This window comes from Thermobia domestica, chromosome 8 (genome assembly GCF_964235325.1).
Source record: "Thermobia domestica chromosome 8, izTheDome1.hap1.1, whole genome shotgun sequence".
Taxonomy (NCBI): Eukaryota; Metazoa; Arthropoda; class Insecta; order Zygentoma; family Lepismatidae; genus Thermobia; species Thermobia domestica.
In genome coordinates this window covers 60484076-60615169 of record NC_137461.1, presented here as the reverse complement: position 1 = coordinate 60615169, position 131094 = coordinate 60484076, and the positions used below count along the sequence as shown (strand labels likewise).

General features: G+C 35.7%; 3 protein-coding genes across 3 annotated transcripts; all 3 read left to right on the top strand.

Moving 5' to 3' along the window:
• The first annotated feature begins 10125 nt into the window (after positions 1 to 10125).
• On the top strand, positions 10126 to 71368 carry LOC145692937 (uncharacterized). Its single transcript, XM_081768516.1, has 11 exons — positions 10126 to 10296; positions 30580 to 31737; positions 36260 to 36361; positions 39941 to 40317; positions 43011 to 43414; positions 46578 to 46734; positions 50533 to 50745; positions 57852 to 58014; positions 60481 to 60613; positions 63092 to 63203; positions 70886 to 71368. Exons 1-11 carry the CDS (start codon positions 10284 to 10286, stop codon positions 71006 to 71008), a joined length of 2955 nt encoding a protein of 984 aa, XP_081624642.1. The 5' UTR covers positions 10126 to 10283; the 3' UTR covers positions 71009 to 71368.
• Positions 71369 to 89679: 18311 nt separating this feature from the next.
• LOC145692143 (uncharacterized) lies at positions 89680 to 93834 on the top strand. Its single transcript, XM_081767442.1, has one exon. It carries the CDS (start codon positions 89680 to 89682, stop codon positions 93832 to 93834), a length of 4155 nt encoding a protein of 1384 aa, XP_081623568.1.
• A 99-nt stretch (positions 93835 to 93933) lies between these two features.
• LOC145692142 (uncharacterized) lies at positions 93934 to 94632 on the top strand. The gene has a single exon (XM_081767441.1). The coding sequence runs from the start codon at positions 93934 to 93936 to the stop codon at positions 94630 to 94632; it is 699 nt and encodes a 232-aa protein (XP_081623567.1).
• The last annotated feature ends 36462 nt before the right edge of the window (positions 94633 to 131094 follow it).

The window sequence follows — 131094 nt, the reverse complement described above, 5'->3', positions numbered from 1 at the left end:
CCTTGCTCTAGATCCATTGGATGTGCCTTGATATCGTCTCTTGGGAACTTCCTAGGAACTGCGTTTCTTGTTAAATTCAGCATGCAACATTTTTGAAAGCGTTAAGTCAACTTGATAATTATGTTGCATTTGTCTTCCGTACGGAAAGCTACGTTAATTAGTCAATGTCAAGTTTCTGTACAGTTGTGTGGCGGTGGGGTCTAAGTGGAAAATGGAAATGACTCTTTCGTGCCTAAAAATAACGCGTTACTTTGGAAGTTGGGTATGAGTTACTTTTTTGGGACAAGTAAAGCGTGACATTTTAAAGGAAAGTAAAGTAACTTGTAACGCATTACATTTTTTACAAGTAACTTACCCAAAACTGCCCAGAATCGATTGCAGAAAAATGTTTTTCGCTGTCTATTATAATTTTTGTTCTATAATGATAATTGATAAATAGTCAAACCAGTAATGCTGGGCTAACCTGTTTCTGTGAAGCTTAATCGATGGTGAAGTATCTCTTCCAGCGGCGTATCCAGGGGGGTGATCGGGGCGTCTTCTCCCACAGAAGAGGAAAGTTGCTTATTTTATATATAAATAAAACCCATCTCATAGTTTGGAGCTCTTAAAAGTAGCTATACAGTATTACAACACCCCCCAGAAGTCAGTCCTGGATCCAACCCTGACCTCCTTTCTATATCTCTTACCGGTGTTGCTCTGAAACATAACGGGAGACGAACGGACGGACAAAGTCGTTCTATAAAACTTCAGACCTTTATGCATAGGTCATAAATTGAGGTCATAAATTTTGTATGTCCACGGGTTGAGGACCTCCTTTCGATAATCGAAACCAGAGAAAAAAAAAACAACTTCAAAGTGAGACGAGGCGTGACTTGAAAAAAATACGAGGAGAGACAAGGAAACCTGATTTCTCCTGCATATCAAAATTTGAAATGGGGTCTATTACAGTACATTTCGCTATAGTCAATATTTACTGTACTATTAATATAGCGTTTATTATTCTATTCCTAAAGTATTCGATAAGCGTTCAGGGGAGACGATTATGAGTATTGTGTTACATTGCTCCTGTTTCGGGCAACGGGAAAGTCAATGAAAATTGTGTTGAAAAAAGGATTTTAAAAAGCTGACAGAAAGAAAGAAAAAGGAAAAGACTATCATATTCTTTCGTTCTTGATACAAGATTGACGGATGGGTTGTCACAGCGGGCGGGTTGTCGGTTGAGGTTATTTGAATGTTGTTTTGTGGTTTCAGGGAAGACAGCAACCGAGCCTGTGAATTTCTGAAAGTGTATAAAAGAGAGAGATATGGAGTGGCGTGTTTGGCGCGTGTCAATTATTACCTGTTGTGCAGCGGAAGTTGCTGTGAAACGAAAGGCGCAGAATGAAAAAGGAGGTTTGTAACTTTTGCCACTATTCACATACCATAATGGACCTGTTTTATTTGTCTTTTATTTTAAATTTTTCATTTTTTTTCATCTTTTTCTTACCGTGAAAAGCAATACAAGAGTATCATTGTGTTTTACTACGTATGTTTAAAAACAATGAGATAATATCTTTAGGTTTTTCCTCCAATGCTTCCCCTTACGCTTTGCGGCTGGTCTGTCGACCTCACTCATATATACTAGGGAGCGCCGTCGTATATTTCGCCCCGGGCGCTGATTTTCCATGGCACGACGCCATCCGGCGGTACAATCTCGTGTGATTCAGATCACATGTAGGTTAAAGTTTCATTTAACAGCACTGTTGAAGGTAAAGCTAAATTCAATTTATATGAACAAACGGGTGTCTCCTATTTAGAGTATTAGTCAGTGACTATGTGGTCTTTTGATTTATACAGGTTGAATCAAAACGACACCGAAAAATTTTGGGAGTTGATTCTTCACACCAAGAGAAGAAGAAAAGTATAGATCAACCTGGGTGCACAAATGCTTGTTTCGGAGTTATAAGCTGCCAGGGCTGCTATCGGGGCCATCGCTCGTCCCCACAAAAAGAAAGTGGTTTTCATATTTTATATATAAATAAAAACCATCCCAGAGTTTGGAGCTGTTTAAAAGTAACTCTAAGTAGCAGTATTACAACCTAACGCCCCTCTCTAGAAGTCCGTTCTGGATCTGCTCCTGGGCCTACTTCAGTCGGAACAAACCGTAACTTAAGAACATTGGAATATTTAAATTTTAAATTAAATAGAATAAATATGAATAAATGTTTTTTTCACTGCTTTTCCACTTGATTGATACTCCTTGATACCGAAAATGATTTTATATTTGAACTGAAGAGGAAAATTTGAGAGCCAGAGATAATTATGTGGTGTATGATTCTCCGGTCGTTTTTCATATTAACGAATGCGGACTGCTGAGTGTGGTTTCCTGTTTTGTTGCCTTCTGATAACTAAAGCAATGTGAAAAGCTGGATGCATGGCATGCGAGGTTAATAATGTCTGATATCGACCATATGTGAAGTCAACAAGAAAAGGAATAATAGAAAGACTGTAGTTTATGTTTTTGTAAGAGCATGATTAAAAATTGGAATATTTAAATTTTAAATTAAATTGAATAAATATGTGTAATAATAAATGTGTTTTTCTTTGTTTTTTTCGCTTGATTGATTCTTCTTGATACCGAAACTGATTTTATATTTGGAGTAAAGAGCAAAATTTGAGAGCCAGAGCTAATTATGTGGTGTATGATTTTCCGGTAGTTTTTCATTTTAACATATGCGAACTGCTGAAAGTGATTTGCTGTTTTGTTGCATTCTGATAACTAGAGCAAAGTAAAAAGCTGGATACTTGGCATGCGAGGTTAATAATGTCTGATATTGATTATATGTGAAGTCAACAAGAAATGGAATGATAGAAAGCCTGTAGTTTATGTTTTAATTAGAGGATGAGTAAAAATTGGAATATTTAAATTTAAAATTAAATTAAATAAATATGTGTAATAATAAATGTGTTTTTCTTTGCTTTCCCGTTTCATTGATTCTCCTTGATACCGAAAACGATTTTATATTTTGACTGAATAGCAAAATTTGAGAGCCAGAGTTAATTATGTGAGGTATGATTTTTCGGTCGTTTTTCATTTTAACGTATGCGGACTGCTTAGTGTGGTTTCCTGTTTTGTTGACTTCTGATAACTAAAGAAAATAAAAAGCTGGATACTTGGCATGCGAGGTTAATAATGTCTGATATTGACTATATGTGAAGTCAACAAGAAATGGATTAATAGAAAGATTGCAGTTATGTGTTTATTAGAGCATGATTAAAAATTGGAATATTTAAATTTTAAATTAAATTGAATAAATATGTGTAAAAATAAATGTGCTTTTCATTGCTTTTCCGTTTGATTGGTTCTCCTTGGTACCGAAAATGATATTATATTTTGACTGAAGAGCAAAATTTGAGAGCCAGAGCTAATTATGTGAGGTATGATTTTCCGGTCGTTTTCCATTTTAATGTATGCGGACTGCTGAGAATGGTTTCCTGTTTTGTTGCATTCTGATAACTAGAGCAAAGTAAAAAGCTGGATACTTGGCATGCGAGGTTAATAATGTCCGATATTGACTATATGTGAAGTCAACAAGAAATGGAATGATAGAAAGCCTGTAGTTTATGTTTAAATTAGAGTATGATCAAAAATTGGAATATTTAAATTATAAATAAAATTAAATAAACATGTGTATTAATAAATGTGTTTTTCTTTGCTTTTCCGCTTGATTCATTCTCCTTGATACCGAAAATGATATTATATTCTGACTGAAGAGCAAAATTTGAGAGCCAGAGCTAATTATGTGAGGTATGATTTTCCGGTCGTTTTCCATTTTAACGTATGCGAACTGCTGAGAGTGGTTTCCAGTTTTGTTTCCTTCTGATAACTAAAGCAATATGAAAAGCTGGATACTTGGCATGCGAGGTTAATAATGTCTGATATTGACTATATGTGAAGTCAACAAGAAATGGATTAATAGAAAGCCTGTAGTTATGTTTTCATTAGAGCATGATTAAAAATTGGATTATTTAAATTTGAAATTAAATTGAATAAATATGTGTAATAATAAATGTGTTTTTATTGCTTTTCCGCTTGATTGATTCTCCTTGATACCGAAAATGATATTATATTTTGACTGAAGAGCAAAATCTGAGAGCCAGAGCTAATTATGTGAGGTATGATTTTCCTTTCGTTTTCCATTTTAACGTATGCGGACTGCTGAGTGGGGTTGCCTGTTTTGTTGGCTTCTGGTAACAAAAGCAATGTGGAAAGCTGGATACTTAGCATACGAGGTTAATAATGTCTGATATTGACTATATGTGAAGTCAACAAGAAATTGATTAATAGAAAGCCTGTAGTTATGTTTTCATTAGAGCATGATTAAAAATAGGAATATTTAAATTTTAAATTAAATTGAATAAATGTGTGTAATAATAAATGTGTTTTTCTTTGCTTTTCCATTTGATTCATTCTCCTTGATACCGAAACTGATTTTATATTCGGACTGAAGAGAAAAATTTGATAGCCAGAGCTAATTATGTGAGGTATGATTTTTCGGTCGTTTTTCATTTTAACGTATGCTGAGAGTGGTATCCTGTTTTGTTGCATTCTGATAACTAGAGAAAAGTAAAAAGCTGGATACTTGGCATGCAAGGTTAATAATGTCCGATATTGACAATATGTGAAGTCAACAAGAAATGGAATGATAGAAAGCCTGTAGTTTATGTTTTAATTAGAGCATGATCAAAAATTAGAATATTTAAATTTTAAATTAAATTAAATAAATATGTGTAATAATAAATGTGTTTTTCATTGCTTTTCCGTTTGATTGATTCTCCTTGATACCGAAAATGATATTATATTTTGACTGAAGAGCAAAATCTGAGAGCCAGAGGTAATTATGTGAGGTATGATTTTCCGGTCGTTTTCCATTTTAACGTATGCGAACTGCTGAGTGTGGTTTTCTGTTTTGTTGGCTTCTGATAACAAAATCAATGTGAAAAGCTGGATACTTGGCATGCGAGGTTAATAATGTCTGATATTGACTATATGTGAAGTCAACATGAAATTGATTAATACAAAGCCTGTAGTTATGTGTTCATTAGAGCATGATTAAAAATAGGAATATTTAAATTTTAAATTAAATTGAATAAATGTGTGTAATAATAAATGTGTTTTTCTTTGCTTTTCCACTTGATTGATTCTCCTTCATACCGAAAGTGATTTTATATTTGGACTGAAGAGCAAAATTTGCGAGCCAGAGCTAATTATGTGAGGTATGATTTTTCGGTCGTTTTCCATTTTAACGTATGCGGACTGCTGAGTGTGGTTACCTGTTTTGTTGGCTTTTGATAACAAAAGCAATGTGAAAAGCTGGATACTTAGCGTGCGAGGTTAATAATGTCTGATATTGACTATATGTGAAGTCAACAAGAAATGGATTAATAGAAAGCCTGTAGTTATATTTTCATTACAGCGTGATTAAAAATTGGAATATTTAAATTTGAAATTAAATTGAATAAATATGTGTAATAGTAAATGTGTTTTTCATTGCTTTTCCGCTTGATTGATTCTCCTTGATACCGAAAATGATATTATATTTTGACTGAAGAGCAAAATTTGAGAGCCAGAGCTAATTATGTGAGGTATGATTTTCCGGTCGTTTTCCATTTTAACGTATGCGGACTGCTGAGTGGGGTTTCCTGTTTTGTTGGCTTCTGATAACAAAAGCAATGTGAAAAGCTGGATACTTGGCATGCGAGGTAAATAATGTCTGATATTGACTATATTTGAAGTCAACAAGAAATGGATTAATACAAAGCCTGTAGTTATGTTTTCATTAGAGCATGATTAAAAATTGGAATATTTAAATTTTAAATAAAATTGAATAAATATGTGTAATAATAAATTTGTTTTTCTTTGCTTTTCCGCTTGGTTTATTCTCCTTGATACCAAAACTGATTTTATATTTCGTCTGGAGAGGAAAATTTGAGAGCCAGAGCTAATTATGTGAGGTATGATTTTCCGTTCGTTTTTATTTTAACGTATGCGAACTGCTGAGAGTGGTTTCCTGTTTTGTTGCATTCTGATAACTAGAGCAAAATAAAAAACTGGATACTTGGCATGCGAGGTTAATAATGTCTGATATTGACTATATGTGAAGTCAACAAGAAATGGATTAATAGAAAGCCTGTAGTTATGTTTTCATTAGAGCATGATTAAAAATTGGATTATTTAAATTTGAAATTAAATTGAATAAATATGTGTAATAATAAATGTGTTTTTATTGCTTTTCCGCTTGATTGAATCTCCTTGATACCGAAAATGATATTATATTTTGACTGAAGAGCAAAATCTGAGAGCCAGAGCTAATTATGTGAGGTATGATTTTCCTTTCGTTTTCCATTTTAACGTATGCGGACTGCTGAGTGGGGTTGCCTGTTTTGTTGGCTTCTGGTAACAAAAGCAATGTGGAAAGCTGGATACTTAGCATACGAGGTTAATAATGTCTGATATTGACTATATGTGAAGTCAACAAGAAATTGATTAATAGAAAGCCTGTAGTTATGTTTTCATTAGAGCATGATTAAAAATAGGAATATTTAAATTTTAAATTAAATTGAATAAATGTGTGTAATAATAAATGTGTTTTTCTTTGCTTTTCCATTTGATTCATTCTCCTTGATACCGAAACTGATTTTATATTCGGACTGAAGAGAAAAATTTGATAGCCAGAGCTAATTATGTGAGGTATGATTTTTCGGTCGTTTTTCATTTTAACGTATGCTGAGAGTGGTATCCTGTTTTGTTGCATTCTGATAACTAGAGAAAAGTAAAAAGCTGGATACTTGGCATGCAAGGTTAATAATGTCCGATATTGACAATATGTGAAGTCAACAAGAAATGGAATGATAGAAAGCCTGTAGTTTATGTTTTAATTAGAGCATGATCAAAAATTAGAATATTTAAATTTTAAATTAAATTAAATAAATATGTGTAATAATAAATGTGTTTTTCATTGCTTTTCCGTTTGATTGATTCTCCTTGATACCGAAAATGATATTATATTTTGACTGAAGAGCAAAATCTGAGAGCCAGAGGTAATTATGTGAGGTATGATTTTCCGGTCGTTTTCCATTTTAACGTATGCGAACTGCTGAGTGTGGTTTTCTGTTTTGTTGGCTTCTGATAACAAAATCAATGTGAAAAGCTGGATACTTGGCATGCGAGGTTAATAATGTCTGATATTGACTATATGTGAAGTCAACATGAAATTGATTAATACAAAGCCTGTAGTTATGTGTTCATTAGAGCATGATTAAAAATAGGAATATTTAAATTTTAAATTAAATTGAATAAATGTGTGTAATAATAAATGTGTTTTTCTTTGCTTTTCCACTTGATTGATTCTCCTTCATACCGAAAGTGATTTTATATTTGGACTGAAGAGCAAAATTTGCGAGCCAGAGCTAATTATGTGAGGTATGATTTTTCGGTCGTTTTCCATTTTAACGTATGCGGACTGCTGAGTGTGGTTACCTGTTTTGTTGGCTTTTGATAACAAAAGCAATGTGAAAAGCTGGATACTTAGCATGCGAGGTTAATAATGTCTGATATTGACTATATGTGAAGTCAACAAGAAATGGATTAATAGAAAGCCTGTAGTTATATTTTCATTACAGCGTGATTAAAAATTGGAATATTTAAATTTGAAATTAAATTGAATAAATATGTGTAATAGTAAATGTGTTTTTCATTGCTTTTCCGCTTGATTGATTCTCCTTGATACCGAAAATGATATTATATTTTGACTGAAGAGCAAAATTTGAGAGCCAGAGCTAATTATGTGAGGTATGATTTTCCGGTCGTTTTCCATTTTAACGTATGCGGACTGCTGAGTGGGGTTTCCTGTTTTGTTGGCTTCTGATAACAAAAGCAATGTGAAAAGCTGGATACTTGGCATGCGAGGTAAATAATGTCTGATATTGACTATATTTGAAGTCAACAAGAAATGGATTAATACAAAGCCTGTAGTTATGTTTTCATTAGAGCATGATTAAAAATTGGAATATTTAAATTTGAAATTTAATTGAAGAAATATGTGTAATAATAAATGTGTTTTTCATTGCTTTTCCGCTTGATTGATTCTCCTTGATACCGAAAATGATATTATATTTTGACTGAAGAGCAAAATTTGAGAGCCAGAGCTAATTATGTGAGGTATGATTTTCCGGTCGTTTTCCTTTTTAACGTATGCGGACTGCTGAGTGGGGTTTCCTGTTTTGTTGGCTTCTGATAACAAAATCAATGTGAAAAGCTGGATAGTTGGCATGCGAGGTAAATGATGTCTGATATTGACTATATGTGAAGTCAACAAGAAATGGATTAATAGAAAGCCTGTAGTTATATTTTCATTACAGCATGATTAAAAATTGGAATATTTAAATTTGAAATAAAATTGAATAAATATGTGTAATAGTAAATGTGTTTTTCATTGCTTTTCCGCTTGATTGATTCTCCTTGATACCGAAAATGATATTATATTTTGACTGAAGAGCAAAATTTGAGAGCCAGAGCTAATTATGTGAGGTATGATTTTCCGGTCGTTTTCTATTTTAACGTATGCGGACTGCTGAGTGGGGTTTCCTGTTTTGTTGGTTTCTGATAACAAAATCAATGTGAAAAGCTGGATACTTGGCATGCGAGGTAAATGATGTCTGATATTGACTATATGTGAAGTCAACAAGAAATGGATTAATAGAAAGCCTGTAGTTATATTTTCATTACAGCATGATTAAAAATTGGAATATTTAAATTTGAAATTAAATTGAATAAATATGTGTAATAGTAAATGTGTTTTTCATTGCTTTTCCGCTTGATTGATTCTCCTTGATACCGAAAATGATATTATATTTTGACTGAAGAGCAAAATTTGAGAGCCAGAGCTAATTATGTGAGGTATGATTTTCCGGTCGTTTTCTATTTTAACGTATGCGGACTGCTGAGTGGGGTTTCCTGTTTTGTTGGTTTCTGATAACAAAATCAATGTGAAAAGCTGGATACTTGGCATGCGAGGTAAATGATGTCTGATATTGACTATATGTGAAGTCAACAAGAAATGGATTAATAGAAAGCCTGTAGTTATATTTTCATTACAGCATGATTAAAAATTGGAATATTTAAATTTGAAATTAAATTGAATAAATATGTGTAATAGTAAATGTGTTTTTCATTGCTTTTCCGCTTGATTGATTCTCCTTGATACCGAAACTGATTTTATATTTGGACTGAAGAGAAAAATTTGAGAGCCAGAGCTAATTATGTGAGGTATGATTTTCCGGTCGTTTTTCATTTTAACGTATGCTGAGAGTGGTATCCTGTTTTGTTGGCTTCCGATAACAAAGGCAATGTGAAAAGCTGGATACTTGGCATGCGAGGTAAATAATGTCTGATATTGACTATATTTGAAGTCAACAAGAAATGGATTAATACAAAGCCTGTAGTTATATTTTCATTACAGCATGATTAAAAATTGGATTATTTAAATTTGAAATTTAATTGAATAAATATGTGTAATAATAAATGTGTTTTTCATTGCTTTTCCGCTTGATTGATTCTCCTTGATCCCGAAACTGATTTTATATTTTGACTGAAGAGCAAAATTTGAGAGCCAGAGCTAATTATGTGAGGTATGATTTTCCGGTCGTTTTCCATTTTAACGTATGCGGACTGCTGAGTGGGGTTGCCTGTTTTGTTGGCTTCTGATAACAAAAGCAATGTGAAAAGCTGGATACTTAGTATGCGAGGTTAATAATGTCTGGTATTGACTATATTTGAAGTCAATAAGAAATGGCATAATAGAAAGATTAATAATTTGCATATATTAGACATATTTGTTGATGATATAAAAAAGGATTAAAATATAAATTAGTAATTTAGAATTGGTATTGAGTTCTAGAAATTGTTGGAGTATGTACTTTTTATTGTATGATGTGTTTGCTATCATCAGGATTGATAATAAGCTTATTAAAATAAGTATTAAACATTATTACGAAAGGGATGTTTGAGATTTGAGTATTTAGTTTTTGATCACTGCCACCCTGCTTTTGTTTTCAACAACATGTTTGTATCTTCCCTTCGGTGGTTTCGTGGATGTTTGCTGGTTTCGTCCGATGTTTCTAGATTTTAGTATTTTACGTGCAACAAAGTTAATCCGAAGTTCTTCGAGTTACATAAGTTTTGGGTACAGAAATTGTACCGGTGGTGTATCTATGTAAATGGACTTGAAACTAGTGTAATCAACATGGATTACGAAGGTTCGTTTCCATACTGGTTCATTTATTTTTTCATTGGTTAATCGTGTTAGTATGAAGTGTTCGTTGTGTTTTTATGAATAACTAAATAGCCATAATAGTATTGTATTTCTTTATCGAAATTAATGAAAATATATAAAACTGTATTTTCAGTGTACTTTCTTTGTTCTTTGTCGTCTTTTAGCCCGTCTCTAGCTCCTATCGTATCAAACATGCATTAAAGGAAATGTGTGCTATATAAAGATACGTTTGTGAGTTCAGGGTGTCGACATACTGGAAATACTTGAATTATACTGGGATTTAATTTTCATACTGGAAATATACTGAAATTTTGACCCACATACTGGAAAAATCATGAAACTGGTAATGTGTCAACAACACTTTTTTGCAATTGTTTTAATAGTCTTAGAAACAACTTTGTATCCATTGAGATTGTAAATTTTTGCAAAGCAAGATTTGTATACAACTTGTAATTCATTTAAAGCAATGGGTGGAGCGGAGGGCTGTGAGGGGACGTGGGATGCCCTTTAAAAATGTTAAAAAGTCATTGTATTTAAGAAAAAAATCTTAAATCTGCTAAGTTTATTTAAAATATTCTTTTGATGGTAAAATAATTACAAACCTGAAGTCATCAAGAGTGTGATTATTTCTAAGGTACTTTAAAAGAATAATTGTATTAGATACTATAATTATGCTGGTAAATTGTACTGGGTATACTGGAAATTTACTGAAATTTTGAAAATTACACTCAGTAGACACCCTGGAGCTGTAAATCTTAAAAAAGTGGAAGACTTTATGTATATATACGCAACGGTGATTAAACATTCCATTATCGAATATGTTTAAATTTTATTAAGACTACCGTCAGTATAACCTTGAGAGAAGTCTGGTAAACTTTTTCAATTCAGGTTCCAGTTGTGCATCGATCAGTAGGATCGCTTTAAATGAGTACAGTAGAATAGAGCAGGAATAAGTAGGGTCGGATTCGCGTAGGAAAGTTTTTACACCTCTCGTTAAACTAGTGCAGTCCAAAATATAACATTTACAGAGAAATGAACATAATCAGACGCACTGTTAGAATGTGAGTGTATAGCATGTGATACACAATGTGATCAAAACGGCTCCGTGGCTTAAGTTTAGAGTTGCCCCTCCAGTCTGAAGTTGCCCTTGGACTTTGCAACATACAAAAAACTGTGCTTAAAGTATTAAAAATTGTTACATATCACTTAACTTCAGTATTCCGTGTGCTTCACAAATATTTAAAATGTTTTCTTTATTATTTTTGCGCATCCGTTACACCTGTTCGCCATATTCGCCATATTTTACAACTACCATGCTGCTGAAACCTTCCGTATCCGGCAAATAGTACTAACTTCCACATATCTTTTCTCGTATTAAACATAACTCTCCTGCCGAACTTATATTCCTAAACATCAAATAAAAACTTCAAATTATCATTTCTTACCTCATTTCTCCTGTAAATTTTCTTGATTTTTATAAAAAGCGGAGGGGTAACTCTAAACTTAACCCATCAAAACTATCTGGACACCTCCCAAAACACGATTTTCATATTAGGTGCATTGTGCTGCCACCTACTGCCAGGTACTCATTATCAGCGACTTCAATTGTCATTGGACATCGTGAGAAAGCAGAGTGGGGCGCTCAGCGGAACTCACGGACTTCGAACGTGGTCAGGTGATTGGGTGTCACGGTAAGGTTCTAGAACACAGGTCCCCCATTCTATTTACCTGTAATTAAGACAGAAAACAACGTGCCGTGCGGGGCTCTAACCCGCCTTCACTCGCTGCCGCTCGCTCGGCAATATTGTGTGAATTAAATATTAAACTTTGGTACAGAATGGGACCAACCTAGCTACTAACCTATATGGGGGGATCTGTGTTCTAGAACCTTCCCGGGTGTCACTTGTGTCAGAAGTCTGTACGCGAGATTTCCACACTCCTAAACATTCCTAGGTCCACTGTGTTTGATGTGATAGTTATGTTGAAAGGTGAAGGGACACGTACAGCACAAAAGGGTACAGCCCGAGCTCGTCTGTTGACTGACAGAGACCGCCGACAGTTGCAGAGGGTCTTAAAGTGTAATGGGCAAACATCTATGCAGACCATCACACAGGAATTCAAAACTGCATCAGGATCCGCTCCAAGTACTATGACAGTTAGGCGTGAGTTGAGAAGACTTGGATTTCATGTTCGAGCGGCTGCTCATAAGCCACACATCACGCAGGTAAATGCCAAACGACGCTTCGCATGGGGTAAGGAGCGTAAACATTGGACGATTGAACAGTGGAAAAACTTTGTGTGGAGTAATGAATCACGGTACACAACGTGGCGATCCAATGGCAGGGTTTGGGTATGGCGGATGCCCGGTGAACGTCATCTGTCAGCGTGTGCAGTAGCAATAGTAAAATTCGGAGATGGTAGTGTTTTTCTTGGAAGGGGCTTGCACGCCTTGTTGTTTTGCGTGGCACTCTCACAGTGCAGGGCTACATTGATGTTTTAACCACATTCTTGCTTCCCACTATTGAAGAGCAATTCGGGGATGGTGATTGCATCTTTCAACACGATCGAGCACCTGTTCATACTGCACGGCCTGTGGCGTAGTGGTTACATGACCATAACATCCCTATAATGGACTGGCCTGCACAGTCCTGACTTGCATCCTATAGAACACCTTTGGGATGTTTTGGAACGCTGACTTCGTGCCAGGCCTCACTGACCTACATCGATACCTCTCCTCAGTTCAGCACTCCGTGAAGAATGGGCTGTCATTCCCCAAGAAACTTTCCAACACCTGATTGAAAGTATGCCTGCGAGAATGGAAGCTGTCAACAAGAATAAGGGTGGGCCAACACCATCATGAATTCTAGCAGTACCGATGGAGGGCGCCACGAAGTTGTAAATCATTTTCAGCCAGGTGTCCGGATACTTTTGATCACATAGTGTATATAAGGTCATCAGTGGGTGATTAATTATGGTGAAAGTTAAATTCTGAGTTAAGTTCTCGTATCCATGCGACATTAGGTACTGGTAAAAAAAAATAATTTATTTTATTTATTTATATCAGACTCCAGGCCCCAGCGAGTCTTGGACTCACTTTAAGGAGCAATACAGTTACATTGCGTATACAATAGAACATAATAGAATATAATAAAACATAATATAGCAGTGTTTTAAGTCCATTGTCTTATTGACTGACCTTGGACATCTATGTTGCGGTAATGGAGGGAAATACAGAAATTTTGATTGGAAACTAGTAAAAGGGGGGTTGTATTTGAAACAAAATGTGTTGAAAGGGGGCACAATATCGGATTCTTCCCTTTTTATGGGGTACGAATTGGTAAAATCCACGGAAGAAATACATTACGTTATTTCACACAAGAAATAGGATTGTAGTGGTGATCAAAGTATATCGAGATCTTAGTTTTTATATGTATAATAAGGTAGAAATACGCGTGCAGATTTACTATATGGATCTATACACAAATGCGTGAAAGACCTATTTCTTCCTCTCTGCATTATTTTCTGTGCTCTCAGCAGTCACTTTTGAGGTGAGCACTTGCGTTCTTCGCTGCAGATTTACTTTTTTATTATTGTTGCAAAACGCCAAACCAACCTATGCTAAGTGGCCACTAAAAAGCACGAATGCTATCTTAACAAAACAGCCGAGCGAGCGAATGGGTTAGAACCCCTTAGAGATCGTTGTTTTCTACCTTTGTCACAATTTACTCAACAATAAGATGAACACTAAAAGCATAAACGCTAACTTCACAAGACATAGCCGAGCAAAAGGGGGGGGGGGGTAGAAAGCCTGCAGGGCTCGGCTGTTCCCTACTTTAATCTAAATTTAGACAACGTTTCATCTCTCCTAATATCATGAAGTTCCAATTTTTTCCTCAATTTGCACTAATACTTATGCACTACATCACTGATCACCGGCATTACTCACAATTCCTGAAATGGAGACAATTAATAATCTTCAAGTGTATACGTACTACATCACCGAGTTTTCAATGGTTCCTCTTCTTAATTCTTCACTTTCGTATACACTGATTCATTTTCAATCAGTTTATACAGTGTGCATAAAGACAGACTGAACGTGAATGCTTGTGTAAAATGTGACACTTCATTTTTACTTTTTTTTTTTTTTTTTTTTTTTTTTTTTGGTAGCAATCAGTGTCGGACGTAATACCACAAACTACTTCGATTGTTTTGAAATTACTTTAATACAATATTAGTTGGTTCATTCCATATCAACTTAACACCTTTTTATACTGACCCTTTCAGATTTTGATGATTTTTACGTCACGTGAAGATACCATGGCAAGATTGTAAAATACCAAATTTCAACCTTCTAGGTTGATTAGTTTTCGAAATTTCCAATTTTGGTAAAAGAAAAAAAAAATGCATAGAGCTCCTTTAATTTGATATATCTCGGCTCCTAATTAACGTACCGATCTGAGGCTTAATTCATTGCAAAGCCATTGTTTTAAGCTTTGTTTTAGGTAGGCTTATATAAATCAATGAGCAAGTACTAAAAAGAATTTTCGAATTTATCGAAAAAGGGCAATTTTAAATTTCTTTAAAAGAAATGTACGTTAGGACTTTATAAATATAATTTTGGGATCGTTATGGGATTGAGAGATACAGGCAAGGATGGGAAAAACCAAAAAAACAGGTTTTTTTTTCTTTTAAATCTTTTTTTTTGTTTGTTTTTTTGTTTAAATAATTTGCTATATGTATTTATGTCACATATGGACAGAAATAAGTTTGTTTCGCCTTGGTGTTATTATGCAACAACCTAGTTATACTGGAAGGGGCCACATAAGCTTAAAGCGGAATTCAAACCGTTTCTCGGCTTACATCCGAGAGAAACTGTCCTTTGTTTGAATTCGACATCGGGCCTAATTGGCCACAAATGTAATACGTCTGCCGGCTCACTCACGGACTCCTGATAAAAATACGTTGTACTAGTCTTTACATACTCGTTAATGTAATTGTCAAGAGTCATTTCAGAAGGACAAAAAGATTAACAGTTGCACAAGTGAAACCATTATACAGAATTACATATGTACCATTTCAAAATACTGCAGAGTACAGAAGAACTAATTTAGTATAAGTTAATTCACTACGATTTTTCTTAGTCCAAGTTTATAGAAATACAACGACTTAATTTGCATATCAGTAAGAAAAGTGAACGAAGATACGAATTACTTGAGTCCACTTTGGCTCTGATCCATTTATACATAAATAGATAGAAAATTACTTCTGATTCCAATAAATGGCTCTCTTGGGGTTTGTATGATCCTCTCCCCAAAGTACAGCATTTCGATGTACTTTATCAATAGTAAACATTATTAAAACAAAGCACTATTTTGAATTTCTTTGATTGCAATTGCCTAACAATAATAAAACAAACTATTATAAAATCACAAAAGAAAGATTCATAAACTTACAAAAAAAAAAAAAAAAGTTGTTTCTGTAGTATAATCTCTCTGAGTAATAATGGCAAATTTAGGTCTGAATATAATACTAATATACGGGAATAAAACATGATAACCTACAATGTTTGTTCATCAAGATTTTACAAACATTTTTCACTTTTTGGTTTAAACCAGTTGTTAAAAAAAAATGGTTTAAACCAGCCAACCCTGGATACAGACTTGGAAGAAACAATGTTTTACATGATTTGCATAGTGTTCACTAAACTTTCCTTGCGTTGTAACATGTGGCAATCATTCAAACTACTCAACTAATTAAATATTAAACTTTGGTACGGAAAGGAACCAACCTAGCTACTAACCTATAATGGGGGCAAGGTTCTAGATTACTGTTACCCCTTCGCATTAATTGTAATAAAGACAGAAAGCAACGTGCCCTGCGGGGCTCTAACCCGCTTTCACTTGCTAACGCTCGCTTAGCAATACTATGTGAATTAAATATTAAACTTTGGTACAGAAAGGAACCAGCCTAGCTACTAACCTATATGGAGGCACCTGTGTTCTAGAACCTTCCCTAAGGACAGTGTACAAAGTTACCATAAAAGTGTCGCAAATCTGTGCTACACGCAAGGCGTGTACTTTTATGCTGTATAAGTGTTTTTCCTCCATCCTCATTTATGCGTATACCTACTATTGCTGAGGCGCCTGTTCCCCATGGATGTACCGCTTTGCTCCTGCCCTGACTGGGTTAGATAGCAGTGATTCATTTTAGTGGCATCCTAGCACAAGATGGTGTGTATTTTAAAGTTTATTCGAGCTTTGCAGTTTTTATGTTATACGTGCGCACGCTGTAGTAGTTACAATCAACCTTTTCTAAAGTCAATCTACCAACCGTGATTCATCTGACTAACACACCCTTTCCAACCATCCATGGTCCAATACCGTGTTCCTGTGCCCGAACACGAGAAAGTCTGCTGTGACGAGTGGTAAGGAGTGTGTCGTCTGCTGTGGAACTGCATGCGTTCCAGTGTATGCTGTATAGGTGCGTGGGATATGAGTATTGTACATCTACCATTGTATTGGTAACGTAGTTTTTGGTCACTTGTATGTCACCAGCTGTTTGACGCGTTCCACGTTTTCAACTTCCGTACGCTCCTTTAGTTCCGTGTCTTGGAGACAGCTACTCGTGTTCTTCCCATTCGTTGTACTCTTTCACTACACAGGAATGGGCAAGTATTGTTGTCTGGATTATTGACGTATCTGTTGCTCGGGTATCCACAATCATACCCTATTAAAATGTTGGATAAATCGTGCCCACCTCCCATTATAACAATGTGTTGTCTGTCAACATGTAACCTCGAGTGTGTGTTATTTCTCTGCAATACTACTACTTTGGGTGGTCATGTAATCAGCTCGACTGCTGACCACACTTTGTTGTGTGGAGGAGTGGTCGCAATTCAGTGAGCTCTTCACGCACAGTACGTCCGCGTGTGTGAGTTTCCATATTTTTAAAGATATTGGATAAATGATAATCAATAATGATTGTTTGGAAATTTCACCAAAATTTGTCTGCAGCGCTGCTGTGTAAGCTAGGCTAGGTTAGTTTGGGAGGGGGCCTGGGTCTCCCGAGCTCATAGCTGGTTGCACCATTATTCGTATTAGATAAATGCTGAGATTAACACTTAAAAAGCTTTAAGTGCTTTCACTCTCATTTTATGGCATAAAATGTAAGCAAGTACAATGCGATTAAGCGCTGGGTCCCTTTTTCTGAGGTCGCTAGTATCGCTTGTTTATATGGTTGCAGACGGTAATTTTACAAAGTTGCTAACGGCTTAAAGTTAGGAAGCTAAACAGAGAGTAATCTAAGACAAAACCAGAAAGTAATCTAGAGGGAGAGGCAGTATCGATTGCAGATAATACATGTTGTTAGTGCTCTGTGTATCTTATCTTTCTTAAAAGGTCGGCATACGAACAACAGAAGATTCATTATTTCAGAAATAATGAAAACTTGTGCTTCTAATATTAAGCAAGACCATTTGAAAATAATAAAATAATTTACTATTATTATTTAATAGTTATTATGCATTTGTTGTATCAGTGGCGTCATAAGCGGTGGGCAATGACCCAGGGCCTCACAAAGCCAAAGAGCATAAATACAATTTGACACTAATCTTATAAAGACCCTAGGTTCAATGTAAATACAAACAATTATGAATTCGGAAATGTTTACATAAAACATTACCGGGACAGGACGTTTGGGCGCAGACGTTTCGGCGCGAAGTACATAGTAAAAATCACAATTTGCGACATATAAAGTAAACTAGGCACTGGAAACTAAGAGCGAATCAAGACATATACTGTACATTTCCTACACTTCTATCTTTTCCACTTCATTTATCTATATGTTCTATCTCTATCCCATTTATTCATCTAAATTATATAGTTTAATGCGTTTGTGGCATTTGTTGCCTAACCTCCTCATGGATTGATTTTTCGCTTATTCACGATTCTTCTGATATAATGTTGATCTAATTTTTGTATAATATAAGAAAGCTAGGAAATGAAGGAATCAGACGAACTGTTAATAATTTTCTTAATGTTAACTAAAACATATTGATTTAATTTTTGAATTTTTTTAAAAAGTTAATAATTACATACTTATGAATATTGAAATTTGTTTTCTTTCGTATTACGTTTGCCAAATTCTTCCCTTCCTTAAGTATAATAAAGAACTACCAATAAAAGATTTCCGCGCACTCGAGTTGAGAGAAGTGGCCACGTGTAGCGTAGTCGCTAACGCTCTCGCCTTCGGTGCGAGCGGTCCCGGGTTCGAGCGTGTCCCGGTGGGGGCACTCGGTCGAAAAAAGGGTAACACGCCTTTCTAAATGAGACTTTCCTGGGTTTTCCTCATTCACACCAGGCAAATGCCAGAGTGGTACCTAATTTATAAATCCAGGCCGCTTCCTTCCTTCCCCAATCCTTTCTTTCTTTCCTTTCCGCGAATAGTGTGTTCCCTCAAACGTGACGGGCAAAATGGCCTTAGATGCCGAGAGCCCAAAAATCTAAAAATCCTAAATCCTAATCGAGTTGAGGGAAAGATGTTAATACAGGATGTCTAAGACATTGAGTTTAGGAACTGCAGTATGCCATATTTCAGGTATCACTTTTTTTTTATTAACATTCCAATATAAAAATCAAAACTTAACATACTTTTTTTTTTCGTCCCATTGTAAGCATTTAATCTGCATTAAAGAAAGTGGCGAAAGGAAAAAAAAAAAGAACGATTTCAAAGTGAAAAATAATACAGAAATGTGATATTCACACTTATTGCATAACTACAGTAGAAGGCCTGCTTTTTTTTTTTTTTTTTTTTTTTTTTTGTTTGTTTGTTTTTAATGAAATAGGCTCACTATGTACGTAATGCAATCAATCATATCTAGTCTGGTCTACTTACCTTTGGCTTGAAAAGTTATCAAATAAAAAGCACACTTAATTTTAGTTGAAACTTAAATTTACAAAATGTAATTGTTAATTCAGTTTTTAGAATTATGAAATTCCAGTATTTCTAGTATGTAAAACAAAATCCAGTATAATTCAAGGACTTCCACTACTTCTTGATTCCAACTTAGTACTCAGCGTCTAACATAATGACTTTTTAACTCGCGCCCAAACGTCCAGTGCCCAAACGGCTGCGCCCAAACGTCACGTACCGAAACATTAAATAATGGTGGCTTGAAACAAACTTATCACCTATTCTTGTAATATTCATAGGTGACAGGTAGTGAGCTTACTTTAACATTGCAATACTAAAAGCAAACAGATATTTTATTTCTTTAGCACTAATAATATCGTTGAGATTAATTGATTTCAAGTATTTATAATTATTATTAGCTATTTGGAAAAAAAAAGCGTTACAAACTTTTCTTTTCCAGGGATCCGCGAACATTTCTTGCCAAGATCATCGTAAGAATTTACTACGGCGCTATCTGTATGTTTCCATAATAAATTAGAATTAATTTCTTTATAATAAGCAGCGTTCGAAAAATGCATGTGTCCAACACAAGGGTAGTGTTATACTGCAGTGTATCATTTTTGTAAACATCTCAGATTTTACTATGATTTAACCGCCTACTGATTTTATTTTTCTTTCTGGTTCTTTGCTTTAAAAGAGAAAAAAAAGTAGATAAGACATAAAGCAGAGGTTAAAAGAAATGTTCAGATGATGAGGTCAGTGCATGAACCCCTTAGATTTCGGTGATTTGCAAGCATCTGGCAACTCCTTCGTGGAAACATTCGAAATTCCAGTACGACCAATCGTTTCGCAGAATTGTTATACTAGTGACATAGGGTGAAACTACACGAGTGATTAAAAGAAACGGATTGTGTGGCCTTAGTGAACTCTGTATAGATATCTCATTATCGTTAGTGATAATCGGTATCGAGTTGTGTTTTGTATACTTGGTAGAACAAGTGAAAGTTAGCATTTAGCATTCCGGTTTCAAAATTGCTGAAATTTCGTGTTCAAATCCTAGGATCGTCTGTTTGTAGTAAGAACTATTGTTCCGCGAAGCACGTATTATAAATCAATGTTACTGGCGAAAAATCCAGTTCTCCATCAATTATCAGTCATGAGACTAAATTTATCAAATTCCCTTTAAACACAGTACTAAATATTATTTAGTACATTATTAAGTTAATGTACTGAATAATATTTCAAAATTCTTGTAATTATAATGTAAACAATTTCTGTACACTCTCCCTGATATATTGTAATTAAACCTTTGCGAAAAGAATAACGCATTTACTCTCAAGTACAATAAATTCATTGATAAGTTCTCAAACTATATTTTTTGTTATTATTCTTTACTTTGAATGACCGTACTGAGATGGAATGCCACTGTTCGCTAACTTTTGGGTAGCCATGTGTTAGGTGTCAGTGAAGCTTGATTTACTAAATCCCTGGCTCCCAGAAAATGGTCAGAACAGAGTTGGCAAAAACCATGGTTTTTATTTAAAAAAAAAAAAAGTTTTTTTGTTTAAACCAGGTTTTTTTTTGGTTTAAACCAGGTTTTTATGGTTTAAGTAATTTGCTCTATATATTCATATCATATATGGACAGAAATAAGTTTGTTTCGTCTTGATGTTATTATGCAACAACCGGGTTATGCTGGAAGGGGTCACATAAGCTTAAAGCGGAATAAAAACCGCTTCTCGAGTTACATCCGAGAGAAATTGTCCTCCATTTGAACTCGGAACCAGGACTAATTGGCCACAAATGCGATACGTCTGCCGACTCACTCATGAATGAATCCTGATAAAAAAAAATACGTTGTACTGATCTTTACATGCTTCTTAATATAACTGTCAAGAGTCATTTCAGAAGGACAAAAAGATAAACAGTTGCACAAGTGAAACCATTACACAGAATTACATATGAACAATTTCAAAGTACGACGGAGTACGGAAGAACTAATTTAGTTCAAGTTAGTTAACGACTTTTATTGGTCCAAATTAAAGAAATACACCGACTTAATCTGCATATCAATAAGAAAAGTGAATAAAGATACGAATTATTTGAGTCCACTTTGGCCCAGACTCAGTTATACATAAATAGATACCAAAGATACTTATTTCACTAAATGCCTCTCGTGGGGTCTGTATGACCCCCCCCCCCCACACACACACACAAAGTACGGCATTTTCGATGTATTTTATCAATAGTAAACATTGAAACGAAACAATATTTAGAATTTTTCTTCGATTGCAATTACATAACAATAATAACAACTACAAAAAAATCACAAAATAAACATTTATAAACTTGTAAAAAAAAGTTGCTTTTGTAGTATAATCTTTTTGAGTAATGAATGGGGAATTTAGGTGTGAATATAATACGAATAATATACGGGAGTGAAACGTGATAACCCACATATGTGTGTTCATCAAGATTTTACAAACACTTACACTTTTACAAACATTTTTTTGTTTTTTGGTTTAAACCAGCCAACCCTGGGTCAGAAGGTAACATTTCTTTTGATTTCTACACAAGCATGGTATTCGCCGTATCCGTGGCAACTCTGAAAAAAATGTGTCTTTGAAGAGTCAAAAAAAAAAAGTGACAGTTTTGAGAGGGCGACGACTACACCCTCCGTTCCCCACTTCATCTCCCCAAACTTGTATGCTCTGTAGCGTGGGACCGCGGGGCTCAGTGGTAGAGTGTTCATTTCTGGTGCATGGGGTCCCTGGTTCGATTCCCGCTTGCGCCAAGTGAACTTTGTGGTGGACAAACACCGTGTGCGTATATTTTCTCGGGGTACACCCGTTTTCTCCCACTTTCATCATTCCACCATTTCATTCATTTCTCATCACTGTCTGCTTTAGCCTAACCGGCATAACCATGGGATGTCAGGCTAAAGATTTCATTTAATTTTATTTCTTCTCTGCAGCGGATAGTATATAGCACATTTCGCCAATTTACTATGAAGATGTCTACTCAGTTTAATGTGACGTTTATGCTTTAAATTGATATTCATATTTCTCGTTCGTATCGAGTACATAACAAATTATTTTCGATAACCTTACCCCACCCCATACTCAATGAACACATGAACCACACTTACACAAATTTTCACCCAGGTTCATAAGCACTATTTTTTGAAACTTTTTTTTTTTTTAATCCATTAAAACACATGGTTTAAAATTAAACTATATAGCTTCTAAAGATTGAACCATGCTTCTTCCAGTCGTGGCAAGAAAAGGAAGGTTGGAGAGAGTAGGATTGACATAATGCTCTCCCCCTCCGCAAAGATATCCCTACATTTGCATCTACAGAATATTGACCAATTTTGCAAGTGGATATTTGTGGATCTAGCTAGATGACAGCTGAATTTAATCCACACATCAACATCAAAGGTGGGAATCACACCTGCAGGTTCTGATTCAGTTGTTGTGTTCAATGTGGGCTTCTTGTATTGTGCAGATACTGTTTTTTTTTCCCCAACTTTCAAGAGTTTTATCTATGCTGAGGTATGCTTAAACAGCTAATTAGTATTATATTCTGAATCAGCATCAAAAACTATCCAAGTGTGCAAAAGTCAAGATCTTGACTACAACTGTTAAAAAAAACGCTGGGCGAACTTAACACATTTGGACCTTCGCACACGGAGCAAAGGTGAGTGACCTTTCTTTGAAAGGCCATATTAATGGAACTTGAGAAGACATGCAACTGAAATTAAGCACATAACCATCACAAATAATATAGACCCTTAGAACCTTTCCACCAAATTTTATTAACTTTGGAAATGGTTGATCTTGGGCCATCTTTGGAGTTGCTCCTTTTGATATTGAATGACATAATCCTTCCGAAGTAAACCTATTGTGTGGGATTTAAACAATGAAGAATAAGAGGGTCAAAACCAACGCATATTACAAGTTTGTGAATGCATGCATAAAGAATAATTCTGCAGGATAAACTACGTAAAAATTATTCGATTTTGCAAAACATATACAGTTTTCTAAACCGTTCCTTTTGGATGAAGCTAAAATCAGTGAAGAATAAAGATCTGGAGAATTCCCCTCCCTCTCCCTCGGATTTTATAAAGATGTTTCACAGTAACTTTCGCAAAAGTTATTTCATTTGATAGTATTATATATCTTCGAGACTTTCCCATGGTCAGTGCTTGAAATTAAAAATAATCCTGGAATGAACAATGAATTTATTCCTATAATGTTCAGCAAATATTCTGGAATCCTTTCCGCGATTTAAAAAAGCGTTCCAGTACTTTTATTTAAAAAAAAAAAAAAAGTTGCATTATGGCGCTTATTCTTTCGCATTCAAAACTATTCACTTTGTTAAGGCACGATCTTTGGAGTGTAGGCTCTTCAAAATATTGTGTAAAAATATGGGATGTATACACAAGTCATTGTCATTACCAGGACTAATTGGCCACAAATGCGATACGTCTGCCGACTCACTCACGAAGGAATCCTGATAAAAAGATACTTTGTACTGATCTTTACATGCTTCTTATTATACCTGTCAAGAGTCATTTCAGAAGGACAAAAAGATAAACAGTTGCACAAGTGAAACCATTACACAGAATTACATAGAACAATTTCAAAGTACTACGGAGTACAGAAGAACTAATTTAGTTCAAGTTAGCTAACAACTACTTTTATTGGTCCAAATTAAAGAAATACACCGACTTAATCTGCATATCAATAAGAAAAGTGAATTAAGATGCGAATTATTTGAGTCCACTTTGGCTCAGACTCATTTATACATAAATAGATACCAAAGATACTTATTTCACTAAATGCCTCTCGTGGGGTCTGTATGACCTCCCCCACACACACACAAGAAGTACGGCATTTTCGATGTATTTTATCAATAGTAAACATTGAAACGCAACAATATTTAGAATTTTTCTTCGATTGCAATTACATAACAATAATAACAACTACAAAAAAATCACAAAATAAACATTTATAAACTTATAAAAAAAGTTGCTTTTGAAGTATAATCTTTTTGAGTAATGAAGGGGAACTTAGGTCTGAATATAATACGAATAATATACGGGAGTGAAACGTGATAACCCGCAAATGTATGTTCATCAAGATTTTACAAACACTTACACTTTTACGAACATTTTTTTGTTTTTTGGTTTAAACCAGTTTTTTTTTTTTTTTTTTTTTTTGAAAAAAACAGCTGGTTTAAACCAGCCAACCCTGGTCATTACACACAGAAATACTATGATTTGCACGAGATAAAGCGTTGTCCTGTTTACGTGAACTTCAAACAGAAGTTTCTTCACTTTTAATGAGACCGAACACGCCTTTTTAACTCAGACAACAATGGCTCAATGATGTTCAGATCTGGTTCTTGTGGGACCCAGGGGAGATGTGATAGCTTCTGGTCATACTCCTCAAACCATGATTTCACCGTTTTTGCAGCGTGACAGGGTGCCAGATCATCTTGGTAGGTGCCATCACCATCAGGGAACAATATTTGGGCCATGGGTAGAACCTGGTCCACCAAAATGGCCTCATACGCCTTAGCATTCATCATTCCATGCAGGGCTATGATGGGAGCTGCAGAAAACCACGATATCACTACCCATACTGGAACAGAACCACCCCCATGCTATACAGTTGGGAGCAGACTGTCTGTATCATAGGCCTGCGACGGTGTTCTCCATACGTAAACACGACCGGTTGTTGGAAACAAGGTGAAGGTCGATTCATTGGACCACATTACGTGTTTCCACTACTCATGAGTCCACGCCTTGTGGTCCTTGCACACTGGATACGCCTCTTCGCATTTACTGCTGTGACCAGGGGTTTGGTGATAGTGGCTCTGCCATGAATTTTCATTTTATGAAGTTCCCGTTGCACTGTTTTCGATGAAACCGGGTTCTGTAGGCCGGAATTGAGTTCAGACGTAATTTTCATTGCAGTGGTCTTTTTAGCTGCTACAATCAGTTTTAATGCCCTCCGGTCCCTATCTGACAGGATTGTCTTTCGACCACTGTTGTGCTTTGCAGACGTCGGTTGCCCATGAATTGCGTATGCCCTCGTGACATTGGACACAGTACCTTTCGATACCCCTACAATGTTCGCCACTGTTGCCACTGAAGCTCCAACCAGACGGGCACCAATGATCATGGCTCTTTGGAAATCTGTCCGATCGCCCATTTTACCGCACCACTTTCACACCACGACACTCACAGGTGAACTGGTTACTGCTGACGGAAGAGGAAGGTCCACATGACACATTGAAAACAAAAAACGATCGGCAACTGCAACACGTGTTGTACAGTGAAGAGCCAAACTTACGTGTCCTGTATGGTGTTTTTAGATTTTTTTTTGTCTACCCCTATATACAGTGAAACCTCTGAATAACGGACACCAAAGGGACACGAATTTTTGTCCGTTACTGAGAGGTGTCCGTTACAGAGAGGCTACAGAAATTTAATTTCTCACAACGCAGTTATATACAGTATGCAGTAAAATACAGTAAATACATTATGTATCAGCGTAAATACGTAAAATTCAATATGAAAATACTTTATTCAGTACGTATTTCAATAACTGAAAGGGATGAAGGAGAAATTTATTTCTGTTAAATGTTAATTAGGGATAATTAATTAGTGTAAGCATTTTTCATTTATTTCAAATTCTCAGAACCTTCTCAAAAGATGTGTTAGGAAGGAACCCACTGACCGGCTGAACTCTTTTGTTTAGCGAAAATGCATGCATTTTCCTCTACAAAGGTAATAAAATCTCATTAGTAATTGTCCTCTGAAAATCTTCAATATGGTTGCGGAAGAAACATATATATATATATGTGTGTTTATGTACTGGCGCTGCATCTTCGTCAGCGGAATGGATGAAAAGGCAAGTTATTAGGAGTGCATATGTTTATTGGACCCATCCGTAATCACAAAGAATATCCTCGTAGAGAAAGTGAAAAAGGAAGCCGGGAAAACTCTAACCCAGACTTGTTCCAGTATCATAAGTAAATGAAAAACGTTGATTTTCCAAAAAAATAAAGAGAGGAAATATTGCTCGTTGAAAATGTTATTGTAAAACAATGTTTGTTTTTTTATCTATGAAATTGTCGGGAAAGATGCAAGCCCAGAGGAAAAAGGAATAAATTTGTTAGGGAAGGGAAGAACTTTCGCATAATGTTCTTGGCCATACGACTGACTCTGCATAAGTATTATTACTTACTAGAGGTTTTCTAAGATTTCTACCAGAAGGCCGTTTGTTGCGGGCAGAAAAAAGAATTTCAAGTTCAGCTTGAAGCTTTTCTATTTGATGGTTCATCAGGTCCAGACTCATGATAGATACACTTGTGGGGAGAAGACTTTTCTGTCTACTGTAATATATCGCAGAACCGAGAATAATTCCTGTCCGTTATGAAGAGGTTATTGAAACTTTTAGGGCAAGAAAGGACTGTCCGCGTCCGTATCTGAGAGTGTCCGTAAAAGGGAGGGTTTTGTTACGTAAAAGAACATATATTTTTTCCGGGACAAAAAATTCTGACCGTATTATAGAGGTGTCCGTTAAGGGAGGTTTCACTGTATATATTAGTGGGGAGTGAAAAATTCAAATTTTCGAGTATCAAATTCTAATAGGGCTCAAAAGTTGCGTATTCGCATGCTAATCAATGGAAAAATAACGAAAAAAAGTCACACTTCGGACCTTCTAACGCCCTAAAGTTTAAAAAAAATGACCCAAAAAACACCAAAATTAACCTTTATGCAAAAAATCAAATTTTTGAGTATCAAATTCTAAATGGGCTCAAAAGTTGCATATTTGCGTGCTAATCAGTGGAAAAATAACGAAAATATCACACTCCGGATCTTCAGTTCACGCAAACGACCTAATTTAATTTTTTTTTTTAATGACAAAAATCACCAAAATTTACCTTTACGCGAGGAATATACACATTACCTTTTTTTTTTTTTAAATTTATTTAGCGTCTAAGTACTTTAGTTGTGCGAGGGCATTCTTGTTAATACTTCGTTAATGTGAGTGATTTTATACATTTTATATTCATAATGATTTTGCAGTTCTTTACCCATTTGTCAATGTTTTCTTCTGTTTTTCATGAAATGGCCCTGAATTCCCTACGATGAGGTGGCTGCAATTCGAGTTCCACTCACATCCTACTTAACTCTTGTACCAATTTGGGTGTGATAAATTATGTTGATTTAGTCAAGGATGTTGTCTTAAATTACAGATTTTTCAATCAAATTTTGGCATTTTGAGTCTCGAGAGCAAAGTTTCTCTAATGTAGCCATCTGTATTTTCTTGTCTCCACACTTTTCCTGCAGACTCCGTAACAAGTTTGGCATCTTTACACTTCCTGAGTACCAGTCAGTGAAATATGGACCTAAACATATTTCTAAGATAGTTCAAACAATTGGTCATTTGCCAAACAACATTAAAAGAATTCTCGATCCTATGATTTAGAGATACACGTTCTTCTGTCATCCAAAAAATCTATTGTTAGCTATGACAGTGTATGAGAGACAACACGCACGAGAGTTCGGTTACGAGAGAGTGCTAGAGGCAAGAAATCAAGATCCAAAGCTAAAATCTGTTAGACTTTTGTAGCAACTTCAATAAATTTTGATGCCACGCACTACAGTGAGCTGATAGAGTGGAGAAAATGTAAGCAGTCGGCCTCCTCCAGTGCTCGAAAGCTTGACAACAGACACTATCTTATTTATGCATGACAAATCTGCTCATGAGTTTGACTTCTTAAATGTTCTATGCCATACCCAGGAAGTTGAAAGATGTGTCAAACTTGTCACAGAGTCTGCAGGAAAAGTGTACGGACAAGAAAACAGAGATGCCTACATTAGAGCTAATTTGCTCTCGAAACTCACAATGCCAAAATTTGTTTGGCACATCATAATTGGTCCGACAGTTTAGTAGGATGTGTGTGCAACTAGAATTGCAGCCACGTCTTTTTAGGGAGTTCTGGGCCATTTCATGAAAAAGAAGGAAAACTTTTCCAATGGACGAAGAGCTGCAAAATCATTATGAAAATAACATGTATAAAATCACTCACATTAACGAATTATTGACAAGCATGCCCACACTCAACTAAAATAAAGTACTTAGACGCTAGAGAAATGAAAAAAAGTAATGTGTATATTCCTTGCGTAAAGGCAAATTTTTGTGTTTTTTGTTATTTAAAAAAAATAAGGGCCGTTTGCGCGAACCGAAAATCCAAAGTGTGATTATTTTCTTCATTTTTCCATTGATTAGCACGCAAATACGCAACTTTTGAGCCTATTTAGAATCGATATTCAAAAATTTGATTTTTTCGCATAAAGGTAAATTTTGGTGTTTTCTGTCATTTTTTTTTTCAAACTTTAGGCCGTTTGCACGAACTGAAAATCCGAAATGTGATTTTTTCCGTTATTTTTTCATTGATTAGCATGCGAATACGCAACTTTTTTTTTTTTTTTTTTTTTTTTTTTTTTTGCCCTATTAGAATTCGACACTCGAAAATTTGATTTTTTAGCTCCACCCTGGTATATCAAGAAAGGAATTCAAGGCATCCATACGAGGGAAAGGGAAGGTAATATTCGATGCTAATGGCAAAATTGCCACACTGAAGAAAAAGATATTATTCTACATACAAGACATCAAGAATAAGGATCTGACATGTTTACATGAACTTGAAACTTTTTAGAAGACAATAATAACAATATATGAATCATTGCTAGCAATAATAAAAGAATATCTTAACAAATTGCTTAAAAAATCTGAATTCAGTCTGTCCAAGGGACACCCAGAAATCGATTCGAAAGTGTTTTGATTGGATTGCAAATCCATTTTCAGTGACGTCAAAACCATCATCACTCACTGCAGCAGAATACGATCTTTATAGACATGGTTTTGGACAGCCGCTGCCAGTTTTTTGGGAACCATTTCCCAAATTTTGATCTCAGGGATTTTTCGATACTAAGTTAATCAGCTAAATTAATAACTCTTACTACTTTTTGGTACAACGTCCCTCTGTGGCACGAGGTACACGCCTACAGAGACTAAATATCAGAACTCAGAAAATAATATGTCTTCAACTGAATTCTGTGATGCCACACATTGAAAACCAGTGCCGCAGGAAACAGGCACATTGCTTACATTAACTTTGTATGCACATATAACGTTATAACATTTTTCAAACTAATTGTTAACAGTTTTGTAGATTTCAGTAATAAATAATATTGTCTCTAGTGTTTTTCTACTATTGTTTATAATAAATAAATGAATAAAAATGCATTCCTATGTTATTCATAATATACTTTTTTAAAACAAAATTAAACATAGAGAGATAGAACTAAATACTCTTGGAGTTCCACGTGAAACCTTTGCTTCAGAAGGAGCTCCACGGTTGTAAAAGTTCGGATTTCGTTGTTCTGATGAATATGCTGTTTCTTTGTCGGGTAGGTGTATTAGTGTTTTAAGTTTTTCGTGGTTCGATAACAACATAGTCAGATATAACTGCGCGAGCGTACTTCCCTATACTAAGAATATTATCACGATACACTCTTGAGCTTTAAAATTTTTAGGGACTGGAATTGCAGAATCTGATTGTTTAGGCCAGCTTACACCGTAGTCGCCTGTTCCTACTACTTCATCTAATGTTTAATGTTTTTCAATAGCAGAAAAACGGTTTTTGATGTGTACCACTACAAAATATTGTATAATACACCGATTCACTAGTAAGTTGAGTCATGTGTTTCATTTTAAAGCGCAGCGAGGGTTAACAATTTCAAATTTACATGTTTTGTAGGTAGATTTCGATAACTTATACCGTGAAAACAGAGATAAATGTTAGGAGCTTAATCCAAACTGTTGAATGAACTGCGAAACTTAACTCTGTAATGTCTCGCGTTATATAAAATGCAAGATTCATACTTTATGCTCCAAGAATGTTATTCGTTTATGTCCAGATCTAGAGTGAGCGATTTCTGATAATAGCTCAAGTTCAATCGAATGATGTTCCTTATTTTATATGAAAAGTACATATTCTTTATGTCCTGTAAATGTTTATTTTGCCTGTTGTAAATTATATATTGCGTTGTGGGTAATTATGTGTTACTTAGAAATTATATTGTTTTGAGGGCTTGTGTGATACTGAATTATCGTTTCAATGATTATATATATAAGGTATTAAGATAATATGCTAGAATAGTTTTTCCCCTTGTGTCGGTCTAGTAGCAGGTAGAAAATGCGCTAAATTTCGAATTTATTGATATTCCTTTGTTATTTATTTGTTTCTTGCTTTCTTACGATTTTTCCAGATTCACCTGCTAGTCCAATGGAGGAAGCAAATGGTAGTGAAAATGTTGATCCGAGTGATATAGAAGATAATCGTTCTGTAAGAAGTAACAATGACGATGATGAGAACCACTCCTTGAAGAGTGACAATGAAGACAATCACTCTCGAAAAAGTGATGATAATGAATCGGTGAAGAATAACGATGACCAATCCATGAAGAGTGATGATGAAGACAATGTGTCAGTAAAAAATAATGATGACCAACCTATGAAGAGTGATGATGAAGGTGACAATCAGTCTGTTAAAAGCAAAAGATCAAGTCGTTCAAGATCGAAATCCCCATCTAGGTCGAGATCTAGATCAAAATCCGTCTCTAGGTCAAGATCTAGATCGAAATCCGGTTCTAGGTCGAAGTCTCCTTCGAGGTCTAGATCTAGATCCAAGTCAGGATCTAGGTCAAGGTCTAGATCAAAATCAGCTTCTAGGTCAAGGTCTAGATCGAAATCAGCTTCTAGGTCAAGATCTAGATCAAAATCCGGTTCTAGGTCAAGATCCAGGTCGAAGTCAGGTTCCAGATCAAGATCCAGGTCAAAATCAAAGTCACCTTCGCGATCCAGATCCAGATCGAAATCAGCCTCAAGATCAAGGTCTAGGTCAAGATCAAAATCACCATCGAGATCCAGATCTAGATCAAAATCTGCATCGAGGTCTAGGTCAAGATCCAGATCCAAATCAGGTTCACGCTCCAGATCTAGATCTAAGTCTGCATCAAGATCTAGGTCACGTTCAAAATCACCACAGTCGCCAGCAGGGTCAAGATCGAGATCACGTTCAAAATCACCACAATCGCCGGCAGGATCAAGATCAAGGTCACGCTCAAAATCACCACAGTCGCCGGCAGGGTCAAGATCGAGGTCACGTTCAAAATCACCCCAGTCTCCGGCAAGGTCAAGATCACGTTCAAGATCTCGATCAAGATCCAAATCTAAATCACCATCAAGGTCGCGATCAAGATCCAAGTCTAAATCACGATCAAGATCAAGATCTAGGTCACGATCGAAGTTACCTAGATCCAGAAGTGCGTCACCATCAGGTTCAGATCGTGGAAACCAGTCAAGTGATGATGCAATGGAGGTTGATGAGGACAAAAGAAAGAAGTCTGACGTTGAGAGTGATAAAGGTACGTAGACAAAATTTCAAATTTCTATTACATTTCTTCATTGATTTCAAAATATGTAACGTGAAAACTCGTTTTTATGAGAAAAATTTGAAGTTCATGATGGTGTTAATGGTGAGTGTTAGAACTCTTAAAACCACCAGAACTGCTTACAGGACTCCTTGTTTAAATTCAAAATAATAGTTTATATATTTTATAATTGGGAATACTGGGATGCAGGCTTATAGGCGGTCAGTTACTACAGATGTTCTCCATTCGAATATTTGGATGATTTCTGTATCAAGTTGGAGCTAACTCTTTTGAAGTGTCTGTTTAATTTCTTCAGTGTGTTCTTTTGTTCAGAACTTAGCATGATAGTACTTCTTATTGTTCGCTTCTACGAGTCGCATCCAGAAAGTAAGTTCCGATAAGCTGCAAAATGAAACAAGAACATCAAAAGACTATTATATTACCGTAGAGTTAGTGATACAAAACCTACCTTTCAGCATACGCATCATCCTTGTTGAGGCATTTGTTATAACGCGGCATCAGCTTTTGTAGGCATGTGTCAAAAATTCTGCCACCAAGGACTGAAACCAGGATGTGACAATCCAGGTGCGTTGTCGAAGCGTTGTTTGGCTAGAAGTCGCGTCAGGTGGAGGACCAGGCGGAAGTCGCTGGGCACGACGTCGAATTTACAGGGCGAGGTCACGTAGGACATTCATGTTTCGTTCCTGGTGTCGATGCGACTGAAGAACTTGTCACCTTCCTGGTAGTAACGCAGCAGGAAGGTCAAAGCAGTCGCTAATGCCTTTTCTTGTGTTCTGTTATTAGTTGTTTCGGGACCCATTCGTCACACAACTTGCGAAACTGCAGTCGCTAGGTGACGATCTCATGCGGAAGAGAACAAGAGATCTCCGAAAACTGACATGGTAATTCGAAGATTGTGAACCACTGGTTCTGCAGAATTGCTTGCTGTACACTTTTTCCACCAATTCAGTCGTAACAATGAACGGTCGACCACTACGGTGTTCATCGTGCACATCGGTGCTGCCTGCTATGAATCGTGTACACCATCTTCTGACTATACCTTCATTCATGACGTCCAAACTAAGTACCTCACACAACTGCCGGTGGATCTCTGACGCCGACTTCTTAGAGTGGAGGGGGTCGCGGTGGCTCAGTGGTAGAGCGTTCACCTCTAGTGCATGAGGTCCTTGATTCGATCCCAGCATGCACCAAGTGAACTTTCCGGGTTCTTCCGTTCCTCCCAAGTTCTTCATTCCATCACTTCATTCATTTCTCATCATCGCAGTCTCCTTTAGCCGGCATAACTGTAGGACATAAAACTTAAAGATTTCATTTTTTTCTTTCTTTTCTTATCGTGGAGAAACCTGATTACTGCGTGTGCCTCGCACTCGGCGGGAGACTATGCACCCAGCCATTTTACCGTACTACAGTTCTCTCACCACTGTGCTAACTGTGCTCGCGTAGGTTATAGCAACGAGTTCCTCTTCCACTCTTGTGCAAGCGCGTCCCGCTCTGATTCCTCGCGTCATCTTGAGGTACTTTCAAAACTTACTTTCTGGATCATACTTATGCATGTATATATTGATCTATCGTATTTTGTATTAATTATATTTTGCAGATCTAGAGATTATCATTTTATCGTAAAGAGCCTAGTACGTAAATTACGTTCTGTAATTTAAGGTGGTGAGAACTTACCATGAGGGTTGCTTATGGAAAAAATGCACTTATTTGATATATACTTGTATGCAATAATCCAGGCAAAAATTTAGTCGTCAGCTAGAGTAAGGGAGGAAAAAATGTGAAGCAAGTAAAGAATTGATAAGCATGGAAAGAAACGTATTCTATTGTACAGTGATTTAAAAAAATATTTGGTCTAGGAATTAATTCGTGCGGTTGGTACGCACACATCGAAGCTGTAGTACAAACACAAAATACATAAATACCTTAAGAAAAATATTGTCCATCGCTAGCCACCACTTTCGCCCATCTGTCAGGCAATGTACGGATTCCGTGGCGAAAGAAGTCCTCATCCTTGGAAGCAATCCAGTCAGAGACCCATGTTTCGATATCTTCTGAAGAAGTAAACCGCTGTCCAATCAAATCGTTGTTCATGCAATCGAACAAGTAGTAGTCCGAAGGAGCAACGTCTGGTGAATACGGCGGGTGGGGTAAAACTTCCCATCCGACATTTTCTAAATAGGTTTTGACCGGTTTTGCGACATGTGGGCGAGCGTTATCATGTTGAACAATAAGTTTATCATGTCTGTTCTCCCATTCTGGTCGTGTTCTGGCCAGAGCTTGCTTCAAACGCATTAATTGTCGTCGATAACGTTCTCCATTCATAGTTTCACCCGGTTGCAGCAGCTCATAGTACACCACACCTTTCATATCCCACCATATGCACAGCATAACCTTTGCACAGTGAATATCTCGTTTTGGTTGTGATGGACCTGGTTCACCTGGTTTCACCCAGGCCTTTTTTCGTTTAGGGTTCTCGTAATGGATCCACTTCTCATCACCCGTAATAATTCGATGCAGAAACCCCTTTCTGCTCTGTCGCTGAAGCAGCAATTCGCAAATGGTTTTTCGTCTTTCAACGTCTCTGTCTTTCAATTCATGTGGAACCCAATGTGACATCTTTTGAATCATTCCCATGGCTTTCAAGCGTTTGGAGACTGTTGTTTGATCAACGCCTAATGCTGCTGCAAGTTGTTCCTGTGTTTGACACGAATCCTGCTCGAGCAATGCTGTCAATTCTTCGTCTTGAAATTTTTTTGGCTGTCCAGCTCGCTCTTGGTCTGCCAAGCCGAAATCACCACTTCTAAACCGTGCAAACCACTTCTGACACGTTCGCTCAGCTAGAGCATGGTCACCATACACTTCCACCAAAATACGATGACTTTCAGTCGCACTTTTCTGCATGTTAAAGTAATGCAGCAGGACACCCCGCAAAAACACTTTATCAGGCACAAATTGCGCCATGTTCACTTAACTACAAACTGGTGTTGTTGACGCTTTAATCCACTGCCCTATACTACGAACGATACGCGATGACAGGGGTTTGCAACACATGTGTGGATACACAGAACTGTGGGACGCTCCGTTCGTTGCGCCATCTCTTGTCCACCCGCACGAATTAATTCCTAGACCAAATATATAAATTCATAAATTGTTAGTGTGAGAATATTAGTATCCCAAATTAATATTGATTAGGAGCATGTAAATATGCTCCATAAGACATTTATAATGATTACTGTGGATGGCAAAAGAAACAAACGTGATAACCAAGCTCGGGAATTGAACTTGTAATCCGTTCAGCACCCGTGCATCGACAGCTTCGCTAATGTCAACCTGAATGTATACAAAGCTATATGTACACAAATGCTGTTTTCCTGCAAATTGTGATGTGATTGAAACAAAATGAAGTTTTGTTCCAACCTCACCAGAAACAACCGCAATAAACTACTATATTAGAAGTTATGGATTAAACAATTATAGATAAAATATACTACGGCGAACTATGCACGTAACATGTATAGAGGAAAAATCCTGAATCAAATACACACATGGTTTAACTTATTATATTTGTATTATTCATATTCTTAACTTTCTACGTACTTACACAAACGTTTAAAAAATTAATGACAGAAGAATTGAACAGGACACATAACGCAGGTCTGTACGGTAAACCACCATCTTGTAGAGAGTAAAGTATCGCTCTTCCTACTCTCTTACGAAGCCCCGCCCACGGGTCTAGAACACAGGCGCAAAATGATGAACAACATACGAATTTTTCTTCATTTCGTCTGCACGTGTATTCTCATTGGTTGGAGCATTACCATGTCGTGTAAGAAAGGTGTGTGAGAATACATTTGTCAGAATAGTTCCCACGGGTGAGATTCAAACGTGAACAAAGGATCCATTGTAATGTAAAATGAAAGAAAATACAAAAGTGAAACGAAATGCACTTCATTAAGTCCATTACACAAAATAAAATGAATGTTCTCCAGATTAGTCCATAATAAAGATCACTATATTCTTAACGTGTAAAATTGTTTGAAAAAAGAAAAAATAAATGATTGTATTATTACAGCTGGGATGCAAAGTTATTACTAGATTGGTTGGTTAAGGTTTATGTAACTGTGTTCTGAAAACATAACATCTTTGGCAGGTGAACTGTTCTATTTAATGTAACATAGTTGATTGATTAAATCTTCGTAATTAGAAGAATAAAGAAAGTGTGTGTTATCATACATATCTTTATCATTGGTTACATTAGCTAGAAAGCAATTGAAATTATCTATCATGTATTACCTACTCTACATGATGTTCTTCCATGCTTAACAAAAACTACGAGAACGTAATTGGAATATGCTAAGTCGATTTTCTTTTAAAGGCATTCTTCCTTCTACTAAATTCTTACTCTTACCCTTTGTGTATATTTAGTGTATTTTATCTAGCATTTTTTTTTTTTTAATTTTTATTATTTTTAATAAATTTCTTGTCTGGCCTGTAGGCTCTGATCATGAGGTAGAAGAACGTCGGTCTGTAGTTGATAGCGACAATGAAGAAATGCAGTCAGACCATGATGAAAAGGATAAGAGTAAAAAATCCAAAGGTAAGTTAGAAACTGAGAGTGATTATGAAAGTCTTGTGCAGGAGATCTAGATTCGATTCCCTGTCATACCACGTCTCATATAGCCTCAGTGCTGTAGGGACGGTAAACTCCAGAACATTCTATCAGGCAAAGCAACTTTGATTTTAACTATATAATTTGAAGCTATAATTAAATTGAGAAATAATTAAAGTAAATAATAATTTTGATAATACAAATTATGATAAATGGTATTTTATCAATAGATTGCTTATATATTGACATGATTTAACTTGAGTGTTAGTATATTTTGTAAATATTATTTCTGTAAAGAAATACTTATCTATACAATTTCAGTTTCAGTAGATGCAATAGTTTTGTACAGCGGTTTTTATCGGTTTGTTTGTTAAACATCCTTTGCAGCACTGAGCCTATATCAGACCTGCATCTATAACTTCATATGGTATCTGAACTACGTAAACTCCCTCCAGAAATCGTTGCCAGGTCTCTCGCGCGCCATTTACAACTCAAGTTCGTCAGTATATACTGTATTGTCATAGTGTCATTCACTAGTGAATTTGACATCATTCTATATGAAAGTTTAATTTATTGATTTACGGAGGATTCTTTTTTTTTTTATTGAAATGAAATTTTAACATGTTAAAGAAATTATCTGGGATTTGCTTTTTTGCCGGTATACGATTTCCTTACATCGGTGTACAGGTTATTATCTGGATAATGGAGTCCTAGTTTTGTCCTTGCTCAGATCTTTTATTATTATTATTATTATTATTATTATTATTATTATTATTATTATTATTATTATTATTATTATTATTATTATTATTATTATTATTATTATTATTATTATTATTATTATATAACCTTAAATAGTGAATAAGATTTTCGACTATCATAATGATTTTTTCTTCCCTTCCCCCGCAAGAAATAATTGTTGGAAAGATAAATTCAATTTACCCCATTTGGTATCCTTTCAAGAACACCTCAGATTGTGATTATTGTTATTCTTATATTAGAAATGAATTAAGATTGGCTCCATGTTTATTGCATCTTATATCGTATGTGTCCCTGTACAGATACAGTACTCTCCTTGCTTAATGTTTTTCACTTATGTGCTTTTCTCTCTTTTTGTCATTTCCATTTGTACATATTTCATCTCTTCATTATATGATGTGATCATTAGTACGTTAGTTAGGTTTAGGATTTAATTTGTCTTGCGTATGTTCGTGTATTGGACCTTCTGTTCCTTCTATAAGGTAAAAGAGGGTAAATATTTACCAAAGAATAAAGATATAGTGAAATGCCTATATCCTATAAAAAGGATACGTTTAACATGAATATAAACATGCTCGAACCTTGTTGATCCACTAATTAGTGACTGATGGCTGAACTAAATGGAGAGTCCGTTATTTAGATGCAATCTCGAGAGTTGGTTAATTAAGTGTTCTTGTTCATGATTCTAAAGAGTAGCGAAGATGATTTTTTAAACTTGCAAAAATGTAATCTGAGGCTACTTTGTTATATACATGAAAAGAGTAAAGAAAGAACAACTTTATTTATCAATTCTTTTATTGAATGAACATTAGTTTTTTCAAGTACAGTACTTTTCATAAGTATGTTTGTAAGGACAAGCATTTGTTTCTTTTAATTTTATATATATTTGTTAAAATGGTATTTCATATTTTAAAAAAAAAAATTGACTTATTGTTTCCGACATAGCGAATTATATGAATAATGTAGTTTTCCAAATCTATTATGTTTATTTGAAATTTGATGTAAAGTTTAATAGAATGGGACAACTTAAGAGATTAAAGAAATAATAATATAATTTTGTACTACAATATTAACCGAGAATGCGGAAGAAAGTTTCGTAGCTGGAATGTCACTCTAGCAAGTTCCTGGAATTGTGATAAAATGGAATAAATCAATCGTCAGATGCCGTAAGTTAAATGTGAAGTTCATTATAGTCTACTGTTGCATGCAGAAACTAGTTCAGAAAAACATATTTGTTAATTTCGTTTTTTTTTTCTTCAAAATTTTAACTAACCTAATGTACAGTCCGCAGCAAAAAACCTGCAACATGAGCATGCAAGTTTATTGTGAAATTACGCCTAACAGCCCAGGGAATCAACATAACGTCTAAGTGGCACGAATCACGCCAGGAGAAACCTTGGCGTCCTCCCCTGCACACTTATTTTGGAGCAAAAGATTTCGTCGTTTCCCAATAACCTTACATGTCCATGTTGCAGGTTTTTTTGCTGCGGACTGTACAACTATCAGTGATTATTATATTTTTGTTATCAACCATAATATCATTTATTTATCTATTTATTTTTGTAATTGCTAAGAAAAAAAGACAAATTGTAAGTGGATATCATTCGGGGTTTATTAGCTCGTTTATCAGTGGTAATAAAAATAATAATAATAATAATAATAATAATAATAATAATAATAATAATAATAATAATAATAATAATAATAATAATAATAATAATAATAATGAGTTTACGTCAGTTCGCCGACTATATTTCTTCATAAGTTGTAGAGTTAGAGAGTTTCAGCTGACGCTTCGGATAGTTTATTGTGCTGAACAAAAGTTTTTTTTTTCCCTACCACTTTCTTCTTTAAACCTAGAGATCATTGAAAGTTTGTAGCTTTTACTAAAAATTATTATTAATTTAACAGTGAAAAATCTCTGGATCTGGCAACGCTACACATCATAAAACGCTTTGATGTATCTTTAAGCTGTAATCATCGTCTCAGGAAACGTTGCCACTTGTTTGCAATGCGTATGGATTCAAGAACTGTATTCTCAAGGTAGAGATTGTCCTTATTTTGAAGAAAGAAGAAAAAAAGTAAAATCAACACCAATTTTACGTAGATAGTTCCTTAAAATTCGTGGGGTTCTTTGAATTTCCACATTTTATGCAGCGTGAATACCAATAGGTTTGTATGTTCATCGCATGATGTACTGATAATATTTGATTTATCGGAACAAAATTGTGACATTTGCAACATAAATAAAAACATTAAACGACAAAATTTAAATGTATTTCTTCAAACTGCGCGGTTTATGTTCCACAATAAACGGCATGGGCGTGGACTGTGGCCATGTGAATGCTACATATCTTCCTTCTTCTTTGCTTCCTGAAAATTCTTAAAATGGATATCTTTGCATCCCGAAATCATCTGGTTTTGAGCGTAAATTCTGTCGTGACTGTACATGTTTATAACTATTTACGAATCATTCCAAACAGTGAATAGCACTATATCAGGGTGTAAATTTAACTTATAAAACAACTCTTCAGGTGACTTTGTTTATAAGGCACCTTAGCAGATACTCACAGTAACAATGAAGTTGATAAGTTGTGTTTTTGTAACACTACTGGTAAATTAAATAGTATCAACGGATGATGCGGCCACACTTGTATCAATAGTTCTGAATTGCCTCTTATATATGAATAAGTTCCCTCTAGTTGGAGTGTTCTAGGATTAACAAGAGTTGTATGAAGAGCATTGCACTTTCAATTTGCTAAGATTTTATTTTCCATTAATAGTTTTCCTTTTCTTTCTTTCTTCCAGAAGGCAGCGATGATGAGAAAGGTTCTGATAAAGATGAAGCTAAAACTCAGGAAGATGATAAAATGTCAGTTGACGAGGATGACGATGCTAAACAAGAGAAAGAGAAGAGTGGGAGTGAAAAGGAGAGTGATGATGAGGAAACTAGAGCAAAGCGAGATAAGAAAGGCAGCGATGATGAAGGGGAGAAGGCTGGAAGTGGAAAAGAAAGTGATGAAAAGAAATCCGGGGACGAGAAAAAATCGGATGCTGAAAGTGATCGTGGTAAAAGTTCCGACAGCGGAAGCGAAGGAAGCATTAAGAGGAAAAAGAAGAAGACTGTTGTGGCGTCTGATTCAGAAGACGATGATGAACCTGCGAAAAGCAAAGGAAAGAAAACAGTAAGCAACATTTGTTAAAACTTAAGTGTATTTGTTCCTGATTAAGAAACTCAAAATGTACTCAGTTTTCTTCTCCAAATTATTATAGATGTTTAAGAAATCATATTAAACGTCAAGTTTTTATTGATAACTGTCAGCTTTGTCAAGACTTAGGCTAGGGAAAGTTATTTTGTGGACTATAATGTATGGATACTTTCCTTATCTAGTGTTGACAATGGCGACAACTGTCAACTCAAATTTAACTTGGAGGAGCAAAGTGAGCACATTTGGAATTTATTGTTGATACTGTAATATTGCTGTCCAAACGGTTTACATTTTTAATAGTTACTTGTTAACGAATTAGCGATCATGCCACTTGCAGAAAATACCTACGCTTGAGTAAATTTGTACGAGCGCTTTTATTATTATTATTATTATTATTATTATTATTATTATTATTATGAAGACCTTAAATCCAGTGAAACTATTTTTTAACATATCCATCCAATGGAGTCACGAGAAAAATGATCTCAAAATTAAGAAACTTGAAGTAACTTTATGCCCATAATAAAATTGTCCATACTTAGATACATTTGTAATTGCATTTTTACACTAATTGGAGGACATTGAATGCAGTGGAACTGTTTTTAAACATCGTATCTATGGGGTGCCAAGAAAAGTAATCTGAAGTTTGAGATATAAATAAATATTCCAACTTTGAAGTCTTTTTCTCGTGATCCCATGGATGGATATGTTAAAAATAGTTTTATTGGATTCAGTATCCTCAAACTAGTATAAAAAACCCAATTAAAAGTTTATACAAGTGTAGGCAATTTTAGTAGTACCATGATCGTTAGTTCCGTCAGTTTTAATGCTCCATTTCAACACCAAGACTGTATGAAGCGAGTGTCATGTGTGATCCGAACCAAATATACATCCACTAAAAACAGAGCCTAGATCTCCTATGTAAAAGACCGGAACGCTAACAATCTAGCCACTAACAGCATGTTGAATACTTTTGTGTTCGCTAATAATGTGATGTTTACAAAGGAAGTTCGAACTTGGCGAAATTCGTGAGTTAGTGGGCAATATCGACTTCATTTTAAAAATGAATATATTATTCATTCTTCAAAATAAGGGACGCAAAACAAATGATATGTGCCAGGAAAAGTACCGGTATATACCCGTGGGATATATATCTCGAGTTAGTAAGTTTGGTCGGAGTGGATTAATTTGACTTCTGTGACACAGAAAGAACATTTTTTAACTTTTTAAAACTTTATGCTTCACTTTATGTGTTCCGAAATTATTGACAGAAGTACGTGAATATACGTGCAGTTCAATGATTTTCTTTTTTTCTTTCTTTTAAAGGTACTCCACTCCCCTTTCAGAGTTTTTTATTATACTCTCGCAACCGGAAACACGATTATCAACGGTGCTTGCAACAAAGATTTGAAGTAAAGAAAGCAAGCTTAGTCACTCAAAGGGCCACTTACATCTTTCGTCATGGATAGGAACTGTGCTGAGCGATAAGTTTAAAGCGTATTGTAAAGCGTATAAAAATACTGTAAACAGTATAGGAAAACAAGCTTTTGTTTCTACAAGCTCAGAATATCAAACAGGACTTGTATTTTCAGAGTCTACTAGACTCAGCATCTGCTAGAGAGACAGATGTGAAGAAAGCAGTGATCGGGTGTGGGGAAAAGTGACCCAGAAAATTGTAATTATAAAAGATGAAATGTGCAGTGCCAAAATTATTTGGGCTCTTCAGCTTGTGTGAAAAAAATGTCATTCAATTCGTGCAGCGACTTAAATTCAGTGTTCAAGATCGCCGATAACCAAATTTTTAAAGCGTTCACTATTGGATAGGGGAAGGTTTTTGTGTCTAATTATTCATGGATTTTTTTTTTTCTTTCTTTCCTTTCCTCAAGAGCAGATACTAGACCTCTTGGAAGCTTGCGAGTTTGTAATCTGCTTCGATTAGGCTTTAAATAAAGTTATTCAGAAGGGACAAATAGATAAACGTGCAAGGTTCTGAGACAACTTGTTACGCGTTACGTAACCAGGGTGTTCCTGACGAAAAGCTCTACAGAAAGACTATTAAACAAATTTCTAAAAGGAACTTTTCCTGTGCGATTCACAAAATTGTTGCAGATTTCTATGGATGATTCAAATAATTTACTTCACTTCTCCAGCACTACATCAGAACGGACACCGATAATTCAAGGTAAAGCTTGATTAATCTTGGTACAGTCACGGACATTAATAAATGGAGGCTAAAGCCATTATTTCTTATGGCTCCAACCTCCATTTATTAATGTTCGTGACTGTACATACGACTGGCATGTTATCCATGGTGCGATGAAATCTGGTGTTTATATAATATCCCTGTATAAGTCATTTGAAAGTACAAACCCTCCTTCAATATACTTACATAATAGTAGATAAAATATTTCCTACTCTAAACTAGTTAGTTGAGACGCGAAGGATAGATAATGAACATAAAAAATAATAATAATAATAATAATAATAATAATAATAAAAGCGTTACTAGTAGTTCGTTGACCATTCGTTAGAAAAATAAAAGGTATGAAGTTCTCAGTTAATCTATATATCCATTTACCCATTACTCCAGCAATCTTTTTTTCCCCCTTGTTTTTCCATCATAATGGAGTTAAATACTTACTTGTTCACGTTCGTTTTGTTTGTTTCAGAAAAGAAGAGTAAAAATCGCATCTGATTCAGAGGATGATAAAGGAGAGGAAAGTGATAATGAACAGGAGGATGGAGAGGATGATGGTGACAGTGAAAAGCGAAAGAAAAAGAAACCAACTAAAAAGAGAAGTCGAATAGCTTCCGATTCCGAGGACGCTGGCAGTGAGAGTGATCGTGGTGATCGTGCAAAGTCTGACAGTGAAGACGAAGCCAGTAAAAAAGCTTCGGATAGTGAAAATGAAGAATCACCTAAGAAAGGTGCTGATAGTGACAATGAAATGAAGAAAAGTGACAAAGGTAGTGATGATGAAAACAAACCGGAAGAAAAAGCCGAAGGCACACAAGTATTACCGGAAGTATCGGATGAAGATTCCGATGAGGGCGTGAGGAGAAGCAATCGAGAGTATGTATATTATTATTATTATTATTATTATTTTATTTTTTTTTTACTCTAACGTCTGATAAGAGCTATAGATGTCCATCTTTTTGGCTCTTCCATGGTACTCTGGTAAAGGTTAATAAGCAGTAATTAATTAATAGCATAAAAAAGGTAGAAAAGGAGCAATAACATCGGGAAGAAGCGGTCTGACAAACACACTTTCAGTACTAGTAAGACTTTTCCGATCCGAAACACTTCTTGTAATCAGGATTTCAGCTGATAGTCTAGGGTTGTAAATTTGTTAGCATCCCACAAATTCTATTGTCAGTGCTTCGTACCCAATACAAGAGCAAACCAAACCAAACGCATTGGACTTACAAGGTCTAATCTTTTACTAAGAACCTAGATTTAATTATTACATTTATTTATTTATTTACTTACTAACTAAATTCCAGATATACCAGAAACTACAGCTGAAGTTGAAGGAAAAAGTCGGAAAGTATGAATTGTTTTTGGGGTGTACGTAAGTCATTAATATATTGCTGAATTGACCACAAAGAGAATTATTAGTTCACGGTCCATGTTGACAGTTCATAAGAAAAGAAGTACTATTCATATGAGGATAACATGTTAGCATCCCCTCACATATTACCACGTGAACACCCTGATGTTCTGGAGCAACTGTAGTTGCAGGTTGCAGCAGCACTGGTAGGAAATTTTACGTATTTGCATGACTTACTCAAGATAGTATGCTGAAAATTCTATACAAATGGGAGGTGTGAAAGCGTAGACAAAACTTGTCTCGTAACCACTTTTTCCACAAATGAGTTGAAATGCCAAGACATGTCTAATCTCTATTAGAGTCATCCGTAGAATCTTTATATGATCTAGCACGCAACGTTTTTCATGTTACATAACAAATGTATTAAAGAAAAATAGTAGTACCTTGAAGCGCGGGGCCCTTCCATGCTTGATTCGCCGCTTCGCCCTATGTAAAGCCCGCTTCTGCTCTTACGCGCTGATGGATAGTTTCAGAAATTTTACCTCAACCGCTCAGCAGTGTTTACTCAAACCGACATGAAGTTATAGAAAATCAAGGACCGAAATGCTTCTCATTACAGTCCACTCTAACACTGAGAGTACTCGCGTTTTGAGTAACAGACTGCTGGTCTGTGCACAAATAACGAGATTATGGCTGCCTTTCTTCATCTCATACATATTTCCTATTGGTAAAAGTCATAGATATCACTCATGAACAGCATAACCGTATGACGCTGAATTCAAGATTTCATTCCTTTTGTCGATAAGATTGTTTTAATAGAAGGAAAATAGTTTTAAGCTGGATTTGCAAGAGGATAAAATATTTCCAAAATGAAAAGATCTATCTCATGTAGTAGCATAGCGTTTATAAGAATTGCTAAAGGTAAGGGAGAAAAAGTGAGAGTCTGGTCTAGCGTGTAAAGTTTCGTCTCATCACCGTGTACGAAATTAGTTGTATTCTTCAACTTACCTAGTTGATAGTATATCGTAGCTAACATACTACAATAATGAGTAAGAAGTCTTGCAATATTCTGGTACACAACATAACTTATATTTGTTACAGCGCAATGAAAGCGGGTTAACATTCAGAGTGTAGCACCTTATGTCGGACTGTCTGCAGCCAGCCACCTTCCTGCAAGTTCCGCGATTCCACGTCGATAGCACGTCTTGTCCTTAGCGGCAAAAAGTCACTCACTGCTGTTTCAGCCTACTGCTGGTTGGTGAAGCATTATAATTTCAGGAATTGTTCCATGGACTGCATCAGATAGTAATCCGGAGGAGGAAGATTAGAAATGTATGCTGGGTGTGACATCAGTTTGATCCATCAAGTTCCTGCATTCTTTGTTTCGTTTATCAGGCCAAGTGTGATTTGCGTTACTCTATTGCAACATGGGGCGCTTTCGGTTTACCAATGCAGGATATTTTTGGCGTAGTGCAGCATACATCCATTACAACTATTCGGAATAAAGTTCGGCATTGACGACATAACTGGTAAAGAAAGAAAGAAAGAAAGAAACATTACTCCTCGTAGTTCCACCACACGTAGAATATAACATACTCGAAACAGCCATTTGACGACTGGTTCTGCAAGTTGGACCCTGCTCAACTACTGTCCTTGCACATTCGGGTTTCGGAAAAAAAAAAAAAAATACTTTTCGTCTTATGTAACAACGCGTTTCAGGAAACGCAGATAACGGTTGTCGGCACATCCACTCTCCTCTGTGTCTGAACTTGGGTCAATTTATGTGCTACAATGCTGTAGATCATTGTTCTTCGAGTTCGTAAAGGTGATTGACTGGGACATGTCTAGTTGGTTTAATAATCGCCTTGTACTTGTACTTGTGCTTGTGTATGGATATCCTCAAAGGCGTATCGTATGACCTCAGAATTACCCTGTGGTTGCCGAACCTTGGCTGGCATTCTTACAACCTGCACGATATTTCTGGAACCAACGAGTGCTGTGCTTTGGTTCGCTGCACCTTCCCCTTCCATATGACAAATGTTTTTTAGGTTGTGCTTTGAACTCACACATTAACGATTCACGTATCAGACGTTGTTCACAGCATTCTTCGTCACTGTCACTAAAAACTGACTGAAGATATTGACGAATTGGCGTCCTCCATTTTAATAGTCCCCTAGCCACACTGCGTCTTGGGCCAGTTTGATCTTGTACTTACGGTCTGTTGATCACGGCGTATACAAGCGTCTGTTGTTGGAATTTTGAAAATATTGCAAGACTTACGACTCGTTTTGATAAGTTTAATTTTTCTGATTCTTTCTGTACAAATTCCAGTTTTAAACGTATTTGAATGTATTATAATTACATGGGCGCATGGGGGGATATTCAAAATTAACAAAAAATTTTCTACTTACCAATGACTTTTTTTTTTTTTTTTTTTTTTGGTAAGTAGCCAATTTTTTGTTAATTTAGTATTTGAATGTAATTTTATTTTATTGTTCAATCTTGGATGAAATGTAGACATGGTATTCTGCCGCTTTAATAATTGTGTGTGCGTTCGTGAAGATCGATAGAAAGACTACCATAGTACTAATTAATGAAAAATTTAAGCTTATGGGGGAGGAGGGGGAAATCTATTACTGAAATTTTAATCCTATGGGATTATTGTTTTATTAATAATTTTTTCAGTGATGGAGACTTTGTGTCTGATTTTGATATGATGCTTCAAAAGAAAAAGGAAGAAAATTCTTGGCGAAGGAGAAAAGCCAAAAATAACATTGATCTTATCAATGATAACGATGATATCATTGCTCAGTTAATTTCAGATATGCGTCATGCTGCGGAAGTAAGTATTAGTTTAGTTTTATTCCTTGAATTAGTAACTTTTTTACTGCATCTCTAACCAGAGTTATTTTCACCTAGGTTTCTACTTATCCGTGGAGTCTTTGTTGGTGCTAGAATGGCTCAGTGGTAGATCACTGTTTTGCTGTGAGGGGTTCCTGATTCACTCATATGAGTGCGATAGACGTAATCTTCTCCCTGTGTTTTCATAGTTTCCTCCCAGTCCCTTCATTTTACTAATTCTTTGTCATTCACTTCCACTTATCAGCAGCCATCACCATACAAAGCGTAATTGCAAGTGACTTTGCTTATTTCTGGTCGTTTCCTGTAGAGCATAGAACCTCTGTGAAGCATTTTCGTTTTATCCTATTCTTCACCAGACTCTTATACTCCATTCAAGTCTCCTCATGATGCAGTACTTCGCGCTCAACTGTCCTCCTCTGTGTACTCCTGGGGCATCCTTATTATCTTCGTGCACCCTGGATTCCAGTCCAATGTACCTCTATTGAGCCATGCAGTTTCTTTAAAATATGCCTAATTCATTATAATTTTCTTTTCTTTATGTGCTCTAATATTTTTCTGGTTAATTATATTCCAGAGTTTCTCGTTTGTGATTTTGTTAGACCACTGTGTGTGTGGTTTTCCTTAAGCACATGTGTACAAATGTTTGTAGATGGTATTCTACTTGATTTGTTTGCTTCCAAGTTTATCATTCTTAAATGGTTGATTTGAGGAAATGGAAGAAATAACCGATTTTATATTACACCTGTTCCTTTGTAAATACCAATTCAAAGCGTGAGAGAATGTACAACTGAATTGAGAATCGAACCTTAGTCTCCGGCTTATGGTACCGATGCGTTAACCAGTCTCCTTCCTGAACAAACGCACGTTTTGTCACTCTGGTAGTGCTTAGCTACTTAGACAGCAAATTCTGTTGAACAAGTTTACGAGTGATAGAACGTATGGCTGTTCACGGAGCGTACTAGGCTAACGCATTAGCAATGTAAACCTGAGACTTCTACTTAATCCACCCTCCATTCGTGCATTCTTATCACTCCTTGTGTATTTTAAGGCTGATTTAACTTTAGTGAGAAAGATTCATAATTTTGTTTGTAGTCCAACTACCGGTAGTTTAATTTCCTGAATACAGGCGAATGTTGTATTAGTCTTCCCTTTTTTACTTTTGATCTGTTTCTGCTCCTCCAATTTTAGTTACTGCTGCTCCGAAATATTGCAATTTAACTTCCTTATCAATTATTGTATTTCCTGTTTCTAGTTTGTTTATTTAAGTCATATATTCTCTTTTGCTTTTACTTCGTCTTAATTTATTTTTAATCCTACTGCTTTCGAAACTGTTCCAATACCATTTAACTAACTTGTCATATCTTTGTAGGGAATCATCATCAGCATCGGGATCTTTCCGTATGTATATCATTTCCCATTGCATTCCTCTTTTATTCAATGTTCTCATTAAATATTCCATCACCAATAAACAAAAGTTGGTGCTAACACCCATCTTTGCCTTACTTTAACTGTAATTGCTATTTGATCAGATAGTTGGTTGTTATGTACTATTTGGTAATTACTATCATTGTGCTTTTTTTCTCTTTTTTCGACATGTTCCTATTCATTGAATCAAAGGCCTTTCCATAATCAATGAAGCGTGTATATAATGTTCTTTCGTTCTGTTGTCTTTCTAATATAATTCACAGAGTACTTATGTGATCCATGCATGATCTAAGAGAAAGAAATCCTGCCTCTGCCTTGTGGTTGACGTGGCACAAGAGACGCTGGTTTGATGCCCAGTGCGTGTCGTGGTTCGAATCCCAATTCTTTCTGATTACTCAATTCTTCTTAATGGTTTGTTTCTTCTATTTAGTAATATTTGTGTAACTGTTTTACATGGTATAGATAGCAAAATTGTTCCTCCAGCTTTTTTTTCATTTTGTAACATATTCTTTCTTAGGTAATTAATAATCAGTCCAGTTTTTCATTCTGATAGATGTCTCAATTCTCCAGATTTTTACTATTAAAGGATACAAGAGTATATCTGAAGTTTCTGGGTCTGATAACAGGATCCGAAGATATTCCATATTTACCCGGAGATTTTGTCTTCTTTGGCTGTTTAATTACTTGCTTTATCTCATCTAAAGTAAAAGTATTTATATTGTCTGTTTTCAGTTCTTCAGTCTTGTGTTTCTTTTTTATTGCTGTTATGTCAGGGTTCAGATTTATGGTTTCTTTTTTTCCCGTATTTAACCATTCTCGGAAATATATTTCTTTTCATTTGAGCTTTATCTGATGTATCGACTTTCTATTGAGGTTTGTAATTGGTTTATTCTGCTGAATTTCATCTTTGATAGCTGTCTTGGTATGCCATATAATACTTTCAAGTTGTTCTTATTGGTTGCTGCTGCTGCTTGAATTGTCAGTTCTTCGACTTCTTTTGTTAAATCCTGTTGAAGGCTTCTCTAATGTCTTAATCGTTTTAGTTGTATAATCTAGCTAATTCTTGTTTTTATTGTCTTGGTATAAAGACTATTTGGCTTTTATTTCTTTCATGTGTCAACCATTCGTTCCTTTGAGAATCTTCCTTTTCCATTCGTTCCTTTGAGAATCTTCCTTTTCCATTCGTTCCTTTGGGAATCTTTGTTTCCGATTATTTTTTAAGTTGTTCTTTGTAATAATTATTTTTGACATTCTTTCTCAGGCGTCATTTGGTTCTTGTATTTTGTCCATCTGTAATATTTCGTATTTAGATTAATATTATCTGTAAGTTTTTCTTTTTTCAATTTTTATTTTTAAAGTTCTAGTACAAATTGCAGTTTTACTTGTAGTATTTTGAGTTTATCTGTGTTGTGTTTTCATGTTTGTTGTTTTCTGCTTTTATTATTAGTTTAATAGACCTGTTAGTGTGGGATGGTTGCTGTCAATATTCAACCCTGTTCGTATTTCTTACCTCTTTAAACTTCTTCGTCTACTTATCATGAAATGATCTATAGGATATATTTATTACTCCTGAATATATGATGTAGGAGCTGGTTTTTACGATGAGAAGCAGGAGAAAGAGAACAGGCTGAGCAAAAAGGGACAGAACGAAGTAGGTAGAGTGGAATAAAATAAGGTTGGCAGTGTTCAATTAGTTATGAGTCCACGTGTGGTATATCTGCGAAACCATTGACTATCCTTCGTTTGCCTGTTACTACTGTTTTATATCAACGCTAGCTTCGCTGCTTCCTCTTGTTTTATGTGAGGAGCTTACTGAGAACTCGAATAGCGAACACACTGGATGACGTAACAGAGTATCAAGTTGAAAATGATCTATGTAATTTTCTATTTTCTGATTCTGGGGAGACCCAGGTAGCTGTATGACAATTCTTCTATGGAAAGATGGTTCCATCAGTCACTAAATGGCTTGCACTAAATTCTGTGTTACGTTTGATAAAGCACTGTATTAGCTCACGCAGCGTTTGATCCAAATTGTCCAGATGATTGGTCAGTTTGAATTCTTGATTTTAATAATAATAATAATAATAATAATAATAATAGTAATAAATTGAGAAAGGTATCAAAATTTGATTTACATAAAAACATCAACTTTGTTACATAAATCAAAAACAACTAGAGAAAGATACATGTTTATGTATGTTAAAAAAAATGTTTAATTACCAAAAAATATATACGACTCAATTACAATATTATGAAGATATGAATAATGTTTGTGATTTATATATATATATAAAGCTGTTATGTTTAATTATAAGTATGTAAATACTTATTTCTTTATTTTTTGTACATATAGGAGGACAGACAACTGAACCAAATGTCTAAACCTGCCATAAAGAAAGTAGCAATGCTTCCATTGGTAATGTCCCAGTTGAAAAAACACGATTTACAGTTGGCTTTCATAGAACACAACGTTCTTTCGGTCTTAACTGATTGGCTGGCTCCGATGCCAGATAGAAGTTTGCCTTCTCTGAGGATTAGAGAAGCTATTCTAAAACTCTTGAGAGAGGTAAGATATTTCGTGGTGCAAGAATATGTTCCATGAGATTGGTAATGTAATTCATTCTTCACATATAATTATTACAGTCTTTCAGTAATAATATAGGAATCTTTGCAGCAGAAATTAAACAACTTGTCTCACCAGTCTGGAAAATTTGTCTGAAGGTAAAATTATTTCATTTTTAATTATATGTTGTTATTGTTCCTTCTATTTAAAAAGAAGAAAAAAATGTGAATATGAGATTGCTGTGGTTACGACTTTGCAATAGCAAAATAATGTTGAAGGCTCCGGTGTGATTTCAGTCTTACGACTCAAAGCGAAGTGAAGTATTAAGTGATATTTATTAATTAAAAATTTGGATGATTAAAGAGGCTGTGTGTAAGTCAAAATGGAAAGCTAATGTGTAATCGAGTTCAAAGTGAATTGTATTGTATTTTGACCGTTTATCCAATGCAAATGTGATTTTATCGTAAGGTAAAGTAATTTACCATTGTACGATTTTGCCCATTACTTACTATAATTAAAAATAAACTAATTGCTGAGCAAAGCAAACCAGTTTACTATTATAGAACTAATATTTTGTGTCAGTTTCGCCAACTAACCACTTGGCTTCATCTAGGGTTGCCAACTCTGGAAAATAAAATTACTGGGACCCCCTCAAAATTTCCTATGATCTAGGCCTAAGTGTGAAGTATTTCTGTTCGGACTCATCCATGAGAAGGAAATGTGCTACCGCATTAGCACCTGTATTCTGTATATCTATAGTACATTCACCAATAAGCTTTAATAGATACATTATGCTAAAAATGAAAAACCGAAGTCGGTATAGATCATTTTATTGTGTTTACCAGTAACTGCCACTTCTTTAAAATTATCGAAACAAATGAACAAAAATATATTAAGCCTTACGTGACAATTTCGGATTTACAACATGAAATTTACTCTTTTAGGCCCCTTTCAGTTTTTTTTTTCAAGGGAAGTTGTTTTATGTAGCAGATAGGGATGTGAAATTAAACAATGCAACAAACATAGTAGCTACTAACGAAATGCCTCAAAGTTATTTGCCAACAATCGATGGACAATTTAAATTTATCGCTATATTTATGCCATACAATTATGACAAATTATACACTTTTGTCTGTATTGTTGAAAACAATGTTTCACAATAAAATCTAATCAAATTTCTTATGTTAAATAATTGAAAAAAACAGTCATAGATTTAAAAAAAAAATATATCGTGTAATGTGTAATAGAAGAGAAATTTGTATTTGTAAAGGCACTGTTGAAGAATTTCCACGTTCGATGTTTTTTTCTGGTTTGCAGATTTCAAAAAACCAGTCATACAGGACTGGTAAGAAGTTTGTACCAGTCACCGGCCATAATCAAAATAACAGCAATAATGTCTGATGAAGCCAAGTGGTTAGTTGGCGAGACTGTTACAAGATATTAGTTTTGTAATAATAAATTGCTTTGCTTTGCTCAACAGTTAATTTATTTTTAATTAAACTATTTCAAGTTGTCATATGGTAGTGTTCATTTAACATAATTAGCTACAGAAATACTATTTTTACAAATGTTTGTATTGTTGTGATTGTTGTGATTGGAAGCAGACATGTCTTTCGCGTTCTGCGCAATTCTCTTCGTTTAGTGCAGGTGAAGAGAGGTTTTGTGCTCTTTGTTATGAAGTAAAATGTGGTTGAAGTTCTGATGGGATTTTTGGTGAAATAAGTTTTCGAATCGCTTCAGTGGTTCAGATGATTGACTGAAAATTTGCTATTTTCAAATTGCTATTTAATGGTCGTTAATGGATTTCAATTAATGGTCGTTATTTTTCAAACATTGTTACATTTCCAACAATGTAGTTGGGTGTAATTTAAATTTAAAATTTTATAATAACTATGGAGGATGATCGTGACTTTTCTAATGATACCAGTAATCCTTTCACTGGTATTAGTGATGATATCAATAAAGACTGCAGGGCCATTAATGCAGATTTCTCGCATGTAAGCAACGCATCAGGATCAAAATTCAACCATAGAAATCAAACCCAAAATGATACCACATTAAACATGAGCATTGATTTTTCAAACAAGCCTAACGAGACTACCTGTAAGCTTTGCAACAAATTATGTGTTAGTTTAAAAGGCCTAGCAATTCATAATAGCAGGTGCCATTATGATATCAATAAAACCAAATCATGCTCGCTTTCACGGAAGTCGCAACCATCCACTGACAATGTCGATCACCCAAGAAAAATTTTGATCTCCAAATGCAATAAGCTTCTAGCAAGATTAAAGTCTTCTATTCCAATGTTGCGCAGGGTACCTCGAGGGGCTAGAGCTACAGTGGCAGACTCTCTGTGTGAGGTATTGCAACAGATTGTACGTACAAATGACTCAGAAGCTTGGATGGATCTCTTCTTTTTTCCTTACGTTACACTGTTCGTGCCATCAAAAGCTGACAAAGTGAATAATTTAACATCATGGGTTAAACAAAGAGTGCGATGTTGGTCTGATTCTCGTTGCGAAGCCCTTCCTAACCACAGTAAAAAATCCTTCAAAGCTCGACGACCAGTAAATTCCACTTTTAACATTAAGAATGTCGAGAACAAATTAGTAGATGGTGATGTCCGCAACGCAGTACGGCTTCTCATCTCAGAAGATACTATAGCTTCTCCGAATGGATCTGTATTAGAAGCATTAAAAGAGAAACACCCGGCTCATAGCCACCCTTTTGAACCTCCCGATCTCATTGAGCCCAGTATGAGCCCAGTGCCTAGAGTATCAGCTGACGAGTTTACGAAGGCACTTAAATCATTTCCTTCCGGGTCATCAGGAGGTATGGACAGTCTCCGTCCTTCAATATTAAAGGACCTCCTACTCTCCCAAGACTGCAAAGCTAAAGAACACCTGACTAACGCCATCTGTGATTTTCTCCACTTGATTATTTCGGGTGATGTGCCCATGGAAATTAGACCTATTTTCTTTGGAGCATCACTAATAGCTTTGAGGAAGAAAATTGGCGGCATTCGTCCCATCGCAGTAGGCAATGTGTGGAGGAGATTGTCAGCCAAAATAATTTGCCATAGAATTAGAGAACCTCTGACACTTTTTCTATCCCCACACCAACTGGGAGTTTGCGTCTCACATGGAGCAGAAGCAGCAGTTCACGCTGCTCGTATGTACTACTCTTTTCCACACCATCAGGAGAAAGTGTTTCTGAAGATAGACTTTAGAAACGCATTCAACGAGCTGAATCGTGATTCTATGCTCATACAGGTAAAAAACAATTTTCCATCAATTTATCGATACGTACATCAGTGCTACTCGCAACCGAGCAACTTATACTTAGGAGATGAAATAATCCTCTCTCAGCGTGGCGTACAACAAGGCGACCCTCTTGGCCCTGGTTTGTTCGCACTAACTTTACAATCCATCGTTAATAGTATCAATACAGAACTGAACATATGGTATTTGGATGACGGGACTATAGCTGGAGACAAGGATACAGTACTAGAGACATTAGAAATGATCCGTAGACGGGCTAAGGAGATCGGGTTGCAAATGAATTTCTCCAAATGTGAGGTCAGCTTTCTCGGAGTTTCCAATGAGCAGTCTAATAATCTCTTCAAGCTGTTTGACGAAGCCGCGCCTGGGATTTAAAGAATTTCGACAGATGACGCCAGCTTATTAGGAGCAGCATTATCTAATGAGGCAAGACGAACAATATTAAAAGACAAAATTTCTAAATTAGAATTCTTCTTTACACGTCTTTCCTTGATTTCAGCTCACTCTGCCTTTTACCTACTACGTGCCTCATTGTCCATGCCAAGGCTGCTATACTTTCTTCGCTGTGCTCCTTCTTGGCGGGATGCTGATCTACTGGAATGCTATGACAACACCTTGAAAACCGGTCTAGAATCTATCCTGAATTGTTCACTCAACAATAACTCTTGGCTGCAGGCGTCCCTTCCTGTTAACCACGGAGGTCTCGGCATTCGTCGCGCCATGGATCTGGCTATTTCATCCTTTCTGTCTTCATTCTATGGCGCTAAGCCATTGATCGAGACCATTCTCCAACAAGATCTTAGCCTAGTATCGGATTCGGATGTCAACGATAGCATTGCTAAGTGGTCATCTATAGTGGGATCAGATCCCCCTGACCTTGATAAGAGAGGACTACAATCCTCTTGGGACGATCCTCTTATAAATCATCACTTTTCAGCTCTGCTTCAGTCATCCGATAACCCAGAAGATAAGGCCAGACTTCTAGCTACATCATCTCCAGAAGCAGGCGCTTGGCTCCATGCTATCCCGTCACCTTCTTTAGGATTACATCTTCCCAATGACAGTTTTCGAATTGCCAGTGCACTGCGTTTGGGAGCAGATGTTTGCGAGCAACACAGATGTCCTGCCTGTAGAAGTGTCTTAGACAAGAAGGGCCTTCATGGACTCTCCTGTGCCAATAGTGCGGGCAGACATTCACGCCACTCCAGCGTCAACGACATTATCATGAGGGCACTAATTTCAGCAGGAGTTCCTTCTATATGTGAACCGTTGGGATGCAGTCGTGCAGACGGCAAGAGGCCAGATGGTATGACACTAATACCGTGGAAGAAAGGAAAAGCACTTCTATGGGATTTTACTTGTTCCGACACCTTCGCCCCTTCAAATATTCATTCTTCCTCAGCACAAGCTGGCAACGTGGCTGCTCGCCGGGAAACAGAAAAGCGCAGGAAATATAGCAATTTACTCGACAAATATCATTTTGTCGCTATAGCTGTCGAATCGGGTGGTTCATGGGGTCCCGAAGGCCTTAACTTTATAAAAGAAGTTGGTCATCGCATTCGTTTATCGTCAGGAGATGCTAGAGCAACCTCGTTTCTACTGCAACGCATCAGCATGGCAGTACAAAGAGGGAACGTTGCGTCAGTTTTAGGAACGCTACCCTCTGGTAAGGAACTGGAGGAGATCTTTTGTTTGTCATCTCGGCGAAGGTTTGAGGATGCTGTTGTGAGGCTTATCACAATAACGTGTATTAGTGAATAATTATATTTTAATAATCTGTAAAATGTAAATTGTGCACTGTTCAAGGAATGTAATATTTTGTAGTTTTGCCAGCGGACTTAATGCAAAGTGGGATCTTATTGTTGTCTAATTTCTAATTTTAATTAACTTTGAATGTTACAAATTTGAATGAGGCCGTCGGTTTTAACAATATTTCATTGTTAAATTTTAATGTAAATAATTAGGCAAAAATTGCTTTGTTGTTACAATACATATATATAATTTGATAGTGTTGATTAAGATAATATTTACAAAATTTTTACAAATATGTTACATCAAACAGTAATAGAGCAAGCATTTTGGGGTTATAATGCGGTATTGAGTATTTTTATAAGAGAAATTATCTATTTTTCTTTCTATTATTAGTTCATCATATGAACAATAAATATGATTGATAGATTAGTGATAAAAGTATAATTGTGTTTAAAATAGTGAACGTTTACTTATACGTCGTCGCATGAGAACCAGAGGAACGTAACTCCATTTTCGTAGGTCTACAGGCGAGAGTGCAAAAATATTATTTTCTTAGAAAGACGTGTTTTTAATAAGATGGAAATTGAACTATATTACAGCAGATGATCGACAAGGAGAACAGATGGCATTACGTTCCATTTATACCAAGTAGGGCTTTCAAAATTATGTCCAAACATGAAGAAAACGAAAACAGCATTTTTGGAGTTACGTTTCTCTGGTTCTTATGTGACGACATATGCTACGTATTTGTGCAGGTATAATTTTTTTGTTAGCAATTTTACATCAAACTCACCTCAACGTGGTTCCAAATTTATATATCTCGTGTTAGTGTAAAACTTGATTGGACGAAGAAATCTATGTAGTAGTGTGTGTGTGTTCGTATTATTTTATAGATACGAGAATAGTAGCTGCATTAACCTAGGTGCTGTCAGCTTCGCAACCTATGCAGTTGACCTCTGTTGTGATTAAGAAGGTGAACTGTATTTGAGTGTTCCAATAATAAATGATTTTACTTATATAGATTATGATGGAGGGGGAGGTTCTATTTGAACTAGGGAGATTATTCATTTTTTGATACCCAAGTCTGATATGTGACAAAGTGGCCACCAAAAGTGATATCATTCAAGGTATTGATTGTAATGTAGTGAAGAAAGAAAAAAAAAATATATATATATATAAAATAAAATAAAATAAAATAAGTAATAAGTAATAAGTTGAAATTGAATAGATTGCCGTATGTTAAATTCTATTAGGATGTCTCACCCAAAAGTAGCCTGTTGGTTTAAAAAAAAAGTACAAAAGGAGATAGAACCGAACTTGTCATACCTATATGTATAAGAAATGAAGTTGCGATAGGAAATACTAAAAATGTTTCTATGAGCAGCTATATAACTGAACGTAACATTGCATGTTTCTGAATATGGCTCCAGAATCTCTGGTGTCATCGGCTGGCTCACGCCGGATTTTCTCCCTAATTCGTCCAGCGCAGTGCTTTTAGTGCAGTGGACAACATCGTGTCAGTGAGTTTTCTCGGGGTTCTTCCATTTCCTCCCACCTTTTCATTTCACTAGTTAATTCATAATCATTTATTTTCATTAAGCACTCACCTTTAGATACGTGGTGTAAGGGTGGAGCGTAATATTGGAAGTTAAATTTCGTTTCAGATGCAATTTTAGATGACCCCATAAGAAAAAAATCAAGTGGGTTCAAATCTGGTGACCTTGGAGACCATAGACCTCGTAAAATCACTTTACCTGGTGAAAAATTATTCGACTGAAGACATACGTCGGAAGCAAGCGTACGTAATCATCTCTTTTCATGTTGCCGCCTCTTTTGGACTAACATTCCGTAAAAATGTAAACGAAATTCTTTAAATATTTACAACAGCAAATGATTATTATTATTGGGGTACCGTGAAGTAGGACACCTGGTAGGAAGTTGATACCATTTTTCATTTTTTTTTTTTTTTTCTGAGTGAAATGATATCACTGTTAAATGAATATATATATGACACATGTCGTATTTTCAGGTGTTAAGTAATATTTAAATACAGTTTCATCGATTTTATCGTTGTAGTTCCCCAATTTGGACCAACAATCTCTGAAACATTCAGGGATAGGAAAGGCCGTGATGTACTTGTATAAGCATCCAAAGGAAACTAAAGAGAACAGGGAACGTGCAGGAAAACTAATCAGTGAATGGGCGAGACCAATCTTTAATTTATCTGCTGACCTTAAAGGTAAGTTCATAATAATAATGTCGTATGGATAGATTGTTTTCCTTTACCTTTTGCAATACACGTAAATAAAAGGAATATACTTAAGATAATAAGATGATAGCATTTACCGATTAAAATTGTCATTTCGGATCTATTTAAATGTTACAAGGTTGTTAGTATTGTAACTGATCATTTATTATTAGAGCTCGAACTTTTTACCGAAAAACTGAGAACATACATGCATTTATGCTCTAGAAAGGCAAAATATGACAAAATGATAAATAAAAATAAATATTTAACGTCAGTTCCTAAGAATAGCAGTTTATTAAAAAGTTTACAAAGTTATTTTGTCTGAATAAATATGTATTTTTTAAGTTCTGAACAAGCGATTACAACGCATTGCTGACCCCGTAAAAGGAAAAACTGAATGACATTGTATTAAAATGTTTAAAAGTTTTTCTGAAAAACTGTCCATAGACCGTGATGCATCCATCAGAACACCTACCTTATAAAAAGGAAACATGAACGAAAATAGTTTATTTTACCGTGGAAAGTAAAGTATGCTAATGGTTACAGGTGAAAATTTTATATGGTACAGTAATTAATGCGGCGCTGTACAATGTGCAATGAACGTTTTCTGGTGTCACTGTAAGGGAGGAGAAAAACAAGGACAGAGGCAGAAGTGATGATTTCTGTTTTCATCGTAGTTGGTGGTACACCAGGTCAAGAAACATTACCCTGCACATTGTACAGTATTCTTTCAAATCACAATACGCATGTGCATCAGGTAGAAGCAAGATAGACATGCGAAATTACATCGCAAATAATTCTTTTAGCATCCTGATTTAAGATGAATGCATTTTGATATTGTTGAGTGGAATTGCTACAATATTACCGAGGTTGTCCGTGTGCATTAATAAGCTACCTCGAGTCCTGCTCGGGCTTAAGATGGAAAGTGTTAAACATATAAAAGGATGCCAGGATTTAATAATAATAATAATAATAGAAATACGACTTATATATTACATTATCATTATGGCTCTAAACCTGAAGATAGTGAAAAGAACGTACATTATAAGCTAATTCACTGAACGTTTCGTTTAATAGAGAGTAGAAGAAATAGTCAGAAATGAAAGAATAAAGAACAAAAAAGATATGGCTGTGAAGCATTCGGTTGTGCGCCATATTGGAAAGATGAAATCTTTGTTTAATGTCCCAGTTACGCCCTTTAGGCTAAAGGAGACGGATGATTCAAACAAGTGAACGATGATGAAAGAATCGGTGGAATGAAAATGGGAGAAAACCGGAGTACCCCAAGAAAATCCACAATACGATATCTGCCACACACTTACTTAGCCGGGGCGCTATATTGGAATGCCCAACATATGCTTCACACTGTTTTTCTGTCATTTAATTATTTTTCTTTTCAAAACATGGTCATTGCTTTCAATATTTTTTGTTTTTTACTCCCGCTTCGAGGGTTTTTGCTTGAAAGATGGACTTAAATTATGGAATATGAAAACAAAATATTCAAAATATTGAAAGTCTTGGGTAACAAAATTGTATTTCCTGCATCAATCAATTTTAAAAGTATGACCGTACATATATATATATATGAGTCCAATTTAATATTGCTGTTTACCGTAAACAGTATATCGCTAGAATATACCGTTTGCGATAAATAGCAATATTAAATAGGACTCGTTAAACGGAGGTATGATATGGTAGGAAAAATACCGACAAATGGGTCGTCAGGAATGAAGTGAATTTTTTGTAATAGAACGATAGACAAAAATATGAATAACATGAAAGGGTACACGGGAGAAATACAGCACCATTTGTCTCATGTTTGTGCTGCATATAGTAACGGAGGTACAAGCATCAACAACATAACCTCTCTGATAAATGTACCGGTGAATAATTGTTACACTAGTCAATGAAGAGATGGCAGCTGCTGGTGCAGAGCGACGTAGGGTCATTTTGTATCTTTGTTCCTTTCGTATTTCGCAATTAGAGACATTAAAATTGCTTGAAAGCACATGGAGATGAAGCAATAATAATAATAATAATAAATTCTAAGTTAATTAGGATAAAAGCTCTTCCGTAGACAGAGCTTACGTTGTCGTTGTCAATACAACAAAGCAGCTGAAGAAAACTTCGAAAAGAATTCAGACATGTTTCTGACAACTTCGAAATCTCTCGAAGGAAAGATAGTGTGAATTACATTACTTTATACAATACATATATTCCAGAACCTTTTCGAAACTTCCTCAGATGTATTGTCATAACTGCATATTGTAAGTTCGGTTTTGTTACTACAAGGTGTTGTACAAATATTCCTCGAAGAAAGGCAATTAATGGCCTCCGTGTTTGATGAAAGAACATTAAGTGAGAGGTGGATCGTATACTACTTGTTGTTGACTATTACGTTTAATTATGTAGGTAAATTACTTTGAAGTAATAGTGTCTCAATGTTTTTTTTTCTAGCTATGTCGAAAGAAGAGCGAGAACAGCGAGACCTGGAACAAATGCCGAAACGAAGAAAGTTATCCGAAGGTGGCGGTGGGCAGACGCCGCAACCTAACAAGGATATTACTAAAGCACTAACAGGAGAAGAAAAGTATGTAGATATTTTTGCTCAGTTTTCTTCATTCATCTGAACTGCTGTGTTTTCATTTTTTCGGAAATATGTAGTGTAAGAGTATCAAATGTTAGGACACTATGTTGAGCATGTAAATTACCTGAAATTTGTAAAAAGGAAAATTTCATTGTATTTCCATCTTACTTTAATACTAATTTCCAAGGCATTAAATACGAAGTGTGTTCAAGTTCTAAAATACGTTTCTTTATTTTACCAGGAAGTTGAAACTTGTATCATTTCTCAAAGTAATCTTGTTTTAGACGTACGCATTTTTTTCGCAACGTCGACGTCTTGAGTGCTTGACCGTCACTAATCTTTACGGTTGTGTTTTGACGCTTGTAATATCGTTGATGCCAAATCGGTCCGACTGGAAAATGAACGTCCACGGAGCTTCTTTGTCGGAAACAACTAAAAATCGCTAGGTGCGAGGTGTGGTGTGTACGGAAGATGAATCATCACTTCAAAGTGGTTGTTACAAAGAAAATCATGAGAGTTTCGATGCCCGATAAGCAGGAGCATTGGCTCCTGGTGGAAAAGCACATGAACAACCTCCTCGGGTCGTTTTGCTTGCAGTCTGGAATGAGTTTAGCCTTGAAAAGATATTCGTAAAACCTGATTATTATTATTATTATTATTATTATTATTATTTTAGAGAGAGAGAAGTGTTTGTTTGTTTGTGAGTCTGTGCACTTTACTGACGAAAAGAAAGCATTATTCATGATGTCATCCATCACCAATTAGCAGTGATTTGACAAATTTCTCCTCGCGCAGCCTTATGGTCAACAGTCAGTATTCGGAGAATCCACTTCGGAGAAACTTTTCGGATTTTTAAGTCTTCATGTAAAATGGTTTCAACAGACGGAAATACGCAATCATGTCAGTCAGCTTGTCCGTGATCGGGGTTGCTTGGGTTCGTTATCACACGACACTCGACCTTCTTTAAACTTCCGCACCCACGGACCCATATTTCTCACATGCATTAGAGCTTCACCGCATATCTCATTGAGTTGATGAATATCGATAGATGCCACACCAAGCAGGTGGAGAAACCAGATGATCACACGCAGTTATTTACTGAACGTCGCCATTTGTAATATTAAAAATACTGCTTCCTCTAGCGGCGGCTGTAGAGCTACAGGTGGTGCACGGTGCTGCTTTCTATATCTACAGTGGCCATGTATTTTAAGATGAATTGCATCCTTCCATCTACTTACAGTATGTGAAGAAAGTAATTTTAGAACTTCAATGCATCTCGTACTGGAAAATATTTGAAAATAAACATGAAGTGTTACAAATCAAATCAATAACTATAAATACAAGGAATTAAAAAAAAAAAAAAAGTATTAAAATACGTAGTAGAAAATTTCCTTGTTAAATGTTATTTGGTATTGTCATTCTTGAATTCTGTACAACTGAAATACATTTCTAGAAATATAGCTGAATAATTACATTATTATTATTATTATTATTATTATTATTATTATTATTTAAAACTGTAAATTACGCGTTAACTGTAAGTATAAATACAATGCAGTTTCAACATTACAGTGCAGTTCCATAATCAAGTAGATACATACTGCTTGATACATAAACTCTGTGTAGATAGATTGTTCAGTCACTAGGCAAAGTGCATACCTACTTCATAGTTAAAAGGAAAATGAATCGCTCAATTTGGAAAGTAGTTTACGGTAATGTCTGTAAAGGAACCATTTTGTGTAAGGATTATCTATTGATAGTGGTTTGAAACAAAATTCGCATATTTAAGCTTATATACGTTACTGCAAATATTTATTTCCTGATAACCAGCGCCATGGTTTAAGGAACCTGAAGGTTCATCACTAAGGAAACAAAATCTCGCCATTGCATTGTATCCTGTTGCATCGGTAGTCCAAGCAGGCTTATGGTTACCAACATCTTCAAAATTCTATTTTGTATTCATATTATTCTCCCTCGACATAGAGTATCCAATAGTATGTTTTCCAGTTAGATCCTGCACATATTTCCCATGAGAACATCACATTCACGATCTTAATATCCGTACGATATTCTGAAACTAGTAAAGCTCCGCTGTTTATCATATCTCTTTTTCCAGAGTACTTTTTCAAAACTTTGCCTTCGGTAACCCTTCGTCTTCGCTCTTAGAGAGTAGTGAACTTCCAGATCCATACAATACAATGAGAAGAAATACAACGGGAGTTTCCACAGATTTTACTTCTTTCTTCTATCCCGATAGATATTGGAAACAGGCTTTCTTAGCTGTAAAAGCTTCTACATCCCCAGAAGAATACTACACATGTTAGCTATTCAGCATATCTTTCAAATGTACTGCGTATACTTTCCGACTTTTCTTTCTTTTTTTTTTTCTTTCTTCTTCTTTTTTTTTTTTTTTTTATGTATATAATGAAGTATTGTTAGAAGGGAATCGAAAATTTATAAATTTATTTCTAAATTTAACAGAGCACTACGCCCTGGTGATCCAGGATGGGTAGCAAGAGCAAGAGTTCCCATGCCATCTAACAAAGACTACGTTGTTCGGCCCAAATGGAAAACTGACATTGATATCAGCAAGGTAATATTGCAGTGTGAATTATAATTACAGTGAATTAGATAGTATAAGATAAGAAAAATCGAAACAAAATTTTCCTATTAGAAGTGCAAAAAGGGATGATGAATTTTAAGGGCAGTGTTTAACTTTTGAAACTCACTTTTATATTTGAGGTGTGTTTTCTTTTTCTGTATGTGTATAGCTCTCACTGAAAGGCTCGCACCTTACATTCTTTTTCTGTTAGAACTTGCTCGTAGCTTTTATTTGTACGAAGAACATATTGCACATAAGATCATAGTAATGTGAAGTTGTCAAAAAAGTCATAGCTCACAAGGTTATTTTTCGTGAAGGATTACAGGTAATATAATGCATTGTACGTTACTTGCTGTAAATGTCAAATATACCGCATAAAGCTTTGCTTGTAGCAAAATGTAAAAAGATAATACAAATTCTCACTTCAGTTAACTAGATATTTCTGATACGAATACAACAGTATTAAAATAACACAGTTAACTGGTAACCTCAGAGCGTTGTTTTAACACCACAGGTTTTTTTTGTAACCGTATATATTAAGTTTATTTACCAGGAGCAAGACTGGATTTTTTTTAAATATCTTTGAGCAAAAATTCATGTTGCCTCGCAGAGTGCACTAATATAATTATTTGTAAAGGACTAGACATCGATTTTCGTATTCATAAAAATTATGAATTGCATAGAAATGTCTTCGATGTAAACTAGTAGCTCAACTATTAAGGTCTATTTTGATTAACCAAACCAAGCACAAGGTGCAACATTTGAAGACGAACAATTTTTAATACAAACTATGGTAACGTAAAATTATCACTCTTTTTAGAGGTTATTATCACCAAATGACATGTCTCGAAAGTCTTTTATTATGCACAATTCGGTGACATACTAATCAACATTGAAAAATATGTATAAGGTAAAAATAAGATCGTTGAATATTGACGTACTCATACAAGGTGTCTCAAAAGTTCCCTGACATAGGGTAACTGTTATTATCAGAGTTATAACAAAATGTAAGAGGGGGAAATTGTTTCCAAATGTGATGTTTTCAATCTAAAGTGAAGGATTTTTTTTTTTTTTTTTTTTTTAATTGGACGAATCGTTTGGGCTGTACCCTTTATGCGCCCAATGTTAAATGAAAATGCAGCGTTGCCGTTTGCCTGGACCCACAACATAAGTGAATGAAGTTATTGTCTCTTACGCTAACGTGTCGATGGCCAGCCTCCATTTCAAACAGTAACTTCATTTACTTATTTTTTGGGTCCAGGTAAATGGCAACGTTGAGTTTTCATTTGACATTGGGCTCATAAAGAGTGTACAGCCCAAACGACTCGTCGATTTAAAAATATAAATCCTTCACTTCAGTTTGAAAACATTATATTTGGAGACTGTTTCCCCTCTTACATTTTGTTGTAACTCTGGTAATAACAGAGTTGCCCTATGTCAGGGGACTTTTGTGACACCCTGCATATACAGACTTGTGTGTAAATTTTATTTTCCATTGCATAGAAATGATAAGCCCTAGGAAAGTAAAACTTGTGGGACTATAGACGAAGATCCGAAGTTGAGTCTGACGATAAAACGAGATCAAAAATTTTAAGAATTAATGAATTTCAGGGCCAGAGGTCAAAATGTGATTTCGTCCGTATGGGATTTCATGGAACTTTGACCTCTAGCAGGTCGCCCTTACTTTTATTTCAGCATTCACTTCAGCAAGTTCCCTCAACAAACCAATTCAACCGAACAAAGTGTAATTTACTCGTAACACACAGATAAAAGGTATAACCAAGATTGTATATTATTATTTATTTTATTTGTTCTTCATTTATTCAATTATTATTGTTGCATTTATTGGCTGGCAGGTTCCACTTGTCAATTCTCATTTAGTGGCGGCTTTTAACCTTTAAATGCCCATTGACGTAGCTGCTGCGTTAAGGCTTTAAACTTCAATAGTTCAGCCGCTATTTAAGCTAAGAAGATAATTTTGATATCAATGTGTTCCTCAAGAATGAAGCTTTCCACCGATATGCATTTTATGTATGAGGGTACCACGGCGGAGGGAAGGGTAAAGTTTGTGTTTTTTATTTCCATCAGGGATTTTTGAAGGGGTTACCCCCCGGGGGTACAAATAAAAATTGGTATGTGACGCAGTGAAGTAGTCCACTATATGGAAATAAGCTGTATGTGTACTTGTTGCATATGTGGAGGGCGAAGGTGGACATTTTTTTGTCTTTCTTTCTTTCTATCTTTTTTTTTTTTTTTTGTTTGTTTGTTTTCGAGGATTTTTTTTTCTATGAATAGAGCAGGAATTGCAGAATAGAGCAGGAATTGCAGGAATTGTTACGTCGTTGGAATCTATGTTCCATAAGTTTTCCAACGATGTATCAATCATGATTCTGTGATAATTAGGTGGGTCACCAGAGCCTCCTACGTAAGTCGTCGTTCAAATCCCTGGCGGGCGTAGAAGGGCTAAAGGAAATCATATAGATGAAAACCTAAACATTATATAAGAATTAGTACATATTTAAATTATCTTCTCGTAACTCGATAATATTTTAATTTTTTTACTGATATAACATTCCTAAAGAGCTGCCACTCTTCTCATTGCTTTTTACTATATTATACCTCTTCCACCATAGTAAACCATTATTTCGTATACTTTGTGAAAGTAAAATATTTTCACAAACGGTAATAACCGGAAATAAAAACGGAATAGTTTTGTGTAAATAATACTGCTTGTTACGCCTGAGCCCGCTATACACTATAGATTGCAATTGTGTTAAATTGAAAGCTGTAATTCTTTACATTTGAATTTGCCCACAACCAATATGTGGTTACACAAGTATTAATGCTCAAATCTAAATACGGTTACGCCTTTGTCCTTTTTTCGAAACAATACAGTTCTTAGATTGTAGGGTGCAATAGTTGTAAATTTCCAAATCACCTGCACGCTAGCGACATCCATTAGCGTCAGGTTGACAAGCGATAGTGCAAGTAACGACATATATTAACTTGACTTTACTATTAGGATTTAACATGATGCACTGAGACTTTTGTCGTTTATAAATGGACCAGGAGGACTTCGTATTAAATCCCAGAATTAAATGTAACAGTACAACTACAAATTTCGCAATCTTTTGTCTAATATACAGGACAAAATTTTCCTATATCTGCGTCGTTGGGATTCTGGTTTCTACCCCAGGCAAGTATTTTGGTGGAGAACATCGTGTCCATGTTTTTTTGGGGGGGGAGGGGTATTTCCTTTTTCTTCCACATCCTCATTCCACCAATTCTTCCATCGTCATTCACTTACGTAATCATCTGTCATCCTTAGCTTAAAGAACATAATCGTTGTACGTCAAACTGAAAGAAATAGTTTCATTTCCTCTATCAAGTGGCTAAAACTTCCACCCGTGCTTATCGAGGGTTAACGCTAGATGTAAAAAGAAAGAAAAAAAAATAATATGACTTTTAATCTCTGTGACCTTTTTCGGCAGTTGAACCCGCTAAAGATATGCCGACGTAGCAGCAACGCATAGCACATTATTAAGTGTCTTTGTCTTAAGAGAGAAGAGTTATTAGTGTTTAACGTGAAGTATGGGTAAGGTGTGTAACTGGGAACCCGGAGATCCCTTCGCGGCTTGTTTTTTCGTTTTTGGTTCTAAACATTACTGGAAGTTAAATGTGAATGAAAATAATGAAACAGTCAGAATGCACCTCCTAACCATTTGGCCTAGAATGCTCATATCATGCAAATGTATGTAGTTTGCTTTTGTCTTTCTCAGAACATCTACAATCGTATCACTTCTTAACATAAATTGTGAACACGTTCACACATTTACATGGTACGTGAGTGTACTTATCTTAATTTCTTCACATTATTCCTACTTTGTTTTATTGTTTCCATGTACATTTAATTTGCAGTGTTTTCTATATAGGGTGTTTCAAAACAATCGACAACGTCATTGTCATTGTCATTGTCATCGACAAACCGACAACGTTTGGGAGTTGACTCCTGACGCCAATAAAGACAAAAAGTATAGACCAACCTAGGTGCACAAATACTTCCTTTCGGAGTTAGAGGCTGCCGAAAACATGAAAAGATGAACTTGAAAGGTCCATAGCTCCAAAACTATTGGACCTACCGTAGTCGGGTCAAGACTTAATTTAGGAACTAATACGTGAACTATCCAAAAAATACATGTTTCAGAATCCTAAGGTACTCACACAATAATGTTTATAGAGGAAGTTTCGCTACGGGCATATAATTTGAAGTACTCACCAACTACCTTTATAAAAATTGTTGCGAAAGTATCGGATGACACTGAAACTTGGATATTTGTATAGAGCACGTACTAGTTCCTAAGTGATGTCTTGACCCTACTACGGTAGATCTCATAGTTTTGGAGCTATGGACCTTTAAAGTTAATTTTTTCATGTTTTTGGCAGCCTATTACTCCGAAAGGATGCATTTGTGCACCTAGGTTGGTCTATACGTTTTGTCTTTATTGGCGTCAGGAGTCAACTCCCAAACGTTGTCGGTGTTGTTTTGAAACACCTTATATATACATATATACCCAGTCGTGCCATAAGTTCTGTCCCTAAGTTCACTAGCGCCATATGGCCAATTCGGCTGACGTTCGCGACCAGCTTTGTTTACATAACATTGTGCGAATCTGTAGTGCAAACTAGTCCCCAGTTTGTGTCGTTCACTCGTCCAGTTAACATGGAGTGGAGCATGAAAGAGAATCGTATCGCTATGATCGCATTTCATAAGTGCAACAAGTCGCCGGTAGAATTTTCAGTCTTCTAAGGCCTTTGCAAATTACGCAAAAAATTGTGTATCGGTACATCAAATAGTTCAACGACACCTCGATTGATGACAAGAGCAAGAAGTGGCCATCCGCGCACTTGAAGGACGTCAGAAGCTGTAAAAGCCGTAGCTGCGCGAATTCGTCGAAATCTCCTTCGAAAACGGAAAATCATTGCACGGGAGATGAATATACTGGAGAGAACGATATCCTGCATCATCAAACCGAACCTTAAACTTGGGGCTTACAGAAGAACCACAGGACAACTGTTAACACCAGGTTTAAAGAAGAAACAAGCCACAAGAGCCAAGAGGTTACTCCAGCGGTACGCGAACGGGAAACAGGCGAATCCTATTCAGCGATGAAAAAATATTCACCGTACAAGAAAATTTCAACCGGCAAAATAACAGAATTTATGCTCACAATTATCGGAAAGCTGCCGAACAAATTCTGAGGGTCCAAAGAGGCTACCACCCAGCTTCCAAGGTGGCTTGGTGGGTCGTTTCTTACGACGATGTCACTCAGCTACACTTTTACGAACAGGGAGTCAAGACCAAGACAGCAAATTAGAAGAACAATGTTTTGGAGAAGGTAGTGAAACCATGGAATCAAAGTTTTCTGGCGTAGTATGGATATTCCAGCAAGACTGCGCCGGCACATAAGGCGAAGATGAACCAGCAATGGTTAGCCAACAATATTCCCCACTTCATACCTGCTGAGAATTGGTTCTTCTGGAAGCCAAGATCTCAACCCACTGGACTACCACCTTTGGGACTACTTAGAGAAGGCTTGCAAGAAATCTTATCGCAATATTGAGTCGCTTAAGGTCGATTTAGTAAAAGCAGCTGCTGCCATACCTTAAGACGTGGAGCGTGTAGCCATTGACGAGTGGCCTCAACGATTGAAGATGTGTATGAAGGCCAACGTAGGCCAGTTTGAATAAACTAGTTTTTTTTTTTTTCTTTTCGTTCCTTTGTTACTAAAGTACACGTGACAATAAAGGATTTAGTGTACTACAAAATTTGCTTTCGTTTCGCATATTTTAACAAAGGACACAACTTCCACGCCAAACAGTAACAACTTTTCTCTCGTAGACACGTATCAGGTAATGTGCCATACAGCCTTGCCACATCGTCATATTTCACTGGATCCTACCACCGAAAGATGTCCCCATAGGTTAAAAGATCATATTATGTTTTCGTCTTAGTTTTATCACTAGCATCACCCCTTGCTGAACATCGGCTTGAGTTTTAGACCCTCCGGGTCGAATCTTATGAGGGTTCCTGAAACATCCTAACTTCCAGCTCGAAGTGTTTAGGCCAATAAATTTTTATTCAGCGGCAGGTAATTCAAGTATCGTCCCAGTTGCTTTGCGACTCTGGGTCCGTATCAAAACTGCTGCACCTTGACCGGAAATCGAACCTGGAAATATGCACACTAAAGCCATACAGCTTAGCTGTTCTGCTAACGATTAAAAATGTATATATTAAATAATAGAGAGAAAACAAAATGGGATACAAACGGACTATATTGTCATTTAGATAAGATAGTTATCCGCAGGGCTTGAAAAATCCACTCACCTGCTCGCCAGGGGCGAGTAAAGTCCGATCAATAAAAATGGTGTTCTATTCCACGTCACCTTTATTATTATTATTATTATTATTATTATTATTATTATTATTATTATTATTATTATTATTATTATTATTTGTAAGAGACATGCTAATAAACAAAATAAAAAATGTATTGATACGTTTACTGTGTCGCAAAGTGATTTTTGTTTATTTGTATAAACACTGTGACTGCAAAATGGTCTGGTTAGTATATTTTTTTGGCTGGCGAGTACTTGCAAGCAAGATTTCTCAAGCTCTAGTTATCCGTAATATGACCTTACGTGAGTCGATTTTGTTCAGCAAAATGTCAGTTCCTTTCAACATCAATGTCTGTTTATTTGTGTCACTATTAGGGACGTATAACTATTAACCTAATCATTTAGTTAGCCAAGGATGTATGTTTTTATTTATTTTTTTTTTGTTTGGCAATGTATCCTATAGTATGTATCATTTTATTTATTTACCTCTTGTATTTTTAAATTTTTTTCTTAATTTATCGTCCCATGTTTATAATCCGAAGCTGAGGGATTCAGTTATGATGATAATGAAAGTAATGAGAGAACTCCGAGAAAACCCACGCTCACTGTGTTTGCCCACCAAAAAGATGCCTCTAATTAGTCTGAGGTGAGATCGAACCAGGGACCACATAATCTAGAGATTAACCCTTTACCGTCGAGCTCCACAATTCCCTTTTTTATTCTTATTCGCAGAGAAAATCCAAACGTGATTCGAAATATTAGGGAATGCAGTCCTGCATATTCGATGAAGATTACAAGGTTGTCTTTCTGCTTTTCTGCTCAACCATGTTTTTAGTGTAACTTTTTGTAAAGCTGCTGCATTTCTGACAATGTGAGCGAAAGTAAATGTGAGCTTTTTTTTATTTTTCTTTTTCTTTCTTTCTTTCTTTTTTTTTAAGTGAATTTTCATATTGGGAAGAACTTAAAAAGAATCTAAATTGTAAATCTTCGCACTAACAATGGGCGCTTTGCCCTAGAGCCACCGTGTGTTTTAGTAGAGTAAGATTACAAGTTTCGCTATTTTTTACATTCGTTTGCAGTTCCTTGATGTTCGCCCTTAAATCGTTCATTCCCTTCTGTTTCATTCGTTTTCGTTCTCTTTCTGTGTGTCGTGCTCTTGATCTTTGTCGTAATACCCGTGTTACAAAATGTAAAACTACAAGTTAGTTTAACTACATATTTTTGTATTGTATAATAATTAGTACTGTACTTTATTAATTAAAACTGTTCCATTTCAGAATCCAAAGAAGCAAGTTACTAGATTGGATAAACATTTACGTGCGTTCAGCGACAGGCGTAGAATGAACAAGGCCCAACACGCTGTTAGTATCAGTATTGAAGGGAGAAAAATGGCACTTTGAAGGCAACGAAACAGAAATGAGGAAAATCCAGTGTGTTCGAGAAAGTACTGCCCTGTGATATACTGATCGCTACTTAATAATATACTTGACTTCCCAATTTGCAGCAAAAGTTCTCGTCAGTATACATTTTGAAAGACTAGTTTGCATGAAGTTGAATTTATATCATTGGAAAAATGGAAATGCAGAACCTGAGTGCATTTTCTTTTTCATTTAAATATTATTATTCTGCTACAGCCAAGAAATATTAAACTGTATTACAATAAGATGTGTGTGTGTGTGTCGTATTCTTATGAAGATTGTTGCAGACTGAAGTGACTATGTAAATATATGTAAGGAAATAAACATGCCCAATCCCTTCTATTTCTGTAAGTTTTATTACCTAATGATATAAAATCTTGCGTTCAAAAGTTTGGTAACTTATCTTTCTACTCGCAGCATATAGAGTATATAAAATAATGCAAAACGGTTTGTATAAACGAATGGAACGAGATGATAATTGAAACCTAAGTTGAAATAATGAAATCGCCTCATTTTTCTGGCTGCAGTCCACGAAGATCAGATAACACATTGTAACTGGGTAGCATATGATCACAACATTGGCTCTAATATATATATTTTTTCTGGTTTTTAAGCCGGAGTTCACAACTCCTTAATTTAAATAACTCCGCAAGTTCCACAGGTGATAACTCAACATGGAACGATATACTTTCACCAGTTATGGAATCTGATTTCATTACATACGCACCCTATATGTCCTGTTAGTAACTTCAGAGCGAGTCAACCAACTTGAATTCAGTTTGACACGGAGGGAAATGAATTTTCTGGATATAATTTAAAAAATATATATATTCCAATGTTTATGCAAAAATGAAAAATGCATGACTAGACCGGGATTCGAACCGGATTGCAATCGTGCCAATGTGTCAACCATTACGCTCCCTGAATAGTCATGCTTTCTTCCAATGTTGATGTCGGTGTTTTCCATTCAGACCACCTGGACAGTACCACAACTGTTGTGTTTGAACAACACAATATGTACACCTTGTCACAAAAAGGTTGAGCACATTTATTGCTGTTTCGAGGCAAAAATTTTCTAAGTCCAACTTCGAGTATCTTCGGAAAAAAGTAAACCAGGTTCGAACCTCCAAGCCAACCTCTGCAATCGGGAAAAAGTTTGCAATGTGTTTTTCTTCTTTAAAATATAATAAGACTTGTTACCAAGTGTAGAAAAAAGCAACATTGATTGAAATACTTAATGATACAATATTTCGAAACTTCGTATTAATGTCAGCACATGCTTGTTTGTCATTTAGCTCTCCATACGTAATGGAACATTTAGATACGTAAACGAATCTTTCCATATGTAAAAGAATGCTGAAAGTTAAGACATAGAACGTAAGTCTCGTCTGAGTACTAAAATTAAAATCAAAATAGAACAAAAACAGCGTTTGCAGTGAATATGCATGTCATAATTATCTAGAGAGCCGCTATACATCGCTAGAAGAATCTTCCGAAGAGTTCTTGGGTTAGCTCAGCGGTAAGCCGTTGGATTTCAAATCGTAAGGTTGTGAGTTCTATTCCCATCTGAGTGCTTTTTTTTATGAAATTCTATTTTCCGCAATGCATGAAAAGTATATAAAATAATTACATTAAAATACATCAGTTGTGTGTGTATATATAACATATAATCATTGCAGAACATAGTGATTATTATGTTTAAAATATAACATCTGATATAGGTATTCACAGCATGTTGGTATTCTATATGTGAATGTTAAACAAAAATTAAGAAAATAATATAGCAATAAATAGGTTATTTAGTGTATTTATTTGCAGATATTTGTCATACGAAGGTTACTTCTCAATTTTCTCATTACAGCAAGTGATTTACGCTTTCTGAAAGGTAAAGAGACTATGCGGGTATAAACAGAAATTATTATACAAACGGGACGTTAAACTCAAAATCAACTCAATCGATTCAAACCCCATCGTCATGGCGGGCGATGATAAAGGATAAAAAATAAAATCTCAAGTGACTGAGATTAGTGTCAAATACATAGTTTGGGTTCGTCAAGCTATTACAATCGCAATGGCTTTTAATGTCACGTTTTGGTATGACCGACTGTTACCTGGATTTTGAATTTACAGGGACATCATCAAAAGCGTTGCTCACACAGATCTAAATATTTTAATGTATGTATAAGTGTATATTCCAGCGAAACTCCGGAATGTCTGGAGCAACTTTTACGTATTACTTTCAATCTAAAAAGAAGATATTGTGGAAGTCAGATACCCCAAGGGACGTAAGTTGGGAGGAGTGACATGTAAAAGTAGTGTAAAACGACTGATCGTAGAGTGTTATCCGTTGTTTTCTGGGTCGTTGAGATGAATAGTGAGGCACTCAATGGCGTTATATCCAAATTGATCCCCGTCTTCACAGGATGAGGGGTTCGGAGATATGACAAGTAAAATGTAAAAACTTACTTAAATATTTGTCGAATTGACAGTTTTCTGGGGTCGCGAAAGCGTTTCTAATAACTTTGGAATGTAGTTTGTACCCACTTCAAGATGGGCTTTTTAATCGTATCAATTTCTCACCTTGAGAAGAAATTACCATCTCAACTAGTATATGTATGAAGCTAGAAAAAAGTGTATCGAGAAAAAAACTTGTATGTTTCGTCCTTTAAATGATATACTACATGTTAAAATCTGAGATTGAGTGGGTCGGTGGGTCAAATGGGTCAAGATTTGTTAGTGGGTCAGTGGATCGTGGGACAGCAAGACATGATCTACTGCGAAACACCACTCACCGTGACTCACACTGGCCCATTGACCCACCAACCCATTCTGCTCAATGTCTTGTAGATAGCATTTTCTGAACACTGGTATGTTTGTCTAAGTTTTACTTCCAAGACCTCCATTTTTCTTCTTTTTTTATTTGATTTTAACGAAAGAATAATAATTCAGGCTCTTTTGGAAATGAAATCTTTCAGTTTTTACGTCCCACGGTTATGTCGGTTAGGCTGAAAGACACGGTGATGAAGTGAATGAAATGGAATGATGAAAGTAGGAGGAAACGGGAGAACCCTGAGAAAATTCATGAGCACGGTGTTTGTCCACCACAAAGTCCACACGGCGCTAGCTGGGATCGAACCAGAGACCCCAAGCACCGGAGGTAAATGCTCGACCGCTAAGCCACCGCGGTGTCTCTTCTCTTCATTACCATTTTAACCAGAGATGGTGTGGGTCAATGAAAATTTGATCCACGACTCACCATGACCCACTTAGGGCTGTTCCGATAGTCGAGTAATCGATAACAATTCGATAAAATTTCAAAACCGTTTCATCGATAAAGAATTTTAATTTTATCGAATTATCGAACTTTCGAGACTCCCGAAATGTTCGAGACTCTCGAAATGATCGAGACTCCCGAAATGATCGAGACTCCCGAAATGATCGAGACTCCCGAAATGTTCGAGACTCCCGAAATGTTCGAGACTCTTGAAATGTTCGAGACTCCTGAGATGTTCGGGACTCCCAAAATGTTCGAGGGACTCGAAATGTAAGAAACATTAGACAACTTCGAGACACTCGAACTCTTCGAGAGTCTCGAATTGTTTGAAAGCAGCAAATACAGAAATATATCAATATGATCGCATTTGTCAAGTCGCTTGAATATTTTGAATATAAGGTTTAAGCAGTCTGTCAGAAGAGGGAAAGAGGAAGAGAAAACATGCATCACCTGAATGGAATTGGAATCCAAGACACCATTAGTCTACTAATAGTCACTTTGCCGATTGCGCCAATAACGGGGCAGGCAGAAAAATAATTTTAATATGATTTCGAGGGTTTAATTTAAAGTTCTGTATAGAGATAGCTACCGATATAGTTAAAGGTAAGGAAATTCGATAAGGCTGAAGACTTATCAAACTTCCGTTTCGAAAATTTACTATTCGGCGCTCGAATGCCTTTGAGTATTTGAGATTGTCGTGAAACAAACGTTGAGAATTTTGGGTGCGAAGCTCCATATTACAGGCCGTCCTGTCTGTCTGTCTGCATGTGGCATCCGACGATAACTTTCGAACGGATGGTCCGATTTTGATGGAACTCATTTTAAAATGCTCCCTTTTGCTTTCACCTTACACCTATTGTTTTGGTAGCCATACCACAAGAGGATTTTTCCCGAATTGAAGTATTTGTTCTTACTTTGGGCGTAGGCGTGTGAAAGCTACGATAACTTTCGAATGAATTATCCGATTTTAAAAAGGATTGGTCTAAATGCATATGTCAGGTATCTGTTGCTCTTGGTTACTTTACGATATTTGATTTTGTGCATAAGATGCCGTGCGGCTCTGGGCATTACCAACCTCAGATTCAATGCGTACCTGGGAGGGGGGATGCGGCCGAAGCGTGATGCCGACAACACCACATTCATCTACGACTGAGGGCACACTCCCTACATGCCCTCATGGCATGATGCTATGCACAAGGGAGAACTTTACATATGACAGAACGAAGACTAAAGGAAAATGATATGAAGTGAAATCTTCCAGTTTAATTACCTACTATTATGTCTGTTAGGCTAAGGGAGAAGTATGATTAAGGCAAGTGAATGATGATGGAATAATTGGTGGAAGGAAACGGGAGTACGTCGAGAAAACCCACGGACAGGATGTTGTCCACCACAAACTTACTTGGTCGGGGATCGAACCAGGGAGGGACAAAAGGGATGAAGGGGAAAGGGGAGAAAAACACACATCCTCTGACTTACATTTCAATGGCTCTGATTTAATTGCCATATCAAATTAAAATAACTTCCAATCACTTCTTAACGAAAAATAGAAAACATTATTTCCTCAAGAGTTCTCTCAGCTGCTTCGTATATTGTTGCAAACAGACTTTCAAAGAAAGATGGTCGTGCAGTTAACTTGCTTTGCAGTTGTTGAAAGAAATATTAGACCCTATCTCTCCTGCTATGTCCTGCATACAATAGACTACTTATCATTGTTACTTTCTTTTAAGAAACAAGAAGCCAGCGTCTTTAAAACTGATTACGATTACATTGCACTTCGGTTGCAATCAGATTTTTCTATGGGAAACAAGGTTATACTGCTAATTCAAGCTGAAACGGTACTGGAAAGTGTGTTCATGTTACTGAAGTGAAAATGTCAGCGAAAAGATCATATGGGATATTTGGATCATTCTAAAACTTGGATATTTGGATAGGGCACATACTAGTTCCTAAATAAAATCTTGACCGGTCTACGGTAGATCCTATAGTATTGGAGCTATGGACCTATAAAGTTCATTTATTCATGTTTTCGGCATCCTATAATTCCAAAAGGAAGCATTTGTGGACCCAGGTTGGTCTATACTTTTTGTTTTATCTTGGTCTCAGGATAGGGTTGCCATATTTTGAAATTAGAAAAGCGGGGGATTCTAAACCGTAAGTACTGATGTGAATTTGTGTATTAGAAATACTGACGATCCTTCTGACGATTTTTTTTAGTGATTTCTTTGTTAAGTGACACTTCCAATATACTTTTCTAACAAAACTAAAGTAAAGAAAATTTAGTTTTTGTCTTTAATGTTTTATTAAGTTCAACGAATGTGAGTCTCGAATTGTAAAATAAGCATTAAATAAGTATTACAGTAAAATATCTCTAATAAGGATTTCTCTAAGACAAGTTTTCAAAAAAAAAAAAAAAAAAAAAGCGATATATGGCAGATGTTGTTCATACGGTTTTCTCTCTAAGGAATACAAAATAACTTCTAAACTTTTATTGTAAGAAAGCTAAAACATATTTAGGAGTCTTGGTCCATCTCATAAAATTTCTGATCATTTTCAAAGATTTCTACTTGAAATCATACTAACATACGAAAATACCACAGTTTCACAATATATGAAATACAGTATAAACATTTTAAAAGAAAAAATACTAATAATGAATCTAATCTAAACAATATGCTAAGGATCCGTAGGTTCAATTTGCAATCATTTCTGAATATATAAAGACTAGTTGAACATATAGATTACGTAACAACATAGACGTGTTCAGTTGAACTGGACAGAATGTTATCAAAGAAATACGCACCCATGAGATCATACATTAGTATTCATGGGTTGAACCAAAATGTGTATGATTATGCCAAATTTTTCATTCCCTTTAACTTCCTTTAAAAGATCTCGATGGCATAAAATCTTATCATAAAATTCTACGCATGATACGTCTTTCATATTGTACAAAACCAGTAGTAATAATTTGACAGTTTTTGCGTTCATCTTGTTTCTGTCATCTGTCCATTCGCGATTGAGATTGACACAGAAATGTAGCGGTTTACGTTCAATATAACAACACTTTATCAAGAAAGTCGTCTTAGATTTTTCTTCAATCCGAAATAGCGGGTGGTTTTTCGTGATTAAGAGATGATTAAGCGGGGGACGAATATAAGACCTGAAAATCTGGTGGTATCCGCTAAAATTAGGTAATGTGGCAACCCAAACGTTGGCGGTGTTGTTTTGAAACACTCTATATAAAATAATGCACCACGTTATTCTAAATTGATGCAAAACTCTTACGTTTTTAAAACCTACATTATTCGTCCAGGAAGCAATCTGCCTCCACCAAACGACGCTTCTGGATCCGCTAGTGTGTGGATTCTTCATAATGTACAAACCGACTGTATAGAACATATGCTACACTGTATATTCACTGTCGAGGAAATAGATTTATTTCCGTTTTTCACCTTCATTAAACTTAGTGATGATTTCAAGGTTTCCCCCGCGTAGTCTTATCATACGTCCTAGATTCAAGCCCGATTCGGAAAATTGTCTGGGATTAACTAATGCCCGAAATTTTAGGGAAAATGGAAGACTGGGAAACTTCGCTGTGTTTGGTCAAGTGCTTGGCTTGCAATTCTGTCTTGTGCTGATATTTATGAAAAAATCAATAACGATAAGGTGTTCTTCGCAAGAATACTTTACTCAGGAAAATAATTAAGAAAATAATATAAAAAATATATTTTAAGTATAGAAAATGAGCATAAGTATTTTAGGAAGTTAAGATTATACTTTTCTTAACTTCTCGATAAACACACACACCATTCTTAAAAATATCCAGAAATTATGGTAATCCTACCCCGGGAGATTTTGAATACATGGAGGGTGAAAGTAGCAAAAATACTGGTAAACCACGGTGAACATGATCAGAGATATGTTTGTGGGGAAATATTCCTCCTAAACAACCCCTGAAATCACCACTGATTTGACTAACATTTATTTTACTGAACGGCTAAAGGGGGAGTTTGCGCCCAAAGCATCATCATATCTGATTGCGGCAATGTGTGAACTAGTGGCCATTAAGAGAAAGCAAACACGACAGAAGATAATACATTTGGCTTAAAAATAAAATTTTGCTATAATATTTTAGCAACACCGTGCGTGATTAATATGGTTGAGGTGTTGGGTGTATACTATATCGTATGAAGAGCAAATTACCCTATTTGTACGTTTAAGACCGTATCTCTGGCAACACGAATACACTAGCTGTTAGCAAATAACAAACAAGAGATAAAATTCAGGGAAAAATGAACGCTTTCTGTGTGTGGGGGGGGGGACGAAAAAGCAATCCCTTTGTGCACGCTTTCCTTTCTCCTCACAAGTACAACTTTGCAATAACTTATCAGATAAAAAAAAATGTTTGACTAGTTTGGCTGCAAGAAGGAATCATTGGAGAGGTGAAGGAACCGAACTGTTCATCACTACTTTTGATAATACCCGAAACTTCGATAATACTCGAAATTTCGACAATTCCCGAAACTTCGATAATACTCGAAATTTGGACAATTCCCGAAACTTCGATAATACTCGAAATTTCGATAATACCCAAAACTTCGATAATACTCGAAATTTCGATAATACCCGAAACTTCGATAATACTCGAAATTCCGATAATATCCGAAGCTTCGATAATACTCGAAATTTCGACAATTCCCGAAACTTCGATAATACTCGAAATTTGGACAATTCCCGAAACTTCGATAATACTCGAAATTTCGATAATACCCAAAACTTCGATAATACTCGAAATTTCGATAATACCCGAAACTTCGATAATACTCGAAATTTCGATAATACCCGAAACTTCGATAATACTCGAAATTTCGATAATACCCGAAACTTCGATAATTTCAAATACTCGAAAGGTTTCGAGTAACCGATGACAACTCGATAAATTTTCAGTCCCGAAGTTCGATAGGTCCTCAGCCTTATCGAACACCCCTAGACCCACTATCACCCACCACCCAAATGACCCATTGACCCATCTGACCCACCACCAATTATGAACCACTCTGAACCATTGTGACCAACTCCGACCCACCAAAACCCATCATCAACTCTGACCCATGATCCACGTCCTGCTCTCTATTGACTAAAGAGGTTACACTTGTAATAAAACAAGACTGTGAAATTATCACTTATCGGAGTTTGAATTCCTACTGTCATTCGCTCAAGCACCGCTCTGTTACAATACCGGTGGATGACCTTTACGATATACAATGGTAAAGTGTTTCTCATACGAATTAAGATGAATTTAAATTTATCATATATAATTATTTCTTTGTTGGCTTACAGATACATTTCAGTAGAAAATATGATGAAATTTGAGTCTCAGACCAAGATAAAGTAGACGAACATAAAAAAAAGAAACTAGTTTTCCATATAATTAAGCATGCCGTACTAATTTAAAAATGCCCATGTAATTAAGCTTGGAATACAAATTTTATACCAATTTTTCTCACAACTTATGGCTTGATTGCCTTATGCTCTGAACGCTCCATATATTAAACACCGGCTTTAGCAATTATTATAATAGAAAGCAGTGGGTAAAAAATGTGAAGAACTGTAGTTTTCATTTCTCAATTTGTTTCTCAACTAATATCAATCGTTTTCGATTATTTTTACAAATCAACCCACTACCAATTTCCAATATATAGAAAATGACCCCCTTCCCGCTCATAATTTTTTTTAATGCCAGGACACGTTCTATTTATTTTTAATAAAGAGTTATATACTGAATTTCAGGTCACTAAGTTAAACGGCTTGTGAGATATTCAATTTTTCGCAAAAATTCGGACCCCTACTCCCCCCTTAGGATATGTTTTAGGGTGTATCGGAAAAACTTTTTTTCGAAATCTTGTTACTCTTAGTTGCCATTTTTGGCCAAATGTGGTTAATAGAACATTAAAGAAATCAAATCGATACCTCAGTGTTTTGAGGTGCCGCCATCGGCTTGAATTTTTTTTAAATGATCAAATCGTAGATTTTTTAAGACACGAAATAAAACATTGTAACTTTACACTATGTTCCACTCCGTAGTAATAATTGTTCTCCAGACAGTCCGAATATAATGTAAAAAGATTTCAAGACTCCAATTTTTTGAGTTGTCATCATCCCTCTGAACTGTGGGGGTGGGGGAAAGTCAATTATCTTGTGTATTAATGTATATTTGTAAAAGAATTTCGCAAAAATATTTAAATATGTTAGTGATTTTTTTTGGTCAAGTATCAGACACACTGGCGTCCAAAATCAATAAAATGAAAATTATTCCAGTTTTCATACAATTGGAAAACGTATAATATTTTAAAAGTTGTAGAAATCTCGATGAGATACAACGTTGTAGTTCCTGCAACACTTAACTCATTTCCAAATAAATTTATTACATTGGAAATAACCCAGAACTCACCACGATGAAGGTGACTGCAGTTCGAGTTCCGTCCTACCTCCCACTCTTAGACTTATCTTTAATTTTGTAGTTGCAGATTATATTACTGGTTCTCTAATGATGTCTAGTATTTACGTTCAGTTACTCATTTTTAATTTGCATTTTGATTTCTTTGTGAACTGTGGTATCTGCTCCCGAGATTTTGAATTTGCCAAAATAAGTCCATGGTGAGCGTCTGCACCCCACACAGAACTAGCCTCTTCTGTCACTAATTTTATCATGTGGTTTACTGATTGGGTGGCAAGGAAAACTTGTTACTTATTCACTTGCAACTGTGGCAATTTTTATGTTGTGTTGCAGCTTATCTTTGCTTAGGCGTTGCGTTAGTAGTGGCTCCGTCAAGACACACTCAGACCAGTTTATCATATCAATGTAGGTTTTCGCGTCTAATTTGTCTAATTTGACCTCAGGAACTTTGAATACTCTCACACTGATAGATAAGGATAATGTTCTTGTTTTCAAAATTCTCCAACCAAGCTTTCTTATGTTCACATCTGTGTTCAGTATCATTGCCCGAACTAGATTCTCGGGAAACTAAACCATGCATTTTGTATTATCACTAAATCTATGATTGATTTAATATTTGAATCCATAGATCTAGAAGATAACATAAGTTTCGATAAATGTTTAGCTCCTTGTATGCACGATTGTTCTTTTTTAATATAGAACCATACAGAAGCATAAATATTCATTATGTAGGAAACTATAATCTTGTGCCCTTTTGACTGATTTTCCGTTCCGATGTGAAAGCAAGCGCAAAATTCCACTAGCAGTTGTCACCCACCTCGCCTGATGTAGATGTCCTTGGTCCTCGTTTAAAGTATGTTCAACTTGTTTTAAATGTTCATTAACATTTTTTTTTTGTTCTTTTATACCGCTTCATAAGCCATTTTGATTCACTTTTGTCTAATCTTCCTATAATCTTTTCGCTTTCTGTTCTGTGATCAAGAAGAAATGGCACTTCTAACTTTGGCATTCGTCTTTCTTTTTCACATTTACAGTGAATCAGTGGATCAGCACATTTACACCTAGCAATATCAAATAAGGTTTCTCTGGCAAATTTGTGAAATTGAACTATTATAGTGTTACTTGTAGGGTTGGATTTTTTCACTGATTTTAGGAGCTGACAAACTTTTTCGTGATATTGAAGAATTAAGGCAACAATGCGTTGTTGACTTAAATTAGCTTTTCACATATAGATGACTTCATCCAAACTTGAAGTTTTTAGAAGCAATTATATAAGTAATGTCATAGGCTGGCCGATCTTTTCTAGAACCGGAATTATTCTTTGTTTCCCTTTTCTAACAGGAATTGTTTCAGTACACTTTCTATTGTAGGCAGTTGAACACAACTAAACTCCTCTGGAGACCCAATAACATCGTGAATAAGGTTTTTGTGTGCTCTGACTGTAATCGAGTCTTATTCTCCAATTCTATGTTGATGCAAGCAAAACAATTGCGCACTCGCAAACATATATGGAAAAAGCCACAGGCTTGTACAACTGTGAGCAAAATAAATGACGCGTCTCTTTATTCTGAAGTTTTTTGAAAATATCTCCGTTTTATTTATATGTTCGAAATTTTGGAAGGTTTCCACATCAGGACAGATTAATAACAAACCCGTTTTTAATATTTGTGTTAGATATTAGCTTAAAATAAATAAATTAGAAGCAAAAAACATTAAATCGACATAAATCTCGAGAATTACCAACTCTGCTAAAGTGGGAAATTTTCAAGAATGCGAGGGAATTCTGCAGTTCAACACGAAGGAGCGACATCTATGTCATTGAGAGAAACGTGGATTAAATCTACAAACGAAACTTTTAACGAAATGTTTCTAATATGTCTTATTATATGCATTATCAGCGAACTCCAAATATATGAATCTATGCCAAGTATTAACGTATAGATAAAGCAAATAGTGGAAATTAGCTATGGAAAAAGACGAATTGTTAGCGCAATCGTAATGAAAAATCGTCTTTGCTGTAGAACGGTTCAGTTCACGTAAGAAAACAAATAGCTCAGTTAGTTAAAGCAACGAGTCTTTATGCCGAAGGTAGTGGGTCCGAGCCCCATGAAAATGGCGTTGTCACTTTTATTTCTATGGTTAGTTTATTTTTTTATGTGGGAAAGAATCAAATTGTAACATATGGGTAAAACTCATGACGATACCAGAAAAAGAGAAAATGTTGTCGCACTTGCATTAGTTTTTGTTTGCAAACAGTTTCGTAATTACTTCCCCTGTGCTCACTGCTCACTATATGCTCGCTGGCGCATAACGAATGTTTCCCACTAAATGTTAATTCTAATTTGGAGAATTTTATAAAGTTTCACAATGTTTATCACTAGATAGTCTTCTATCTATTTTTTTGGACACTTTGATAACAGATTTCCCTATTAAATGTTTAATTTTCCCTATATATATTTAATTACAGAAAAGTTTTACAATGTATTTGTCTTAAATTGAAATTGTTTTGAATTTACCACATGAGGTAAGTAGCCCAAAGGAGGAAATCTCAAGTAATTGATATTCTACGTAAAAGCAACCTATTGTAGAATGATTATGCTTCTTACCTTCAGCACATAATCTTTACATTATAGAGTCAGACAGAGTAAAATCGTGTTTTTTCCTCCCCTACGACCATTCATCTTAAAGCTCTACATGTAATGTTTCGGCTCTCCAAAGACATTCATATTTATTATTATTATTATTATTATTATTATTATTATTATTATTATTATTATTATTATTATTATTATTATTATTATTATCCCTGAATATGACCACCTTACATAATGTAGTAACTTTAGACATCTTAGTTTATACAGTGCTTTCTTTAGTAATAATTTGAACAACCACGTAACAAAATTTAAAATGTATGTGGGGGCACGAGGTTTAATTTCCCCGTCTCTTTTCAGCACCCTCCCAACAGAAAGTATATTATTTCTGAGAAGCACGGCAGACAAAATGAATAAGAAATATATTTAGAGTATCCTTTCCTCCTTCGTGAATGGAATATCACGTAGCATTTTTTATTCTACCGAAGACGACCCTAGGCCGTTATGGTTAGGTAACAATATAAATACCTAATATATTTATAGCGCCCCTTGACTGTAATATTACCTCTTCTTTATTTGTTCGAGGCCGCCCTACACAACCAAGTGTGGCAAAAAGAATAGGAAAAGTGTCTAAAGATTACAAAGCACTTTATATTTTGTCAGAAACAAGGCAGTGTATACACAGCATTGCTTTCGTTAACAAGTGTTTCACCCTTGTGTCGCTTATAAAATTAGGCAGAATAGACTTTTGCCGATCATTGTTCTAGAGGGATTTGTCCAGGATGGTTTGGTGTCGGACTAATAACGATGAGTATGTTTATTTACATCACCGTTAAAGAAATAGCAAACTTTGTGAAAGGAACTTACTTAGGAAACATAATATCTTCCTTCTACTTAGCCAGAGCCCATTCTGCAAAGTTGCATCTGGGATTCTGAGTGAAAGTTTTATGGGACTATTAGAAAAATATATTCCCGTTTCCACGCTGATGGTAGAATTTCTTAAGCAGTTATTGAATTACGTTCGAAGCATAGGCGTAAATAGCGCCCCCGCAACCCTGTGGCGTGGTGACCGCACAAGCTGCAAGGCCAAAAAATATACAGAAAGTACGCAGGGGCGGACCAGGCCAAATTTTCACCCGGGAAAATTGACTTTTTGGTGACCTCCCCCTAGTACTAGCCTATATTTTACATTTTATCGTAGTGTTTTTAATATTTTAAACTCATTTTTCAAAAAGACATTCATTACCTAGGAAAACGTCACAAGGAATATGGCCCGCTATAAACAATACGAACTCCGCCCCCCGCTTGGTCTAGTGGCTATCATGCCTGCCTTCTGTGGTACCGGGTCCAATTCCCGGTGGATTACTGTTGAACGATAAAAGTGGTTCGGATTCCACTATAATTAGTATCCACATCTCTTTTGGCTATTAAGGCATAACCGTGGAACGCTACACTCAAGCAAACAAACAAACAATACTTACTCCACCGCCACTCTTTATTCTACATGCCATCTCTCCATTTTTCGATACAGCCCCCTTAGTACTACGAAACTCTCTTCCATGGTGAAATGAAAAAAGATTATGTAATTGCCACTACTTTACAATAATATAAACCAAAAAAGTCAGTAGAAAACACATTATAAAATTTACTCTTTGAGGCTCGTTTTGGCGCCCCGGGCAGTCGCCCGGTCCTTGGTACGCCCCTGAAAGTACGGACGCATAACTAAGGACTGCGGAGAGTTTAACCTTCATGTTATGCCACTCGTTTGACGTGTTTGAAATGTTCAGTGACTGATCGGTTAGTGAAATAATTTCGACGGTTAATGATGTTTAAAGTTTAGATAAGACAAAGTTACCTAACCAAATACATTTGATATCGCAATGCCACAATTTGATTTTTCTTCACATAAAAAAGAAAAACAATAGTAATAAAATCCCTTACTCGTACTGGGCTCGAACTAACAACCTAATTCGTACAGACTAGTTGCTCTGACCAACTGAGTTTCGATTTCTTACGCGAAAGAAGTCTGTTATATTACGAGGCATGCTTTTCATTATCAAAACTGTTCGAAGTAATACGAACATGGCTTAAGAACAGAGACGGAACTGAATTACCACTCGATTGACCTTGAGGGCAAACCACCAAAAGGTAGCTATAAACGTAAGTTCAGTATGCATTTCTGTGGAGTTCTGTTCAGTATTCCTATCTGCCAATCACGCTTGTTCATAGGAGTAATATTTTACAAACCTAACATTTCGATAGAGCACAATGGCAGAGAATCAAAGGGAAGGAATTCTTGCCCTTGTGAACTTGGGATACCACCATGTGCAATAAAACTGTCGCGTTTCCTTGAAGTGATATTTTATCGAAATCCAAAATTTTTGAAGGTTTCAAAATGAGGAAACGTTACTGACAAACAAGGGCGCATTTAGGAGTGTGTCCAGGGTATCCGGACCCCCTCTGAAATCCCAACTTTTCTGTAAATTTAGTCTAATTTTGGGGATTATCTTTTAAAGTTTTATTATAATTTATCCTAATATTGAAGTCGGACCCCTCCCGAAATAAATTACTGCATACGTGTCTGCTGACAAATATATTTTCAATATATTCGTTAAATAATAAAGTAAAATAACTAAATTAGGATCAAAAAGCTTCAACACGGGCTAACTTTTGTCCACTGTCAATATTGCTAGAAGGGATATTAATAGCAAAAACTGCTAGTCAATGCTGAACCTTGGAACTTCATCCCGAACAGCAAGCGTATTATTGAGAACTACATATGAAACATTTTATAAAAACCTATCCAGCTTTTATCTGGCAGGAAATTACTATATACATCAAAATGCACTCTCCTAAAATGTGTATCTAAACATTGCTCTACGTATCTACGAAGCAATGAAAATTTTTTATCGAAATATGTGAGCAGGAAACTCTAACAGCCAGCCATTTTATTTAAATCGTAATAAACCCTGTAACCGTGCGTTAACGTGAAGACAAAGCTTGGTCCATTGGTAAAGTGTTGGAAGAATGAAAACTCAATGTTCGTAGGTTCGAGTCTATCCACTCACCACAACATTTTATTCTTATGTGTAACGATGAAATAAGAAAGAAAATATGTATAATCGTTAAGACAAAACTTCAACCAAGTCTGAAGAGAACAATACTAAAATAGTAACACAATGACTTCAACCAAGAATTATTTCATGTAGCGTTTGGACGAAATTACAGCTGTCAAAATTGCAGAAGTAAAACAGGCTGATAGGCGTAATGCAGTCTAGACTTCTGAATGAATTTACTTCCTGAAAATTTCCGTCTCGCCATTAGTATGCCGTTAGTCATGGTAAAACCTTTCAATTGGAAGTGAAATGACGGTGAAATGACACAAACTAAAACAGTTTTAAATCAATAAAAATTTCTATGTGTAAAAGTTGGTGTCTCTTATCTGTAGTTCTGAGTTCCTTTTACTTTGAAGTGACAAATGAGAGAAGAAAGTATGGTGATCAAAAAAAAAATCAAATTTGAGATTTCAACGAATTTACACGTATTATAGCCCCTAATATTTTTCGATACATGTCCCCCTGTTCGTCCATCCGTTCGCTACACTTTTCTGTGCACTCGCCTAGAGGTCATACCGTTAAACTTATCTGCACCAAATTTTAGTTTAAGATTTTCATAGTATTTCCTATAGTTTTTTTTTATTTCCCTCCTACTCCCAAAACAAGGGTAGTTTCCTGTACGATGAAAATAGAAAAAAGATATTTTCTCATAACTGGCTCTAACGAACTTGATTTCTTTCTTTTTTTATAAATCAATATTTAATTAGCAACCCTATTTTGTGGTATAAGGCATTTATCTGAGAAAAATCTACAAGGGGTAATTTATACTTAGGGGTGAGTTTTCCTCAGTGATTTTCTGAAAATGGACTCAAATGTTTTCGTTCATATTTCGTAAATAAATATTTCACTAATAACTTAACAATATGGCATAACTCGTTTGTCATTAAAAAATGAGACGGGTAGTTTATTCTTGGTGGAGTGTTGTCTGGGCGATTTTCTCAAAAACGACTAAAAGAATTTATTCATATTTCAAAAATAAATATTTCGTTAATAACTGAACAATATGGCAAAACTCGTTTGTCCTTAAAAAATATGCGAGGGGTAGTTTACTCTTGGGGGTGTTTTTCCTCCACGGTTTTTTTAAAAATGAGTCAAGCAATTCTCTTCGTACTCAGAAATAAATATTTCATTAAAAATCTAATAATATGGAAAAACTAGCTTACCCTGAAAGAATCCTCAAGAGAGAGTTTATTCGGGGAGTTATTTTTCCTCGCGATTTTCTTAAAAATTACTCGGACAATTTTATTGATAATTCATATTTTAGTGTGTCATTTCTATGAAAAACAATTACGACGGATAGTTTATTTTGGGGGTCAAGGTTTTTCTCGACAATTTTTTCGAACGACAGGCGATTTTGTTCAAATTTCGCAAATAAATATTTCATTAATAACCAAAAGTATATCTTCACTCATTGTTCGAAACAATTCACAAGAGGTAAGTTACTCCTGACTTGTTCTATTTGAGTCACTTTCTCAAAAATCACTCATTTGATTTTTTCATATTTCATAAACAATTATTGCATTAATTACTCTATTATATGTCTAATGAAAATATGCTCAAAGTGTGAGTTAGTTTTGTAATGTGGATTTTCTTCAATCGAAGTTTTTTATTCGATAATGTGACATTCCATGTATTTGAATAACACGATAATTTTATTCGTATTATCAAATACACACTTCAGTAACAACTGCGGCCTAACACAGTTAAGAAATTGAATTGAAAAAGTTTAGTGCGGTGGCCCTGTAATTGAATATATTTTGGTAAACTCCGTAGCTTTTTGTGGTAAACTCAGGCTTTTCTTTTTCGAGCAACAAAAGAGAGAAGAAAATATGGTTATTGTGAAAATAGTATATCAAATTCAGATTTCAACGGATTTACATACTTCATGGCGTCTACATACCGAAAATGTGATTTTTCGATACCCGTCCTTCCGGTCCGTCCGTTCGGTACACTTTTCTGTGCACTCGCGTAGAGGCCATACCGTTCAACGTATCTACACCAAATCTTAAACTTAGGGTTTACATAGTATTCCTACAGGAGATTTTCCAATTTTTTTCCTACCGCCTGAAATAAGTGTGGTTTAGTAACAGCCGAAAATCGAAAAAAGCTATTTTCTCCAAAATGGTTTTAACAATTTTGTTTATTTTTCATTAATCAATATTTAATTAACAACCCTATATTGCAGTATCAGATATTTCTCTTAGAAAAATTTACGAGGGGTAGTTTATTCTTGGAGGTGACTTTTTCTCGACGATTTTCTCAGAAAAGACACTGGCAAATTTTGTACACACTTCATAAATAAAAATTTAACCTTACAACATGGTATAAGTCAATTGACCTGAAAATATATGAGTAGTAGTTTATTCTTGGAGTTGAATTTATTCCCAGTGAGTTTCTCAAACACGACCAGTTGACAAACCTGTATCTCGGCAACGAAGCTGAATCCGTAAACTGCAAGAGGACCATTTGTCTCCTTTTGATGTCACAATAATCTCCCGAAGTTTGTGGACATCTTTCAGGTTCACCCTTAATGAAGCTTCTTTTCGAAAAGTTAACTATTAACTTTAGGCATTCTTTATGTTTTTTAAATCACAAATGCCGTTATTAATTTTAAGGCAGAGATCTACTTTTGAGAGAATAGATCTTGAAAAATAATTTTAAAACTTAGACTTTTGTTTTCGAGACATTCCAGATAAGACGAGACATTTTAAAAGCTATTGTTCAGAACTGAGCGTTCTTCTCAATAAAAACTAACGCCAGTAAGTAAACGAAGAGGCAGCAACATAAAAACTAATACTTTTTCTCCCCAGCAGGGGTGAGTGTGTGTGTGTAAAAACGTGACACCAAGAAAGCAACGGTAGCTACGTGTATTGTTAATATCGCATTAATCTACATATAATAATGTCCATCTAGCAACTTTGTTTGTATTTTTTGAATTCATATAATTTTGTGTGTTATAAAATGCAAATATATTGAACAGTCTCAAAGCAACGTCGAAGAATTATTAAAAAACCAACGCCTACACAAGGATTACACCAACCAAATGGTCCATCCACGCCGGATCAGAATTCTACAGTGCAGTTAACAAGGTAGGTAGTGAGTGCATATTTCAATATACTATTATCCTTGTATCACTTATACAAAATAAGCCTGTAATAGCAAAGCCTCATTTAGAACGTAAGTGTTAAAAGTGTATTTAATTTGAGTGAAGCATGACGGACAGAATGAAAGAATTAGTTTTCAAGAGAGGTCAAATTAAGGCCAAACTCACTCGTTTTAAACTTTTTGTAGATAGTTTTACAGAAGATCAGAATATTACGCAGTTAGTGTTACGTTACGAGAAAATAAAACAGTGCTATGATGAATTTGATGCAATACAATCCGAAATAGAAATGTTACAGGGTTCATCAGAAATTGATCTGGAAACGCAAGAAAGAGGGCAATTCGAGAGTACTTATTTTGATTTAGCAGCTAAGGCGGAAGTGTTCATAAATCAACACAGCTCCAGTGCAAAGAAAAATGAAAACAATGAAGCAAGTAATTCCAATCCATCAGTTAGGTTGCCAGTGATAAACCTTCCGACCTTTTCTGGAAGCTACGATGAGTGGTTGTCGTTCTATGACACGTTTCAGGCATTAATACATAACAATAGCACATTGCTGCCAGTCCAAAGGTTTCATTATTTGCGTTCTTCTCTACGTGGGGAGGCTCTTGAAGTAATACAAGCCTTGGAAATTTCTTCTGAAAACTATGACGTAGCATGGACTTTACTCAAAGAACGTTTTGAAAACAAAAAGTATATTGTTAACAAACACGTCAAAGCTTTATTTGAAATGCCAATGGTGGAACGTGAGTCGGCTGTTTCGCTTAAATCTCTTTTAGACAGCACAGTAAAACATTTGAGGGCTTTAAAATCATTAGGTCAACCGACAGAAAGCTGGGATGCATTACTTATTTATTTGATTGCGACCAAACTAGACAATACAACAGATAAGGAGTGGGAGAAAACACAATCAACGAATGAATTACCGAGCATGTCACAGCTGACACAATTTTTACAGCAGCGTTGCCAAGTTTTAGACGCAGTTGATAATAAGCGTAGACCTAAAGAGACACCCTCAGTTCCAAGTAACAAATATCAACAAACAAATAAGGCAGGCAAAAAGAGTTCTTACTCAACGACAGCACACGTAACGTGTTCCGACAACAATGCATGTCCCAGCTGTAAAGGCTCACACAAATTATTTCAATGCCAATCATTGTTGAGAAAATCTATAGGAGATAGAATTAAAGAAGTTAAACGTCTTTCTTTGTGTATAAATTGTCTCAAACGAGCGCATAAGGCAAATGAGTGCTTATCAGGTAATTGTAAAATATGCAATAAAAAGCATAACACATTACTGCACTACTCGCGTTGTCCATCGCCCACTAGAGCGAATGAACCACAAATTGAAAGGGAAATAGGTCAAGGTCAGAACACGCTCGCTGCGACCACATCTCTCGAGCAGGAATGTGAAGGTAAGAATATTCGTTCTACAAACAGTGTACCGCAGAATCTTAGGAGACCACCAAGCATTATGCTATCCACAGCTGTAGTATATGTTAAAGATAAACAGGGTAATTTTCAAATGTGTCGAACACTTCTCGATTGTGCTTCTCAGTCCAATTTCCTAACAAACAGAATGGTTCAATTATTGGGACTAACAAAGAGTAATAGCGTTGTACACATAAATGGTATAGGTAATGCTAATATAAGGTCATGCCATAGCGTTCAGGCTACAATTAAGTCAAGACATAACAATTATTCACCCACTTTAGACTTCATCATATTGCCGCAAATATCACAAGACTTGCCTATGGTTCGTGTAGACACGTCATCGTGGGAAATACCTTCCAACATTGAATTAGCAGATCCTAACTTCAACATACCACAGCGTATTGACATGTTATTGGGGGCGGAAGTATTCTTTGAGCTACTTTGTGAAGGACAAATAAAACTCAAGGCAGGGTATCCAACCTTGCACAAAACATTGTTTGGTTGGATTGTAGCTGGAAAAATAGACAATCAACCACACATTTCGACAAATGTGTGTCACCTCTCCACAACAGAAAAAATACACGAGCAATTACAAAAATTCTGGACGATAGAAGAATGTTCAATGAAACATCCATTAAGTCAAGAGCAGGCAGAATGTGAGAGACACTTCAGAGAAACACACCGGAGAGACGAGACTGGGAGATTCGTCGTCAGACTTCCCTTTAAAGAAAATGTGGGGAATCTTGGTAAATCCAAGGAGATTGCAACGAGAAGACTTTATTCAATGGAAAAAAGGCTTATGAAGGGTACTGAGAAAAAAAGGGCATATATAGCGTTCATGAAAGAGTACGAAGATTTGGGCCATATGGAAGAAATAACTAGAGCAGAGAGCGATACAATGATGCCAGACTACTATCTTCCCCATCATTGCGTAATGAAGGAGAACAGTACTACTACCAAACTCAGGGTTGTATTTGATGCATCGTGCAAAACAACTTCTGGACTTTCATTAAATGACACGATGAGAGTCGGGCCTACAATCCAAGAAGAATTATTTTCCATAACAGCAAGATTCAGGCAACATCAATACGTCATGACAGCTGATATAGAGAAGATGTATCGCAACATTAGGGTACATGATTCAGATGCAAACTACCAGAAAATACTGTGGAGAGAAAACCCTCAAGAAGCAATAAAAATATATCGACTCAAAACTGTAACATATGGTACTGCAGCAGCTCCTTTCCTAGCCACTAGATGTCTTCAGCAACTAGCCATAGAAGAGAAGAAGAATTTCCCTAAGGCAGCAGAAGTTGTAATGAGGGATTTTTATATTGATGATCTTCAAACAGGGACAAACACGAAGAAGGAACTACAGGAATTACAGGGTCAACTCACAACTCTTCTGCAAAGAGGTGGTTTTTGTTTGAGAAAATGGTGTAGCAACGACACTTCACTGCTTTCAAAAATACCCAGTGAACTTCAAGAATCAAATTTCACTATTCAACCAAATGATGATTGCATCACAAGAAGTTTAGGATTGTTGTGGAATCCCATTAAAGACACATTTTCTTTCTCTGTCAAACCAAGAAACAACCCTCAACAAATCACAAAGAGGGCTATTCTTGCTACAGTAGCGAGCATATTTGACCCCTTAGGATTAAGAGGACCAGTTATTATTAAGGCAAAAATATTTCTGCAACGTTTGTGGGAATTAAAATTGAATTGGGATGAAGAAGTTCCAGCCACATTGCATTCAGAATGGGAAACGTTTGAGCAGCAACTTCAAGAGTTGGAATCACTACATGTTCAGCGGAAGGTTATTCAAGAAACACAATCGCAGGTAGAAATTCACGGATTTTGCGACGGATCTCAGAATGGATATGGAGCTTGTATATATGTAACATCTAGCACAAAAAATGGAAAATTCACAGCAAACTTACTATGTTCAAAATCTCGAGTAGCACCTTTGAAGAAGACAACTATTCCTCGCCTAGAACTTTGTGCAGCTTTGTTACTTGCACAGCTAACTCAGAAAGTAATACAAGCATTACATTGCAAGATCGATAAGGTTGTTTCATGGTCAGATTCCACCATTGTATTAGCATGGATAAGAGGACCTTGTTCTCAATGGAAGACGTATGTTGCAAATCGTGTAGCGGAAATTCAACAATTGACTTGTAACTATGAATGGAGACACATCAGAACAGATGAGAATCCAGCAGATCATATATCAAGAGGATTAACACCGTCAGAAATTCTTGATAATGAATTATGGTGGCATGGGCCTTCCTGGCTATCTGAGAAATTAGACTCACAGACGAGGGAAGATGTTTGTGACCTAAGTGATGTTCCCGAGCGACGAAAAAATACAGCAGTAATGGTTTCTACAACACCGTGTCAACTCTTAGACAGATATTCATCATTAAGAAGATTGCAACGTATAACTGCATATTGTCTACGATTTGCACACAACATGAGAAGACCTAATTGTGACAGACAGCATGGACATCTTACAGTAAGTGAATTACATGAAGCACTCGAATGTGTTATTAAACTATCACAGCAACAAGCATTTCACAAGGAATCAAATGCATTGAGATCAGGAAAGGAAGTCGACAACCAAAGTCAACTGAGAAATTTGAACCCATACTTCGATGAGAGGCAAATCATCAGAGTCGGAGGAAGATTAAATGCAGCCGATCGTACTGAAGGACAGAAACATCCTATTGTACTTCCAGCTAACTGCAATTTGACAAAGTTAATCGCTCAAGAAGAACATAAGAAGCTATTGCATGCCGGGCCTCAATTATTGTTATCATCCTTGTGACAATCATATTGGCCAATACGTGGACGTAACTTGGTTCGTCAAGTTGTGCATCAGTGTGTCACATGTTTCAGAAACAATCCTAAAGATGGTAAACAGATGATGGGAGATCTACCAGCTGACAGAGTTCAACCAACAAGACCATTTCTTCACAGCGGCGTTGACTACTGTGGGTCCATTTACCTTAAATCGAGTAACCGAAGGGGAGCCAAACTCCATAAGGCATATATAGCACTTTTCGTGTGTTTTGCGACTAAGGCGGTTCACATTGAACTTGTTAGTGATCTAACTACAGAGGCGTTTATTGGAGCATTAAAGCGATTTATGGCTCGTCGAGGAAAATGCGCTAAACTGTATTCTGACAATGCAAGTAACTTCGTTGGTGCAAGAAGGGAACTACAAGAATTGAAGACTTTATTTGAATCAGAATACCATAAAGAAAAATTACATAACTTTCTGGCGGCTGATAACATCACGTGGGTTTTTATTCCAGCAAGATCACCAAACTTCGGAGGCTTATGGGAATCATCAATTAAATCTCTCAAATATCATTTAAAGAGAGTCGTGGGAAATGCTTCACTCACCTACGAAGAGATGAGCACTGTTTTGACACTGATTGAGGCTTGCTTAAACTCTAGACCCTTAACACCATTATCAAATGATCCAAACGACCTACATCCTTTAACACCTGGTCATTTCCTAATAGGCGACGCACTCACTACCATGTCAGAACCTAACTTAAAAAATATTCCTGTCAACAGACTTTCGAGATGGCAATACATACAACAACTTCATCAGTAATTTTGGTCCAGATGGTCAAAGGAGTATCTATCAAGTCTTCTAGAACGATCCAAGTGGAGAAGAAAATTCCCCAACCTTCTGGAAGGTGATTTAGTGCTCATCAAAGAAGATAACATTCCACCTCTAAAATGGAAAACTGGACGTATTGTGCAATTGTTTCCTGGGAAGGACGGAATAGTACGAGTGGCGACAGTGAAAACTACCAGAGGTACAACAACAAGATCTATTCGTCAATTGTGCCCGCTTCCTAAGGAGAGTTAATGTGTTGGTGTATTCATAGTGTTGTGTTGTGTGTGCATTATGTGATTCGTAGTGTTGTGTTGTGTGTGCATTATTTTGTTTATGTTTATATCATTCATTCATAACTTGTGTTGTTTATTGCTGTCTATATTAAGTTCATGAACCAAATTAATCATTCATAGATTTGTTGAAGAAATTCCTTCAAGGCGGGCGGTATGTTCAGAACTGAGCGTTCTTCTCAAAAACTAACGCCAGTAAGTAAACGAAGAGGCAGCAACATAAAAACTAATACTTTTTCTCCCCAGCAGGGGTGAGTGTGTGTGTGTAAAAACGTGACACCAAGAAAGCAACGGTAGCTACGTGTATTGTTAATATCGCATTAATCTACATATAATAATGTCCATCTAGCAACTTTGTTTGTATTTTTTGAATTCATATAATTTTGTGTGTTATAAAATGCAAATATATTGAACAGTCTCAAAGCAACGTCGAAGAATTATTAAAAAACCAGCGCCTACACAAGGATTACATCAACCAGCTATCTCGTGTCCAAAACATTTGTCACGTCTTATTTTGGATGTCACAAAGCGCGTCTCGTCTCTTTCTCGAGACATGTCTTATCTCATGCGCATTCGTTAACACTTGGAAAGGATTATCTTTCTACTCAAAGCATTGTTTTTATAATGGTTGCATATTTATGATAATTGCCGTCAACATAAATTACAGTCCTTTCAGTTGAATTAATTGTTTATTATTATTATTATTGAAATTAAAATTAAATGGAATATCTAGTTTAACGTTGCACGGTTATGCACCTACGCTAAGGGAGAATGATGATGAATGAAATGGCGAAATGAAGAAAGTGGGAGGAAAATGGAAAATACCAAGAAAACCCATACCCATGCACACGGTATTTGTCCACCTCGGATTTCACTTGGCGCGAAGTGGAATCGAGCCACGGACCCCATGCACCAAAGGTGAATGCTCTATTATTATTATTATTATTATTATTATTATTATTATTATTATTATTATTATTATTATTATTATTATTAATAATAATAATAATAATAATAATAATAATAATAATAATTGAAGCGAGCTTAACGGGTTTCAACCGTCCGACTCAACCAACGTTTGGGTGCCTGTTCGTTCGTCTGCTCCATGACAACTCATAAAAGACATTTCATTTTAATGAAACTAGTAAGTGCCTTCTTTTAGCTTTGCGAAGTAACTATTGCTTTGAATTTGAATCTGCAAAATATAAGAGGTAAAATTAACCAAATGGTGCAAGTTTCCACTCATGTATACAAAACAATTTTGCAATATCAACTACGTGAATCTTGTCCCATAAAGAAGCCGAAACCCCTACACCGAAGAGCCCTCCGAGATTTGATCATTGTCCACACGGACTGAAATTGTCATTTGAAGCCAAGACTGTAAGATGAAGCCAATAATTTCTTTAAAATAGACGAAAAATTCGTAAGTTATAAGCATTTTCATATTTTTGCCTTTTCCCATAAGGGAGCCGTAGCCCCCTTTACTGAAGAGTCCCCCCCCTTCGAGATTTGATCATTGTCCACTCGGACTGAAATTGTCATTTGGAACCAACACTTTAATACGTAGCCAAACATTTCTTTAAATTGACGAAAAATTCGAAAGTTATAAACATTTTAATATTTTTGCCTTTTCTCATAAGGGGACCGTATTAGCCTACACTGAAGAGCCCCACGAGATTTGTTCATTGACCACTTGGACTGATATTCTCATTTGAAACCAAAACTTTAATATGAAGCCAAAAATTAAACTTTTACATCAATTTAATCTGACTGGGTTCCAATTCACCCCACTATTAAGTTTAGTTTAGTTAAGTGGTAATTTGTGACAGCTTCACATCATCAAAAGAATCTTTCACTTCTCCGCCCCCCAAAAGTTCATGCTGGATCCGCCACTGGAATCAATAGACACTTTTCCTATTCTTTTGTCACCTTTGATTGTGTAGGGGCTCCCTCGTACAAATAAAGAAGCGGTAATATTACAATCAAGGGGCGCTATAAATATATTAGGTATTTCTTTAGTTACCTACCCCTAACCGCACTTGGCTATCTTTGGTAGAATAAAAAATGCTACGTGATATTCCAATCATGAAAGGGGAGAGAATGCTGTAAATATATTTCTTATTCATTTTGTCTGCCCTGCTTATCACAAATTACTTTCAGTGGAAAGGGTACTGAAATGAGAGGGGCAAAATAAAACGTCGTACCCCCTCCTATATGGTTGCTCAAATAATTACAAAAGAAAGCATTTTAAACTAAAACATCTAAGATTTAAACTAAGAAACTAAGATATCCTTACATTATGTAAGGATAGCATATTCAGGATTATTATTATTATTATTATTATTATTATTATTATTATTATTATTATTATTATTATTATTATTATTATTATTATTATTATTATTATTATATGAATGTTTTTGGAGCACCGAAATTTTGTGAGGCGAGCAATGGTATGTAGAGGTTTAAGATGGGTGGTCATAGGGGAGGAAAAAACAGGATTTTTTTCTGCCTGATTCTTTAACATAAAGATTATGTGCTGAAGGTAAGAAGCATCATCATTCTACAATAGGTTGCTTTTACGTAGAATATCAATTACTTGAGTTTTCCTCCTTTGGGCTACTTACCTCATGTGGTAAATTCAAAACAATTTCAATTTAAGACAAAAACGTTGTAAAACTTTTCCGTAATTAAATATATATATGGGAAATTAAACATTTAATAGGAAAATCTGTTATCAAAGTGTCCAAAAAAGTAGACAGAAGACTATCTAGTGATAAACATTGTGAAACTTTATAAAATTCTCCAAATTAGAATTAACATTTAGTGGGAAACATTCGTTATGCGCCAGCGAGCATATAGTGAGCAGTGAGCACAGGGGAAATAATTACGAAACTGTTTGCAAACAAAAATGAGAGACACTAATGCAAGTGCGACAACGACATTTTCTTTTTTTCTGGTATCGTCATGAGATTTACACATATGTTTCAATTTGATTCTTTCTCACATAAAAAAAAAATAATCATAGTAGTAAAAATGACAACTGCACTTCCATGGGATTCGAACCCACTACCTTCGGCATAAAGACTCGTTGCTTTAACTAACTGAGCCATTTGTTTTCTTACGTGAACTGAGTCTGTTCCGGTAAGGGGAATTTTTCATTACGGTCGCACTACAATTCGTCCTTTTCCATAGATAATGTCCACTATTTGCTCTATCTATACGTTAATACTTGGCATAGATTCATATATTTGGAATTTGCAGATAATGCACGTAATAAAACATATTAGAAATATTTCGTTAAAAGTTTCGTTTGTAGATTTAATCCACGTTTCTCTCAATGACATAGATGTCGCTGCTTCGTGTTGAACTGCAGAATTCCCTCGCATTCTTGAAAATTATTCACTTTAGCAGAGTTGGTAAATCTCGAGATTTCTGTCGATTTAATGTTTTTTGCTTCTAATTTCTTTATTTTAAGCTAATATCTAACACAAATATTAAAAACGGGTTTGTTATTAATCTGTCCTGATGTGGAAACCTTCCGAAATTTCGAACATATAAAGAAAACGGAGATATTTTCAAAAAAGCTTCAAAATAAAGAAACGCGTCATTTATTTTGCTCATAGTAGTACACAATAGGATCAAGCAAAAAACAGTATCATGCGTCAATTCAAGATACGAAACTAGCAAAAGCACGACACTTAAATGTGATATCACCTCAAACTGATTGTTATGTCTGAGCAAGGCAAGTCCATTTGTTTCGATAATTGAGTTGCAGGGAAGGCAAATGCCACACACAAATATTGTAAATTTATCGATTCTCTCCCCCCCCCCAAGTCAAAGACATGGTGACACCTCATAAACAGAGCTAACGATTTCAAATTTCTTTTATCATTGTATTTGAGCTATTTGGAAAACAATTATTACTAAGGAAAATACTGTATAAAGTAATAAATATTTCATTTGTTGTTTTAAAAATTACGATTTCATATTTTTTCGAATTTCAAGCCAATGGCGGCACCTCAAAAAATTAAGGTATCGATTTGAAATTTTTCTATGTTATATTAAACACATTTGGCCGAAAATGACCACTAAGGGTAACACGATTTCGAAAAAAAAAGTTTTTTCGATACACCCTAAGTATTATAATGAAAGTGATACGCATATGATAACTTCCCAGTTGGGATTGGGGCCTCATTATATACCAAACGTCATTTCATTTGACTTTGCAATTTGACAGTGATGATCACGCAGACATAGTTACTTTCAATTTTTATATAATAATTCATATGTTACAGGTGATTCAAAAATATTTTTCCAGCAGTTAGCTCCTCTAAAAGCTCACAGGGAGCATCTCAAAATCGAACTCCTGTTGCTATTGCCGCTCTTACAATTGCAAATATCAAAATCCAAAAGTGCCTGAACTTTTTTCATTAGAAACAAATGAAAAGAGAAGAAAAATGGAGATTTTGAAAGTAAAACGTAGACAAGCTCACCAGTGTTCAGAAGATGCTGTCTACAATGCACTGAACAGAATGGGTCGGTGGGTCACGGTGAGTAGTGTTTCGCAGTAGGTCACGTCCTTTTGACCCACGATCCACTGACCCACTCACAAATCTTGACCCATTTCATCCACTACCAACCGACTCATTAACCCACTCCATCTTTGATTTTAACATGTCTTATTTTATTTAAAAGACGAAAGACATCCACACATTTTTTTCATCGATTGCGAAGGTTGGCTTAATATAATAGTTGAAATGGTCATTTCTTCTCGCGGTGAGAAATTGGTATGATTAAAAAGCCCATCTTGAAGTGGGTACAAACTACCTCCAAAGTTATTAGAAACGCTTTCTCAACCCCAAAAACTATGAATTTGACAAATATTTCAGTAATTTTATTTTTATGCTCTCCCAAGCCATCATCCTGTGAAGATGATGATGAATTTGGATGTAAACTCCATTGGGAACATCACTATCCTTCTCAACGACAGAGAAAATTATGGATAAAACACTAAGATTAGTCGTTTTACATTATTTTTACATGTCACACCTGCCAACTTCCAGAACTTCATACTACTACAATATTTTCTTCTTAGATTGAAAGTAACTTGTCCCCAAAATTTGGTAAAGGTTGTCCTAGACATTCCGGAGTTACGCTATAATATTCATTTATATAGAAACATTAAAATAATTAGAGCTGTGGAGCTATGCCTTCGATGCTGCCCCTGTACATTCAAAATACAGCTGACATGTTCGTTCAGAAGTGTTGCTATTTATCTCGGTGATAACGAAATTATGAACTCTACACTAACATCGGTCGTTTTGAATCATTGTATATGTTACTCCCTTCGACTCTCCCAGTCTTGTTAAGTAATGTAACGCAAGTAACGCTTTACTTTTTAATTAACGTTTCCTAGTAACGCGTTACATTTTTTCCAAAGTAACTGTAACGGTAACGCGTTACAATTTTTTAAGTAACGTACCTAGTTTACGTTACTTTTTGTCGTTACATTTCAGATGAGTAACTACAATATACGTATATTATTTTCGGAAAGAAATGTTTCTTTCCTGTAAGTGAGTTTCTCAGAATGGATCAATGAAGCATGACCTAAGTATGTCAGTGACCGACAGTCAGTCACCGACACACACAGAAACAGATAAGACCATAGTGTCACTTGCTGTTTTTGGAAGATGAGGACAGCCTCAGGGAAATAACGCGTACTGATTGCAAACACCTGGAAGATTTTGTCGTACATTTTGACAGCTCCAAATCAATACATTCAGTGAGTGAACTATGTGTGCAATCGTACCAGTAGTTTATTTTTACTTCGATTGGTGTTTTTATAAAGATGGAGAACGAAAATATTTTATCGTTCGAATATTTGAAAGAATACTTTTTCTTAAAAGCTGAAGATGATGGTGGACATACATTAAAAGTAAAGTGGTGCTCCGTTGGGAAATATTTATCAACAACTAGGGTGCCATAATTAACTATATACGTACAGTAAGGGATTAATATGAATAAACTGTGTTCTGTTGAGCAGCCCTACTTTATTGATGCAATGTTGATGGTATGTAATATTAGAGTTCTTTTATGGGGCGTTTACACTTAGTCGATTTGCGTTCGATTCAGTTGAATTGACGTCACTTTCAACTTAATCGACCGTGTAAACGGGACTTCAACTTAATCGCTTGTTGATCGAAGGCGACTAATCGACTGGCAACTGAATTAAAAGACGTTCTATTTTCTGTGGTTGAAATAATTGAACACATCCATCAATCTGATTCGGCCTAGTTGCTTCGATTTAGTGGCAAATGCAGCGAGTCGATTTAGTCGAGCGAGTAAAACGCCCCATTAGATCAGTTTGCGTATCCTAAAATCCCGTTGATTATAGAGTTTGGAACAACTAGCTTTAAAAAGCATGTATCGATTCTAGAGTTACTGGCAAGTTTTGATTCACCCCCAGTTCATGTGTTCTCATTTTATTAGTTGTAGTGTAATGTTTCTGTATATTCTGTATTTTTAATTTTACATAACAACATTGTAATTATTATATAATTAGTATAGCAAAATAATAAGCAACCATTTTTTCTAACGCATAGGGATGGGCACAAGTGAAGCTAAAAGTCGACTCGACTCGAATTCAAGTCGAGTTTCGAGTCGAGACAAAGGTAATATTATCGAGTCGCGTTCCGAGCCGATTCACTGTTTTTGTCGTCGAGTTTTGAGCCGAGTCGTGTTTGATAAATGGCTCGCTCGTTTTAACTCGTTTTGAAATCGTGGCTTGATTACACTGGAAAGCGAAAGCCATGAGAAATGTAAGCAGTAATAGGAATATGTACTTTTAGTGTTGCTCACGAGAGGGGACATTGCTCGCATCTTGTCTCGTCTGGGCTGTAGCCGATGACCGATGGCCGGCTCGCTTGGGGTGCCCGGTTTGAGCTGGATTGGTTGGGGTGTACCGAAATTCAGAAGCTCGTGAACAATATCCTTGACTTCTAAACTACACAAAACCGAGATTGGCAATCAACTAGTTTTTTAGTATTCAAATACAAATGGCCTATCTTTCATGTTTATACACAGTGTTGTTATTGTTGTTGTTAATAATAATAATGATAATAAATTGTATTAGTAGTAGTATTATTGATAATAATTATATTGTCTATCTAAGATACCGGTACTTAAAGAGGGTACTCGAAACTATAGACCGACTTTGGCTCGATTCGACTCGAAACTCGACCCGAATTCGAGTCGAGTTGGGAGAAATAATTTCGACCCGTTTTGTGGTCGAGCTCAAAAATATCTGTTTCGAGTCGAATCGAGTTTCAAAGAACACTCGCTCGAATTCGCTCGTGCCAGAGTAACGCAGTATGGCAATTTAGTCAATGTTACATTATATGAAAATGTTCAAATAGCTGTAAAGTAAAAATTTGTCCTTTCATTTACATAAAGCGATTCACAACGTGCAATAATAATAATAATAATAATAATAATAATAATAATAATAATAATAATAATAATAATAATAATAATAATAATAATAATAATAATAGTGGTAGTAATAATAGAACGGAAAATTGAAGTAATAAGTTTTTTTCACATATTCAAAGTGTCGGACCTAAAAGTAACGCATTACTTTCGAAGTAAAGTAAAAGTTACTTTTTTGGATCAAGTAACGCTTTAATAACGAGTTACATTTTAAGAGAAAGTAAAGTAACTTGTAACGCGTTTCATTTTTACAAGTAATTTACCCAACACTAGACCCTCCTTATTAGATGTGCTAGGGTATCTTACTCCTACTGGAAGTTCAACTTGGGGACCCCGACAGATATGGATTCAATACTTAACATTGGTCATTTTCAATTACTTCTACATGCCACAATTTCACACATACCTTCAGGGTGCTAATGGGGGCTTAACTTACATTGCATCTGGAGTACCACTCTTTATCTAAGCAACCCCCAAAATTATGGATTCGACTCTAATGTCGGTCTTTTTTATAATTTTGATGTCAGCCCCGTTCATTCCTCCTAGGAGAGCAAACGGATACTGTCATCGCTAGGACTAAATTTGGTCTTAAATGGCATTAAAATTTCTACCAATTAATTTAGCGACCAGCGCTGCATTTAGAAGCTTGGCGTCCCTATGCACTTTTGCTCTCGGCGCCCCCAATAACTACATATTTCTCCGCCCCTTGATCTCTAACTTAAAAATAAAACTTAATTCGAATATGCTTAATCAGTGAATTTATTACAGTTAAATACCACTCACTAGATCTGCAGCTACAACTACGTAACAAAAAATAACAAATGGGAAAAATGTTCGGAATTACTTTCAGATTTCTTACGCTATCATTAAACATATTAGAATAGTAAAAGAAGATTCTTTATGAAATAATATATTTGCTCTTGATTTTTTAACTTTTTCATAAGAAAAAATTAAAATATTTTATTTTTAAACTTTGTGCTCTTCAAATATGTTGCCCTCTAGGCACGGGCCTAGTTGGACTAATGGGAAATGCGGCACTGTTAGCGGCGCTGAAAACTTACGATTCGACTCTAATATCGGTTGATTTCGATATGTCGCTACGTGACCACCCTGGATGCTAATGGGAGCTTAATTGGCTTGAATTGAAAGTAGAACTATTTACCTAAGCGACCAGGAAACTATGGATTCGATACTAATATTGAGCCTTTTCTAGCATTTTTGATATATATCCTGACAGCACTCTTTTCCAGACTGTGAGAAATATGGCTAAAATTGCTCCAGACATATCATAATTATGTTGAAACACACACACATATATCCACTTTTATAAATATATATATAAATACAGAGTCAGCGAGCGAACGAAAGAGAAAGAGGGAACCAAGGCATCACCACTTCCACATTGCAAAAGCATATTTCAGGTATTGAATTGAAAATCTATGTAAAGACTTTCTGCTGTGGCATGCTTCATAAATACAGTACCAGTCTGCTTGCGAGCGTTCCGACTTTGGATTCTCTGTTTATGCCATTCTTTTTATGCCTCGGATAATTTTTCAAGAACATAAATGACATGGTGTAATATGAATGTTGAGAAGTAACCTCTATATGACAAATAGCTGCAAATAAATACACTACATAATTTATTTATTACTATTAAACGATTTTTTATTTTGTATTTAACCTTCTCATATATAATACTGACGTACTGTGAACATCTACCTCAGATGCTATATTTTAATCATAATAATTACTATGTTCTGCAATGATTATGTTATATATATATATATATATGATGTATTTTAATGCAATTATTTTATATAATATTTGATGCATTGCGGAAAATAGAATTCAATAAAAAAAAGCATTGACTCAGATGGGAATCAAATTCACAACCTTACGATTTGAAATCCAACGGCTTACCGCTGAGCTAACACAAGCACTCTTCGGAAGATACTTCTAGCGATGTATAGCGGTTCTCTAGATAATTATGACATGCATAGTCACTGCAAACGCTGTTTTTGTTCTATTTTGATTTTAATTTTAGTACTCAGACGAGACTTACGTTCTATGTCTTAACTTTCAGCATTCTTTTACATACTCAAAGATTCGTTTACGTGTCTAAATGTTCTATTACGTATGGAGAGCTAAATGACAAACAAGCATGTGCTGACATTAATACAAAGTTTTGAAATATTGTATCATTAAGTGTTTCAATCAATGTTGCTTTTTTCTACACTTGGTAACAAGTCTTATTATATTTAAAAGATGAAAAACACATCCGCAAATTCTTTCCGATTGCAAAGGTTGGCTTGGAAGTTCGAACCTGCTTTACTTTTTTCCAAAGATACCCGAAGTTGGACTTAGAATTTTTTTGCCTCAAAACAGCAATAAAGAATGGTACATTTTAGGCCAGCTCTCAGAAATTAAGAGTCATTGACAACAGATCATATATAGTATGTACTATTCATTCCACATAAGCTAATAGCAAAAACAAACTCTCTTACTTCCCCTCTTAGCCATTGCAGAAAGTGGAAAACAAACCACTGACCTGGTCAGTGAGGGAATTTTTTTGTAAGATACAATATTATCGTGTAAAATCTAATTTCCTACTTCAATTCGTTCCTACTTTATGTTGCTGGGAACACAATGGTTTGTACTGTTTGTAACTATCAACCTCTGCTACTTGCAATAACTATAATGTTTTTCTTTTAAAGAAATATTGATAATTGCTTATGTATTAATAATTTAAACAACTTTTAAATTGATTAAAAAACGCATTTGTTATGAAGTTTATTTCCATAATTCTTTCATTTAAGAATGGAGATTGTAAGGCAAATCAATCATATCGGGGTTCTGTCTTTGATTAAAATTCCATAGAAAGTTATTTTCTATTCGATTAGGTAATTGTATTATTGAAATGTGTAAAATGAATGAATTTAGCTTTATAAATATTATGTACAGTATTGTGTATAATCTTACATTTACAGTTTCGTGTATATATATGAAGCAGTTGTGGTAGGTGGTCTGTAGAAGCAACGGATACAATACCAGTGTCATGTGCTCAATGCGTCAGGAAAATACCTTCTTACCTATTTTCATATTTGAGCGGCTCCGGCGTACATAATGATATGCGCCACGTCCGTTAAAATTGAGTTATTAGGTGCAATGGGTTGTGATCGAGATACAGAATATTATGTAGGTAGTTTGATTTCTGAAATGTACCTGCAGAAAACAGGGGAAGCTTGTTTGGTATGTACCATTGCATTGAATTGCATGGGAATCGTCTACTTTCTTCTCCAGTTTACTCTAAATTTAGAAAAAATGTTACTTATCGTTATGTTTTACCCAAGCCGCTCTTTTATTGATTCAAGTTATATTCGTTTCAAATTGGTCACCGTGGTTTTAAAGTAGGTTCTATACAAAATTTGTAGCTCGTTCTAATTAAACACTAATGAAATATGCCAAGATATTTACTATAATTTAATTGTTAGGTATATTGTATTTGATTTACGGAACAGAAAAAAGAAACTTCATTCTCTAGGCACATTTGCCCTATCTAGCCGTGAGTTCGAGAATTTGGAATATTTCTCGACACTGCTCATCTTATCTTATTAAACGATGGCAGTCCAACACATTTTACTGCCACAGGAACGTATTGGCATCTGTTTTTTTTTTCTCGCTGTTAATCCCAAGTAGCGTGTCTACCATGATTTATATGACAGTGATCACTTTCTCGTCATTCCCACTGGGCTTCCTGTTTTATAATCTAATCATTTGCCTCGTTATAATATCCACTGTGTGGATTGGGAGAAGTTTTTTGCCAGCTATGACCTTATGCCAGATCCCAGATTTCCGTTGATAAACTCTTTGAGACATTTCAAAGAAATATTGTGGTTGTTGCTAATTTATCGATTCCATTGTTCAATGGTGCTTCCCGAGAACGTACTGTTCCCTGGTGGTCGGAAGAAATACACGAAGCTGCTTCATTGCACGACGCCGAGCACTTCATTGATTTAATCGTGCTCCTATTGCTGACAATTTCACATAGGTTCATAATCTTCGTGCCAGAGCACGCTACTTCATTAAACAAGGGGAAACCTCGTACTTGGCGTAAGTATGTATTCAGTTAAAGTGCACGTAGTTCAATGAGTGCTGTTTGGTCTAAAGTTCGTAGTCTTCAGGGCTGTTCCGTCTACACTCCTTGTGCATGACAAACTGATTACTGACAAGCGAATTGCTAATGAATTGACCCAGCATTTTAATGCAATTTTTAGTTCAGCTAATTATTCGCCTGATTTCCTACAAATTAAAACACAAGCAGGATGCAGACCCTTTAATTTCACTTCACCAAATATTGAAGATTACAATTTACCTTTTACTGCTGCTGAACTTACCTCTGCTCTCACTAGCACCAGGACCAGACTTACAGTATGCAATGCTTCGCAATCTTCCTTCCAATGGCAAACATCTTTTAGGCCTCTGTAGTCATACCTGGATTATAGGATCCTTTCCTACTGCCTGGGTGAAGCTTACATTCTCCCTATCCTGAAACCCAAGGAATCGGCCACGTCCATCTTCATTATAGACCAGTCGATTTATTTACTTGCTTGTGAGAGGATGTTATGACGCACGCTTAGTGTGATATTTGGAAACGAACTCATTGCTTTCCAATTTCCAATGTGTTTTCGATAACTTCCGTTTCATTACTGATCACCTTCATCTTGAAAGTACACTTTAGGATGTTTTTGCCACCTCCAATAGCTGTTCGTTATCTTTGATCTGAAGTCTGGACACTTGGCGTTCTGGAATTTTACGTCAGCTACTTCTTTGGAGAGTACGAGCCTGTATAGGCTTCTTTCTAAAGTATCTTGGAGATCAGTACTTTTCAAGTCCAATTAGGATCCATACTCTTGGGTAGCTTCTGGCAAGAAAATGGCATTCCACAAGGCAGTGTCTTAAGTGTGTGATTATTGTGTTGATGAATGGTGCTATGTTTGAAATACTACTCCCGTTCATGGAATGTTGGTTGTATGTGGACACCTGGCTAAATACTGTCGCTCTTCTAGTTTTCGTGTTGTCGCGAGACAAATACAGCTCACTTTAAACAGACTTTTACGCTTGTCAACTACCACTGGATTTACTTTCTTCATCCACAAAACTGTCCACTTTTGTCGCTTATGCAACTGCACATGACACCCAGACCTTTATTTAGGCCATACGTTTGTCACTTCTTGATAACGTCAGATTTTGGGGTCTTTTATTTAATCACCGGCTGTCTTCGACTGTCCATTTACGAGAGCTAAAATATTGCTTTTTACGAGCACTCAATTTTCTGAAAGTAATGTACCATATTTCTTGGAGTTACGTACTGTTTAATATTACGTGCATTTTCTTCAGGATTTGCTACTGTGTTTGTTGCAATGTTACAAACTTTATGCTATGTCTCTGCACAACATACACGCAGGATCTCAATCTGTTGTGACTCTAAAAGTCCTCTGAATAGCCTCCTTGATGTGCAGAATATACCAAAATCTCCTCTTGTCATAGATTATTAGCACAGAGATGTGAAGTACAACTCTGCTGGGTTCCGAGCCATGTTGGTATAGCTGGAAATAAGAGGCAGGCTGTGTAGCGAAAGTTGGTGCCCATGAAGGAAGAGAGCTTCGTCTCCCCATAGGCAGCGCGGATCTGCGTTTGCTGTTCACTGCTCAGTTACAACAGAATTAGCAGCTTGAATGGAATCAGGCTGTCAAAAGTAAATGATATGCACTGAAACCTAAACTTAGTGTCTGGACTATCAGCTCAAGATATTTTCGAGAGCGAGAGCGAATTCTACGTCGACTTCACATCAGATATTTACATTTCACGCATAGTTTTATACTTCTTGACAAAGACTCACCATTGTGTGCGACCTAGGAAACTATACTAAGTATTCAACATGTATTTGTGGATTGGCTTTATCACGCTTGGCTTAAAGCTGACTTTGCCCTACCAGCAGACTTTTCAACACTTCTCAAAGATGACCTCCGAACGTTTTTTCAAGTTTTTATTTCTTCGTTACTTCCATGTCAAACCCGCATCGTGATTATCCTACTTTCAGGGGCTATGGGGGAACAATCATTCTACTTCCTCGTACCGGACTTGAGAATCGTAAGAGTATTTCCATCTTTCAATATGTCCTTCCACTTGTACAAGTTTCAATGCGATACTCGTCGACGAGTTGGATAGCTTTCCTTGTTAGAGTAAGATTGCTTTTTTTTTTTTTTTTTTAGACTAGGTTAAAATTAGTAACACACAGTGTTCGGAATTTGAGGGAAATTTTCCTAATGAAGGGAAATTTCATAGGGAAAAGGAATTTTCTTCGATAAAACGTGAAAATCCAGGGAAATTCTTGCACCTGCTCATTGACCAATATAAATGCTTATTTTTTCTTTGTTCTTCAGATATAAACCGATACAATAGAAAAAGTTTGTGCATGTATTATTGTGTGTATGTTCAAAGTAGCATAATTAGGACCTACTGTTGAATGGGTTTATTTGTATGCAATTTTTTGTTAAAGGAGTGAAGGAAAAATAGAAACAAAAACCTAATTAATAAAACGAATGTGTTTGGCACTTTGTGTAATATAGCTAAATTAATCTTATCAGATAACTTCTGCCATGGGAATTGAACACTCAACAAACTAGGGAAAATTTGACACGAAAAGGGAAATTTTTGTTAGTCTAGGGGAATTTTCTTAAGGAAACCTACAAACACTGGTAACACAATGGAACATTAATCTTCTCTTGCTAGAGTTGCATGACAATGTGACGGAATACCAGACATAAATATGAAAGATAAAAGAACATTAGATAATTTCGAGATTGTCACTTGAACTGGGAATGTAAAATGCATTCAGTTAATAGATAGGGGACAAATACATAGGAGAAAGCGAGAAATAAGTATAAACAGTAGGATAATCTCGATGCGGGTTTGACATCGAGGTAATGAAGAAATAAAAACTTCAAAAAAACGTTCGGTGGTCATCTTTGAGAAGTGTTGGGAAGTCTGCTGGTAGGGCAAAGTCAGCTCTAAGCTAAACACGATAAGGCCAATCCACAAATACATGTTGAATGCTTAGTATAGTTTCCTAGGCCGCACACAATGGTGAGTCTTCGTCAGGAAGTATAAAATTACGCGTGAAATGTAAATATCTGATGTGAAGTCGACGTAGAATTCGCTCTCGCTCTCGAAAATATCTTGAGCTGGTAGTCCAGACACCAAGTATAAGTTTCAGTGCATATCATTTATTTTTGGCAGCCTGATTCCATTCAAGCTGCTAATTCTGTTGTAACTGAGCAGTGAACAGCAAACGCAGATCCGCGCTGCCTATGGGGAGACGAAGCTCTCTTCCTTCATGGGCACCAACTTTCGCTACACAGCCTGCCTCTTATTTCCAGCTATACCAACATGGCTCGGAACCCAGCAGAGTTGTACTTCACATCTCTGTGCTAATAATCTATGACAAGAGGAGATTTTGGTATATTCTGCACATCAAGGAGGCTATTCAGAGGACTTTTAGAGTCACAACAGATTGAGATCCTGCGTGTATGTTGTGCAGAGACATAGCATAAAGTTTGTAACATTGCAACAAACACAGTAGCAAATCCTAAAGAAAATGCACGTAATTTTAAACAGTACGTACGTGTAACTGTAAGAGGTACGTGGAATTCCTCTTGAAATTCGTGAGATATGGTGCTTGGCTTCTTGTATTCCGCTAGATGGAAAGAAATACCTGTAAGAAATATCTTCTATTGGGGGGGGGGTGTAAGTAAGAAACCCAACTAAAATAAAGGAGAACCTCGATGGCAAGGTCACCCAAACGTTCCAGACTCCAAAGCACGAATTCTAAATGGCTGGTAGCGTTGGATCGTGTCTGATAACGTTGATAGCGTTCTCTAGCTTCTAGTACAAAGGATAGTGATACAGATTTTAGATGAGGAAAACAGTAAAGCATATCAATCGATGATGGCGCAGAATTAAAGATGGGTCGTTCACTTCCACGGGCTTCCTGATTCAACAGCTTGGCTGGATTCTCCTGACGACGCCAGTATCTTTGATCTGTGCCTATGCCTAATCCCACTAGTTGATGAACTTGCTTCAACACTTCCAGCGTCTTTCTTGGTTGTCTGCCCCTTAAATCTGCTCACTTTACGGGAAAACATCTTTGATAGAGATTTGCTTGTTCGCACGTCAACGTTACCAATGCTCATTTTCCGTAATATTCTCTGGTCCACAAGAAACTTGAATTCTCGTTTTAGAATCTTGCGTGTCCTCTCACAATTGCAATCTTCGGCGGTTTTACATTTGCAAGACGTAATATCAAAACGAGACATCCGCATGTACAACAAAACCTGCACTAAGTGTTGCTTCTTGTCCTTGTCGACTGAAATGTTTTTCCTTGGTGCGACACTTATTATAAAATGTTTTCAACATGTCAAAAACTCTCTTTTCTGAAACCACAAGAATGCTTGCTTTACGCCAAATACAACTCTTTGTCCAACTAGTTTACAAATGTCAGTCACTGGTAATTTAGTTACACTTTCGTCACCACTTAAACCACTTCGAAACCAATGATAATGTCGCATAACGTCAGCGTACGTGGGTAACTGCACTTAACTCATTTCACTTGGAGTGCCAAATAAGCATCCTTTCACACTTTCCCGCGTTGGTCTGCTATGAGGCTTTTTCTTCATCTTGCTTTCCATTGCTTCCTAACTTGGAAACCAAAGTATACAAAATGTATCTGAATCGTATCGCACCAAGAAGACTGTAACTTATGGTACAATGCACAAACTCTCTGTCTTAACAGAAACAGTAGCGAACTAAAATCGTTAAAGCTTAAGCTGTAATAAACTGGCCTGTTGGATTGGTTGGTCGAAGTACGCAATATTTATACCACCGACGAACTTCGAGCGAGAATATTCTAGAAACGTCAGCGTAGGTTCTGGAGCAAACGAGGCGAGCAGGAGGTGCGCGAATCTCCTGGACGCTCGAAGAGCGTGGCCAAAGTAAGCAACCACCAAGTTATGTTGCCTGCCGCTAGATGGCATTTGCTGTCGGTGTACATAAGAAGCGAAGAGTTGCCAAAAACAAATCGTGTTATATCAAGAGTTATGCCTATAATCCAAACGTGGCAGTCCAAACAAAATCTGGATAGTAATTAGAACAACTGAGCTAATATGGCTATACTTTGACTCATAAACATTTTAAAAGTATTTACTGGCATTGCTACAAGTTTTTTTTTTTTTTAAATAAAATAATTGTATTATAACCATCAGATAACTCTAAAAATGACCACAAGTAGCTTTTCTGTCATTGGTGCTGTACTTGTTGCCTAACCAAACAGTTAAAAAACTTTAAGTCCGTTGGGGCAGGGTAAGGGGTTGTCAAAAAATTTTTTAAAAAATCAGTAAGGTCGGTGCCTTTTCTACCTAGTGGCACCTTTTCTGCCTAGCCGTCATCGACTTTTCAACAAAAGTGCAAAACGCTCTACCCTATTAACTACTTTCGGCGTAGTCTTGCCTTACAGGATGAGTGAATATTCATACCGTAACAAACAGTGATCAGTATCTGTTGTCGAGAAGAAGTTTTATCATCTTTGCTCCACTTTCTACTTATGGAAGCATCGGTATAGTCTTATTAGCGAGATGAGGCCCAATAAATGATAAAAGTACAAGGAAAAGATGAAGAAATTGTTAAATAAAAAATCCCCAGTTATCATACTGTACATCCGATTACTCTCCTCTTCACATTCATAATTATCAATTAATAATACTAATTACTAGGGCCCAGATTTCTATGTGCTAAAAAAACTGTAAAATATTTATTTTTATGTGATACAAATGAAAAATATTTGCTAAAAATTAAAGAAGCATTTAACAAAAAATAACAAGGAAAAGTAGGTAAAATACCCAAGGTAAGAAAAATAAATGCTGGTACTCACAAATACCTCCTATTCATCAGATGTCAAAATTCCATGGGCATTGCAGTGAATAACTAACGTCTTTTCCAAATTGTACATCGTAAAGCCATGCTTATTGTCACGGAATAATGCCTTATATTGAGAAAAGGAATGTTCTACATTACACGATATTAACCTCGCGTATTTGAAAAGTGGCATACCACGAATATTCACACCATCAATTTCACTTGTGCTTTGTACTTTCAATAATTCAGATGTTTTACATAGGGCTTTATAGTCAATGTTTTTCTCAAACAAACCCTTAATTTTTTTCTTATCACTTCAGCTTTCGAACCAGAAAGAACATTCAGTGTTCTTTCAATGCACCTGTACTTCTGTACTTCTTTAACGGAAGTATTCAATAAATCTAGCGAAGTTTCTAGTTTCTTTATAGAGTGAGTCAAGAAACCGAAATTGGCAGATATGAAAGCCAAGTCTCCCTGTCACTTACTAAATTTTGAACAATTGTAATGGATGAAGGATAGTCTGGGTTTTGTTTAGTTACTACAGATACAAATGCTTCATAATTCTCAACATAACATAGTACTGCATTAAACCAGGTACCTCGTCGTGTGATTACGAGTGTTTAAGGGAGTGGAAAATCGGGATTTGTTTCTTTGAAAAGTTCAATTCTAGTTAGGGATTTTACGAAAAAAATTTTCCCATTTGACATAACTTGTTCACTTTAGTACAAAGCGCTCCTTTAAAAGCTATTTGCTTGCATAAGTCACCCCAACGTTGATAAGCAGAATTTATGACGACATTGTTTCTGCACATGGAAAATTGGTTAAAAATATGATGGAAAATCTATGTAGCCTATTCTTTCCCGATGTTAATTTCTTTCGAGAGAAAGAAAAAAAAAAACATTTGTGGTGAAATTTAGAATAAAATTACGGAAAATTATTCAAAATATGTATTTATTACAAAAATATCCAAAATATTTTACCTAACTTTTTCAGAAAATATGTATTTTTATGTGAAATAAAATTTGTAATTTACACTTGCAGACTCTTAATTGAGATAATAAACTTTCTTTTGGGCTTGTACGTGTTTAAAAAAAAATATGGTTTTACATACAAATCCGGTAATTATTAATTATGCTCTTTATTGATATTATTAATTATGCTCAACTACTATTTGAAGACTTGCTGTAGAAAACAATTTGGGCCTTATGCAGAGTCGTTTTGACGTATGATTAGGGTCAGACTAAAGGCCTCACTACTGCAGGAAACATATGTTAGTCGAACTCTTTAGTATTGATCTAATCTCGCATCAGAATGACTCTGCATAAGCCCCTTTAAGTGTCAGAAACAAATGTTACTGTAATAGTAGAGACAAAAGATAGTAAATTATGCCCAAGCGTCACAAAATTGAAAATACTATTACTTACAAGTACAACCCAGCTAGGGATGCGCACGAGTCGAAACACACTTTGTAAAATTTGAGACGAGTCTAGACAAACGTATTTCTCGACTCGAATTTTCGAGTCGATATACGAGTCGAGTCGAGACAGTTCATGAAAATCTCGACTCGACTCGAATGTCTCGAAATTTTTTCTATAATTTTTAATATTATTTTGAGGAAAGTATTCACTCAGAAGCACTCGGCACGAGAATTTCGGACACTGTAGGACTTGTCGGGTGTTCGAGGAGTGCTGTGGTGAGTGTCTTTTAGAAGTGTCGTAAACAAGGGGAAACGACGTGCAAACGTGGAGGGGTTGGACGCCCCTTCCTCATTACAGATGTCAGACGTCGTAGACTGTGCAGATTGGTAAAACAGGACAGGCAGCGAGCTGTGTCGGAACTAACATCAGACTTTAATGCTGGGTAAAGTACAAGTACGTCTGAACTAGTGTTGTAAGATTTCCGGAAATTTTGAACCTGTTGGTAAAAAAAAAAAAAAAAAAAAAAAACCTGTTTTATTTTCGAATTCTTTGCAGAAAAATTGAAAAAAATAAAAATGTTTGTATTAGGGTAATTTTACTAGTAATGGAATCTTTTTTTTCAAACGCGTAAAAAATATAAGTTCAGAAATTTCAATATTGCGAATATTAAAAAAAAGCGCTCAGAAATAAAACTCTTTCAATTATTATCTATATATTAAAATACTAGGTTTATATATTTGTCCCCACAGAAAATTTATGTTTGTCTCCAATCCTTCGACGATGAGATCTAGGAACCTAGAAGTAGAGATGCAAGGGCTCGGAAAAAAACCCGGCTTTTTTGGAAAAAAAACTCGGTTTTTTCTGCTTTGCTTTTTTGCTTGGGAAATTTTGGGCTTTTTTCAAAATACTGCTTTAAATTGATAAAACAGACTTTGTATCGCTTCTCTATAACACAAAAAAATCATTTAATTAGTGGTTGATGCTGATAATAATATAAAACATCGAAAATAAACTATGAATTTCGAAAAAATATTTCAAACAATTTTTCTTCAACATATTTACATTATGAATTCCACAGGATTAACCAATGTATATAATAAGAATTTTTTAACCTCCTATATACAAAAGTAAGCAGAGTTGGCAATAACCGTGGTTGTTTTTGAAAATGCCGAAAACCCGTTTTTTGGGGGATGTTTTAAACCAGGCATTCTTGGTTTAAACCAGGCTTTTTTGACTTTGATTTTTTGCTTTATGTATTTATATTACATATTCACAGAAATAAGTTTTTTTCGCCTTGATGTTATTATGCAACAGCGGGGTTATGCCGGAAGAACCCCCATAAGCTTAAAGAAGTGCGGTCAGTAAATTTCTTAAGTTGAGAATCTCCCGCCCTAGCCATTGGGAAAATCCTGTCATTACTTGAAATGTAAGACAATAACGGGGAAATCCTGTTATTGCTTTGCATGTAAAATTTAAAGGTCAACGTACCATAATCAGTACGCTAAAACTGAGGTATTAAATTACAAATTTAGTACCGGTACGTAGATATCATTGAAAGTCCAATCCAAGCTAATGTTGGAAGCTACGTAGGCAATCGATAAATTTTGCCAATTTCTATCAACATATTTAAGCGATATTGGCTTCTTTATAAAACAACACGCATTTAGGCATGCAGAAATATACAATTTGGTTTGTTTCAAGGAGAAGACTTTCGCTTAAACTGACATCCGAACCGCTACTTGGGTTACGCATGAAAGAAGGGTTGTGGTTCGACCGAGAATTGAACATGGGACACCTTGATTAAAAGGTGAAAGGGAAATAAAACTATTGCAGGTGGTTTGATATCTGGAAACGTCACCATGAAGTTCACACGATTCGCATTTTTCATTCTTTTTATTTTTGTGGTTTAAACCAGTTATTAAAAAAAAAGTTGGTGTTAACCAGCCAACCCTAAAAGTAAACACTTCTTTTTAAAGAATACACAAATAACTAGCAAAATAGTATGTAGTATTTTTACTTCAAAATATTCCATACCCTCTTTTTGAAACAAAATAAAATTAAAATAACACATAAGAGAAATACTTAGATTTATATGATACACTTAAAGGCTGAACATCTAGAGCTTTTGGTTCTGTATATTCTTGAAATTCTACAGTTAAGTTTTATAGAACCACCATCACAGTTTACCCAATCCTCAAGTTTTCTGAATTTTTAACAAGAGGGATTCAACATATCATTACGGAACTCCCCCACCCCCCCAAAAATACTACGGAATATATTTAAGTTAAGCTAAATACAACTGCACAGCAAACATGACTGAGTGGTTGGCTTTTGCGCTTCTATCGGGAAGTCCGGAATTCAACCAGCATTCGACCATTCTGACAAAGCTTTTCTTCATTCCATCTCTGAATGTAGAAATAATGCGTGTACTGTGAGTTGGGCGACTTCCTTTTTTATTGTTTTTAAATCGTTATTATTACTAATTACCAGCAGTGACGGTTTTGCGAAGGTTAGGGGGGCGGTCTTTCGGACTGAAGCCCGTTCCCCAAAGTTACGGAATGTCTGCAACAAACGAAATATCTATTATTTATGCCTTTACTCATAAACTTTAAGCTCCCGTCAAATAAAAATTACGAATGTTTAAAAAAACTAAACATTAGTAAGAAACCCTTCCCAAAATACTTTTCTAAATCCGCCACTGATTCTCAGTATAAAATGATTTTTAAAGTTGTATCCGGAAGATTATTGCTAAACATATAAACGAAGCGAAATATTAGTTATGCCTGTACTCATAAACTTCAAGCACTTCCCAAATAAAATTAGGACTTTTTAGGAAACGAAACAATCAGAAAACCCCTCCTAAAGTACTTTTCTAAATCCACTACTGATTATTTGTATAAATTGGTATTCAGGGTTGTGTCCGGAAAATTAATGCTAAATCACTTCACAGCTACAGAAATGTGGAAGTACGGTTTGACGGATATATTGAAAAACGTACGCTTTGACGGATAAATAGAAAAACGGGCAAGTTTAACTTTTGCGCTAGAAGCTAGAGTACTAAAAGCTCTTAGAAATGAAACACGGATGACAAACTAGAGAAGAAGAAAGATGTCGATAACTCAAAAGTTAAAATAAAGTTAAATAGCCTCTAAAATTACCCTCAAATACTACATTCTTCATGTTAGCTTTAATTCGTAAAACATGTGCTCCATCCATCTTGATGGTGAATTTCAGAGCGAAATATCACATTCAGGTCATGGAATTCTTATCTAACTATAGAATATACTATAAGAAAGCTATTTAGATAGAAAAATCATGAGGTTGAAAAAAGCCAAAATTTCCAAAATTCTCGTTTTTTTCCCAAAAAAGCCGGCTTTTTATGTGAAAAAAACCATCGATTCAAAAAAGCCGGCTTTTTTGCATCTCTACCTAGAAGTACTAGAAACGTGCCGTTTTCACTGGTCAATTCCAAATTTTGTGTAAATTGTCAAGTTCTAATTGAATATTTTAAATATGTATGGCCATTAATTCTTCATTACATTTTTAGGGGTACACTGGAAGTACTGAATTTTTTAAAAAAAGTAAAGCATTATATCCTACGAGTTATACATTCCAACATCACATAGTTGTATATAGGGATTTTATGTCTCTCAGGTGTTTGTTTCATGGCCAAATGATAATGAAAAACGAAGGATAACCATTTCTTTAGTCTAAGATGATAATTCATTGTTTGGAGTGTTTTGTCCAATGAACACCGTATATCACTGACGTAATTAATTGAGCGTGTAATTTATTTACTTATTACATACCGCATGCAATAGGAAAGAAAACACTGATCATATATGATTTAGAAATTAAAACCAGAAGTGGGCTCGGTGAAATCTTGGGAACGGTGCGAGATATTGAAAAAAATAATCGAAAAAATTCCCCTTTATGATAACCCTTGCTGATTTTTGTGAAGACGTCTTTCACTTGTATCTGTTAGGGGACATGTACAGATATGAAGAATGACATGGAGATAATTACTCATGTGTGAATGATGTGCTGTGTAGAGAGCGCAGGTTCAGCTAATTAAAAATTAATAGTCCACTCATTTCTGTTATGCCGTTTATTCGTGGATATGCATTAATTACAGAACTTTTACAGTTACGTACAAGCCTACCATCATGAAGTGTTTCTGTTGCAATAAATAGGTCTCTCGAATGAAACTAACTTCTTAATATGCTTTGATTTGGTGATTTCTTGTTAATTTTAACCAAATTACTTCTTAAGAGAAAGAGCAGTAGGCAAATTTTACTAATACTCATGCACTAAAACATAATTACTATTATTTAATATTCTAGTTCGATCCCAGCCCCCGCCAAGTGAACTTTGTGGTGGACAAACACCGTGTGCGTGGGTTTTCTCGGGGTTCTCCCGTTTCCTCCCACTTTCTTCATTCCACCATTTCATTCATTACTCATCATCACCGTCTCCTTTAGCCTAACCGGCATAACCGTGGGACGTAAAACTCAAAGATTTCATTTCATTTCATTTTAATATTCTAATATAGACACTTATATAAACTTCATGTACAAAATCCTGTATGTAAACAAATGCACGTTTTCTAGTGCGACAGATTATCTATTACCTATCAAAATAAAAGTGATTATGTTTCTAACTTAATAACTCTTGAATCATCAGACCGACCTCAATAACATTTTCAACATACATGAGGTTCGGGACGGTTTTGAAGGTGCAACTTGAGAGAAAGGGAGAGGGGAAAATGGCAAATATTAGTGTCGATTCGATAGTTTTCGGGGTCGCTGAGATGAGCAGTTACACTTCCGGCCGTTTAAACCCAAATTCAGCCCTGCAACTTCGGGGAAGGGATATATATATATATATATATATATATATATATATATATATATATATATATATATATATATATATATATATTCTGGCGGTACGAAGCGTACCGGCACCTTTTTCACGAGACAGAACATTTAATTCCCTGTCTTAAAAATGGGTTGACAAGAAATTTTAAAAATACCAAATAGTAAATGTATAGGTTTACAGAAAATCAAATGTATAGATTTTTGTTTTCGTTTTCCTTTTTTCTTTCTAGAGAAAGAGCTGTAAATCTTTGTTTTTTTCTTAAAGCCAGTTAATAGTATTCAGGGACTAGAAATATATGAACCCTTCTGTATTTCGCTCGCTGGTGCATCCTCGCGCTTACCTTTGTTCATTCCTTTTTCGCACGGTAATATAAACCATAAAGGCTCTGAACCGACCAGATTTTTTTTTCTGAAAAGACTGACGTCTCACAACAAAATAACCCCAACAAATTTGTCTGTTGCTAAAGTTCAATGGCCATTAGAGATGGAAAGTTGAGGGTTGAATTCCTGAGATAAATAAAGCAATAAGGCAAAAGTGGACGGTGAACAAAAGTCAGTCTCTTTCTCTTTCACACACACACACACACACACACACACACACACACATATATATATATATATATATATATATATATATATATATATATATATATATATATATACATATATATATATATAGATATAGATATATATGCATACATGTCATGGGTAACAGTAAATGGAAATGGAAATATGTATTCAAGATGCAGAAATACTTGAAAATTTCCATTCAATTATCTATGCTAGCCGGCTACGAGTCTTTTGTTTTGGCCACGGGTGCGGTCCGAACTACCATTTCCTTCTACCAATTTTACAATTTAGGATTGAGCTTCTTACGGGAAGCGTAGCCTACCGAAGGATCACACAGATGTTATCGAAACTATTGTGCTATTGTTTCTTTGGATGGTTTGGCAGAAACTTTTTTAGATATCGACACCCCCTTACTTTTGTTACTTACGGAAATGTTGAAAATATCAATTTTGTAATCCAAACTTTGTGTCTAAAATCTAAGCGTTTTTTCGCACTGAAAAGCAATTTAACTCGTAGCGCTCACGAGTTTGTGCTGAATTACAGGTAGAAAAGATTGAGGTTCCGACCACGGCGTCTGAAGAGATCCTGCGAATCTGAACATTTCGCAAGTGGCTTCGGTTTCGGGAACACTGAAACGAGTTGGGATGGATTTTCAGCAATTAAGTAATCTTTCATTTAGTTGGTCGTGTGATTTGTTGTATGATGTGGCAGACAAGAAACCTGTAAATATTTCCGAATTATGAACATTTTAATTGACTCTTAAATGTATATAAATGTGTAGTGTGTGGAGGAACGTCGAGTGGTTATCTCCAGATATGGCAAAAAATATAGTCGCTTTTTTAAAGTTGCCAAAGATCATGTGAATAAGTACTTTATTATCCTATGAACCATGTTTTAAAATATTATGTTGTCTCTTCGTAATTTACGTTGCTGTCTGAAATAGGCTATAAAACATATTTCAACAGGTACGTACGCAGGGGGTGGGACTTGGGAGTCCGGACCCCCCGAAATCCCTATTTTTGTGCAAATTTATTCTAATTCTAGGGGGAAGTTTACAAATTTCAATATAATTTATCATCAAATTGAATTTGAACCCCCCAAATACCTTTGACCCTTCCGAAATAAATTCCGCGGACCTGTTTTATATTTCAATTATCTTTTACAAAAATGCTGTTCTACTCAAAATGGAAGGTTGCAAGTCTGAACAATGCGAGATAATATGCTATATATTGTGCTTATTATTATTATTATTATTATTATTATTATTATTATTATTATTATTATTATTATTATTATTATTATTATTATTATTATTATTATTATTACCCTGAAAGGTATGCAACCAACTTTCCAACTTTTTTGAACCAGCACCTTTATTATTAGAAAAAACACTATCTATCTATCTATCCATATATATATATATATATATATATATATATATATATATATATATATATATATATATATATATATATATATATATATATATATATATATATATATATATATATATGTAGAAGAAAAATTACCGATCTGCAATATAAGAGGCCAATCCAGGTCCCGCCTGATCCGAAGTACTCGACAGTAGTACAGTGTTGCACGATACGCCATGACCCACGTTCTGTCCAACCATGGAAAATCAAACACCCCGAAAACTCATTCTCTTTTATGACCCCATTTTAGGAGTGTATTCGTTCCCTTTTATGACCACTTTTTTCATCCCCTATTTTAACATAGCAGAAATTACATAAGACTATGTAAGATAGCAGATTTGATAAAAGGGTATGACACCTTTTTTAACCCCTATTTTACCATAGCAGAAATTACATAACACTTCGTTTCTTTTTATGAGCCCATTTTAACATTCGTTCTCTTTTATGAACACTTTCGTCAACCCCTACTTTAACACAGAGACTACGAACATAGCATATCGATCACACATTCTCCAACCGCGTATTTAACATAGCACATATTACATACGACTATGTAACGTAGCAGAGCTAACAAAAGAGTATAGCTTATTTTTCAACCCCTATTTTAACATAGCAGAACTAATAAAAGAATATGGCTTATTTTTCAACCCGATTTAACATAACAGAAATTACATAAGACTATGTAACGTAGCAGAGCTAATAAAACAGTATGGCTTATTTTTCCACCACTATTTTAACATAGCTAAAATTATATAAAACTATGAACGTCCTCTTGTATGGCCAATTTTTCAATCCCTATTTTAACATGGGGGTGTACTCGTTCCCGTGTAAGATAACATTCGTCAATTACTGCATTTCCCAAAAGCACTGACCATCGTGATCAAAGGTCAAGGTAAACAGAGCCACATATTGAAGTAGCGTTTCTACATTTAGTAATAAGTCACTCACTACTACATGTCACAAAAGTACTGACCAACGAGGTCGAAGATCAAATATATAAACCAAAATAACTTGTAAACGGAGCAACATATTGAGGTGCTGTTTCCACATTTAGTAATAAGTCACCAACTATTACACGTCCCAAAAGTACTGACTATCGACTTCAAGGTTAAATATTTAAACCAGTATAACTCGTAAACGGAGCAACGTATTGAGGTGCTGTTTCCATATTCAGTAATAGGTCATCAACTACTAAATGTCCCAAAAGTACTAAACATCGAGGTCAAAGGTCAAATATTTAAACCAGAATAACCGATATACGGAACAACATATTGAGGTGCTATTTCCATATTTAGTAATAGGTCATCAACTACTACATGTCCCAAAAGTGCTGACCAATGAGGTCAAACGTCAAATATTTAAACCAGAATTACTCATTAACGGAGCCACATATTGAGGTGCAGTTTTCGCATTTAGTAATAGGTCATTAACTACTACATGTCCCAAAAGTACTGACCATCGAGGTCAAAGGTCAAATATTTAAACCCAAATAACTTGTAAGCGGAGCACCGTATTGAGGTACTATTTCTACATTTAGTAATAGGTCATCAACTACTCCAAGTCTCGAAAGCACTGACCATCGAGGTCAAAGGTCAAATATTTAAACCCTCGAATAACTTGTAAACGAAGCAACGTATTGAGGTACTGTTTCCACATTTACTAATAGGTCATCAACTAGCACATGATCAAAAAGTAGTGACCATCAAGGTCAAAGGTCAAATTTAAACCCGAATAACTCGTAAACGGAGCAACGGATAAATTTGTGTGACCCGTCAAGATTTTAAATCCGAATAACTCGTAAACTGAGCAACATACTGAGGTGCTGTTTCCACATTTAGTAATAGGCCATCAACTACTACGTGGCCGAAAAGTACTGGCCATCAACGTCAAAAGTTCACATTCCGAATACCTCGTAAACGGAGCAACATATTGAGGTGCTGTTTCCACATTTAGTAATAGGTCACAACTACTACATGTCCCAAAGAACTGACCACCGATGTGAATGGTTAAATATTTAAAACAGAATAACTCGTAAACGGAGCAACATATTAAGGTGGTGTTTCCACATGTGCTGTTTCCACATTTAGTAATACGTCATCAACTACTACATGTCCCAATAGTACTGATCATCGAGGTCAAAGGTCAAATATTTAAACCAGAATAACTTGTAAACGAAGCAACGTATTGAGGTACTGTTTCCACATTTAGCAATAAGTCATCAACTACCACATAACCAAAAATTTGTGACCATCAAGGTCAAACGTCAAATATTTAAACACGAATAACTCGTAAAGGGAGTAACGGATAAATTTGTGTGACCTATTTTATTTTGTACCAAGCAGAAAAAAGTTAAGAAGGAAGAAATTTGAGTGGATTATTTACTTTTGTATTAACGAGAAAAAAATCAAAGAATGGCCATTTTAACTAGTTGAGAATTTGTGTACCTTTTTGGGTTATTTAAATAAACGAAAAATGAATTTGGATGCGGTATTTAAACTAACGAGAAAAAGCGAAAAAATGACAATTTGCAATATTTGAACAAACGAAGGGTTAAATTTCTGTGACCTATTTAGTTTTGACCAAACAGAAAGAAGCTACAGAAATAAACAAAGGAATAAATTTGTACTAACCAAAAAAAGCCAACAAAGACCATTTTAACTGGATCAGCATGTTATACCATTTTGTATTATTTAAACAAACGAATGGACAACTTTTGAGTGAGGTATTAATTTTTTGTAGCAAGAAGAAAAAAGCGAAGACGGACCATTTTAACTAACTCAGAATTTTATATCATTTTGTAATACTCAAATAAACGAAGAAATACATTTGAATGGAGTATTTAGTTTTGTACCAAGCAGAAAAAGGAAAGAATTAACATTTTGTACTAGAGTAAGGCCGCGCTAAGAGCTCTGACAACTCTCACGCGCGATCAAGCGCGGTTGCCACATTTATCTTCTGTAACAATATAAATATAACAAGGGGCACATTTTGTGGGAATGAATCATATATGTATTACAACAAAAATATTATTTAACATTATGCCTGACGAAAGTATTAGACAAAAGAAACAAAGAAATTAGTATTGCGTTTACAAAATCGTATAGAAAACAACCGTTACTTCTAAACACATAGGGCCTTATGCAGAGTCGTTTTGACATATGATTAGCGTCATACTAAATGCCTGACTACTGCATGGAAACATATGTTAGTCGAACTCTTTAGTATGAGATCGAGCTTCTTCGTGGCTAAGCGGTTAGCGTGTGCCTTTGGCATGGGAGACCCCGATTCAATTCCCGGCAGGAGCTCATGTGGTTCGGATTCCACATTAATCAGTAGGTCCTCGTCTCATATAGCCTCGCTGTTGAAAGAGACGTTAAACTCAAAATCAACTCAACTCTTTAGTATGACACTAAACACGCGTTAGAACGACTCTGCGAAAAACCCATAATGTTATATTTAAAAAAATGTAAACTACTTACGTTAGAGAATGGCTTTCACTTGTAGACAATTTAGTTCCGTTTACTGTAGAAATCCTACGCTTTTTTCCTAGGATGGATAAAATTTCCGTCGGTTCAGCGAGGTCTTTCGGGCACTTCTCTTTTGTGATTCTTTTCACAGTTGTAGGGCTAATGTATAAAGCCGAATATACTCTTTCAATCACTTTAATCAGTGCTACTCAAACAAAACGAAGCAATACATTTAAGTGGTCTATTCAATTTTGTACCAACGAGAAATGCGATTTTTAACTACCTCAGAATTTCTAGACCATGTACTATTTAAACAAAGAAGGAATTTATTTGAATGACCTATTCAATTTTGTACCAACGAGAAATGCCATTTTAACTAGCAGAGTATTTTAAATCATGTTGTACTATTTAAATAAACAAAGGGATAAATTGAGTGACCAATTGAATTTTGTACCAATGAGAAATATCATTTTAACTAGCTCAGAATTTCTGAACCTTTTTGTACTATTTAAACAAACAAAGGAATTAATTTGTACTGACCAGAAAAAGCGAAGAAGTTTCATTCTGGGCAACTTTAAAGAAGCATTGCTTAATAAATTTTAATTGCCCCTCCCGTCACGTAAAATGCACTACATAAGGAGCTTTTGCCTAATGAAATTACACTAAAAAGTAATGTCAATAGCCGTTTGCCTTCCACACTAGTAAGGTGCCCTATGTTACATAAGAAACAAAGTTGCGCTCAACAGATTGTACCTTAGGACCCTCACTATACTAACAATACAAATGTTAGGTAACTCATTCGTAACGTTCCTTTTATTTTGTTTAAAGTGCATTAATATTGTGAAGCTTAAATATCTGCAGCAACAGAAAGAATAAAACTGTTCACAGCTAATAATTCAGCACTTTTTATAGGTGGTGTGCAACATGGATCTTTGGAAACTTTTCTTTTCCTTGGTGAGCTGGTTTTTATTTTGGATATGATATATATCTTCTTCGTCTGGTTTTCCTTCTACATTTCCCTCTATCAGCACGGTGATCCAAAATGGCCAAGCATCCTGTTTCTTCTTTATTATTATTATTATTATTATTATTATTATTATTATTATTATTATTATTATTGTCATGATTCGTCGTGCTTTGTTAGTATTCTTTAGTATGTCTTCATCCCTTAATAACGCTAGTTGCTATGTAGTCTGTTCTACACAATTAAGTTAAAATTGAATGTATGACGTTACTCTCTTCTGTAATCAATGGCAGCTCTGGTTGGTTAAATCTTACGTTCAAATATGCAGTTAATGACCGAGAAACTTTGGACCTTAGCGTCGCCGTTAGTATTTTGTCAACCTATGCTAATTGCAAGACCTAATTCGCTAAACGAACGTCCATTAATCATATAACTATGAGCCTTACTTAGTGACGGGAGAGGCAATTAAACTTTATTTAGCAGTGCTACTTTAAAGTTGCCTAGAATGAAACTTCTTCGCTTTTTCTGGTTAGCACGAATTCCTTTGTTTGTTTAAATGGTACAAAAAGGTATAGACATTCTGAGCTAGTTAAAGTGGCATTTCTCATTGGTACAAAATTCAATTGGTCACTCAATTTATCCCTTTTTTACTTAAATAGTACAAGATGATTTAAAATACTCAGGTAGTTCAATGCCATTTCTCGTTGGTACAAAATTGAATAGGTCACTCAAATTAATTCCTTCGTTTGTTTAAATAGTACAACATTGTCTAGAAATTCTGAGGTAGTTTAAATGGCCTTTCTCGTTAGTACAAAATTGTATAGACTCTCAAAAATGTTGCTTCGTTTTGTTTGAGTAGCACAAAAAGGTATAACATGCTGAACTAGTTAAAATGGTCTTTCTTCGCTTTTTCTGGTTAGTACAAATTTATTCCTTTGTTTATTTGTGTAGCACAAAAATTATTAGTTAGATAAATGGCATTTCTTTGCTTTTTCTGTTTGGTCCAAATTTATCCCTTCATTTGTTTAAATATTACAAAAGGTATAAAATTTTAAGCCGGTTAAAATGGTTAAAAATGACACCCCAATATATTTATTCATTTTTTATTGACACAAAAAGGTATAAAATGCTGAGCTTGTTAAAATGGACCTTCTTTTTCTTCTGATTGGTACAAAAATAAAATAGACCACTCAATTTTTTTTCGTTATTTGAATAGCACAAAAGGTACAAAATGATCATTCTTCGCCTTTTCTGGTCAGTAAAAATTTATTCCTTTGTTTACTTGATTAGTACAAAATGTTAATTCTTTCCTTTTTCTGCTTGGTACAAAACTAAATACTCCATCCAAATTTATTTCTTCGTTTATTTGAGTATTACAAAATGATATAAAATTCTGAGTTAGTTAAAATGGTCCTCCTTCGCTTTTTTCTTCTTGCTACAAAAATTGAAACCTTACTCAAAAGTTATCCATTCGTTTGTTTAAATAATACAAAATGGTATAACATGCTGAGCCAGTTAAAATGGTCTTTGTTGGCTTTTTTTGGTTAGTACAAATTTATTCCTTTGTTTATTTCTGTAGCTTCTTTCTGTTTGGTACAAAACTAAATAGATCACAGAAATTTAACCCTTCGTTTGTTTAAATATTGCAAAAGGTATAACATTCTAAACCAGTTAAGAATGGTCCTTCTTCGCTTTTTCTTGTTGGTACAAAAGGAAATAGGACACACGTATTTATTTATTCATTTCTTTAAATGGCACAAAAATGTAAAAATGCTGAGCTAGTTAAAATGGTTCTTTGCTTTTCTTCGGATGGAAAAATGAAACGAAATCTTTAAGTTTTACGTCCCACGCTTATGCCGGTTAGGCTAAAGGAGACGGTGATGATGAGAGATGAGTAAAATGGTGGAATGAAGAAAATGTGAGAACCCCGAGAAAACCCACGAGTACGGTGTATGTCCACCGCAAAGTCCATACGGCGCGAGCTGGGATCGAACCAAGGATGCCAAGCTTTGGAGGTGAACGCTCTACCACTGAGCCACCGCGCCGCCTTTTTCTTCGGATTGGTACAAAAATAAAATACATTACCCAAATGTATTCCTTCGTTTATTTGAGTAGTACAAAATGGTACAGAAATATTGAGCTAGTTAAAATAAACCTTCTTCGCGTTTTTTGTGGTTGGTTCAAAACTAAATGGGACACCCAAATTTATTCCTTCGTTTATTTGATTAGTACAAAGTGTTAATTCCTTCCCTTTTCTGCTTGCTAAAACACTGAATAGATTACGCAAATTTATTCCTTCGTTTGTTTGAGTACTACAAAATGATATAAAATTTTGACTTAGTTGGAATGAAATTTCTTCGCCTTTTCTGGTAAGTAAAAATTTACTCCTTCGTTTGTTTGAATAATACAAAAGCTACAATGACCCTTCACTTTTTCCAGTTGGTATATAAGGAAATTCTCCACAAAAATTTTATGCATTCTTCACTTTTTCTGGTTTCTACAAAAGTAAATACTCCATCCTAATTGTTTCTTCATTTATTTGAGTATTACAAAATGATACGAAACTGAGTTAGTTAAAAATGGATCTTCTTCGCCTTTTCTTCTTGCTACAAAATTGAAAAGCTCACTCAAAACTTATCCCTTCGTTTGTTTAAATAGTACAAACAGTCCATTTTTCGCTTTTTCTGGTAAGTTTAAATACTGCATCTAAATTCATTTTTCGTTTATTTAAATAACCCAAAAAGGTAAATAAATTCTGAGCTAGTTAAAATGGCGTTTTTTATTCTTTCTCGTTAATACAAAAGTAAATAAGCCACTCAAATTTATTTCTTCTTAACTTTTTTCTGCTTTTTACAAAATTGAATAGGACACACAAATTTATCCGTTGCTCCATTTACGAGTTATTCGGGTTTAAATATTTGACCTTTGACCTTCATGGTTACTAATTTTTGGTCATGTGGTAGTTGATGACCTATTGCTAAATGTGGAAACAGTACCTGAATACGTTGCTTCGTTTACAAGTTATACTGATTTAAATATTTGACCTTTGATCTCGATGGTCAGTTCCTTTGGGACATGTAGTAGTTGATGACGTATTACTAAATGTGGAAACAACACCTGAATATTTTTCTCTGTTTACGAGTTATTCTGATTTAAATATTTAATCTTTGACCTCGGTGGTCAGTACTTTTGGGCCGTGTAGTAGTTGGAGACCTATTACTAAATGTGGAAAAAGCACCTCAATATGATGCTCCGTTTACGAGTCTTTGGGATTTTAATTTTTGACGTCGATGGTGAGTACTTTTGGGACATGTAGCAGTTGATGACCTATACTAAATGTGGAAACAACACCACAAAATGTTGTTCCGTTTACGAGTTATTCGGATTTAAACTTTTGACCGGTCACACAAATTTATCCGTTGTTCCTTTTACCACTTATTCGGGCTTAAATATTTGACCTTTGACCTTGATGCTCACTACTTTTTGGCCATATGGTAGTTGATGACCTATTACTAAATGTGGAAACAGCACCTCAATATGTGTCTCCGTTTACGAGTTATTCGGGTTTAAATATTTGACTTTTAACCTTGATGGTCACTACTTTTTGGCCATGTGATAGTTGATAACCTATTGCTAAATGTGGAAACAGTGCCTCAATACGTTGCTTCGTTTACAAGTTATTCGGGTTTAAATATTTGACCTGTGACCTCGATAGTCAGTACTCTTGGGACATGTAGTGGTTGATAACCTATTACTAATGTGGAAACATAACCTCAATATTTTGGTCCGTTTACGAGTTATTCGGACCTAAACTTTTGACCGGTCATACAAATTTATCCGTTGCTCCGTTTACAATTTATTCGGGTTTAAATATATGACCTTTGGCCTTGATGGTCACTACGTTTTTGGACATGTGGTAGTTGAACTATGCTACATGTGGAAACAGTTGCTCAATACGTGGCTTCGTTTACAACTTATTCGGGTTTAAATATTTTACCTTGCACCTCGATGGTCAGCACTTTTGTGACATGTAGTAGTTGGTGACCTATTACTAAATGTGGAAACAGTACCTTAATACGTTGCTGCGCTTACAATTTATTCGGGTTTAAATATTTGACCTTTGACCTCGGTGGTAAGTTCTTTTGGGACATGTAGTAGTTGATGACCTATTACTAACTGTGGAAACTGCACCTTTATATGTTGCCCGGTTACGAGTTATTGGGGTTCAAACTTTTGACCGGTCACACAAATTTATCCATTGCTCTGTTCGCGAGTTATTCGGGTTAAAATAATAGACCTTTGACCTTGATGGTTACTAGTTTTTGGCCATATGGTAGTTGAACTACGCTAAATGTGGAAACTGTACCTCAATACGTTGCTTCGTTTACAAGATATTCGGGTTAAAATTTTTGACGTTTGACCTCGATGGTCAGTGCTTTTAGGACATGTAATAGTTTGTGACCTATTACTAAATGTGGAAACACTACCTCAGTACATTGCTACGTTTTCAAGTTATTCGGCTTTAAATATTTCACCTTTGACCTCGATGGTCAATACTTTTTGGCCATATGGTAGTTGATGACCTATTACTAAAACTGGAAACATAACCTCAATATGTTGCTCCGTTTACGAGTTATTCTGGTTAAAATAGCTGACCTTTGACGTCGATGGTCAGCACCTTTGGGATATGTAGTAGTTGATGACCTATTACTAAATGTGGAAAGAGCACCTCAACATGTTGCTCCGTTTACGAGTTATTCGGATTTAAACTTTTGACCGGTCACACAAATTTATCCGTTGCTCCGTTTACAGTTTATTCGGGTTTAAATATATGACCTTTAGCCTTGATGGTCACTACTTTTTGGTCATGTGGTAGTGGATGACCTATCGCTAAATGTGGAAACGGTACCTCAATACGTTGCTTCCTTTACAAGTTATTAGGGTTTCAATATTTGACGTTTGATCTCGATGTTCAGCGCTTTTGGGACATGTCGTAGTTGATGACCTATTACTAAATGTGGAAAATTGCAAGTCAATATGTTTCTCCGTTTACGAGTTACTCGGACTTAAACTTTTGGCATCGATTGTCAGTACTTTTGGGATATGTAGTAGTTGATGACCTATTATTAAATGTGGAAACTGCACTTTAATATGTTGCCCCGTTTACGAGTTATTCTGGTTATAATATTTGACCTTTGACCTTGATGGTCACTACTTTTTGGTCATGTGGTAGTTGATGACCTATTGTTAAATGTGGAAACAGTACCTCAATACGTTGTTGCAGTACCTCAACTCGTAAACGGAGCAACATATTGAGGTGCAGTTTCCACATTTAGTAATAGGTCATCAATTACTACATGTCCCAAAAGTACTGAGCATCGAGTTGAAAGGTCAAATATTTAAACCCGAATAACTTGTAAGCAGAGCATCGTATTGAGATACTGTTTCCACATTAAGCAATGGTGCATCAACTACCACATGACCAAAAAATAGTGAGCCTCAAGGTCAAACGTCAAATATTAAAGCCCAAATAACTCGTAAACGGAGCAACGGATAAATTTGTGTAACCGGTCAAAAGTTTAAATCCGAATAAGTCGTAAAAGGAGCAACATATTGAGGTACTGTTTCCACATTTAGTAATAGGTCATCAACTACTACATGTCCCAAAAGTGCTCTTTACCGACATCAAAAGTTTAAATCCGAATAACTTGTAAACGGAGCAACATATGGAGGTGCTGTTTCCAAATTTAGTACAGTAATAAGTCAGCAACTACTACATGTTCCAAAAGTACTCACAATCGACGTCAAAAGTTTAAATCCGAATAACTCGTAAACGGAACAACATATTGAGGTGCTGTTTCCACATTTAGTAATAGGTCATCAACAACTACATGTCCCGAAAGTGCTGACCATCGATTTCAAAGGTCAGATATTTTGATCAGAATAACTCGTAAACGGATCCACATATTGA

Bases quoted from the DNA above. Each gene is read 5' to 3' on its own strand.
- LOC145692937 (XM_081768516.1), top strand. The intron at 50,746-57,851 runs GTAAGATATTTC...TTATCGTTGTAG, and splicing joins TTCTAAAACTCTTGAGAGAG to TTCCCCAATTTGGACCAACA. The intron at 58,015-60,480 runs GTAAGTTCATAA...TTTTTTTTCTAG, and splicing joins TTTATCTGCTGACCTTAAAG to CTATGTCGAAAGAAGAGCGA.
- LOC145692143 (XM_081767442.1), top strand. From the start codon at position 89,680: ATGACGGACAGAATGAAAGAATTAGTTTTCAAGAGAGGTCAAATTAAG.
- LOC145692142 (XM_081767441.1), top strand. From the start codon at position 93,934: ATGGGAGATCTACCAGCTGACAGAGTTCAACCAACAAGACCATTTCTT.